Here is a 144,179-nt window from a genome sequence, read left to right as displayed (position 1 = left end):
TCTCCTCCATGTCCACCTCTGCCCTCTCTCTCCCTTCCACCTTCTTCCTTTCCCTCCACCTTCCCCTTTCCCCCTCACCCTTCAACCCTCCCTTTTCCCCCTCCCCCTCCCCCTCTCCTCCCCCTCCACCTCCCCCCTCAACCCTCCCCTTCCCCTTACCCCTCAACCCTCCCCTTTCCATCTTCACCCCCTACCTTCCATCTTCACCCTCCACCCTCCCCTTTCCCCCTCACCCTCTCCTCCCCCCTCCACCTCCCCCCTCAACCCTCCCCCTCCCCTTACCCCTCAACCCTTCCCTTTCCATCTTCACCCTCTACCTTCCATCTTCACCCTCCACCCTCCCCTTTACCCCTCCCCTCCCCCCTCCACCTTCCTTCTTGCTCTCCACCTTCCCCCTCAACCCTCCCCTTACCCCTCAACCCTCCCCTTTCCATCTTCACCCTCAACCTTCCCCCTCCCCTTACCCCTCAACCCTCCCCTTTCCATCTTCACCCTTAACCCTCCCTCTCCCCTTACCCCTCAACCCTCCCCTTTCCATCTTCACCCTCAACCCTCCCTCTCCCCTTACCCCTCAACCCACCCCTTTCCATCTTCACCCTCAACCCTCCCCCTCCCCTTACCCCTCAACCCTCCCCTTTCCATCTTCACCCTCAACCCTCCCCCTCCCCTTACCCCTCAACCCTCCCCTTTCCATCTTCACCCTCCCCCTTTCCTCTCCCCTCCACCTTCCTCCTTGCCCTCCACCCTCCCCCTCCCCTCCACCTTCCTCCTTGCCCTCCACTCTCCCCCTCCATCTTCCTCCTTCCCCTCGACCCTCCTCCTCCACCTTTCTCCTTTCCTTCCACCCTCCCCCTCCCCTCCACCTTCCTCCTTCCCCTCCACCCTCCCACTCCACCTCCCCCTCTCGAGGGCACCTGGCTCTTGACAGGAGACAATCGCACAGACCCTGAGTGTATTCAAGCGGCCAATACACTGGTGTCCAGTTTTGATTTGTTCCCTAGGATGAACAAACCTGTTCTGGGCGGGGGGGAGGGGGTGGCGGTGGGATTCCTGCGAGGGGAGGCTGAATAGAAAGGCTCTATATTCCCCAGAATTTCGAAGAATCAGAGCTGATCTCGTGGAAGCAAATTAACATTTCGAAGGCACTTGATAGGGTTGATGCTGAGGGGTTGTTCCCCCACTCACCCCGCTCCCAGCCGGAGAATCTAGGACAGACTCTCAGGAATTGGGCTCAGTGGCTTTGGAGACATTTCTTTGCTCAGAAGGTTGTGGAAACTTTGGAATTCTCCAATCCAGGCAGCTGTGGATTTCGGGCACTAAAGGGAATCGAGAGACATGGGGATAGGTGGGAAAGCAGAGTTCAGGTAGAAGATCTTATTTAATGGCACAGAGTGTTTGAGGGGCTGAATGGCCTTCTCCTGCTCCTGTTTTTTTTATATTCTTGGGTAACACTTGACCCTGCTTACACACTGCACGCTCCTGTCGTTCACTGGTGAAATGCCCAGGTGACACCCAGATGACTGGTGAACTGTTCCTGTCTCTAGAGTCCGAGATGGAGAAAGCACTGATACAGTTGCAGGGAGGAGTCTTTAGACAAGGAACCTAATGGTAGATCCCAGTGTTAAGGCAAAGCCCCTCTATCCACATTGGAACCAGAACGAGGACAGAAACAAGATCAGGAGCCCGAGGTTAATGGGAGGCAGGGACTCAGCTGTATGATGCGATTTCTCATGTCACAGCCCAGCAGCACCAGCCGCAGAACCAAACCGATCTTCAGGTCTTTCCCTGATCGATTTGTTCTTCAGGTTAGGGTCAATACTAGCTCAATACGCCACAATACCTCATGAAGTGGCCTGGTAACAGGAGGCCATTTAACACCTCAAGGCTGCTGTGCTCCTTAGATCGTGGCTGACCTGTGACATTGCAGCATCTGGGGGTTAGGTCTGCTCTTGATGCCGTGACCCTCCAACCTCAAGAACAAACAGAAAATGAATCCTGTTGAAAAGGGAGGCATGTTGCTGAAGCTTTTCGTCTGGCACTCATCAGGACAAACACAAGAATGGCAAATTTCAAATCATCACACAACAATTTACAATGCTGGGGAAAAGGCAAGTCAACTCTGATTGGCTGGCAAGTCAACTCTGATTGGCCAGCAAGTCAACTCTGATTGGCCGGCAAGTCAACCCTGATTGGCCGGCAAGTCAACCCTGATTGGCCGGCAAGAAAACCCTGATTAGCCGGCAAGAAAACTCTGACTGGCCGGCAAGTCAACTCTGACTGGCCGGCAAGTCAACTCTGAGTGGCCGGCAAGAAAACTCTGATTGGCCGGCAAGAAAACTCTGACTGGCCGGCAAGTCAACTCTGATTGGCCGGCAAGAAAACTCTGACTGGCTGGCAAGTCAACTCTGATTGGCCGGCAAGAAAACTCTGATTGGCTGAGGCATTGCCAAGGAGAAAGCAACAGGGAACTATAGACCCAGGTAATTGAAAAACAGCGCAAAGCTTGGACAAGTTCCTTTTGCTCGCAGAGAGCGGGTCGCTGAGTATGAATATATGTTGCTTCCAGAAATCATAAATGGACTACGATACGAGCTTAACTGACTATCTTAAATCAGCTGTTAGTGTAGCTATTAGCGCACTCGGGGCTGTTCAGCGAGTGCTGTCCGATCATGGAATAAGATCTAACCGCAGGGCTTTCGCGAGCGCAAGCTGGTTGAGTACGGCCTATACTCTGCCTGTATTGAATAGCCCGAGGGAACGTGCTGTTTGACGCCATCAGCCTTTCACTGCGAGGTACAGCCCACCGAGCAGAAAATAGAAGCAAATATTCCACCATCTGGTGATGCTCCAGCAGTCGGGGGTGGGGGGGGTGGAGAGAGACCACATTGCGATGAATTCCTCACACCAGGGGAGGGCTGCAGTTCCTCATTTGCTCCGTGAGTGAAGTGCTTTTTAAGCTGTTAATAACCATTCAAGGCTTTGATTTCCTTCAATAGTAAATAATATTTCACCGGAGCGAATGCCGAACTTGGCTAAGCGACAATAATGAGCATAAACCCTTGAGCCTGTCACAAGATGACCGAGTGGAGGAGATTGATGATAATCAGTTAGCCTCTGGGCCCCTTCTCTTGCTGGCCAGACTCAAATAGGTGTGGACTGACCCTAGGAGCGAGGGCCACGTTCCCCTGGAGGGGAGGGAGGGAGGTAGAAGACACGCCTGGAATTCAGAGGAGGAAGACAAGACCCAGGAAGGTGAGAAGACCCGAGAGGAGAAACGAATTAGAGAAAGAACTCCAGCCGCATGTGGTTGGCAGGTAAGAGACGGAACGCTGGTGTATCTCAAACTAGTTCAAATCCAGCTCCCTCCCCTCCCTCTCCATTAAAAATGTTCAAAGGTGGGGATTTTCAGAAAGGAAAGACCCGGCATTGCCAAGCCAAGGAACCAGAAATGAATAAATTACAGATAAAAACGGAAAATGCCGGGGAAAGCTATGGCAGCAACTATGGGAGAGAGAAACAAGAGTTAACGCTTCAAAACCCAACTGGACTCTCCTGCAGAGCTGGGACATCTTCTGCGCTCATAGTAACCGTCAGGTTCCCTACACTGGGAGAGAGCTCAGAGAACGACGTAGTGAGTTAAAGTCTTCCCTTGCTGCGCACATGCCAGGAGCAGAACCATGAATCAGTCTTCCCTTGCACAAGCCAGGGTTCACCAATCATCTGGTGGTGGTGGTGGTGGGGGGTGGGGGTTGGGGTCATACAATGTTCCGTCTGGTGCAGGGGCACACTCAGTCTGTCCGCTGAACCGACTGAATCCCGCTTGAACGGGGCAAGCACAGGATCAGACCCAACACCTGCCCCTTCTCACCGGGATATGGGCGACGCTGGCTACGCCCCAACATTTTGAACCCCAGCTTTACAGAATTACTGCTGAAAAAAGACTTTTTTTTTGGTTGAAGCTTTTCGTCTCGCACTCATCAGGACAACTTGCAATATCATCAAATGTCAAGAGAACAACAATCGATACCGCTTGTGAAGAGAGTGCTGATTGGTTAGCAAGTGGACCGGGTTGGTTGAGGCATTGCCATGGGCAATGCATCAGTTGATGGTGACTGACAGTTAACTGACAAGCATTGTTTGAAATTTAAACCAGACATCTTGACTCTGATTGGTCAAGGCACTGCCCTGAAGAATGAACCAACGAATGGCTGTCACTTACTTTGTTTAACTGAAACAGGCGCACTGTGCGTACATGTTCTTTCTGTCTGCAAAAAACAAAGAATCATAGACTTTATAGAATCAAAGAATGACAGGCACAGGAGGAGGACATTTGGCCCATTGTGCCAGTACTAACCCCTTTGAAAGAGCTACCCAATTAGCCTCACACCCCCGATTCTTTCCCCCATAGCCCTGAAAGTATTAATCCAATTCCCTGTTGAAAGTTCCTGTTGAATCTGCTTCCACCGCCCTTTCAGGCAGCGCCTTCCAGATCACAATAACTCGCTGTGTAAATAAACCTTCCCCTCTGGTTCTTTTCCCGATTCTCTTCAATCTGTGTCCCTCTGGTTACCAACCCTCCTGCCACTGGAAACAGTTTCTCCTGATTTCCTCTATCCAAAGCCCCTCATGATTTTGAACGCCTCGATTCAATCTCCCCCTTAACCTTCTCTGCTCTGAGGAGAACAATCCCGGCTTCTCCACAGGCTGAGATAGAGTCTGTGGTCATTGTCTTGTTGAATTCCTCACAGCCTTGGTGCTCCCACGAGACTCATTGTGATGAGAACCCAGTGGCCTGGTAAACCACTGAGACAAGGATTTGGGGCCTTGTAACTCAGGCCTGAGGGAATGCACCTCAGCCACAAGTCAGGAGATTCTGAGCAGCAGAAAAAAAAATCCATTATTTAAAAAAAATCTTATTCTGAAAAGCGAAGATAGAGATGTAGGTGGAAAGGTTAATGGTTTGACTGCTGAGGGGGAAGGAGACGATGAGACAATCTGCCAGTAAACTTCAACGAATTAGATGAATTTAGGTCACTGATTCTGGTTACATTGGGTGACAGTTTGAGAGGAGAATGTGCATTCTCCAGAAATTAACTCTTCACTGAACCATGAGTGGTCTAATAGCAGAGAAATTAAAGAGGTATCTAAACTCCTGCTCTGTACCTGTCCCGGGAGTGTTTGATGGGGACAGTGTAGAGGGAGATTTACTCTGTATCTAACCCCGTGCTGTACCTGCCCTGGGAGTGTTTGATGGGGACAGTGTAGAGGGGGCTTTACTCTGTATCTAACCCCGTGCTGTACCTGTCCTGGGAGTGTTTGATGGGGACAGTGTAGAGGGAGCTTTATTTTGTATCTAACCCTGTGCTTTACCTGTCCTGGGAGTGTTTGATGGTGACAGTGTAGAGAGAGCTTTACTCTGTATCTAACCCCGTGCTGTACCTGTCCTGGAAGTGTTTGATTTTTATTTGATAGCCTCCTGATTTGCTGAGTTTAAGGTGATCAGTCTGTAGAGGGGACACCGATTGTTAATGTGCAGCATGGTTTGTGCATAAGGGTTTTTATTGGGGTCAGGGGGGTCAGCGTTCATGTTGTGCCTCCCTCAGTACCCAGCTGCCCGAGGGTACTGATGACCCTACAGGCTGACTGAATTCCAGAGGGATGTTAACAGTGAGCTGACCCTTGCTGAGTCCCAGAGACCCCCCCCCGCCCCCCACACCACCCCTCCATGGGCTTTGTGGTAATAGTGCACTCTCGATGAATCTCATGTGGAGTGCCTGTTGTCTGTCAACTGAACCCTCAATGTCTAACAACCCAACACTGCCTTGGCCTCATTTACCAATTAGCGTTTGATGCGAACAGTATGAAGGGACCTTTGCCCCATAATGTGTGTCATCATCCACTTCCCCAATTACTGCCCCCCACCAACACACAGAACGCCAATGGACTCAGGCCCAAACTCCGACATCAACAGTCTAACTTCTCCTGACAAAGTAAATGCAGAACCCTACTCGAAGCATGAACTGTTCCAATTACCTCATTCTAAATGTAGGCTCGGAGAGGGGGAACTTGCACATGGGATTCAGATTGAATGTCAGTAATGGCCCTGAGAATAGGCAGACCGAGTTGGAAATGACTGACCGGGTTCATGGTACGAGACTCGGAATCAGGTTCAGGTTATCGTAACCTTGATCCAATTGAAAATTCTCACCATTCACCCGCATCAACACTTACATAGCGCCACACCACCCAAAATCCCCCTGGATATCCCCCCGCCCCCCGGTAACTCAGCCAGCTGCATCTCCCCCTGGTGAACATTGCCCTTACTGAGCACCACCCTGACATCCTGGGGGCAGCAGTGACCCCCGCTCCCGCCCCCCTCCCACTACCCCGCACCCCCCGCCCCCTCCTCAACGGACATCACCAAAAACAGGTCGCCTGGCCATTTCCACATCGCCGCTGGTGGGATCGTGCTGTGCACTGGCTGCCCGCCTCATCACAGCAGCGGCCAGGCTTCGAAAAGTGCCTCACTGGCCGTCGGCACTTTTGGGGGACGTCCTGAGGATGTGAATGGCGCTATAGGAATGCAAGTCCCGCGCGCCGCTCTCTCTCTCTCTCTCTCTCTGAGAATTCACTCACCCTCCGGCGGGGGTGGGGCTCATTGACTCACGTTTGGGGATGAGGATCTCGGCTTTTCATCCAAATCCCCCTCCCCCCCACCGAGACCCTCCCTCCCGTGTCCAACCAACAGCTTTGTTCCAGAGAATCTAATGTTAACCCATGAGCTGCCAATCCAAGGTGCTGTCTATTCGCCAATGACCCACCTCCCCAAGTGTCAGGGTCAGTACTGACCCCCGGACCGACGCCTCCACTCATTTACCCTATTGCTGCCGGCCCTGGGATCTTACTGTGCCTGTTTCCCTACAAAAAGCATCTGCTCTTCAGAAGGCGCTTCACTGGCTGCGAGACACTTTGTCACCCCCACCCCCACCATCAGCCCCGGATTTTCCAGCAATGTCCTGGGATCCTGAGCACGAGCGAGGCGCTTCCTGTGGAGTGCCCCAGGCTCCTTTGAGGACAGGTTATTGAACGCAGACACAGGAGGCCAACCTGCCCTTTGAGTCTGCCCCACTCACAGCTGATCTGTATATTCACTCCTTGGCTCCGTAACCCTTCATCCCCTTTCCCAACAATCAATCCCGGCTTTGAAATTTCCAGTACGTAGAATAACAGACACCCGGAAATGGACCTGTATCTCCCCCTCAAGCCTTGACAGCCTTTTGCAAGGGGTGGGCGGTGGGGGGTGGGGGGTAGAGTTCCAGATTCCCGCTCCCCTCTGTGTGGGCTCCTATTTGAAGGTCCTTCCCCCCTCCCCGTGTTCCGGACGCACCCCCCCCACCACCGGCGACCAGAGGAAATAGTCTCTCTCGATCGACCCTACCGAATCTGTTAATCATCTCAAACCCCTCGATTAGATCACCCCTTAACCTTCTCCAGTCGAGGGAGTGCAGGTCTCTACTTTATCTCTATTCTAATTCTACTTAAACAGAATTACAGTGACTGCAAAGCACAGCAGGTGGCCATTTGGCCCATCGGGCTGTGCTGGTTCTTTCAAAGCACTATCCAATTCGCCTCGCTCCCCCTGCCGGTGTTTCCACTCCACTCCAGCCTCTTCCCCCCCGACCCCCCCAAACCCTCTCACCCGTCTACTCCTTTCTCCCTCATGTGTTCATCCAGCTTCCCCTTTAAGTGAGCCTGTATATTCCGATAGGGAAGTGAACGAGGATGACGTCTGGCAGTTTCTGGTGGTGGGATGAGGGAGGGCCCCTCGGTTTAAGGCCAGGCTATCCCTCTGCTTCCCCGTCAAGGCCTTCTCCAGCTACAGCCCAGTAACAAACGTCCACACTCGAAGGTGGTTCTGTTAATAAGGTTATAGCTGACAATCTCAGAAGCATGGCGAGTTGCAGAAGGCGCTATTGTCAAAGGACAGGATGGGGGAGCTGGGGGGTGTGGGGTGGGTGGTGGGGGGGAGAGAAGGGAGTGTGGTGATGGAGGGGGAGTGGGAGAGTGCAGAGGGGGAGTGAGGAATCATTTCTGTCTCATTGTGGGGGAGGTGGGCAAACCCAGGTGAGAATTTGCATCAGCTTAGGACAGGGGGGGGGGAAACAGGACGAGATGGGGGAGATGGTCCTGGCGTCTGAGTGGGGGGGGGGGGTGGGTGGAGACCGTGGTGTGGGGGAGACAGAAGCTGCTGCTCCAGGACAAATGAAACAGGTGACCCTCTGCCCACAGCAGCTACAGTTTCCTGGCAAGTTACTGTCCCAGCGATCAGGGATAACTTAAAACAAGGCACAAAAGCAATGTTGGAATCTTTGGCAGAGCCTTCCCCGGAGTGAGTTAACTGGCCGTAATTCTCAGTCTGCTCCAGGTACTATCTGGGTGAGGGCCTCCCTCCATCTCTCCATCCCTCCATCTCTCCATCCCTCCATCTCTCCATCCCTCCATCTCTCCATCCCTCCATCCCTCCATCCCTCCATCCCTCCATCTCTCCATCCCTCCATCTCTCCATCCCTCCACCCCTCCATCTCTCCATCCCTCCATCTCTCCATCCCTCCATCCCTCCATCTCTCCATCCCTCCATCTCTCCATCCCTCCACCCCTCCATCTCTCCATCCCTCCATCTCTCCATCCCTCCATCTCTCCATCCCTCCATCCCTCCATCTCTCCATCCCTCCATCTCTCCATCCCTCCACCCCTCCATCTCTCCATCCCTCCATCCCTCCATCTCTCCATCCCTCCATCTCTCCATCCCATCAGGCCTGCCGACTGGGTTAATCACATCCTCATTCAGCACTGGGAGCCCAAAGAGAAGGAAGATCCAAAAGGCTTTCCCTCCAAGAGGGAGGTTATGTTGGAGTTGGACAGAACCTTGGTGAGGCCACAGCTGGAGTACTGTGTGTAGTTCTGGTCACCACATTATAGGAAGGATGTGATTGCACTGGAGGGGGTGCAGAGGAGATTCACCAGGATGTTGCCTGGGATGAAACATTTAAGTTGTGAAGAGAGGTTGGATAGACTTGGGTTGTTTTCATTGGAACAGAGAAGACTGAGGGGCGACCTGATCGAGATGTACAAGATTATGAGGGGCATGGACAGGGTGGATAGGGAGCAGCTGTTTCCCTTAGTTGAAGGGTCAGTCACAAGGGGGCATAAGTTCAAGGTGAGGGGCAAGAGGTTTAGGGGGGATGTAAGGAAAACCTTTTTTACCCAGAGGGTGGTGAGGGTCTGGAATGTGCTGCCTGGGAGGGTGGTGGAGTTGGGTTGCCTCACACCCTTTAAAAAGTACCTGGATAAGAACTTGGTACGACATAACATTCAAGGCTATGGGCCAAGTGCTGGTAAATGGGATTAGGTAGATAGGTCAGGTGTTTCTCACATGTCGGTGCAGACTCGATGGGCCGAAGGGCCTCTTCTGCACTGTGTGATTCTGTGATACTTCTGACTGGTGGAAGCAGATTTGGAGGTGATGCTGTTGCAGGTGAATAGCACACAAGCCCAGCCTCACAGGCGAATGATTTTTTTTTAAGGGGGTAACGGGTGGATTGAAGGAGGGGGATGGGGTGTTACACCCCAGCAAGATAGTGTGTTTTAGGGGGGGGAAGGGAGGTGGATGAAGTGGGGGACAGAGGGAGGTTGGGGGGAGGGAGGGGAAGAGGAACGGACGAACCTTATTGGGGGCCAGATTGGGACAGGGAGGGTCCGGGGAAGGGAGGGAGACCCTTCCTGCCCCTTTCATTCTAACGAAAGCCAGATTTTGAAATCCACGCTCTGTGTCCGAGCTGAGTGCTGTAACCATACATTAACTATCTCGTAAATCTGGAGGAAAGACACTGCTCTGGGAATCACTGGGATTCACACTTCAAAAGAATCTGGATCAGGAGTGATTTTCTCTCCTGTGTCCCAGGCAACCGGTACCCCCCCCCCCCCAAAAAAAAGGGTCGTTATTGTTCCTTTGGCAAATTCAAATTGATGGTGGGAGGGTGGGTGGAAAATCAGAATTGACCTCACTAAAAATGCAGCTCTTAAAAGACTTGCATTTTTATAGCACCCTTTCACACATCCCCACGACATCCCAAAGCACTTTACAGCCATTAAAATCTGCTGGAATTTAGGGAATGTGGCAGCACATTTGTGCACAGCAAGCTCCCACAAACAGCGATGTGATAATGACCCAGATCATCCGCTTTGAAGAGATGCCCGCTGAGGGGTAAATATTGGCTCCAGGACACTGGGAAGAATCCCTACTCGTCTCCAAAACTGGGATCTTTCATTTCCCTCTTGCTGCACACATGGGGAATCAAAACCAAAAGCGGAAGGGATGTCAGAGGCAGTGGATTGTTGGGGCTGGTGTACAAATCAGTCACCGTTAAAACTGTACGATTCTGGCCCCATTTTAACAAAAATAAATTTCCATTATAAAATCTTACTTGCAGTGGAAAACGCCCATGTAAACACCAGGCTGCAAGGGCAGTTGGTGGCGGTGCTGTGGCGCCTCCACTGGCAGGATTGTGTAATTACAGCGTGACGTTTACATAGCCAGCGACCATTAGAAATCTGGACACAGCAAATTCGAATTGAATGAAGGTCAGATGCGGCAGGAACAGAGACTGGATTTTGACAATAATACAGAGAGATATTCGCAAGTGCACCCCAGAGTAGAGAGCAATGAGTGCCGCGAGGTGTGAAGCACATCAACTGTGGGATCTCACGATACTGGTTCCTAGAAATTTAACACAAGCTCGACAAAGATTTCAGGTTTAAAAAAATTTTTTTTTTTTTTTTTATGTGTGTGGAAATGTCGGGTCCTCTTTGATTCTTTTCTTTCCCGATTCATTTGGCAATCTAGCCTGAAGGCCTTGCCAAAAAAAGCAGGCTGGGTTTTTCCTTTTAGGAGCAGTCCAGTCACTCACGGAGTTTTGGCAAGAAAGCGAGCGAGGGAAGAAAGGATTCAATAAATATAGCAACATTGCCAAAAGAGTGTAGTAGTCGCACATGGTGAGAGGTCACGAGCTGACTGAAAACGGCCACATGGAGAGTTGGGTTTTTCATCCTAGAGTTTTCAGCCAACCCTTTGTTTTTAGATCTGGTGCTTTAAAGAAGGAAATCTGGTTTCAATAGAACGGGGAGCTGTTAGCTAAATGATACCTGGACGTGGCTGTGCTGCTGATATCCAATCTGGAGTATTTAGTGCGTGAAGGAATGTGTGCAGCAGGGGCCTGTGCATCTCCGGAAGTGGCTCTCCCCTCACTGCAGATCCATGTGCCTGTCACAGTATCCCCCCCTCCTCACATCCCCCATCCCCCCATCCCCCCATCCTCACATACCTCACTCACCGCCTCACTAATATCAACTCGACACTGGGTTAGTGTCAAACACTGTCAGATAGTTGATAAAAATCAGCATGTAAGCCTCCCGATTAGATTCCATTCTGTAACTCACTCCCGGGTATCTGTAATTCTATATATAAACCCTCCCCAAACCCCTCGATTAGATTCCAGTCTGTAACTCACTCCCGGGTATCTGTTATTCTATATATAAACCCTCCCCAAACCCCTCGATTAGATTCCAGTCTGTAACTCACTCCCGGGTATCTGTTATTCTATATATAAACCACCCTGAGCCCCTCGATTAGATTCCAGTCTGTAACTCACTCCGGGTATCTGTTATTGTACATATAAACCCTCCCCAAACCCCTCGATTAGATTCCAGTCTGTAACTCACTCCCGGGTCTCTGTTATTCTATATATAAACCCCTGAACCCCTCGATTAGATTCCAATCTGTAACTCACTCCCGGGTCTCTGTTATTCTATATATAAACCCCTGAACCCCTCGATTATATTCCAGTCTGTAACTCACTCCCGGGTCTCTGTTATTCTATATATAAACCCTCCCCAAACCCCTCGATTAGATTCCAGTCTGTAATTCACTCCCGGGTCTCTGTTATTCTATATATAAACCCCTGAACCCCTCGATTAGATTCCAATCTGTAACTCACTCCCGGGTCTCTGTTATTCTATATATAAACCACACCGAACCCCTCGATTAGATTCCAGTCTGTAACTAACTCCCGGGTCTCTGTTATTCTATATATAAACCCTCCCCAAACCTCTCGATTAGATTCCAGTCTGTAACTCACTCTCGGGTATCTGTTATTCTATATATAAACCCCTGAACCCCTCGATTAGATTCCAGTCTGTAACTAACTCCCGGGTCTCTGTTATTCTATATATAAACCCTCCCCAAACCTCTCGATTAGATTCCAGTCTGTAACTCACTCTCGGGTATCTGTTATTCTATATATAAGCCACCCCGAACCCCTCGATTATATTCCAGTCTGTAACTCACTCCCGGGTCTCTGTTATTCTATATATAAACCCCTGAACCCCTCGATTAGATTCCAGTCTGTAACTCACTCCCGGGTATCTGTTATTCTATATATAAACCACCCTGAGCCCCTCGATTAGATTCCAGTCTGTAACTCACTCCCGGGTATCTGTTATTGTACATATAAACCCTCCCCAAACCCCTCGATTAGATTCCAGTCTGTAACTCACTCCCGGGTCTCTGTTATTCTATATATAAACCCCTGAACCCCTCGATTAGATTCCAATCTGTAACTCACTCCCGGGTCTCTGTTATTCTATATATAAACCCCTGAACCCCTCGATTATATTCCAGTCTGTAACTCACTCCCGGGTCTCTGTTATTCTATATATAAACCCTCCCCAAACCCCTCGATTAGATTCCAGTCTGTAATTCACTCCCGGGTCTCTGTTATTCTATATATAAACCCCTGAACCCCTCGATTAGATTCCAATCTGTAACTCACTCCCGGGTCTCTGTTATTCTATATATAAACCACACCGAACCCCTCGATTAGATTCCAGTCTGTAACTAACTCCCGGGTCTCTGTTATTCTATATATAAACCCTCCCCAAACCTCTCGATTAGATTCCAGTCTGTAACTCACTCTCGGGTATCTGTTATTCTATATATAAACCCCTGAACCCCTCGATTAGATTCCAGTCTGTAACTAACTCCCGGGTCTCTGTTATTCTATATATAAACCCTCCCCAAACCTCTCGATTAGATTCCAGTCTGTAACTCACTCTCGGGTATCTGTTATTCTATATATAAGCCACCCCGAACCCCTCGATTATATTCCAGTCTGTAACTCACTCCCGGGTCTCTGTTATTCTATATATAAACCCCTGAACCCCTCGATTAGATTCCAGTCTGTAACTCACTCTCGGGTATCTGTTATTCTATATATAAACCACCCCTAACTCCTCGATTATATTCCAGTCTGTAACTCACTCCCGGGTATCTGTTATTCTATATATAAACCACCCCTAACCCCTCGATTAGATTCCAGTCTGTAACTCACTCCCGGGTATCTGTTATTCTACATATAAACCACCCAAACCCCCCGATTAGATTCCAGTCTATAACTCACTCCCGGGTATCTGTTATTCTATATATAAACCCCCCGAACCTGTCGATTAGATTCCAGTCTGTAACTCACTCCCGGGCATCTTTATTCTGTATATAAACACCCTGAACCCCTTGATTAGATTCCAGTCTGTAACTCACTCCCGGGTCTCTGTTATTTTATATATAAACCACCCCGAACCCCTCGATTAGATTTCAGTCTGGAACTCACTCCCGGGTATCTGTTATTCCTTATATAAACCACCCCGAACCCCTCAATTAGATTCCAGTCTGTAACTCACTCCCGGGTATCTGTTATCCTATATATAAACCACCCCTCCCAACCCTCAATTAGATTCCAGTCTCTAACACACTCCCGGGTATCTGTTATTCTATATATAAACCATCCCGAACCCCTCGATTAGATTCCAGTCTGTAACTCACCCTAGGTATCTGTCATTCTGTATAATAGATGCATCACTCTACTTTACTATTGGATCAAACACAGCAGCTCAGTGAGCACTGGGGTTCAGTGGGTCTCACAACTGCCTCTGAGTCAATACTTGTGAGATTGAGCCACACTCCAGAGATTTGACCAAAAATGCCAGAACAGACACTCTACAACACTGAGGGAGTGCCACACCGTCAGAGGGTCAGTACTGAGGGAGTGCCGCACTGTCAGAGGGTCAGTACTGAGGGAGCTCTGCACTGTCGGAGGGTCAGTACTGAGGGAGTGCCGCACTGTCGGAGGGTCAGTACTGAGGGAGTGCCGCACTGTTGGAGGGTCAGTACTGAGGGAGTGCCGCACTGTTGGAGGGTCAGTACTGAGGGAGTGCCGCACTGTCAGAGGGTCAGTACTGAGGGAGTGCTGCACTGTCGGAGGGTCAGTACTGAGGGAGTGCTGCACTGTCGGAGGGTCAGTGCTGACGGAGTGCTGCACTGTCAGAGGGTCAGTACTGAGGGAGTGCCGCACTGTCAGAGGGTCAGTACTGAGGGAGTGCTGCACTGTCGGAGGGTCAGTACTGACGGAGTGCTGCACTGTTGGAGGACATCAGGGGTGGGGGAATGAGGGGTAATCAAGCTCCCACTACCATTGCCCCACACCCCCCAACCCAAACCCAATCATTTAGTCAAACAGATAAAGACCAGGAGAGACGTGGACTCAGACCGAGTGTCATCCTCCTGAATCCCCACACAGGGCCGGAGAAATAAATACAACCTAAACCTTGGGGAAAAAAGACAGACAAAAGCAGGTTGCCATGACAACGCCTTCCCTCTGGGTCGGGGTTGACGATCCTGCGATTGAGCCGGGGTTTTGTCCTCCGCTGATGTCGGGTCTGCATCTGCTCCTGATTCTGGGAATGAGAGACAGATGAGGGAATGGCGCTGGGGGGGGCCTGTCCGGTACGGTGGTCAGCTCCAGAGGCCTGAGTACAGACCGGGGAGAGACAGAAACTGCGGAGCCGCCTCTCCCCCAGCTCCGGGAGGCAGGCACATGTTCGAAAAGCGGATACACAATTATTTGGGAGAGCCTCAGACAGTAAGACGGAGGTCAGCCGGCGAGAGTTCAGGTACGTGACATACACTGGAGCTGATTAAACTCGAGAGGATTGAAAGAACAGAGTTGAGTGTTTCCAATCTCTGTGAACAGGGCCAATCATCTCCCCAGAGTCTTAAACACAATATCAACTCTCCTCTCTGTTATACTTTCATTAACCTTGACAGGCTTATCCTTCTCAGATCAGGACTTAGCACCTACTCGAACAGTACGAAGTCAGCACTGGCTGAGTTGACAGGACATCTACCTCAGAGACAGCAAGTTCAGGGTTCAGACTCCCTCCCAAGGCTGCCACAGAGATTTAAACCCATAATCCAGCTCATACTCCCGCTGCAGTGCTGAGGGGGTGCCGCACTGTCGGAGGGTCAGCGCTGAGGGAGCGCCGCACTGTCGGAGGGTCAGTACTGAGGGTGTGCCGCACTGTCGGAGGGTCAGCGCTGAGGGAGCGCCGCACTGTCGGAGGGTCAGCGCTGAGGGAGCGCCGCACTGTCGGAGGGTCAGCGCTGAGGGAGTGCCGCACTGTTGGAGGGTCAGCGCTGAGGGAGTGCCGCACTGTCGGAGGGTCGGTACTGAGGGAGAGCCGCACTGTCGGAGGGTCAGCGCTGAGGGAGCGCCGCACTGTCGGAGGGTCAGTACTGAGGGTGTGCCGCACTGTCGGAGGGTCAGCGCTGAGGGAGCGCCGCACTGTCGGAGGGTCAGCGCTGAGGGAGCGCCGCACTGTCGGAGGGTCAGCGCTGAGGGAGTGCCGCACTGTCGGAGGGTCAGCGCTGAGGGAGTGCCGCACTGTCGGAGGGTCGGTACTGAGGGAGAGCCGCACTGTCGGAGGGTCAGTACTGAGGGAGAGCCGCACTGTCGGAGGGTCAGTACTGAGGGAGTGCCGCACTGTCGGAGGGTCAGTACTGAGGGAGTGCCGCACTGTCGGAGGGTCAGTACTGAGGGAGTGCCGCACTGTCGGAGGGTCAGTACTGAGGGAGTGCCGCACTGTCAGAGGGTCAGTACTGAGGGAGTGCCGCACTGTCAGAGGGTCAGTACTGAGGGAGTGCCGCACTGTCGGAGGGTCAGTACTGAGGGAGTGCCGCACTGTCGGAGGGTCAGTACTGAGGGAGTGCCGCACTGTCAGAGGGTCAGTACTGAGGGAGCGCCGCACTGTCAGAGATTCAGTACTGAGGGAGTGCCGCACTGTCGGAGGGTCAGTACTGAGGGAGTGCCGCACTGTCAGAGGGTCAGTACTGAGGGAGTGCCGCACTGTCCTTTCCAGTGAGACATTAAACTGAGACCCTGACCTGCCCTCTCAGGTGGATGTAAAAGGCCCCACAGGAGCTATTATGTTGTAAAGTGAAACCACACCGAGTGTGGGAACAAAATCAGAAAATGCAGGAAAAACTCAGCAGGTCTGACAGCGTCCGTGGAAAGAGAGAGAGAGAGAGTGACAGAGACTTTTCACGCTAACTCTGCTTCTCTCTCCAAGGACGCTGTCAGACCTGCTGAGCTTTTCCGGCATTTTCTGATTCTGTTTCAGATATCCAGCAACTGCAGTGTTTTGCTTTTATACTGCAAGTGGGGGATCTTGCTGTGCGTATATCAGCTGCCGTTACAGCAGTGACCACCGTTCAAAAAGTTCTTCACTGGCTGATAAGCACCTTGTGATTTCCTGAGGCTGTGACCAGCGCTATACAAATGCAGCTCCTTCTCACCTCCTATGGAATCGTCTCTCCATCCTCCATTCTGCAGACCTTGCACTGTCCATACCTCTCTCCTTTATCCAGTACTCACTTCCCTTCTTCTCACCCTGGTGCCCAGTAACAATCCCCTTCCCCCATCCACCGCCCCCCACCCCCACCCCCAACCCCGAACACGGCGGGGTGGGGGGTGCAGAACCTTTCAACTGGATCCCGGCCGTTCAGGGGAGATGTCAGGAAGCATCACACAGAGGGGAGCGGGAATCTGGAACTCTCCCCCCACCCCCCACCCCCCCAAAAAAAAGGCTATCGAGGCTGGGGGTCAATTGGAAATTTTATTAAGGGTCATCACTAGATAGAGAGCAAAGCTGGTAAAAAATGTAAAACTACAGATTAACCTTGATCTAACTGGAGAAGGCACAGAGCTGAATGGCTTCCAGGGGCTGAATAACCACCTCCTGTTCCTGTGGAACAAACTCAAAGGGCTGAATGGCCTCCCCCCATTCCTGCTTGTGATATCTGATGAGAGTTTGGATGGGCTGTTTGTGTTGCAGAAGCAGTAATTACACAGCGGTGAGCTGTGACACACCCATACCGACAGCGCAGGGAATAACCTCTCCATGCTCGTCACTCTCAATGCTGCACACAGACCACGGCCAACTAAACTCTGCACTGTTACTCTGCAGGTAAAGCTTCACAGAGAACGCACATCACACTAATGTGTACAACATGCTCCTCCAACAATGCGGCACTCCCTCAGTACTGCCCCTCCGACAGTGCGGCACTCCCTCAGTACTGCACTGCGAGCGTGGGTGTTGATTCCTTGCTGAAGTCTCTGAAGTGTACTTGAACCAATACCTTCTGCCTGACCAGTGAGAGTGTTATCCAGTGAGAGTGTTATCCAGTGACAGTGTTATCCAGTGAGAGTGTTATCCAATGAACACTGGCCGACATCTTGTATCATCCTAAGGCACTACACAGGAGATTAATCAGACAAAAATATACACAGTCACTTAGGAGAGAGACAGAGAGAGAGAGAGAGTGAGAGAGAGACAGAGAGAGAGAGAGAGAGAGACAGAGAGAGGGAGAGAGAGAGAGACAGAGAGAGAGAGACAGAGAGAGAGAGACAGAGAGAGAGAGACAGAGAGAGAGAGACAGAGACAGACAGACAGGGAGAGGGAGAGAAAGAGAGAAAGAGAGAAAGAGAAATACACAAACAGAGACAGACAGATATTAGTGCCTAGGCAGCTGAAGGTACGGCTGCCAATGGAGAAACGATGGGAATCGGGGGTACAGAGACACGAGGACTCTGGAACTCTCCTGGTCACATTCAGAAGTCTCTTTCTGAGCAATGAGGTAAAAAATTAACAGAATTAAAGACAGGGTACAAACTGTGCACCATCCCACCATCAACCAGGAACCTGGGGGCAATAACACTGGGAGCTGGCTCGTGGAGACCCTGGCAGGTTGAATTCCATTCAGCTGCAGGGTCAAGAGGAGGGGTGGGGTCACGAGGTGGGGAGGGGATCATGAGGAGGAAGGTGAGATCATGAGGAGGGGGGGATCATGAGAGTGGGGAGGGCGGGGGGGGGGGGCGGTGTGAGGTTAAAGATTGCCAGCTCCGGGTTGAGACCCCATCTCCCCTCTACAGCGCTGGGTACAACCCATCAGCCCAATGTCTACCCTCTCTGAGATCGGGGACCTTGCTGTGAGAACGCCCCCCATCACACCGCCAGGGTTCAGGGCTTCAGCAGACGAAGGGTGTGGACCCCACAGTTCACCGATGGTGAGAGAGGAACAACTGGATTAGAACCAGTCACCGAGAGGAGACAGGCTGTTCAATCAGCACGGAGTGTGGTTCTCAGCAGGGTGGAAGAGGGCATCTGCCCCAACTGGAAGCAGGAGGGAGGAACCCAGGACCCCCCCACACTCCCTACAAAACACAAACTGCCTCAAAACCCTGTAAATCAATCAGCAAAGAGATAGGACAAGAGGGAGGGCAAACTTAGCACAAACCAGGGGCTTCTGGTTAATGCTGTCGCATCGGAAGGATAGCCCATAGCTGATCAGAATTCTGCTTCCTGACAAATCACATCAGACCCGCAGACCCTGGGACTCGGGGTCTCTGGTCAGACCCTCAGACCCTGGGCCTCGGGGTCTCTGGTCAGACTCTCAGACCCTGGGCCTCGGGCTCTCTGGTCAGACCCTGGGCCTCGGGCTCTCTGGTCAGACTCTCAGACCCTGGGCCTCGGGCTCTCTGGTCAGACCCTGGGCCTCGGGCTCTCTGGTCAGACCCTGGGCCTCGGGCTCTCTGGTCAGACCCTGGGCCTCGGGCTCTCTGGTCAGACCCTGGGCCTCGGGCTCTCTGGTCAGACCCTGGGCCTCGGGCTCTCTGGGCCTCGGGCTCTCTGGTCAGACCCTGGGCCTCGGGCTCTCTGGTCAGACTCCCAGACCCTGGGCCTCGGGCTCTCTGGTCAGACTCTCAGACCCTGGGCCTCGGGCTCTCTGGTCAGACTCTCAGACCCTGGGCCTCGGGCTCTCTGGTCAGACTCTCAGACCCTGGGCCTCGGGGTCTCTGGTCAGACTCTCAGACCCTGGGCCTCGGGGTCTCTGGTCAGACTCTCAGACCCTGGGCCTCGGGCTCTCTGGTCAGACTCTCAGACCCTGGGCCTCGGGCTCTCTGGTCAGACTCTCAGACCCTGGGCCTCGGGCTCTCTGGTCAGACTCTCAGACCCTGGGCCTCGGGCTCTCTGGTCAGACTCTCAGACCCTGGGCCTCGGGGTCTCTGGTCAGACCCTGGGCCTCGGGGTCTCTGGTCAGACCCTGGGCCTCGGGGTCTCTGATCAGACTCTCAGACCCTGGGCCTCGGGGTCTCTGATCAGACTCTCAGACCCTGGGCCTCGGGGTCTCTGGTCAGACTCTCAGACCCTGGGCCTCGGGGTCTCTGGTCAGACTCTCAGACCCTGGGCCTCGGGGTCTCTGGTCAGACTCTCAGACCCTGGGCCTCGGGGTCTCTGGTCAGACTCTCAGACCCTGGGCCTCGGGGTCTCTGGTCAGACTCTGGGCCTCGGGGTCTCTGGTCAGACCCTGGGCCTCGGGGTCTCTGGTCAGACTCTCAGACCCTGGGCCTCGGGGTCTCTGGTCAGACTCTCAGACCCTGGGCCTCGGGGTCTCTGGTCAGACTCTCAGACCCTGGGCCTCGGGGTCTATAGCTGTGACAGGAGCTCAGGAGTGCAGGTCAGTTTACAAAGAGCTGACAAAAGCCATTATTGGTGACTGAGCTCAGGTACACACCCACTTCCCCCCCCCCACCGAGCAACCATCTCAATAACTCACCCCGGGCAAGGGTACACTACACCCCGGGTAAGGGTACACTGCACCCCGGGCAAGGGTACACCGCACCCCGGGCAAGGGTACACCGCACCCCGGGCAAGGGTACACTGCACCCCGGGCAAGGGTACACCGCACCCCGGGCAAGGGTACACCGCACCCCGGGCAAGGGTACACCGCACCCCGGGCAAGGGTACACTACACCCCGGGCAAGGGTACACTACACCCGGGGCAAGGGTACACTACACACCGGGCAAGGGTACACTACACTCGGGGTAAGGGTACACCGCACCCCGGGCAAGGGTACACTACACACCGGGTAAGGGTACACTACACCCGGGGTAAGGGTACACCGCACCCCGGGCAAGGGTACACTACACCCGGGGTAAGGGTACACCGCACCCCGGGCAAGGGTACACTACACCCCGGGTAAGGGTACACTGCACCCCGGGCAAGGGTACACTGCACCCCGGGCAAGGGTACACCGCACCCCAGGCAAGGGTACACCGCACCCCGGGCAAGGGTACACTGCACCCCGGGCAAGGGTACACCACACCCCGGGCAAGGGTACACCGCACCCCGGGCAAGGGTACACCGCACCCCGGGCAAGGGTACACTGCACCCCGGGCAAGGGTACACCACACCCCAGGCAAGGGTACACTACACCCCGGGCAAGGGTACACTACACCCGGGGCAAGGGTACACTGCACCCCGGGCAAGGGTACACTACACCCGGGGTAAGGGTACACTACACCCCGGGCAAGGGTACACTACACCCGGGGTAAGGGTACACTACACCCCGGGCAAGGGTACACTACACCCGGGGTAAGGGTACACTACACCCCGGGCAAGGGTACACTGCACCAGCTCATCTCCCAGTGTAACCATTCCACATCCACCATTAAACCTTTCCTTCCACACGTTCTCCCACTCACACACATCCCACTCTGGCAGACTCTCTCTCACTCTTCAACGTTCTCTCTCATTCCCTTCTCCCACAATCTGTGTCTCTACCTCCACTCTAAACGACCATCTCTCCCGATGCTCCTGTCCATTCCCTCCCTCTCTCCGCTTTCTTGCTGACACTTCTCTCACTGCCTCCTCACTGCACAACATTCTGCCTCTCACTCACTCTTGTTTTCCACCCGCTCTCTCCCCACTCAAATTTCTTTCCTTACATTTTGATATTCAAGCTAAGAAATCAGGGAATTGGAACAGACATTTTAAAACTGCCCCAAACACTCCCAGGACAGGTACAGCACGGGGTTAGATAGTGAGTGAAGCTCCCTCTACACTGTCCCCATCAAACACTCCCAGGACTGGTACAGCACGGGGTTAGATACAGAGTAAAGCTCCCTCTACACTGTCCTATCGAGGCCTAGTAATCCAGGCCGTGATGCGCCTGCCTATCGAGGCCTAGTAATCCAGGCCGTGATGCGCCTGCCTATCGAGGCCTAGTAATCCAGGCCGTGATGTGCCTGCCTATCGAGGCCTAGTAATCCAGGCTGTGATGCGCCTGCCTATCGAGGCCTAGTAATCCAGGCCGTGATGTGCCTGCCTATCGAGGCCTAGTAATCCAGGCTGTGAGGTGCCTGCCTATCGAGGCCTAGTAATCCAGGCTGTGATGCGCCTGCCTATCGAGGCCTAGTAATCCAGGCCGTGATGCGCCTGCCTATCGAGGCCTAGTAATCCAGGCCGTGATGCGCCTGCCTATCACGGCCTAGTAATCCAGGCCGTGATGTGCCTGCCTATCGAGGCCTAGTAATCCAGGCTGTGATGTGCCTGCCTATCGAGGCCTAGTAATCCAGGCTGTGATGCGTCTGCCTATTGAGGCCTAGTAATCCAGGCTGTGATGCGTCTGCCTATCGAGGCCTAGTAATCCAGGCTGTGATGCGTCTGCCTATTGAGGCCTAGTAATCCAGGCTGTGATGTGCCTGCCTATCGAGGCCTAGTAATCCAGGCCGTGATGCGCCTGCCTATCGAGGCCTAGTAATCCAGGCTGTGATGTGCCTGCCTATCGAGGCCTAGTAATCCAGGCTGTGATGTGCCTGCCTAGCAACCAGTTTTCTCTACATAGATTCACCTCATAAAGAATAGCAGAAAGAAAGGAATTAAAAAAGGACCTTTAACTACAAAGGCCATCAGCCTGTATCAAGGATTCAATCTGTCACCAATTAAATCACAGAGGTGAAATTCCACCAAACCTTATGCTTCAGGAGTAAGGGGGGGGGGAAACAGAAAGCAAGATCCAAACTCAGATTCCACTCTGGCCGCTGCCATGTCAAATCTGCATCCTGCAGCTCAGGAGTCAACCTTCCTGCCACTCTCACCCAGACATCATTCCCTCGGTCCCTCTTCACAACAACAACCTGCATTTGTATAATGCCGTGGATGCAGTAGGCTTCGTAGGAGCACTATCAAAAAAATTATGGCACCCTGCCATAATCACCAGGACAAAAGGAGATATTAGGGCAGGACATCAACTGTTTGGCCAAAGGAGGAGGTTTTAAGGAGCATCTTAAAGGAGGAGAGGGAGGCCGAGAGGTTTAGGGAGGGAATTCCAGAGCTTAGGGCCCGAGGCAGCTGAAGGCCCGGCCGTCAATGGTGGAGCGATGGGAATCGGGGGATGGTCAAGAGGCCGGAATTGGGTGAGCGCAAAGATCTCAGAGGGTTTAGGGGCTGGAGGAGGTTACAGAGATAGGGAGGGTTGTAGGTTCTGGAGGAGGTTACAGAGATAGGGAGGGGTGTAGGGGCTGGAGGAGGTTACAGAGATAGGGAGGGTTGTAGGTTCTGGAGGAGGTTACAGAGGTAGGGATGATTGTAGGGACTGGAGGAGGTTACAGAGATAGGGAGGGTTGTAGGTTCTGGAGGAGGTTACAGAGATAGGGAGGGGTGTAGGGGCTGGAGGAGGTTACAGAGATAGGGAGGGTTGTAGGTTCTGGAGGAGGTTACAGAGATAGGGAGGGGTGTAGGGGCTGGAGGAGGTTACAGAGATAGGGAGGGGTGTAGGGGCTGGAGGAGGTTACAGAGATAGGGAGGGTTGTAGGTTCTGGAGGAGGTTACAGAGATAGGGAGGGGTGTAGGGGCTGGAGGAGGTTACAGAGATAGGGAGGGTTGTAGGTTCTGGAGGAGGTTACAGAGGTAGGGATGATTGTAGGGGCTGGAGGAGGTTACAGAGATAGGGAGGGTTGTAGGTTCTGGAGGAGGTTACAGAGATAGGGAGGGGTGTAGGGGCTGGAGGAGGTTACAGAGATAGGGAGGGTTGTAGGTTCTGGAGGAGGTTACAGAGATAGGGAGGGGTGTAGGGGCTGGAGGAGGTTACAGAGATAGGGAGGGGTGTAGGGGCTGGAGGAGGTTACAGAGATAGGGAGGGTTGTCGGGGCTGGAGGAGGTTACAGAGATAGGGAGGGTTGTCGGGGCTGGAGGAGGTTACAGAGATAGGAAGGGTTGTAGGGCTGGAGGAGGTTACAGAGATAGGGAGGGTTGTCGGGGCTGGAGGAGGTTACAGAGATAGGGAGGGTTGTAGGGGCTGGAGGAGGTTACAGAGATAGGGAGGGGTGTAGGGGCTGGAGGAGGTTACAGAGATAGGGAGGGTTGTCGGGGCTGGAGGAGGTTACAGAGATAGGGAGGGTTGTAGGGGCTGGAGGAGGTTACAGAGATAGGGAGGGGTGTAGGGGCTGGAGGAGGTTACAGAGATAGGGAGGCGTGTAGGGGCTGGAGGAGGTTACAGAGATAGGGAGGGTTGTAGGGGCTGGAGGAGGTTACAGAGATAGGGAAGGTTGTAGGGGCTGGAGGAGGTTACAGAGATAGGGAGGGTTGTAGGGGCTGGAGGAGGTTACAGAGGTAGGGAAGGTTGTAGGGGCTGGAGGAGGTTACGGGGATAGGGAGGGTTGTAGGGGCTGGAGGAGGTTACAGAGATAGGGAGGGTTGTAGGGGCTGGAGGAGGTTACAGAGGTAGGGAGGGGTGTAGAGGAGGCGATGTGGGGGGGTGGGGTGGGGGTGTGGGGGTGTGACAAGGGGGGGGTTGGGGGTGGGGGATTGAGTCCATGGGGGGGTGGGGATTTGGAAGCGATGGTGAGAATTGTCCTAACCCGACAAATCGGGGTAATTCCGTCCGGGATTTTGACTCCGGCAAATTAAACTTTGATAGAACGCAAAATGTTTCCAATTTCAGTTTAATTTTTCCCGAAAACAAAAATGGAAAAATATGTTCTCAAATCCCCCTCCTACGCCCCCCCCCCCGACTCACCTCCTGCCCCCTCCCCTCCTAACACCCCCCACTCACCTCCTGCCCCCTCCCCTCCTTCCAAACAAACCCTCCGAGCTGCCAATATTTTATTAAGTGTGAAACAGTGAAGAGAGAGAGAGAGAGTTTCCCAGGATTCGAAGCCACTTTGAGAATTCTTTCCGCAGCTGGTTCTGGTTTCAGCGGCAGAGTCCGGGCGCTGGGAGGGGTTTTGGGGGGCGGTGGGGGGGGCGGTGGGAGGGGGTGGGTGGGGGGTGGGAGTGATTAATCTTTAATTCATGGACACTCCGGGAGGGTTGGTGTCTCCCCCTTCCTGACGGGGGTGGGGAGGGGGGAGGGATGAGGGAAGAGGAGGGGGAGGAGGGAGGAAGGTGGGGAGGGGGATGACGAGGGGGGTTGACGAGGGGCGTTGCTGCCGCTAACTCTGCCAGCCTCAGTATGATTTGCTCTCGGCTCCGTGTTGCTCTCCGAGTGACGGCCAAGAAGGGCCTGGAAAGCTCAGCCTCTCTTTAACCCTGACGACACATTGTACACGGCGGCGGCGGCGGGGGGGTGCCATTCGGGGCCAGTCTCCCGTTTCCAGGGCGACGGCCTCTTCGGGCCTAATTCTCCCACTTCACTCCTAAACCCAGCCCCTGGTCACATGCGGCAAGGCCCAGGCCTGTCTGCTCATCACCGATACTCACAGCTCATCTCACAGCCTCGGCCTACAGAGACTAGCAACAACCACACACTTCCCAGCGCATAAACGTTCCCCACCCCACCCCCCCCACAACACCCACAACACCCCCCCGACAACACCCCCCCGACACCACCCCCCCGACAACACCCCCCCGACAACACCCACAACACCCCCCCCGACAACACCCCCCCGACTCCCCACCCCCCCGACTCCCCACCCCCCCACAACACCCACAACACCCCCCCGACAACACCCCCCCGACAACACCCCCCCGACTCCCCCCCCCAACAAACCCCACAACACCCCCCCGACAACACCTCCCCGACACCACCCCCCCGACAACACCCCCCCGACAACACCCACAACACCCCCCCCGACAACAACCCCCCCACAACACCCATCCGACAACACCCCCCCGACACCACCCCCCCGACAACACCCCCCCGACAAACCCCACAACACCCCCCCAACAACACCCCCCCGACTCCCCACCCCCCCCGACTCCCCACCCCCCCACAACACCCACAACACCCCCCCGACAACACCCCCCCGACAACACCCCCCCCGACAACACCCCCCGACAAACCCCACAACACCCCCCCGACAACACCCCCCCCGACAACACCCCCCCGACAAACCCCACCCCACCCCCCCCACAACACCCACAACACCCCCCCCACAACACCCCCCCGACACCACCCCCCCGACAACACCACCCCGACAACACCCCCCCGACAAACCCCACAACACCCCCCCGACAACACCCCCCCGACTCCCCACCCCCCCGACTCCCCACCCCCCCCACAACACCCACAACACCCCCCCGACAACACCCCCCCGACTCCCCACCCCCCCACAACACCCACAACACCCCCCCGACAACACCCCCCCGACTCCCCACCCCCCCACAACACCCACAACACCCCCCCGACAACACCCCCCCGACTCCCCACCCCCCCCACAACACCCACAACACCCCCCCCACAACACCCCCCCCGACTCCCCACCCCACAACACACAACACCCCCCCCACAACACCCCCCCCGACTCCCCACCCCACAACACACAACACCCCCCCCGACAACACCCCCCCGACTCCCCCCCCAACAAACCCCACAACACCCCACCCCACAACACCCCCCCCACAACACCCCCCACAACACCCACAACACCCCCCCCACAACACCCCCCCCGACTCCACACCCCACAACACACAACACCCCCCCCGACAACACCCCCCCGACTCCCCCCCCAACAAACCCCACAACACCCCCCCCACAACACCCCCCACAACACCCACAACACCCCCCCCACAACACCCCCCCCGACAACACCCCCCCGACTCCCCCCCCAACAAACCCCACAACACCCCCCCGACAACACCCCCCCCCACAACACCCCCCAACAAACCCCACAACACCCCCCCGACTCCCCACCCCCCCCACAACACCCCCCCCGACTCCCCACCCCCCCCCACAACACCCCACCCCACAACACCCCCCCCCGACTCCCCACCCCCCCCCCACAACACCCCACCCCACAACACCCCACCCCCACAACACCCCACCCCGACTCCCCACCCCCCCCCCAACACCCCCCCCGACTCCCCACCCCCCCCACAACACCCCACCCCACAACACCCCCCCCCGACTCCCCACCCCCCCCCACAACACCCCACCCCACAACACCCCACCCCACAACACCCCACCCCGACTCCCCACCCCCCCCCCAACACCCCCCCGACTCCCCCCCCAACAAACCCCACAACACCCCCCCCACAACACCCCCCAACAAACCCCACAACACCCCCCCGACTCCCCACCCCCCCACAACACCCCCCCCACAACACCCCCCCACACAACACCCCCCCGACTCCCCCCCCCAACAAACCCCACAACACCCCGCGACTCCCCACCCCCCCCACAACACCCCCCAACTCCCCACACCCCCCAGAACCCCCACAACAGCCCCCGACTCCCCACCCCCCCCACAACACCCCCCGACTCCCCACCACCCCCCCCACAACACCCACAACACCCCCCGACTCCCCCCCCACCCCCCACAACGCCCACAACACCCCCCACAACTCCCCACCACCCACCCCAACAACCCCACACCTCCACATCGACGGTCCTGAGACACTATAGGGGCAGCAGAGTCAGTCCAGGGCAAGGCAACAGTTCAAGGGTCCACGGTTTCTCTCAAAGGGTCTTTGTAGAGGGAGGGTGAATTTTTTGGGGGTAAAAATCAGCCACTCTGGACCCTGATGCCTCCTGGAGATTGTACGTCAGTCTCTGAGGGGCTGTTGCAGTCCCAGGATCTCTCCCTTGTTAAATCTATCAGCTTCCACACCAGGATCACCCTGAATCTACTCTCTCTCTCTCTCTCTCTCTCTCTCTGTGGATTTCATCTTCTCCTTTAATTTGTTGCAATAACAACTTATACTTATATAGCACCTTTAAAACAACGAAACATCCCACAGGCTTCACAGGAGGAGGATAAAACAAGCACCTGAGCCCCAGTCACACTCGGAGAACGTAGGGATGGCTGGGTAAGAGCTCGGGCAAAGAGGGAGGTTTTAAGGAGGGTCTCAAAGGAGGAGAGAGACAGAGAGAGAGAGAGAGAGAGGAGGAGAGGTTCAGGGAGGGAATTCCAGAGCTTAGGCCCTCAGGCAGCTGAAGGCCCGGCCGCCAATGGTGGAGCGATGGGAATCGGGGGATGGTCGAGAGGCCGGAATTGGAGGTGGTCAGATACGAAGGGGTGTAGGGGCTGGAGGAGGTTATGGGTGGGGGGGAGAAAGGGAAGAGAAGTGCGGGGGAGAGAAGAGGGGCAGGGGAGGGAGAGGGGAAGGAGGGGAGAGGGGGAAGCGGGAGAGAGAGAGAGAGAGGGAGGGTGGATAGAGAGAGAGGGAGAAGGAGGGGGGAGGAGGGGAAGAGAGAGGGAGGAGGGAGAGGGAGAGAGAGAGAGGGGGGAGGAGGTGAGGGACAGAGGGGAGGAGGAGAGAGAGAGAGGGAGGGGGGTGAGGGAGAGAGAGGGAGGGTGGATAGAGAGAGAGGGAGAAGGAGGGGGGAGGAGGGGAAGAGAGAGGAAGGAGGGAGAGGGAGAGAGAGAGAGGGGGGAGGAGTGAGGACAGAGGGGAGGAGGAGAGAGAGAGAGGGAGGGGGGTGAGGGAGAGAGAGGGAGGGTGGATAGAGAGAGAGGGAGAAGGAGGGGGGAGGAGGGGAAGAGAGAGGGAGGGGGGTGAGAGAGAGAGAGAGGGGGGAGGAGAGGGAGAGAGAGAGGGGGAGGAGAGGGAGAGAGAGAGGGAGGAGGAGAGAGAGGGAGGAGAGAGAGAGAAAGAGAGAGGGAGGAGGAGGAGAGAGAGATAGAGGAGGAGGGAGGAGGAGAAAGAGAGAGAGGGAGGAGGAGAAAGAGAGAGAGGGAGGAGGAGAAAGAGAGAGGGAGGAGGAGGAGGGAGAGAGAGGGAGGAGGGAGAGAGAGAGAGAGAGGGGGGAGGAGGAGGGAGAGAGAGGGAGGAGGGAGAGAGAGAGAGAGGGGGGAGGAGGGGAAGAGAGAGGGAGGAGGGAGAGAGAGAGAGAGAGGGGGGAGGAGGAGGGAGAGAGAGGGAGGGTGGATAGAGAGAGAGGGAGAGGGGGGAGGAGGGGAAGAGAGAGGGAGGAGGGAGAGAGAGAGAGAGAGGGGGGAGGAGGAGGGAGAGAGAGGGAGGAGGGAGAGAGAGAGAGAGAGGGGGGAGGAGGAGGGAGAGAGAGGGAGGGTGGAGAGAGAGAGAGGGAGAGGGGGGAGGAGGGGAAGAGAGAGGGAGGAGGGAGAGAGAGAGAGAGAGGGGGGAGGAGGAGGGAGAGAGAGGGAGGAGGGAGAGAGAGAGAGGGGGGAGGAGGAGGGAGAGAGAGGGAGGGTGGATAGAGAGAGAGGGAGAGGGGGGAGGAGGGGAAGAGAGAGGGAGGAGGGAGAGAGAGAGAGAGAGGGGGGAGGAGGAGGGAGAGAGAGGGAGGAGGGAGAGAGAGAGAGAGGGGGGAGGAGGAGGGAGAGAGAGGGAGGAGGGAGAGAGAGAGAGAGAGGGGGGAGGAGGAGGGAGAGAGAGGGAGGAGGGAGAGAGAGAGAGAGAGGGGGGAGGAGGAGGGAGAGAGAGGGAGGAGGGAGAGAGAGAGAGAGAGGGGGGAGGAGGAGGGAGAGAGAGGGAGGGTGGATAGAGAGAGAGGGAGAGGGGGAGGAGGGGAAGAGAGAGGGAGGAGGGAGAGGGAGAGAGAGAGAGGGGGGAGGAGGCGGGGGACAGACAGAAAGGCAGACAGAGAGCAAATGAGAAGAGTGGGGGAGAGGGAGGGCGCGGACACTACCACACACACACACTGTACAGGACGGTGTTTCACTCCCTGTCTCTCCATCCTGTACACACAGGGAGAGAGAATGCAGCAGGGCACTGGGGAGAGAGACAGAGAGAGACAGAGAGAGAGAGAGAGAGAGAGAGAGGCTCTGCAGAGAGGATGAAATATGATTTGAAACTTGATTAGCAATTAACGTGATTAAGGCTGGGAATTTTTATATCATTCTACCCTGAAAGAAGAGAAGCAAATCATTAGCAGAAACGATTATCAGAGTCTGTAACTACTCCCCCAGGAAGCACATTGACATGCACATCAGTATTATTATCAACTCACTATGGGACGGCTGGATTCACCGTAACCCTTTCCAGACCAAACAGAAGCCAGGGAAAGCAGCAAAGGTCTAGACTCCTGAGGGAGGGGCAGAGTTCCCAACTCTCCAGGATTGGCCTGGAGATTCCAGGAATTGAAGACCAACCTCCAGAGTGCAACCCTGGAGAAAAATCATCAGGACATTCACAATATATAGTTTTTGCCACTTTCTTTGATCATTTCTCTTTCCCAGATATAAAAATATAGTAAATGGGGGAGAAATGGCTGTTTGACTGACAGTCAAGCATCATCCAATTGGGTAACGAGTTTTCTTGCTTTCTAATTGGTGTAGGAAGGCAGGACCTCAAATGGATGGATGTGTTGGCCGATTAATAGCTGGAGCGGCAGGGGGGGGGGGCGGCAAGTCAGGTGAAGCAGCCTCCAGGAATACATTTAAGCACAGTTGGCAACCTAAAGAGAGAGAGCGAGCAAGCGAGAGAGAGAGACAGACACACACAGGGAGAGAGAGACACGGAGAGAGGGGGAGAGACACAGACAGGGTGTATGTGTGTGCAGTGGGGTTGGGAGTGTGGAGGTAGAGGAGAAAGGAGTGGGAGGGCAAAAGAAAGGGTAGAGATTCGGCAGTATCGGCAGTACTGACCCTCCGACAGTGCGGGCACTCCCTCAGTACTGACCCTCCGACAGTGCGGCACTCCCTCAGTACTGACCCTCCGACAGTGCGGCACTCCCTCAGTACTGACCCTCCGACAGTGCGGCACTCCCTCAGTACTGACCCTCCGACAGTGCGGCACTCCCTCAGTACTGACCCTCCGACAGTGCGGCACTCCCTCAGTACTGACCCTCCGACAGTGCGGCACTCCCTCAGAACTGACCCTCCGACAGTGCGGCACTCCCTCAGTACTGACCCTCCGACAGTGCGGCACTCCCTCAGTACTGACCCTCCGACAGTGCGGCACTCCCTCAGTACTGACCCTCTGACAGTGCGGCACTCCCTCAGTACTGACCCTCCGACAGTGCGGCACTCCCTCAGTCCTGACCCTCTGACAGTGCGGCACTCCCTCAGTACTGACCCTCCGACAGTGCAGCACTCCCTCAGTACTGACCCTCCGACAGTGCAGCACTCCCTCAGTACTGACTCTCCGACAGTGTGGCACTCCCTCAGTACTGACCCTCTGACAGTGCGGCACTCCCTCAGTACTGACGCTCTGACAGTGCGGCACTCCCTCAGTACTGACCCTCTGACAGTGCAGCACTCCCTCAGCACTGACCCTCTGACAGTGCGGCACTCCCTCAGTGCTGCGATGGGAGTGTTAAAGTCATAGAGTCATAGAGATATACAGCACAGAAACAGGCCCTTCTGCCCATCGTGTCTGTGCTGGCCATCAAGCCCCTACCTATTCTAATCCCATTTTCCAGCACTTGGCCTGTAGCCCTGTGTGCTATGACTCTCCAAGTGCTTGCCTAAATGCTTCTTAAACGTTGTGAGGGTTTCTGCCTCTAACACCCCCTCAGACAGCGAGTTCCAGATTCTAACCACCCTCTGGGTGAAAAAATGTTGCCTCAAATCCCCTCTAAACCTCCAGCCCCTTAATCTTAAATCTATGCCCCCTGGTTATTGACCCCTCCGCTAAAGGGAAAAGTCTCTTCCTGCCTACCCTATCTATGCCCCTCACAATTTTGTACACTTCATCAGGTCCCCCCTCAGCCTTCTCTGCTCTAAGGGAAACAACCCTGGCCTCTCCACACCAGCTGAAACGCTCCAGCCCAGGAAACATCCTGGTGAATCCCCTCTCTCCAGTGTTGGCCTATGTGATGTGCCCCAGGCTCTGGACTGGGATTTGAACAAACAGCCCCTGTGACTCAGGGGCAAATGTTGCTCACCGCGTCCTAGCCTCTGCTTCTGCCCCTTACTGCAGCCCAGTGGCCTTCATGGGAGAGGGAGGTGTGAGCTGATTGGGCAGAGATACAATATGGACTTGCTCTGGTGGGTACTGCCATTTACAGTCCACACGCACACGACCAGGGAGCAGGTAGTACCCATGCAACCAGAGGTGGGGTCAGCACCCCTGTTCATCGATGTTCAGCTTGAATCCGCCAGGGCCACTCAGCTCCTGACCTCATTACAGCCTCGGTTCAAACATGGACAACAGAGCTGAACTCCTGAGGTGAGGTGAGAGTGACTGCCCTTGACATCAAGGCAGCATTTGACTGAGTGTGGCATCAAGGAGCCCTCGCAAAACTGGAGTCAATGGGAATCAGGGGGAAAACTCTCCGCTGGTTGGAGTCATACCTAGCACAAAGGAAGATGGTTGTGGTTGTTGGAGGTCAGTCATCTCAGCTCCAGGACATCACTGCAGGAGTTCCTCAGGGTAGTGTCCTTGGCCCAACCATCTTCAGCTGCTTCATCAATGACCTCCTTCCATCATAAGGTCAGAAGTGGGGATGTTCGCTGATGATTGCACAATGTTCAGCACCATTCGCAACTCCTCAGATACTGAAGCAGTCCCTGTCCAAATGCAGCAAGACCTGGACAATATCCAGACTTGGGCTGACAAGCGGCAAGTAACATTCACACCACACAAATGCCAGGCAATGACCATCTCCAACAAGATAGAATCTAACCATCGCCCCTTGATGTTCAATGGCATTACCATTACTGAATCCCCCACCATCAACATCCTGGGGGTTACCACTGACCAGAAACTGAACTGGACCAGCCATATAAATACTGTGGCTACAAGAGCAGGTCAGAGGCTGGGAATCCTGCAGCGAGTAACTCACCTCCTGACTCCCTAAAGCCTGTCCACCATCTACAAGGCACAAGTCAGGAGTGTGATGGAATAGTCCCCACTTGCCTGGATGAGTGCAGCTCCCACAACACTCAAGAAGTTCAACACCATCCAGGACAAAGCAGCCCCGCTTGATTGACCCCACATCCACAAACATTCACTCCCTCCACCACCGACGCACAGTAGCAGCGTGTGTACCATCTACAAGATGCACTGCAGGAATTCACCAAGGCTCCTTCGACAGCACCTTCCAAACCCACGACCACTACCATCTAGAAGGACAAGGGCAGCAGACACATGGGGAACACCACCACCTGGAAGTTCCCCTCCAAGCCACTCACCATCCTGATTTGGAAATATATCGGCCGTTCCTTCACTGTCACTGGGTCAAAATCCTGGAACTCCCTCCCTAACAGCGCTGTGGGTGTACCTACACCACATGGACTGCAGCGGCTCAAGAAGGCAGCTCACCACCACCTTCTCAAGGGGCAATTAGGAAAGTGCAATAAATGCAGGGCCCGGCCAGCGAAGCCCACATCCCCGTGAACAACTAGAGGAAATCTGCAGGGTTAAGAGATGAAAAAATGGACAGGACAGAAAAACCCATTCTCATCACAATTGGCTCTGAGCTCACACACGAAGAGCTTAATTAAACACTTCTTTCATCAAAAAGACAAGTGTTTCTGAAATATCATCTTATTATATTCAAGAACAAATTCCTGCCAGTCTGATTGTAATCAGGATGATTTCTGTCCTTGGAGGGATGGCTGAGTTGGTTTCACTCCAATCATCCTGGGGTTTCAAAGCACAGAGTGGGACAGCACAGGAGGCTGCCATTCAGCCCATCAGGACTAGGATATCCAACTATCCTTCGCCATCAGCCTGTATTTGTTTCTCTTCCCTTCAGGTATTTATCCAATTCCCTGTTGAAAGTTCCTATTGAATCTGCTTCCACCGCCCTTTCAGATGACAGGGACTCGCTGTGTAAGTAAAACATTAAGTAGTGAGGACAGGTCACACAGGTTAGTCCTGTACTCCCTCGAGTGTAGGAGATTGAGGGGTGAACTGATCGAGGGGGTTTACGATGTTTAAAGGATTCGAGAGGGTCGATAGAGAGAATCTGTTTCCTCTGGTCGCGATGGTGGGGGAGGGTCCAGAACACGGGGACAGAACCTTCCGATTGGATCCCGGCCGTTCAGGGGAGATGTCAGGAAGCATCACACAGAGGGGAGCGGGAATCTGGAACTCTCCCCCCACAGAAACTGTTCAGGCTTGGGGGGGGTCAACAGGAAATTTTAAAACTGAGATTGAGAGATTTTCGGTGGGTCAGGGGGTTAAGGGTTACGGAATCCAGGCGGGTAGATGGAGTTAAGATACAGATCAGCCGTGATCTCACTGACTGGTGGGACAGGTTCGAGGGGCTGAATGGCCTCTTCCTGTTCCTGTTTAACAGGCTCAAGGGGCTGAATGGCCTCCTCCTGTTCCTGTGTAACAGGCTCAAGGGGCTGAATGGCCTCTTCCTGTTCCTGTGTAACAGGCTCAAGGGGCTGAATGGCCTCCTTCTGTTCCTGTGTAACAGGCTCGAGGGGCTGAATGGCCTCCTCCTGTTCCTGTGTAACAGGCTCGAGGGGCTGAATGGCCTCCTCCTGTTCCTGTGTAACAGGCTCGAGGGGCTGAATGGCCTCCTCCTGTTCCTGTGTAACAGGCTCGAGGGGCTGAATGGCCTCCTCCTGTTCCTGTGTAACAGGCTCGAGGGGCTGAATGGCCTCCTCCTGTTCCTGTGAAACAGGCTCGAGGGGCTGAATGGCCTCCTCCTGTTCCTGTGAAACAGGCTCGAGGGGCTGAATGGCCTCCTTCTGTTCCTGTGTAACAGGCTCGAGGGGCTGAATGGCCTCCTCCTGTTCCTGCGTAACAGGCTCGAGGGGCTGAATGGCCTCCTCCTGTTCCTGCGTAACAGGCTCGAGGGGCTGAATGGCCTCCTCCTGTTCCTGTGAAACAGGCTTGAGGGGCTGAATGGCCTCCTCCTGTTCCTGTGTAACAGGCTCGAGGGGCTGAATGGCCTCCTCCTGTTCCTGTGTAACAGGCTCGAGGGGCTGAATGGCCTCCTCCTGTTCCTGTGTAACAGGCTCGAGGGGCTGAATGGCCTCCTCCTGTTCCTGTGAAACAGGCTCGAGGGGCTGAATGGCCTCCTCCTGTTCCTGTGAAACAGGCTCGAGGGGCTGAATGGCCTCCTCCTGTTCCTGTGTAACAGGCTCGAGGGGCTGAATGGCCTCCTCCTGTTCCTGTGTAACAGGCTCGAGGGGCTGAATGGCCTCCTCCTGTTCCTGTGAAACAGGCTCGAGGGGCTGAATGGCCTCCTCCTGTTCCTGTGAAACAGGCTCGAGGGGCTGAATGGCCTCCTTCTGTTCCTGTGTAACAGGCTCGAGGGGCTGAATGGCCTCCTCCTGTTCCTGCGTAACAGGCTCGAGGGGCTGAATGGCCTCCTCCTGTTCCTGCGTAACAGGCTCGAGGGGCTGAATGGCCTCCTCCTGTTCCTGTGAAACAGGCTTGAGGGGCTGAATGGCCTCCTCCTGTTCCTGTGTAACAGGCTCGAGGGGCTGAATGGCCTCCTCCTGTTCCTGTGTAACAGGCTCGAGGGGCTGAATGGCCTCCTCCTGTTCCTGTGTAACAGGCTCGAGGGGCTGAATGGCCTCCTCCTGTTCCTGTGAAACAGGCTCGAGGGGCTGAATGGCCTCCTCCTGTTCCTGTGAAACAGGCTCGAGGGGCTGAATGGCCTCCTTCTGTTCCTGTGTAACAGGCTCGAGGGGCTGAATGGCCTCCTCCTGTTCCTGCGTAACAGGCTCGAGGGGCTGAATGGCCTCCTCCTGTTCCTGTGTAACAGGCTCGAGGGGCTGAATGGCCTCCTTCTGTTCCTGTGTAACAGGCTCGAGGGGCTGAATGGCCTCCTCCTGCTTGTATCATGGGAATGTTGAGCGGCCGATTGTCAGGTCCCTCCCCTGCCCCGCCCCCTTCCCAGTTTTGATGGGCTTGATTGGAGAGAGCGAGTAGCCCGTGCGATTGGTGGGCTGAGATGTCAGTCAGACAGCCGGCTCTGGGCGATTGGTGCTCCCGAATGAGGGAGCTATTCCCAGCCGCTCCTGTTCTCTCTCTCTCTCCCTGCTGGGTGAGGCACACGAGGAGGATGCTTTACAATTGGCCTCAGTGCCCTGGCACAGCAAGCAAATGGGAAAAGATCAGGGACGGCCAATCAGCAAGGGTCCCTGCTCCTGATCGCTATGGGGTGTGGAATGCCCCCTACCCCCAAACCTACAGGGGCACTGGGCAGGGAGAAACCCCGGCCCCAGCTGCCTTCTGCAGTCGAATAGTTGCCAACGTCGACCGTCCAGGGCTGCTGGTCAGTGGGGGTGGAACTGCCTCCAGAAAACCCTAACCATATTAACCAGGGGGAGGGGGAGGAGACGCCATCAGTTTTAAGCAGCCGATCAGAGCGAGATAAGGGTTCTATTCACCCCCTCTGTCCATGGACGGACTGAAGAAAATTTCGGAGGAATTTGATTTCTGACCTTGGTTAGTGAGGGCTAAGGATTTGATCTCCCAGTCTAATCAACACCCCAGGATATAATTAGACCGCTCAGGTCTTGTCCACACAGGCAGTCAGGGCCGCAGGAATCAGAGGGGAATAGCTGCTATCACGAGACCAAACAGCTCTGCCCCTGTCTGGGATCCTGTGTGCGAGTCTGTCTCTCCCTCCGCCCCACACCCCCACAAACCCGCAACCCCCTTCCTCGGTCCTTCTCCTCCCCGGCCGCTTCACCGCCCCAAGCCCCTCCACAGATTCAGCCCCGACACTGACCTCCCTCCCTCAGCCTCTGACACCAGGCAAGCTCGCATTTCTCTAGCGCCTGTCACGGAAGCAGCTGGTCCAAAAGCACTTTGCAGACTGTGACCTACAGGCGCAGGGCAATCACTTCGGCACTTGCATGCCCCACGTTACGATTTGTGCACTGGAAGATCCCGTAGGCCTCAGAGTTGAATCAATGATTATTTTATAATAGTCCACCATGATGACACGGGGTTAATCGCTCTGATTGGACCTTGTACAGTATTCGTTCCCTCCCCTGTTTCTAGTTTCAAATTCATCAGGTTAAACCTCAGATCAATAATTTTTTGCAATGTGATAATCGCCCGGATAATCGGTTTTTAGTGATGTTGTTCGAGGGATTCCTATTGTCCCTGGGAACACGATAGAGAACTCCCCAATGCTCCTCTTCCAAAATAATAACTGAGACTTTCTACACCCACCAAATGGCACATGGAGTCACGGTGTAATGTCTCAACCCTCAGTACTGACCCTCCGACAGTGCGGCACTCCCTCAGTACTGACCCTCCGACAGTGCGGCACTCCCTCAGTACTGACCCTCCGACGGTGCGGCACTCCCTCAGTACTGACCCTCCGACGGTGCGGCACTCCCTCAGTACTGACCCTCTGACACTGTGGCGGTAGAGAGCTTCAGGGAGGGGATTCCAGAGCTTAGGGCCCCAGGCAGCTGAAGGCCCGGCCGCCAACGGTGGAGCGATGGGAATCAGGGGATGGTCAAGAGGCCGGAATTGGAGAAGAACAGAGATCTCGGAGAGTTGTAGGGGCTGGAGGAGGTTACAGAGATAGGGAGGGTTATAGAGATTAGAGGGGGTTACAGAGATAGGGAAGGTTGTAGGGGCTGGAGGAGGTTACAGAGATAGGGAGGGGTGTAGGGACTGGAGGAGGTTACAGAGATAGGGAGGGTTGTAGGGACTGGAGGAGGTTACAGAGATAGGGAGGGTTGTAGGGACTGGAGGAGGTTACAGTGATAGGGAGGGTTGTAGGGGCTGGAGGAGGTTACAGAGATAGGGAGGGGTGTAGGGGCTGGAGGAGGCTACAGAGATAGGGAGGGTTGTAGGGGCTGGAGGAGGTTACAGAGATAGGGAGGGTTATAGAGATTAGAGGGGGTTACAGAGATAGGGAAGGTTGTAGGGGCTGGAGGAGGTTACAGAGATAGGGAAGGTTGTAGGGACTGGAGGAGGTTACAGAGATAGGGAGGTTGTAGGGACTGGAGGAGGTTACAGAGATAGGGAAGGTTGTAGGAGCTGGAGGAGGTTACAGAGATAGGGAAGGTTGTAGGGACTGGAGGAGGTTACAGAGATAGGGAGGGTTGTAGGGACTGGAGGAGGTTACAGAGATAGGGAGGGGTGTAGGGACTGGAGGAGGTTACAGAGATAGGGAGGGTTGTAGGAGCTGGAGGAGGTTACAGAGATAGGGAGGGTTGTAGGGGCTGGAGGAGGTTACAGAGATAGGGAGGGTTGTAGGGACTGGAAGAGGTTACAGAGATAGGGAAGGTTGTAGGAGCTGGAGGAGGTTACAGAGATAGGGAAGGGTGTAGGGGCTGGAGGAGGTTACAGAGATAGGGAGGGTTGTAGGGACTGGAGGAGGTTACAGAGATAGGGAGGGTTGTAGGGACTGGAGGAGGGATTTGAAAACAACAATGAGGATATCTGCTGTCCCTCCCCCTCCATGTCCCATCATCTGTACCACTCGATAACCTTTGGGAGGGGGGTTTGGGGGGGTGGTTGTGCTGGTCCATCAGTAAAAGCACTGACACTCACTGGGTAACCAAACGCCCACCCGCTGACCCACCAAAAAATACAAAGTGACAGGCTGACTTCTGAACTGGTCGGAGCGAGAAACAGCCCTGGATTGGGAACCAGGCAACACCTTCGAGATCAGAAACCATCCTGAGGAAATGAAGGACACTGGTGATTGACAGAAGCTGCTCACTAACCCAGCGTTTCAACACAGGAGCCCAGCCTCAGTCTGTCTCAGCGCTTCGGAGCTGGGCACGCGATGGAGCGGCCGGAGTCACTGCTGCTGGGAACCCCACTGCCAACAGAGGGGCTGGGGACTGAGCTGCACTAGCCTGCAGCGTGGGATCGGACTCTGCCCACCTCCTGCACAAGGTGCAGTCACCAGGCACACTCCCTCGGTCCCAGACAGCGCGGCAGGGGGTAGGGGAGTGAGGGGCTGAAATGAGCAATGGGGGAGGGTTGGGGATTCGCAGCGAGTGAGCCGCTTCAAACAAAGGAATAGTCCCAACATCTGGGACTGGTTACCGGCAGCAGGGAGGGATTTTCAGTAATTCTCTCTCTGCGGTCGACCCATTCATGAAATGGCTGGGAAAACGGCAGGTACAGAGTGTAGAGGGAGTTTTACTCTGTATCTAACTCCGTGCGGTACCTGTCCTGGGAGTGTTTGATGGGTACAGTGTAGAGGGAGTTTTACTCTGTATCTAACCCCGTGCGGTACCTGTCCTGGGAGTGTTTGATGGGGACAGTGTAGAGGGAGTTTTACTCTGTATCTAACCCTGTGCTGTACCTGTCCTGGGAGTGTTTGATGGGGACAGTGTAGAGGGAGTTTTACTCTGTATCTAACTCCGTGCGGTACCTGTCCTGGGAGTGTTTGATGGGTACAGTGTAGAGGGAGTTTTACTCTGTATCTAACCCCGTGCGGTACCTGTCCTGGGAGTGTTTGATGGGGACAGTGTAGAGGGAGTTTTACTCTGTATCTAACCCCGTGCGGTACCTGTCCTGGGAGTGTTTGATGGGGGATGGTGCAGAGGGAGCTTTACTCTGTGTCTAACCCTGTGCTTTGGGCCTTCATGCTAAAGGGCAGAAGCATCAAGCCAGCACCTTTCTTTATGCTGTCGGTCCAGTAGCAGACGACAGTCTCCTGCGGCAGGGTGTGGAGGAGTCCATCTCGGACTTTGAGCCCGGAGTGAAACTCAGTAATAGACAGAGCACACTTTAACCAAGGTCACAATCACCTGGGGACAATTGATCGAGTTATTTGTGACCGACCTGTAATGTTTGGCTGGTCCTGCTGGATACGAGGTGCTCAGGGACAAGATAATCCCTGATCGCGTGGTCGTGAGTGTCCGAGATGGAGAACTCACCAACTTGTCAAAGCTGACCTGACTTTAGGTGACAAGACCCAGTGCACACGGTATAGGCCGAGCTTAGAGAATTTAAACCGGGCTATAATTCGGTGCGAGTCCAAGGCTTCTCGTGACTGAGTAGGCCCAAGAGCAGCAGTCCCTGCCCACGCGAAGACCGGCAAAGACCAGGAGAAAGGGCAGGAAACTCCACAGCGGAGGCTATTTTGAGATGCTCTTGTCGTGGCCGAGAAATTGGAAGTGACGGTGAAGGTGGGATTGCAGAGTTCCTGGGGGAGGTTAATGGGCTTCGGCCAGGCCGTTGGTCAACCAGAGGGCAAGCTCCAGGCTTCGATCCCATCTTCCAAACTGATAGCGGAGCTGCTGTTAATCAACTATCTCCAGTGGCTCCAACTGATACCTCTTCACCCATCAGATATCGAGCTGAGAGGTCAGGGGTGCACAGACCTTCCAATTAAAGGCAGGATTATTGCTCCTCTTCATTACAAGGGGCTGACGTGACAGACTGTTGATTCTCACTATGTTGTCCATGACCAAAGAGTTGTGGGAACTCTACCCCCTGCTCCACAATCCCCCCCATCATGACCTGATTCCAACACCCCATCCCTGAGTCCTGCCCCCAACACCCCTCTCCCCACCCCCCTGCCCACCCATCCCACAAGGCCAAGCACTCACCACCACCCCTGAGGACCAACACCACCGCCCCCCCACCGCCCCACCCCCCCACCCAACCCTGAGGACCAACACCCCCTCCTTCTTCCACACACCAACCCCCCGTCCCCCACCAACCCCCCACCCAACCAACACCACCCCCTGACCCCCCCACCCTGGCCCACAGAATCTGAGGCCTGCCCCTGACCCTGCCCGACACCTTCCACACTCCCCCCACCCCCAGTCGAAGGCCCTTAAGCTAGGCCAGTCCTTTAATTTGCCTGGTTTACAGCAGCTAGATCTGCAAGTTTGTCGGGTGTTGCCCCCTGACATCAGACAGAGCAGCCCTCAGTGCTAGGCCCGGGGGAACACACTGCACGGCCCGGATCTCGCCCGGGATCTCGCCCGGATCGAGTCGGAAGGTCGGGTGAGACAGAATCAAGAAAGATTTCGGGTAAGAAGCTCAAAGCAGAGGGGAAATAAATCCACTCGCATTGATACCCGGAGCTGGCTGGGGCCCATAGTTCAATATTGTTGTTAAAAAGTAGATTGCATACTTGGAGGGGGTGTACTGTAAAGGGTTAACAAACAGGATAGGCTTATATAAGGTGTAGGTGATGATGTATCACTGACATATACAAAATTATGAGGGGCATTGATAGGGAAAATAGGAAGAGACTTTTTCCCTTAGCAGAGGGATTAATAACCAGGGGGCATAGATTTAAGGTGAGGTAAGAGAGATAAGATAGAGAGAGATCATGCCTAGAAGCACCATGCATACTCTGTAACCTGTTCAGATGTAGTACAAATAAGCAAGTGTTAAACAGATACTGGAGTACGTCTACAGCCTAAGAACCAAGCAGCTCGCACAGATTCCACACACAAGGACTATCTCCGAATCCCAGCCACTCCAATATTCCTCAGCGTTTAGAACCAGTGCTTAAAAGACATTCTATTGGGAAGATACATTCCTGGAAGCCCTGGGCCAGCAAGAGTTCCTGGGAGGGTAGAGAGGAAACCAGAGAGTTCTAGGACATCGTGTAAAATGCTGCAATCAGATAGGAAATAAATAAATAAGAAAATAAAAAGAGAGAATAATCTGGAGATTAAGAAAAAGATTCATTTCATTCAGTGAATCTGTGATGTTGCCAATCACTTTGTGTCTACACCTTGTTGTGAGCACACAGAGAGCCTCAATAGTTGTTCTCTCACGTGGTACAGCTCTCTGCCCCTTTCTGTTTGTTCAAGCCTCAATCACTGCTGCACTCCAGGGTGCCTCACTGCGTTCCTCCATGTCTACACCTAGTGTGGCTCACTCACTCTGCAGCGGGATGTGTCAGGAGGCTCTGGTTACAGCCCAACGTCGAGCTAGGAGGAGGAAGCTGACTGCAAAAATCACAGCTTCTCCTTAAAAAGCGCGGCGAGAAATGTGGGAGCTCGAATTTCAGGCAGGTCCCGGAGGAGCTGGGAAATGACCCCTCGTGCCTCACAATACACAACTGTTACCCTGAGACAGAGGCAAGAAGGTCACCAAACTGAGGGAGCGCCGCGCTGTCGGAGGGTCAGTACTGAGGGAGCGCCGCGCTGTCGGAGGGTCAGTACTGAGGGAGTGCCGCACTGTCAGAGGGCCGGTACTGAGGGAGTGCCGCACTGTCAGAGGGTCAGTACTGAGGGAGTGCCGCACTGTCGGAGGGTCAGTACTGAGGGAGCGCCGCGCTGTCAGAGGGTCAGTACTGAGGGAGTGCCGCACTGTCAGAGGGTCAGTACTGAGGGAGTGCCGCACTGTCACAGGGCATCTTAATGGATTGTTTATTCTTTCGATATTTTTGGCCAGATAACTTAATAATCAACTGGGAAAGAGGAATCCACCCCAGAGTAAAGTCCACATAAAAGTTAATAAAATCTCTCCACAGTCAAGCAAGCCATCTCCATATTAGTCCAACATTACAACTCAACACAGAGGAGCCACATTCCACAGATATCTCTGTTTAACAGTTCCAGAACTCCCAGTTTCTGCACACTAATCTCATCATCACTGTTCTCGAGAAAAAACCTTCTTTCAACCCTGCCATTTCCACGCCAGCTCTGACCTTTGCCCTCTCGTGGCCTCTGCATCCTCACCCCTCTATCCCCACCCACGCCACACTCTGAACCCCTATTGCATAAGACCCAAACCCTTGCCCTATCCCCTCCTGTTCCCCATCTACCCGCCACCCCCCACCCTCAACCTCAGATTCTCGCTCCCACCTCCACCACCTCTGTTTGCCTACCTCCCTCGTGTCGTCACACCAGCCCCCTCACTAACGGCAACATCTGTCCACAGCTTTGACAGACGTGGGATCAATATCCTGGCTGGCAATGCCACTTTCAGAGGGACATTGCCCCTTTAAGATGTGGGGGGGGGGGGAGGGGCAGGGTGGGTGGGAGGTAGGGGGGAGGGGGGAGGAGAGAACCTTCGGCAATAGGAGCCTCAGTCCTCCAGGGGTAGTCAGGCAGCTAGGAGCTCAACACAACTGAACAATGATATCAGTGAGTAAATGCCAAACCAGATCAGGTTAACAGATTAATGCCGCTACAGGTGGTTATAAGACCATGAGGCAGTTAGCTGTCAGGTCCATCCATTAGAAAATTCTTCAACACAAATTAACCAGACTACACATTCAAGAGAGCAGGTTACCAGGAGAGAGACTCACTTGCAAAAAAAACTCTACGTAGAAGAATGTGTGAATGTTCCCGGGAAGAAAGCACTTTTAATTCATCCTGTTGACATCCAGAGTAAACCTAACCCTGAATAAACACTGACTCTGTACAGTTACGCAGTGAGTGACCCTTAGCCTGAATAAACACTGACTCTCTACAGTTACAGTGAGTGATCCTTACCCTGAATAAACACTGACTCTGTACAGTTACACTGAGTGATCCTTACCCTGAATAAACAGTGACTCTGTACAGTTACACAGAGAGTGATCCTTACCCTGAATAAACAGTGACTCTGTACAGTTACACAGCGAGTGATCCTCACCCTGAATAAACAGTGACTCTGTACAGTTACACAGTGAGTGATCCTCACCCTGAATAAACAGTGACTCTGTACAGTTACGCAGTGAGTGACCCTTAGCCTGAATAAACACTGACTCTGTACAGTTACGCAGTGAGTGACACTTAGCCTGAATAAACACTGACTCTGTACAGTTACAGTGAGTGATCCTTACCCTGAATAAACAGTGACTCTGTACAGTTACACAGAGAGTGATCCTTACCCTGAATAAACAGTGACTCTGTACAGTTACACAGTGAGTGATCCTCACCCTGAATAAACAGTGACTCTGTACAGTTACACAGTGAGTGATCCTCACCCTGAATAAACAGTGACTCTGTACAGTTACACAGTGAGAGTTCCTCACCCTGAATATACACTGACTCTGTACAGTTACACAGTGAGTGATCCTTACCCTGCTGAATAAACAGTGACTCTGTACAGTTACACAGTGAGTGATCCTCACCCTGAATAAACAGTGACTCTGTACAGTTACACAGTGAGTGATCCTCACCCTGAATAAACAGTGACTCTGTACAGTTACACAGTGAGTGATCCTCACCCTGAATAAACAGTGACTCTGTACAGTTACACAGTGAGTGATCCTTACCCTGAATAAACACTGACTCTGTACAGTTACACAGTGAGTGATCCTTACTCTGCTGAATAAACAGTGACTCTGTACAGTTACACAGTGAGTGATCCTTACTCTGCTGAATAAAAAGTGACTCTGTACAGTTACACAGTGAGTGATCCTTACCCTGAATAAACAGTGACTCTGTACAGTTACACAGAGAGTGATCTTTACCCTGAATAAACAGTGACTCTGTACAGTTACACAGTGAGTGATCCTCACCCTGAATAAACAGTGACTCTGTACAGTTACACAGTGAGTGATCCTCACCCTGAATAAACAGTGACTCTGTACAGTTACGCAGTGAGTGACCCTTAGCCTGAATAAACACTGACTCTGTACAGTTACGCAGTGAGTGACCCTTAGCCTGAATAAACACTGACTCTGTACAGTTACAGTGAGTGATCCTTACCGTGAATAAACACTGACTCTGTACAGTTACGCAGTGAGTGACCCTTAGCCTGAATAAACACTGACTCTGTACAGTTACAGTGAGTGATCCTTACCCTGAATAAACAGTGACTCTGTACAGTTACACAGTGAGTGATCCTTACCCTGAATAAACAGTGACTCTGTACAGTTACACAGAGAGTGATCCTTACCCTGAATAAACAGTGACTCTGTACAGTTACACAGTGAGTGATCCTCACCCTGAATAAACAGTGACTCTGTACAGTTACAGTGAGTGATCCTCACCCTGAATAAACAGTGACTCTGTACAGTTACACAGTGAGTGATCCTTACCCTGAATAAACAGTGACTCTGTACAGTTACACAGTGAGTGATCCTTACCCTGAATAAACAGTGACTCTGTACAGTTAACAGTGAGTGATCCTCACCCTGAATAAACAGTGACTCTGTACAGTTACACAGTGAGTGATCCTCACCCTGAATAAACAGTGACTCTGTACAGTTACACAGTGAGTGATCCTCACCCTGAATAAACAGTGACTCTGTACAGTTACACAGTGAGTGATCCTCACCCTGAATAAACAGTGACTCTGTACAGTTACACAGTGAGTGATCCTCACCCTGAATAAACAGTGACTCTGTACAGTTACACAGTGAGTGATCCTTACCCTGAATAAACACTGACTCTGTACAGTTACAGTGAGTGATCCTTACCCTGAATAAACAGTGATTCTGTACAGTTACACAGTGAGTGACCCTTACCCTGAATAAACACCGACTCTGTACAGTTACACAGTGAGTGATCCTTACCCTGAATAAACAGTGATTCTGTACAGTTACACAGTGAGTGATCCTTATCCTGAATAAACAGTGATTCTGTACAGTTACAGTGAGTGATCCTTACCCTGAATAAACAGTGACTCTGTACAGTTACAGTGAGTGATCCTTACCCTGAATAAACAGTGATTCTGTACAGTTACACAGTGAGTGATCCTTACCCTGAATAAACAGTGACTCTGTACAGTTACACAGTGAGGGATCCTTACCCTGAATAAACAGTGACTGTACAGTTACACAGTGAGTGATCCTTACCCTGAATAAACAGTGACTCTGTACAGTTACACAGTGAGTGATCCTTACCCTGAATAAACAGTGATTCTGTACAGTTACAGTGAGTGATTCTTACCCTGAATAAACAGTGACTCTGTACAGTTACACAGTGAGTGATCCTTACCCTGAATAAACAGTGACTCTGTACAGTTACACAGTGAGTGATCCTTACCCTGAATAAACAGTGACTCTGTACAGTTACACAGTGAGTGATCCTTACCCTGAATAAACAGTGATTCTGTACAGTTACACCGTGAGTGATCCTTACCCTGAATAAACACTGACTCTGTACAGTTACACAGTGAGTGACCCTTACCCTGAATAAACAGTGACTCTGTACAGTTACACAGTGAGTGATCCTTACCCTGAAGAAACAGTGATTCTGTACAGTTACAGTGAGTGATCCTTACCCTGAATAAACAGTGACTCTGTACAGTTACACTGAGTGATCCTTACCCTGAATAAACAGTGATTCTGTACAGTTACACAGTGAGTGATCCTTACCCTGAATAAACAGTGACTCTGTACAGTTACACAGTGAGTGATCCTTATCCTGAATAAACAGTGATTCTGTACAGTTACAGTGAGTGATCCTTACCCTGAATAAACAGTGACTCTGTACAGTTACGCAGTGAGTGATCCTTACCCTGAATAAACAGTGATTCTGTACAGTTACAGTGAGTGATCCTTACCCTGAATAAACAGTGACTCTGTACAGTTACACAGTGATCCTTACCCTGAATAAACAGTGATTCTGTACAGTTACAGTGAGTGATCCTTACCCTGAATAAACAGTGACTCTGTACAGTTACACAGTGATCCTTACCCTGAATAAACAGTGATTCTGTACAGTTACAGTGAGTGATCCTTACCCTGAATAAACAGTGACTCTGTACAGTTACACAGTGATCCTTACCCTGAATAAACAGTGATTCTGTACAGTTACAGTGAGTGTTCCTTACCCTGAATAAACAGTGACTCTGTACAGTTACACAGTGATCCTTACCCTGAATAAACAGTGATTCTGTACAGTTACACAGTGAGTGATCCTCACCCTGAATAAACAGTGACTCTGTACAGTTACACAGTGAGTGATCCTCACCCTGAATAAACAGTGACTCTGTACAGTTACACAGTGAGTGATCCTCACCCTGAATAAACAGTGACTCTGTACAGTTACACAGTGAGTGATCCTTACCCTGAATAAACACTGACTCTGTACAGTTACAGTGAGTGATCCTTACCCTGAATAAACAGTGATTCTGTACAGTTACACAGTGAGTGACCCTTACCCTGAATAAACACTGACTCTGTACAGTTACACAGTGAGTGATCCTTACCCTGAATAAACAGTGATTCTGTACAGTTACACAGTGAGTGATCCTTATCCTGAATAAACAGTGATTCTGTACAGTTACAGTGAGTGATCCTTACCCTGAATAAACAGTGACTCTGTACAGTTACAGTGAGTGATCCTTACCCTGAATAAACAGTGATTCTGTACAGTTACACAGTGAGTGATCCTTACCCTGAATAAACAGTGACTCTGTACAGTTACACAGTGAGGGATCCTTACCCTGAATAAACAGTGACTGTACAGTTACACAGTGAGTGATCCTTACCCTGAATAAACAGTGACTCTGTACAGTTACACAGTGAGTGATCCTTACCCTGAATAAACAGTGATTCTGTACAGTTACAGTGAGTGATCCTTACCCTGAATAAACAGTGACTCTGTACAGTTACACAGTGAGTGATCCTTACCCTGAATAAACAGTGACTCTGTACAGTTACACAGTGAGTGATCCTTACCCTGAATAAACAGTGACTCTGTACAGTTACACAGTGAGTGATCCTTACCCTGAATAAACAGTGACTCTGTACAGTTACACAGTGAGTGATCCTTACCCTGAATAAACAGTGATTCTGTACAGTTACACCGTGAGTGATCCTTACCCTGAATAAACACTGACTCTGTACAGTTACACAGTGAGTGACCCTTACCCTGAATAAACAGTGACTCTGTACAGTTACACAGTGAGTGATCCTTACCCTGAAGAAACAGTGATTCTGTACAGTTACAGTGAGTGATCCTTACCCTGAATAAACAGTGACTCTGTACAGTTACACTGAGTGATCCTTACCCTGAATAAACAGTGATTCTGTACAGTTACACAGTGAGTGATCCTTACCCTGAATAAACAGTGATTCTGTACAGTTACAGTGAGTGATCCTTACCCTGAATAAACAGTGACTCTGTACAGTTACGCAGTGAGTGATCCTTACCCTGAATAAACAGTGATTCTGTACAGTTACAGTGAGTGATCCTTACCCTGAATAAACAGTGACTCTGTACAGTTACACAGTGATCCTTACCCTGAATAAACAGTGATTCTGTACAGTTACAGTGAGTGATCCTTACCCTGAATAAACAGTGACTCTGTACAGTTACACAGTGATCCTTACCCTGAATAAACAGTGATTCTGTACAGTTACAGTGAGTGATCCTTACCCTGAATAAACAGTGACTCTGTACAGTTACACAGTGATCCTTACCCTGAATAAACAGTGATTCTGTACAGTTACAGTGAGTGTTCCTTACCCTGAATAAACAGTGACTCTGTACAGTTACACAGTGATCCTTACCCTGAATAAACAGTGATTCTGTACAGTTACAGTGAGTGATCCTTACCCTGAATAAACAGTGACTCTGTACAGTTACACAGTGAGTGATCCTTACCCTGAATAAACAGTGACACTGTACAGTTACACAGTGAGTGATCCTTACCCTGAATAAACAGTGACTCTGTACAGTTACACAGTGAGTGATCCTTACCCTGAATAAACAGTGACTCTGTACAGTTACACAGTGAGTGATCCTTACCCTGAATAAACAGTGATTCTGTACAGTTACAGTGAGTGATCCTTACCCTGAATAAACAGTGATTCTGTACAGTTACAGTGAGTGATCCTTACCCTAATGAATAAACTGCCATTGTAAACAGTTTCTCCCTATCTACTCTGTCCAGACCCCTCATGATTTTGAACACCTCTATCAAATCCCCTCTCAGCTTATTCTCCAAGGGGAACTGTCCCAACTTCTCCAATTATCTTCATAACTGAAGTTTCTCATCCCTGGAACCATTCTCGCAAATTTTTTCTCTCTCTCTCTCCAACGTATTCACATTCTTCCTAACGTGCAGAGCCCAGACTGGACACAATACCCTAGCTAAGGCTGAGCTAGTGACATATACAAGGTCAACATAACCTCGCTACTCTATACCTCTATTAATAAAGCCCTGGACAGTGTGTGCTTTATTAACCCGTTCTCTCAACCTGTCCTGCCACCTTCAATGACTGATGCACATATACAGCCAGGTCCCTCTGCTCCTGCACCCCCTTTAGAGTTTAACCTCCAATTTTATATTGTCTCCCCATGTTCTTCCTACCAAAATGTATCACTTCACACACACCTGTATTCGATTTTATCTGGCACACGTCCACTCTTTCCACTATCCTGTCCTGTCCAAGATTACTGGTACCTTGACAAGGTCTCGTTCACCGGCTCAAGTGGATGGAACAGCGCCCAGGGAGTTTATTAATGACACATAGAGACAGCTCCTCATTGACAACTGTTACAGCTGGGACACACAAGTGAAGAGAGTGCTAATGAGTTGTTTGGATAATATCATTCAGGCTGCAGGAAGCTGTAATGTAATAATTAGGGAGCATTGTAACATCCCCAAGGGAAGGGATGGATCTGGGGCTGGGTGGTGGTGGGGGTTACTGGGAGGGAAGTGGTTGGGACTAATTATTGAGCACATATTAAGACAACATGTGAGGCAAGTCCACTGGGGACCCAGTCAAATTAAACACACAACAATCCTCCAGAAATGATTAGCAGTTGGGAGAGTTTTAAATGATAACTGTGTAGCAATCACCAGACATGTACAACTTCAAAAATCTGAAAACTATGAGTTACAGCTGAATTATCTGGGTAAATGGACCAGCCATATATACATGTAAAATATATACACACGCACACACATCCAGGTGCACACAGACACATGCACACACAGACACACACACACACAGACACTTGCACACAGACACAGACACACACAGACACGTGCACACAGACACACACACACACAGACACGGCAGGTCAGGGGCTAGAGGTCCTGCAGTGCGTAACTCCCCTCCCAAAGCCTGTCCACCATCTACAAGGCACAACTCAGGAGTGGGATGGAATACTCTCCACTTGCCTGGATGAGTGCAGCTCCCACAACACTCAAGAAGCTCAACACCATCCAGGACAAAGCAGCCCTGCTTGATCGGCACCACATCCACAAACATTCACTCCCTCCACCACCGACGCACAGTAGCAGCAGTGTGTGTACCATCTACAAGATGCACTGCAGGAATTCACCACGGCTGTTTAGACAGCACCTTCCAAACCCGCTACCAACTAGAAGGACAAGGGCAGCAGACACATGGGGAACACCACCACCTGGAAGTTCCCCTCCAAGTCACTCACCATCCTGACATGGAAATATATCGGCCGTTCCTTCACTGTCGCTGGGTCAAAATCCTGGAACTCCCTCCCTAACAGCGCTGTGGGTGTACCTACACCACATGGACTGCAGCGGCTCAAGAAGGCAGCTCACCACCACCTTCTCAAGGGGCAATTAGGGATGGGCAATAAACGCTGGGCCCAGCCAGCGACACCTACATCCCGTGAAAGAATTAAAAAGTAAATGAGGGACATGGTGAACAGTGGGATACTTGACAGGAGAAACAGGGATCAAGGAGTCAGAGACCCAGCACAAATAACATGAAATCTATCTTAACGCGAGAGCAGGGTGCTCAGATCTGTACAAAACACATGCACAAAAAAAGCAGGAAGCGGGACTAACTGGAAAGCTCTGAAAGAGCCAGTACAGACGTGATGGGCCGAATAGAAATTGTTACTGAGACTGGAATAAAGGAAGGTTTCACTTCTCAAAACGAGGAGTGAAATTTTGGTGTTTGTGCTCAGGATGTGCCACAACTGAATCATTTTGAGGGATGGGTGGTCACTGGTAGGTAAGGAACTGGGGCTGCCAACTCGCACACAAAAAACAGTATAACTAGTTTCCACCGAGAATGGGAGGGTTTGAGGAAATTGGCCAGGGGGTGGAGGGGGTCAAACAAGGAGCAAATTGACTTAAACAAACATACATGGAGAACCCAGAGTGTGTGCCTGGAACATATTGGTTTAACACTCAAAACGCACGCTGTATAAAGCAGTTAGAACACCCCATCTTCTTCACAGAGATACCAAAACAAGTCCCGTTCATTGTGAGAGAGGATCCAAACATTCAAACAACTCAAATCGCACACAGTCAGGAACACAGCACTGCCTACCACTAACCAAACCTTTTATCAAATCTCAGAAACATTCGCAAATACTTGACATAAAATACTGGATTCACTGGGTGCTGTATGTAGGAGAATACAATAATAAACACTCAGGAAGACAGTATGGACAGCAGCTGCATGAGGCACTGATTGTTGGATGTTTCATGGCTGTCAACTGAGGGGAGGGATGTTGCGTTGGAGAATAGTGGCTGTGGGATCATAAAAATACGCCAGAGAGGGCAGACGGGATCTAGGTTTAACGTCTCATCCAAGACACAGGCCCTCCGACAGTGCAGCACTCCCTCAGTACTGACCCTCCGACAGTGCGGCTCTCCCTCAGTACTGACTCTCCGACAGTGCGGCGCTCCCTCAGTACTGACTCTCCGACAGTGCGGCGCTCCCTCAGTACTGACCCTCTGACAGTGCGGCACTCCCTCAGTACTGACCCTCCGACAGTGCGGCACTCCCTCAGTACTGACCCTCAGACAGTGCAGCACTCCCTCAGTACAGACCCTCCGACAGTGCGGCGCTCCCTCAGTACTGACCCTCTGACAGTGCAGCACTCCCTCAGTACTGACCCTCCGACAGTGCGGCTCTCCCTCAGTACTGACCCTCCGACAGTGCGGCCCTCCCTCAGTACTGACCCTCTGACAGTGCGGCCCTCCCTCAGTACTGACCCTCTGACAGTGCGGCACTCCCTCAGTACTGACCCTCCGACAGTGCGGCACTCCCTCAGTACTGACCCTCAGACAGTGCAGCACTCCCTCAGTACAGACCCTCCGACAGTGCGGCGCTCCCTCAGTACTGACCCTCTGACAGTGCGGCACTCCCTCAGTACTGACCCTCCGACAGTGCGGCACTCCCTCAGTACTGACCCTCCGACAGTGCGGCGCTCCCTCAGTACTGACCCTCCGACAGTGCGGCACTCCCTCAGTACTGACCCTCCGACAGTGCGGCACTCCCTCAGTACTGACCCTCCGACAGTGCGGCACTCCCTCAGTACTGACCCTCCGACAGTGTGGCAATCCCTCAACACTGACCCTCTGACAGTGCGGCACTCCCTCAGGACTGATCCTCCGACAGTGCGGCACTCCCTCAGTACTGACCCTCCGACAGTGCGGCACTCCCTCAGTACTGACCCTCCCATAGTGCGGCACTCCCTCAGACCTGACCCTCCGACAGTGCGGCACTCCCTCAGTACTGACCCTCCGACAGTGTGGCTCTCCCTCAGTACTGACCCCCCGACAGTGCGGCGCTCCCTCAGTACTGACCCTCCGACAGTGCGGCGCTCCCTCAGTACTGACCCTCTGACAGTGCAGCCCTCCCTCAGTACTGACCCTCCGACAGTGCAGCACTCCCTCAGTACTGACCCTCCGACAGTGCAGCCCTCCCTCAGTACTAACCCTCCGACAGTGCAGCACTCACTCAGTACTGACCCTCCGACAGTGCGGTGCTCCCTCAGTACTGAGCCTCCAACAGTGCAGCACTCCCTCAGTACTGACCCTCCGACAGTGCGGCACTCCCTCAGGACTGACCCTCCGACAGTGCGGCACTCCCTCAATACTGACCCTCCGACAGTGCGGCACTCCCTCAGTACTGACCCTCCGACAGTGCGGCGCTCCCTCAGTACTGACCCTCCGACAGTGCGGCGCTCCCTCAGTACTGACCCTCTGACAGTGCGGCGCTCCCTCAGTACTGACCCACCGACAGTGCAGCACTCCTGCAGTACTGACCCTCTGACAGTGCAGCACTCCCTCAGTACTGACCCTCCGACAGTGCGGCACTCCCTCAGTACTGACCCTCCCACAGTGTGGCACTCCCTCAGGGCTGCACTGGATGGCTCCATCTGTAGTATGACTACAATCTGCATTCCTTGAGCCAGTGTTGAGAGTATTAACAAGCGAGACAAGCTGACAATAGCAATAATAACCATTCTGCGGAGACAGACTAGCCTGTGATTGCTTCAGCACTGGCTGACCCTCTTCCGCAAATCCAGCAATCCCTCAGTTTCATTTCTCAATTATGGAACTGCATGTTCCTGTAAGGAACAGGAGGAGGCCATTCAGCCCCTCGAGGTTATCCCAGCAGTCAGTGAGATCACGGCCGATCTGTATCTTAACTCCATCCACCCGCCTGGATTCCGTAACCCTTAATCCCGCACCCCCCCCCCCTTACCCAACAAAAATCTCTCGACCTCAGTTTTAAAATTTCAAATTGACCCCCCCCCCACCTACCCACCCCGCCCCAGCATCGACAGCTTTTTTGAGGGGGGGGGTGGTGGGGATGGGGAGAGAGTTCCTGATTCCTGCTCCCCTCTGTGTGAAGCTTCCTGACATCACCCCTGAACAGCCGGGATCCAATTTGAAGGTTCAGCCCCCCACCCCGTGTTCTGGACCCTCCCCCCCAACCAGAGGAAATAGATTCTCTCTATTGACCTGATCGAATCCTTTAATCATCTTAAACCCCCTCGATCACCCCCTTCATCTCAGACACAAGGTGCAGGGAAAGGTGGGGGGGGGGGTGGGGTGGGTGGTGGGGCGGGGGGAACTCACAATCTCAGTGAATGAAACTTTGGAATTTCAACCCATTTATATCTTGTTTAGCACGAAAGTGATTAAGAGGGTCCTGAGCCTCAAAGGCAGATACCACAAGCCTCTTGGGGGAAAGAGTGCCAAGGTACAGACACACGCTCACCGCTCCCACACAATCCCCTTGCTCAGTGACATTCAATCACCCACCTGGGGCCCATGGACCTATTTACAAAAGTAAACTGTGTTACTGGGAAGCCAAGGTTTTCAGTGTGAGTTTTAACCGAGGCTCTGATATCCAGTCTCGGTCGCTCTCTCTCTAACACATTCCCACCAATTCCCAAACCTGACTTCACACTCAGGGGGTCTTCAAAGCAGGATACCCCCTAAAGGTGGGGGGGAAGGGGGGGGGGGCGGTGGTTGCGGTGGTTAATTTCTGTTTGTCTATCAGATCCCTGTTTGGTGACTCTGGGTGGGCCTGTGATTGGACACTCACCGTGTGTTTCAAATGATAGTTTAATTTGTGGACCACAATCCTTTTGAAGGAGGCGAGGGGCGGCTCATCTGACTGGTCAGGACTGGTGGGGGTCTCTCCAATGAGGGGGTTCGGGGTGGGGGTCTCTCCAATGAGGGGGGGGGGGGGGGGGGGGGGGCGGCTGGGGGAAGGGGGGGTTGGGTTGGGTTGGGGTGGGGTGAGGGGGGGTCCCTCTGAGTGATGGGATTTGGGGATTTGGGGGGTTGTTCCCTCGAACTTATGGGGGCGTAGGTTTTGGGGGTGCCTCCGATGGGAGATTTGGTGGGGGGGGGGGGGGTGGACCCTCCGATGAGGGATTTGGGGGGGGGAGGTGGTCCCTCCGATGGGAGATTTTTTTTTGGGGGGGAGGTGGACCCTCCGATGGGAGATTTGGGGAGGTGGACCCTCCGATGGGAGATCTGGGGGGGAGCTGGACCCTCCGATGGGGGATTTGGGGGGGGAGGTGGTCCCTCCGATGGGGGATTTTTGGGGCGGGGGGGGGGTGGACGCTCCGATGGGGGATTTTGGAGGGGGGGGAAGCTGGACCCTCTGATGGGGGATTTGGGGGGGAGGTGGTCCCTCTGATGGGAGATTTTTTGGGGGGGGGGGGAAGAGGTGGACCCTCCAATGGGAATTTTGGGGGGGGGTGGACCCTCCGATGGGAGATTTGGGGGGGGGTGGACCCTCCAATGGGAGATTTGGGGGGGGGTGGACCCTCCAATGGGGGATTTTGGGGGGGGGGATGGACCCTCCAATGGGAGATTTGGGGGGGTGGACCCTCCGATGGGAGATTTTGGGGGGGGTTGGACCCTCCGATGGGAGATTTGTGGGGGGGGTGTGGACCCTCCGATGGGAGATTTGTGGGGGGGGGGGTGGACCCTCCGATGGGAGATTTTGGGTGGGGGGGGGTGGACCCTCCGATGGGAGATTTGTTGTGGGGGGGGGGGTGGACCCTCCAATGGGAGATTTGGGGGGGTGGACCCTCCGATGGGAGATTTTGGGGGGGGTTGGACCCTCCGATGGGAGATTTGGGGGGGTGGACCTTCCGATGGGAGATTTTGGGGGGGCGGGTGGACCCTCCGATGGGAGATTTTGGGGGGGGGGTGGACCCTCCGATGGGAGATTTTGGGGGGGGGTGGACCCTCCAATGGGGGATTTTGGGGGGGGGGATGGACCCTCCAATGGGAGATTTGGGGGGGTGGACCCTCCGATGGGAGATTTTTGGGGGGGGGTGTGGACCCTCCGATGGGAGATTTGTGGGGGGGGGGTGGACCCTCCGATGGGAGATTTGTGGGGGGGGGTGTGGACCCTCCGATGGGAGATTTGTGGGGGGGGGTGGACCCTCCGATGGGAGATTTGTGGGGGGGGGGGGTGGACCCTCCGATGGGAGATTTTGGGGGGGGGGGTGGACCCTCCAATGGGGGATTTTGGGGGGGGGGATGGACCCTCCAATGGGAGATTTGGGGGGGTGGACCCTCCGATGGGAGATTTTGGGGGGGGTGTGGACCCTCCGATGGGAGATTTGTGGGGGGGGGTGGACCCTCCGATGGGAGATTTGTGGGGGGGGGTGTGGACCCTCCGATGGGAGATTTGTGGGGGGGGGGTGGACCCTCCGATGGGAGATTTGTGGGGGGGGGGGGGTGGACCCTCCGATGGGAGATTTGTGGGGGGGGGTGGACCCTCCGATGGGAGATTTGTGGGGGGGGGTGTGGACCCTCCGATGGGAGATTTGTGGGGGGGGGGTGGACCCTCCGATGGGAGATTTGTGGGGGGGGGGGTGGACCCTCCGATGGGAGATTTGTGGGGGGGGGTGGACCCTCCGATGGGAGATTTGTGGGGGGGGGGGTGGACCCTCCGATGGGAGATTTTTTTTTGGGGGGGGGGTAGGTGGACCCTCAGTCACTATCCCCTAATGTAAGGCTCTTGCACAATGGTAAGTTTGAACAATCCTGTGGCTCTCGGACGTGCTGTTTTGCACTGGGAGATTTTTGTTGGGAGTCCCGTTTTCAGTGGGTTCCAGCAGAGGGTCAATCCAGTGATTTTAAACAGCAGCCAAGCGGGGGAAATCTGCCCACACTCCCTCCTCCCAGGTGAGGCATCCTTCAACTCGGGGTGGAGGGTGGGCTCGGGGTGGGGAAGGAGGAGGAGGGGGAAGATGGACTCGCACACCCAGGCAAAGGAAGAGGAGTCAACCAAAGGGGGCAAAACCCCCACACCACCCCCCCCTCCTCAATAACCTCGAACCCAGGGGATGACAGCTCCCTAAGACCCGGTTCATCATCAACAGGAGTTAATTGTCCCTATACAACAGGGGTTGGGGGGGGGGGGGGGAATTTACAGACATTTCATTGAGGATCAGAAATGCATCAAAGAGGCTCCACTTAGAGGATAATTTCTTCAATTGTAATGATTCATCTCCCCACAGCGAAAGGGCTGATTCAAGGGAGCAGGGCTGTGAGACTGGGGGCTATTCCAGTCAGAGAATTCGGCAAGGTTCCTTTGGAGGGTGGGGGGGGGGGGGTGGTGGTGGATGTAGCTCCTTGATGGAGAACAGGGAACATTTAATCCAACCCAACACCTTTGAAAAAGTGAATTTATGCCTTTCATTTCCACAAATGGACTTTGTTCAAAGATTCTCCCCCCCTCTACCCCCACATATACACACACAAACCCCCAACTATAATATAAACACTCATTAAGATTAAAACTACACTCTTCAATTATGCTCCTGTTTAAAGCACCTTCTGGATTATTTTCTTACACGCACACAACACGGTAAAACATTACTCTTGGTTCCAGAGGACCAGAGACAACAGACAGGATTCTCAACCAGAGAGGGAGAGAGAATCTGACTGACTCCAGTCCCCCCAATTTTAAGAACTGAAAAAGTTTGATTTCTCCTCAATCAAACAAAGACTTTTTCGAAAATTGCTGAGCACTACAAGTAACTTCAGTCAGGAGTTTTAAACTGGGTCACAGTCCCAGGCATCTCATTTTGAAATATATATAACACACAAAGAGGGTGTAACAAAAGGCGAGTTTTTTTTTGGGGGGGGGGCAGTGATTAAAGCTATTTATTTCTGGTTAATGAGAATCTGGACGCTTGAAAACACACAGGAAGGGGCTGAGGGTGTTTGTTCCCTTACCTTTGGTTAAGCGAATTCCAATAGATTGGATCCATAATCTCTGCAAAAATCTCCCAGATTTCCACAAAGGTGAACAAGACTCGCAAATTAAATCCACTCAAGTGTCGTCCACCCGGCAGCATCTTCCAGACTCCTTCAGAACAAGGCAAGTTTCTCTTTTACCCCCTGTGTGTGTGTGTGTGTGTGTGTGTGAGTAGAGAGAGAGAGAGAGAGTTTCTCGTTGTTTGAACTCCAAGGATAAGAGAGGAGATGTCTGGCTGTAGCTTTAGAGAGGTGCTCAATGCAGGAACACACACACACACACAGCCCACAGGGAGAAATATTAAATATTTCCCTCCTCAAGTTGAACAAGGGGGAAAAGTTGTCTTTCTGCAACTGGCGAGGGGGAAACTGAGCAAGAGTCGGCAGAGTCGGTTCAGACACATCGTCTGCCCTCCCTCTCCTCTCTCCTCTCTCTCTCTCTCTGTCTCTGTCTGTCTGTCTGTCTCTCTCTATCTCTCTCTGCAATGTTTCTCTCCCGGATCCCAATCTCTCTCCGTTCTCCTATTCCTATTTCTCCTCCTCCTATTCCTATTCCTCTCTCTCTCTCCCCCGTGTCTCCTTCCCCTTCTCCTCTCCCCTTCCCCTACTGCACACTCATGCTTCCTTTATTTTCTCTCTCTCTCTCTCTCTGAATTCCTCCTGTTACAAACCAAAATCCCGGGCTGGAGTTTCGGCAGCGTGGACTCTGCACCAGAGGTACGGACACCCACACAGATAGACATGGACACACTCACTCACTCACTCACTCACAGACATTCACATTCACACACACTCAGACTCACACTCACATTCACACACACAGACACACAGATACCCATTCACATACAGACACACATGACACACATGCATATACACAGACACACATTGACACACATGCACACACTGACACACATGTACACACACAGACATGCACACGCACACACACACACACTCACGCACGCACACACACACACACGCACAGAGACACACACACTCATACACACACTGACACACACACTCACGCACACACACACGTACGCACACACACGTACACAGACACACACACACACATGCACACAGACACGCACACACACACACACATGCACACAGACACACACACACACACACACACACGCACATGCACACACACACAGACACACGCACACAGACACACGCACATGCACACTCACACAGACACACGCACACACACACACACACACTCACATAGACACTCACACACACTCACACACACACTCACACACACACACACTCACACAGACACACAGACACACGCACACAGACACACGCACATGCACGCGCACACACACACACACGCACACACACACACTCACATACACACACACACTCACACTCACACACACACACACTCACACACGCACACAGACACACACACACAGACACACGCACACAGACACACGCACATGCACGCGCACACACACACTCACACACACACATACACACTCACACACACACACACACACTCACACACACACACACAATTTCTGTTGGCCCAGAGGGAAGTTACTTTGAAATGTAAAGGACTGCACTGACATTGAAAATTCACTTCACTTTGAACCGTATTTTCAGAATTTACTGTTAATCTGATGTTGGGGAATAATTTCTTCCTTTGCTCTTTCTGCTCTCTGGTTTACAGCATTTACTCTCCAGCTCTATAACCTGCCTTCTGCTCATTGTAACAAATTCTATACTGTGTGTTTTTCCATACAAGGCAGATTCTATACTGTGAATTTTCCTATATGTGACAGGTTCTATACTGCGCATTTACCTACACATGACAGATTCTATACTGCGTATTTACCTATACATGACAGATTCTATACTGTGCATTTACCTATACATGACAGATTCTATACTGTGCATTTACCTATACATGACAGATTCTATACCGTGCATTTACCTATACATGACAGATTATATACCGTGCATTTACCTATACATGACAGATTCTATACCGTGCATTTACCTATACATGACAGATTCTATACTGTGTATTTACCTATACATGACAGATTCTATACTGCGCATTTACCTATACATGACAGATTCTATACCGTGCATTTACCTATACATGACAGATTCTATACTGTGCATTTACCTATACATGACAGATTCTATACAGTGCATTTTCCTATACGTGACAGGTTCTATACTGCACATTTACCTATACATGACAGATTCTATACTGCGCATTTACCTATACATGACAGATTCTATACAGTGCATTTTCATATATGTGACAGATTCTATACTGTGCATTTACCTATACATAACAAATTCTATACTGTGCATTTCCTACACATGACAGGTTCTATACTGCTCATTTACCTATACATGACAGATTCTATACGGTGCATTTACCTATACATGACAGATTCTATACTGTGCATTTACCTATACATGACAGATTCTATACTGCGCATTTACCTATACATGACAGATTCTATACTGTGCATTTTCCTATATGTGACAGATTCTATAATATGTGTTTTCCATGGATCTTTGCACTTTTGGACACAACTGAGGCCAAAGCTGCAGATATTTAACTGTGAAGAGGGTTCAGCAGGGGATTTAACTCCTGCCTTTGGGTCACAGACACACACCCTCCAGGTGTGAGTGGACGGAGGGCAGGAGCAGAGACATTAACTGTCCTCCATTCCCATTCTGGAGCCGGTGACTTAGTGGCAGCTGCAATCATGGATTTGGTTTGTAAAATTCTGGGATATTGTGGTTGGACTAGACAGAGATGATTCACCAAAATGAAATTAAGAGTTTGATCTCACCACCTCCTAGACACAATGCTTGAAAAAGAGACTTTCATTCCTCTAGCGCCGGTCACATCCTCAGGATGTAAGAAGGGTAGTCGCTGCTGTAAATGTGTAGTCACAACTGTCAAGTTACACACAGCAAAATCCCACAAGCAACAATGTGATAATGACCCAGATCATCTGTTTTTGTCATGTTGATTGAGGGATAAATATTGGCCCTTGTTCACCGGGGGGGTGGGGGGGGGGGTGGTGGGGGGGGGGGTGGTGGAGGGGGAGGGGGAGGGGGTGAACTCCCCCCTCCTTATTCTTCCAGAGAGTAGGAATGGGATCTTTTACATCCACCTGAGAGAATAGACATGATCACGAGTTAATGTCTCACCTGAATGATGGCACCTCCGACAGAGTGGCACTCCCTCAGTACTGACCCTCTGACAGTGCGGCACTCCCTCAGTACTGACCCTCCCACAGTGCAGCACTCCCTCAGTACTGACCCTCTGACAGTGCGGCACTCCCTCAGTACTGACCCTCCGACAGTGCAGCAGCCCCTCAGTACTGACCCTCCGACAGTGCGGCACTCCCTCAGTACTGACCCTCCGACAGTGTGGCACTCCCTCAGTACTGACCCTCTGACGCTGAAGCACTCCCTCAGTACTGACACTCTGACGCTGCAGCACTCCCTCAGTACTGACCCTCTGACAGTGCGGCATTCCCTCAGTACTGACCCTCTGATGCTGCAGCACTCCCTCAGTACTGACCCTCTAACGCTGCAGCATTCCCTCAGTACTGACCCTCTGACAGTGCAGCACTCCCTCAGTACTGACCCTCTGACAGTGCGGCGCTCCCTCAGTACTGACCCTCCGACAGTGCGGCACTCCCTCAGTACTGACCCTCTGACGGTGCGGCACTCCCTCAGTACTGACCCTCTGACGGTGCGGCACTCCCTCAGTACTGACCCTCCGGCAGTGCAGCACTCCCTCAGTACTGACCCTCTGACAGTGCAGCACTCCCTCAGTACTGACCCTCCGACATTGCGGCAGTCTCTCAGTACTGACCCTCTGACAGTGCAGCACTCCCTCAGTACTGACCCTCCGACAGTGCGGCACTCCCTCAGCAATGACCCTCCGACCGTGCAGCACTCCCTCAGTACTGACCCTCCGACAGTGCGGCACTCTCTCAGTACTGACCCTCTGACAGTGCGGCACTCCCTCAGTACTGACCCTCCGACCGTGCGGCACTCCCTCAGCAATGACCCTCCGACCGTGCGGCACTTCCTCAGTACTGACCCTCTGACAGTGCAGCACTCCCTCAGTACTGACCCTCTGACGCTGCAGCACTCCCTCAGTACTGACCCTCTGACAGTGCAGCACTCCCTCAGTACTGACCCTCTGACAGTGCGGCACTCCCTCAGTACTGACCCTCCGACAGTGCGGCACTCCCTCAGCAATGACCCTCCAACCGTGCGGCACTCCCTCAGTACTGACCCTCTGACAGTGCAGCACTCCCTCAGTACTGACCCTCCGTCAATGCAGCACTCCCTCAGTACTGACCCTCTGACAGTGCAGCATTCCCTCAGTACTGACCCTCCGTCAATGCAGCACTCCCTCAGTACTGACCCTCTGTCAATGCAGCGCTCCCTCAGCGCTGACCCTCCGACAGTGCGGCACTCCCTCAATACAGACCCTCCAACAGTGCGGCACTCCCTCAGTACTGACCCTCCGGCATTGCAGCACTCCCTCAGTACTGACCCTCTGACAGTGCGGCACTCCCTCAGTACTGACCCTCTGACAGTGCAGCACTCCCTCAGTACTGACCCTCCGTCAATGCAGCGCTCCCTCAGCGCTGACCCTCCAACAGTGCGGCACTCCCTCAGTACTGACCCTCCGACAGTGTGGCACTCCCTCAGTACTGACCCTCCGACAGTGTGGCACTCCCTCAGTACTGACCCTCTGACATTGCAGCACTCCCTCAGTACTGACCCTCCGTCAATGCAGCGCTCCCTCAGCGCTGACCCTCCAACAGTGTGGCACTCCCTCAGTACTGACCCTCTGACAGTGAAGCAGCCCCTCAGCACTGGAACTTGGATCGTGAACCTGGGGTTTGAACTCCAGTGTCTGGAGCGGGACTCGATCCCACAGTTTTCAGAGTGCCTTCGTTAACAGTGACGATTAGTTGGGTTCTGACTGATTTCCTGGACTGGTTTGGTTTGACTCTGGAAATTGAACGATTAATTTCTGGGACACAAAAACGGGTGAAAAATCACAGGGTGGGGCGGTGAACAAAAAACCAATGGACAGGGGGTTTTAATGAATCTCTTTAAAGCCTTTTTCATAACTAAAACATTGGAGATTGGTGTGGAACCGGCTACAAGACTGGGTGCGTCAATGCTCGATGCGATGGTTCCTCGAATGATCCATCCAATCAGTCCAATGCAGCCAATCGCGGCTTATATAGCTCAGGTGCGATGTGTACACCAGAGTATACGGTAAATGTTAAAGCAACTCCAGACAATGGAAACAAGTCACTCCTAACTTTTCTTAGACAGGTTGAGGGGTAAGAAAAGACCTGAAGTGGATGAGAATCTGTGGATCTGGAACCTCTGCAGGGATTGAACCCAGGGTCCGGAAGCTTGAGAAGCTGTGAGTATTTTGATGGGGTGACTGAGGGCGGAGTGGGGGAGGGGTGAAAACTTCCTGATTTAGAGTTTCCCGAACGCAGTGCGTTCCACCTAATGCCACAGCCTGCTCACCTCCCCTCCTGTCTCTCGCCGCACAGCAAGATCCCTCCAGCAGCCATATAATGATGACCCAGGGAGCATCCATTCTTAGCGCTGTTGGTTGAGGGATAGATATTGCCCACCCCCCCCCACCTCCCCCTCCTCCCCTCCCACCAGACGCTTGCGGGGCAGGGGGTGAGGTGGGGGGAGAGCTGCTGCCCCTTCGTGCCCCCACTCCATCCAATATACAGGCCATCAGGTGTTTTACAGCCCCCCACCTCCCCAAGAGGCAGAATGGGCCTCAGCGTAACACCTCATCCAAAGGACACATTGGTCACCAGATGTTTACCTCAGTCAAGCCCACTGTTAGGTCACCGGAGTCGACTGCGTCCGTTGAGGCAGGAGTGAAATCCAGCTAAGCAGAAGCGACTCAGGATCCCCTTTAACAGGTGGAAGCTGGGGGAGTTGCTCCTTTAAGAGGGGCAGATGTGTGGCAGCCAGAGGTGAACCATCGGCCTCTCGGAGCTGGGTGGGTGAGAGCGTTTGGCACAGACGGGAATGTGAATCTGTTCCCCAACGCGAGATGCAGGGGGTGGTGGGTTGGTGGGGTGGGTGGGGGGGGGGGTGGCGGAGGCTGCTGGGGGGGGAGGTGGGTCAGAGTGACAGGCCGAGGCTCCACAGCCTGTGCCCAGGCCTCTACTGACCCCTGGGAGCAGGCACAGGTCCGGCAATGCCCTCCCTGGACATGTCCAGCTCCAATCCGACCATGGGTGCTGACCGGATCAGCCCAGGATGCTGGGAGCTCTGGAATGAACAGGGAGCAGAGCTGGACTGTAATAATTGGTCATTTCCTCTCTCTCTTTCATCTCTCTCTCTGTTTCATTCATCTTCAAATGGTCGGGTTATAGAATGATTCAAGCAGAAAGAGGCCATTCTGCCCATCGGGCCTGCACTAACCCCCTTGATAGAGCTATCCAACCAATCACGCTCCCCGCTACACTTTCCCCATAGAGACCTGTGAGTTTTACCCCTTCAGGTATTTATCCAATTCCCTGTTGAAAGTTCCTGTTGAATCTGCTTCCACCGCCCTTTCAGGCAGCGCCTTCCAGATCACAGCAACTCGCTGTGTAAATAAACCGTCCCCTCTGGTTCTTTTCCTGATTCTCTTCGATCTGTGTCCCTCTGGTTACCAACCCTCCTGCCCCTGGAAACAGTTTCTCACTGGGGTACAGGTCCCCCTCCTCTCCTGAAGGCGCTGACTCTCACTGGGGAATGGGTCCCCTCCTCTCCTGAAGGTGCTGACTCTCACTGGGGTACAGGTCCCCCTCCTCTCCTGAAGGTACTGACTCTCACTGGGGTACGGCTCGCCCTCCTCTCCTGAAGGTGCTGACTCTCACTGGGGTACAGGGTCCCCCTCCTCTCCTGAAGGTGCTGACTCTCACTGGGGTACAGGGTCTCCCTCCTCTCCTGAAGGTGCTGACTCTCACTGGGGTACGGCTCCCCTCCTCTCCTGAAGGTGCTGACTCTCACTGGGGTACAGGGTCCCCCTCCTCTCCTGAAGGTGCTGACTCTCACTGGGGTACAGGTCCCCCTCCTCTCCTGAAGGTGCTGACTCTCACTGGGGAATGGGTCCCCTCCTCTCCTGAAGGTGCTGACTCTCACTGGGGTACAGGTCCCCCTCCTCTCCTGAAGGTGCTGACTCTCACTGGGGTACGGCTCCCCTCCTCTCCTGAAGGTGCTGACTCTCACTGGGGTACAGGGTCCCCCTCCTCTCCTGAAGGTGCTGACTCTCACTGGGGTACAGGGTCCCTCTCCTGAAGGTGCTGACTCTCACTGGGGTACAGGTTCCCCTCCTCTCCTGAAGGTGCTGACTCTCACTGGGGTACAGGGTCCCCCTCCTCTCCTGAAGGTGCTGACTCTCACTGGGGTACAGGGTCTCCCTCCTCTCCTGAAGGTGCTGACTCTCACTGGGGTACGGCTCCCCTCCTCTCCTGAAGGTGCTGACTCTCACTGGGGTACAGGGTCCCCCTCCTCTCCTGAAGGTGCTGACTCTCACTGGGGTACAGGGTCCCTCTCCTGAAGGTGCTGACTCTCACTGGGGTACAGGTTCCCCTCCTCTCCTGAAGGTGCTGACTCTCACTGGGGTACAGGGTCCCCCTCCTCTCCTGAAGGTGCTGACTCTCACTGGGGTACAGGTCCCCCTCCTCTCCTGAAGGTGCTGACTCTCACTGGGTTAAGGGTCCCCTCCTCTCCTGAAGGTGCTGACTCTCACTGGGGTACAGGGTCCCCCTCCTCTCCTGAAGGTGCTGACTCTCACTGGGGTACAGGGTCCCTCTCCTGAAGGTGCTGACTCTCACTGGGGTACAGGGTCCCCCTCCTCTCCTGAAGGTGCTGACTCTCACTGGGGTACAGGGTCCCCCTCCTCTCCTGAAGGTGCTGACTCTCACTGGGGTACAGGGTCCCCCTCCTCTCCTGAAGGTGCTGACTCTCACTGGGGTACAGGGTCCCCCTCCTCTCCTGAAGGTGCTGACTCTCACTGGGGTACAGGTCCCCCTCCTCTCCTGAAGGTGCTGACTCTCACTGGGGTACAGGTCCCCCTCCTCTCCTGAAGGTGCTGACTCTCACTGGGGTACAGGTCCCCCTCCTCTCCTGAAGGTGCTGACTCTCACTGGGGTACAGGTCCCCCTCCTCTCCTGAAGGTGCTGACTCTCACTGGGGTACAGGTCCCCCTCCTCTCCTGAAGATTCTGACTCTCACTGGGGTACAGGGTCCCCCTCCTCTCCTGAAGGTGCTGACTCTCACTGGGGTACAGGTCCCCTACTTTGTTCTCCAGCTGTTTCCAGATGGTTTTATAGATTTTGTTCTGTGAGGTGTTCAGCCTGGGATATGAAGGAGCCTGTGAGCTGGAACATGTTGAAACCTCATTTAGAAACCTGGCCTCAGACAGGAGACGGGTAATCATTGTTCCTCAGAGGCCTGACAATGGGATAGACTCGGATATGATGCTGTGATGGGCAGGAGGTCTGCGAAGTTTGGCAGTTGGACTGAAACCAGAGGAAAGAAAGTGGAGGCCTGCGATTGTGAGGGTGTGAGGGGCTGGAGACCTGGACACACTGTCCGGTGCTGGGCTGGAGAACTGGACACACTGTCTGGTGCTGGAGACCTGGACACACTGTCCGGTGCTGGGCTGGAGAACTGGACACACTGTCCGGTGCTGGGCTGGAGAACTGGACACACTGTCTGGTGCTGGAGACCTGGACACACTGTCCGGTGCTGGGCTGGAGACCTGGACACACTGTCCGGTGCTGGTCTGGAGACCTGGACACACTGTCCGGTGCTGGTCTGGAGACCTGGACACACTGTCCGGTGCTGGGCTGGAGACCTGGACACACTGTCCGGTGCTGGAGACCTGGACACACTGTCCGGTGCTGGAGACCTGGACACACTGTCCGGTGCTGGAGACCTGGACAAACTGTCCGGTGCTGGGCTGGAGACCTGGACACACTGTCCGGTGCTGGGCTGGAGACCTGGACACACTGTCCGGTGCTGGGCTGGAGATCTGGACACACTGTCCGGTGCTGGGCTGGAGATCTGGACACACTGTCCGGTGCTGGGCTGGAGACCTGGACACACTGTCCGGTGCTGGGCTGGAGACCTGGACACACTGTCCGGTGCTGGGCTGGAGACCTGGACACACTGTCCGGTGCTGGAGACCTGGACACACTGTCCGGTGCTGGAGACCTGGACAAACTGTCCGGTGCTGGGCTGGAGATCTGGACACACTGTCCGGTGCTGGGCTGCAGATCTGGACACACTGTGCGGTGCTGGAGACCTGGACACACTGTCCGGTGCTGGAGACCTGGACACACTGTCCGGTGCTGGAGACCTGGACACACTGTCCGGTGCTGGAGACCTGGACGCACTGTCCGGTGCTGGGCTGGAGAACTGGACACACTGTCCGGTGCTGGAGACCTGGACACACTGTCCGGTGCTGGGCTGGAGACCTGGACACACTGTCCGGTGCTGGGCTGGAGACCTGGACACACTGTCCGGTGCTGATCTGGAGACCTGGACACTGTCCGGTGCTGGTCTGGAGACCTGGACACACTGTCCGGTGCTGGTCTGGAGACCTGGACACACTGTCCGGTGCTGGTCTGGAGACCTGGACACACTGTCCGGTGCTGGTCTGGAGACCTGGACACACTGTCCGGTGCTGGTCTGGAGACCTGGACACACTGTCCGGTGCTGGGCTGGAGACCTGGACACACTGTCCGGTGCTGGGCTGGAGACCTGGACACACTGTCCGGTGCTGGAGACCTGGACACACTGTCCGGTGCTGGAGACCTGGACACACTGTCCGGTGCTGGAGACCTGGACAAACTGTCCGGTGCTGGGCTGGAGATCTGGACACACTGTCCGGTGCTGGGCTGGAGACCTGGACACACTGTCCGGTGCTGGGCTGGAGACCTGGACACACTGTCCGGTGCTGGGCTGGAGATCTGGACACACTGTCCGGTGCTGGGCTGGAGACCTGGACACACTGTCCGGTGCTGGGCTGGAGACCTGGACACACTGTCCGGTGCTGGGCTGGAGACCTGGACACACTGTCCGGTGCTGGAGACCTGGACACACTGTCCGGTGCTGGAGACCTGGACAAACTGTCCGGTGCTGGGCTGGAGATCTGGACACACTGTCCGGTGCTGGGCTGCGGATCTGGACACACTGTCCGGTGCTGGAGACCTGGACACACTGTCCGGTGCTGGAGACCTGGACACACTGTCCGGTGCTGGGCTGGAGACCTGGACACACTGTCCGGTGCTGGAGACCTGGACACACTGTCCGGTGCTGGAGACCTGGACACACTGTCCGGTGCTGGAGACCTGGACAAACTGTCCGGTGCTGGGCTGGAGACCTGGACACACTGTCCGGTGCTGGGCTGGAGACCTGGACACACTGTCCGGTGCTGGAGACCTGGACACACTGTCCGGTGCTGGAGACCTGGACACACTGTCCGGTGCTGGAGACCTGGACAAACTGTCCGGTGCTGGGCTGGAGATCTGGACACACTGTCCGGTGCTGGGCTGGAGACCTGGACACACTGTCCGGTGCTGGGCTGGAGACCTGGACACACTGTCCGGTGCTGGGCTGGAGACCTGGACACACTGTCCGGTGCTGAGCTGGAGACCTGGACACACTGTCCGGTGCTGGGCTGGAGACCTGGACACACTGTCCGGTGCTGGAGACCTGGACACACTGTCCGGTGCTGGAGACCTGGACAAACTGTCCGGTGCTGGGCTGGAGATCTGGACACACTGTCCGGTGCTGGGCTGCGGATCTGGACACACTGTCCGGTGCTGGAGACCTGGACACACTGTCCGGTGCTGGAGACCTGGACACACTGTCCGGTGCTGGAGACCTGGACAAACTGTCCGGTGCTGGGCTGGAGATCTGGACACACTGTCCGGTGCTGGGCTGCAGATCTGGACACACTGTCCGGTGCTGGAGACCTGGACACACTGTCCGGTGCTGGAGACCTGGACACACTGTCCGGTGCTGGGCTGGAGACCTGGACACACTGTCCGGTGCTGGAGACCTGGACACACGGACCGGTGCTGGGCTGGAGACCTGGACACACTGTCCGGTGCTGGAGACCTGGACACACTGTCCGGTGCTGGGCTGGATATCTGGACACACTGTCCGGTGCTGGTCTGGAGACCTGGACACACTGTCTGGTGCTGGAGACCTGGACACACTGTCCGGTGCTGGAGACCTGGACAAACTGTCCGGTGCTGGAGACCTGGACACACTGTCCGGTGCTGGGCTGGAGACCTGGACACACTGTCCGGTGCTGGAGACCTGGACACACTGTCCGGTGCTGGGCTGGATATCTGGACACACTGTCCGGTGCTGGTCTGGAGACCTGGACACACTGTCTGGTGCTGGAGACCTGGACACACTGTCCGGTGCTGGAGACCTGGACAAACTGTCCGGTGCTGGAGACCTGGACACACTGTCCGGTGCTGGGCTGGAGACCTGGACACACTGTCCGGTGCTGGAGACCTGGACACACTGTCTGGTGGTGGAGACCTGGACACACTGTCCGGTGCTGAGCTGGAGACCTGGACACACTGTCCGGTGCTGGAGACCTGGACACACTGTCCGGTGCTGGAGACCTGGACACACTGTCCGGTGCTGGAGACCTGGACACACTGTCCGGTGCTGGAGACCTGGACACACGGTCCGGTGCTGGGCTGGAGACCTGGACACACTGTCCGGTGCTGGAGACCTGGACACACTGTCCGGTGCTGGAGACCTGGACACACTGTCCGGTGCTGGAGACCTGGACACACTGTCCGGTGCTGGGCTGGAGCCCTGGACACACTGTCCGGTACTGGCCTGGAGACCTGGACACACTGTCCGTCGCTGGGCTGGAGACCTGGACACACTGTCCGTCGCTGGGCTGGAGACCTGGACACACTGTCCAGTGCTGGGCTGGAGACCTGGACACACTGTCCGTCGCTGGGCTGGAGACCTGGACACACTGTCCGGTGCTGGGCTGGAGACCTGGACACACTGTCCGGTGCTGGAGACCTGGACACACTGTCTGGTGGTGGAGACCTGGACACACTGTCCGGTGCTGAGCTGGAGACCTGGACACACTGTCCGGTGCTGGAGACATGGACACACTGTCCGGTGCTGGAGACATGGACACACTGTCCGGTGCTGGAGACCAGGACACACTGTCCGGTGCTGGGCTGGAGAACTGGACACACTGTCCGGTGCTGGGCTGGAGACCTGGACACACTGTCCGGTGCTGGGCTGGAGATCTGGACACACTGTCCGGTGCTGGAGACCTGGACACAATGTCCGGTGCTGGGCTGGAGCCCTGGACACACTGTCCGGTGCTGGAGACCTGGACACACTGTCCGGTGATGGAGACCTGGACACACTGTCCGGTGCTGGGCTGGAGATCTGGACACACTGTCCGGTGATGGAGACCTGGACACACTGTCCGGTGCTGGGCTGGAGATCTGGACGCACTGTCTGGTGCTGGGCTGGAGACCTGGACACACTGTCCGGTGATGGAGACCTGGACACACTGTCCGGTGCTGGGCTGGAGATCTGGACACACTGTCCGGTACTGGGCTGGAGCCCTAGACACACTGTCCGGTGCTGGGCTGGAGCCCTGGACACACTGTCCGGTGCTGGGCTGGAGCCCTGGACACACTGTCCGGTACTGGGCTGGAGCCCTGGACACACTGTCCGGTGCTGGGCTGGAGCCCTGGACACACTGTCCGGTGCTGGGCTGGAGACCTGGACACACTGTCCGGTGCTGGGCTGTAGCCCTGGACACACTGTCCGGTACTGGGCTGGAGCCCTGGACACACTGTCCGGTGCTGGGCTGGAGCCCTGGACACACTGTCCGGTGCTGGGCTGGAGCCCTGGACACACTGTCCGGTGCTGGGCTGGAGCCCTGGACACACTGTCCGGTGCTGGGCTGGAGCCCTGGACACACTGTCCGGTGCTGGGCTGGAGACCTGGATACACTGTCCGGTGCTGGAGACCTGGATACACTGTCCGGTGCTGGAGACCTGGACACACTGTCCGGTGCTGGAGACCTGGACACACTGTCCGGTGCTGGGCTGGAGATCTGGACACGCTGTCCGGTGCTGGGCTGGAGACCTGGACACACTGTCTGGTGATGGAGACCTGGACACACTGTCCGGTGCTGGGCTGGAGATCTGGACGCACTGTCTGGTGCTGGGCTGGAGACCTGGACACACTGTCCGCTGATGGAGACCTGGACACACTGTCCGGTGCTGGGCTGGAGATCTGGACACACTGTCTGGTGCTGGTCTGGAGACCTGGACACACTGTCCGGTGATGGAGACCTGGACACTGTCCGGTGCTGGGCTGGAGATCTGGACACACTGTCCGGTGCTGGAGACCTGGACACACTGTCCGGTGCTGGAGACCTGGACACACTGTCCGGTGCTGGGCTGGAGCCCTGGACACACTGTCCGGTGCTGGGCTGGAGACCTGGACACACTGTCCGGTGCTGGAGACCTGGACACACTGTCCGGTGCTGGAGACCTGGACACACTGTCCGGTGCTGGGCTGGAGACCTGGACACACTGTCCGGTGCTGGAGACCTGGACACACTGTCCGGTGCTGGAGACCTGGACACACTGTCCGGTGCTGAGCTGGAGACCTGGACACACTGTCCGGTGCTGGAGACCTGGACACACTGTCCGGTGCTGGGCTGGAGACCTGGACACACTGTCCGGTGCTGGAGACCTGGACACACTGTCCGGTGCTGGAGACCTGGACACACTGTCCGGTGCTGGGCTGGAGACCTGGACACACTGTCCGGTGCTGGAGACCTGGACACACTGTCCGGTGCTGGAGACCTGGACACACTGTCCGGTGCTGGAGACCTGGACACACTGTCCGGTGCTGGAGACCTGGACACACTGTCCGGTGCTGGAGACATGGACACACTGTCCGGTGCTGGGCTGGAGACCTGGACACACTGTCCGGTACTGGGCTGGAGACCTGGACACACTGTCCGGTGCTGGAGACATGGACACACTGTCCGGTGCTGGGCTGGAGACCTGGACACACTGTCCGGTACTGGGCTGGAGACCTGGACACACTGTCCGGTGATGGAGCTGCACACTGCACACACTGGACACGGGTGATTGTAACCATGCCCCATCCTCACTGCCCACACTCACTTACCCTCTCCCTCCATACACATGCTCTCTGCCGTGTCTCTAATCAACCAGTGTTTGCAGGGATATGGTTAGGGTTTGGGACCCATTGTGTTTAAGGGGCTGGTGTGATCTACTCACAGGGGCCGGTGTGAGCTATTCACAGGGGCCGGTGTGAGCTATTCACAGGGGCTGGTGTGATCTACTCACAGGGGCTGGCATGATCTACTCACAGGGGCCGGTGTGAGCTATTCACAGGGGCCGGTGTGATCTATTCACAGGGGCCGGTGTGATCTATTCACAGGGGCCGGTGTGATCTATTCACAGGGGCCGGTGTGATCTACTCGCAGGGGCTGGTGTGATCTACTCACAGGGGCCGGTGTGATCTACTCACAGGGGCCGATGTGATCTACTCACAGGAGTTGGTGTGATCTACCCACAGGGCTGGTGTAATCTACTCACAGGGGCTGGTGTGATCTACTCACAGGGGCTGGTGTGATCTACTCACAGGGCTGGCATAATCTACTTGCAGGGGCTGGTGTGATCTACGCACAGGGATGGTGTGATCTACTCACAGGACTGGTGTGATCTACTCACAGGGGCCAGTGTGATCTACCCACAGGGGCCGGTGTGATCTACTCACAGGGGCCAGTGTGATCTACTCACAGGGGCCGGTGTGATCTACTCACAGGGCTGGTTAGTTCTACTCACAGGGGCCGGTGTGATCTACTCACAGGGGGCAGTGTGATCTACTCACAGGGCTGGTGAGATCTACTCACAGGGGGCAGTGTGATCTACTCACAGGGCTGGCGAGATCTACTCACAGGGGCCTGTGTGATCTACTCACAGGGGCCGGTGTGATCCACTCAGAGCTTTGAACGGCTTCCATGATGTCTTGGCCGGTGAATGGGGTCTGAGGCAGTTTCTGGCCGCTCAAACCGTTGGTGATTGTGTCTCAGGGGGAGTTTCCTGTGTCAGGGGTTTGGGGTCAATGTGGTTTGAAGTTGTGTCCTCTCTCTCTGGGCCGTTACTCCGAGCGTCCAGACTCCACAACAAAACCAGTTCAGGAACTCACGGCAATGGCTTCACCTTCCCTGTAATTCAACTCCGAGTGGGGCCAGCAGTGAGGCTGCGGTGAGGCTGCGGTGAGGCTGCGGTGAGGCTGCGGTGAGGGTGAGGGTGAGGCTGCGGTGAGGCTGCGGTGAGGCTGCAGTGAGGCTGCGGTGAGGGTGAGGGTGAGTGTGAGGCTGCGGTGAGGCTGAGGCTGCGGTGAGGCTGCGGTGAGGCTGAGGCTGCGGTGAGGCTGCGGTGAGGCTGCGGTGAGGGTGAGGGTGAGTGTGAGGCTGCGGTGAGGCTGAGGCTGCGGTGAGGCTGCGGTGAGGCTGTGGTGAGGGTGAGGGTGAGGCTGCGGTGAGGCTGCGGTGAGGGTGAGGGTGAGGGTGAGGGTGAGGCTGCGGTGAGGGTGAGGGTGAGGCTGCGGTGAGGGTGAGGGTGAGGCTGCGGTGAGGCTGCGGTGAGGCTGCGGTGAGGGTGAGGCTGCGGTGAGGCTGCGGTGAGGCTGCGGGTGAGGCTGCGGTGAGGCTGCGGTGAGGCTGCGGTGAGGGTGAGGGTGAGGGTGAGGCTGCGGTGAGGCTGCGGGTGAGGCTGCGGGTGAGGCTGCGGTGAGGCTGCGGTGAGGCTGCGGTGAGGGTGAGGGTGAGGGTGAGGCTGCGGTGAGGCTGCGGTGAGGCTGAGGGTGAGGCTGCGGTGAGGCTGCGGTGAGGCTGAGGGTGAGGCTGCGGTGAGGGTGAGGGTGAGGCTGCGGTGAGGCTGCGGTGAAGCTGAGCTGGGAGCTGTCGGTCTGCGTTGGGAGGTTGGCTCCATGTTGACAGGTGGAGTTGTCGGGGGGGGTGAAGGGGAGGGGGGTGTGTGGGGGGGGGAATCCCTGGTGGATTTGGTGTCGAATGAAGTGGGAGGGCCGGTCATTGGCTGAAATGTGACGTGGGGTCAGCCAGTGACATAAGAGGGGACGCGGAGATTGAGGAGAACCAGGGTTGATCCGCTAACTGCTTTTCACGTCAGTTGGGTCACGGTCTCTAATCCGGATTTCCGACATCATCTCTTCCTGCTTCTCCGAGCTGCGAGGCTGGAATCCCGGGTTATTTACCCCAAACGCCGGGTGACCTGGGCTGAGTGGGTCGGGGGGTGGGGGTGGGGGGGTGGGGGGGAACACCGGGTTAGGGTGATTGGTAAAAGCGGCGAGGGTGACATGAGGAGCGTCTTTCCCAGGCAGCGAGTGGGTCGGAGCTGGAAGCTGCCGGGGAGTGTGGGCCGGTTCAATCCCGGCTCTCGAAATCCAGCTCCAGGGAGAGGAAATCCTCCCAGGGCCATGGGGAGCAGCACAGGCTGAGCTGCGGTGATGAAGAGGGCCTCCTCCTGTGCTGGAACCTGTTCTCTGGTTCTCGCTGCCGATGCTGGAGAGGATCAGAAAGCTGCGATGCACACGGTGGTCGAATAGCCGATCACCGCCGGCTGGACCCACGAGCGAGAAATCAGCTCTTTGTGAAGCTCCTTTCACAGACTCACCCCCCCAAAACCCCCCCCACCATCCCCAGCCCCTCCCCCACACCCCCTCCCCCACACCCCCTCCCCCACACCCCCACACTCCCCCTCCCCCCACTACCCCCTCCCCCACACCCCCATACCCCCCCACACCCCCACACCCCACACCCCCTCCCCCACACCCCCCACACCCCCCTCCCCCACACCCCCACACCCCCTCCCCCACACCCCCTCCCCACACCCCCACACTCCCCCTCCCCCCCACACCCCCCTCCCCCACACCCCCACACTCCCCCTCCCCCCACACCCCCCTCCCCCCACACCCCCCTCCCCCACACCCCCCTCCCCCACACCCCCACACCCCCTCCCCCACACCCCCTCCCCCACACCACCACACTCCCCCTCCCCCCACACCCCCACACCCCCTCCCCCACACCCCCTCCCCCACACCCCCACACTCCCCCTCCCCCCACACCCCCACACCCCCTCCCCCACACCCCCACACTCCCCCTCCCCCCACACCCCCCTCCCCCCACACCCCCTCCCCCACACCCCCCACACCCCCTCCCCCACACCCCCTCCCCCCACACCCCCACACCCCCTCCCCCACACCCCCTCCCCCACACCCCCACACTCCCCCTCCCCCCACACCCCCACACCCCCTCCCCCACACCCCCACACTCCCCCTCCCCCCACACACCCCCTCCCCCCACACCCCCTCCCCCACACCCCCCACACCCCCCTCCCCCACACCCCCCACACCCCACACCCCCCACACCCCCACACCCCCTCCCCACACCCCCACACTCCGCCTCCCCCACACCCCCCACACCCCCTCCCCCACACCCCCCACACCCCCACACCCCCTCCCCCACACCCCCCACACCCCCCTCCCCCACACCCCCCACACCCCCTCCCCCACACCCCCTCCCCCACACCCCCCACACCCCCCACACCCCCTCCCCCACACCCCCACACCCCCTCCCCCACACCCCCTCCCCCACACCCCCCACACCCCCTCCCCCACACCCCCTCCCCCACACCCCCCTCCCCCACACCCCCTCCCCCACACCCCCACACCCCCCTCCCCCACACCCCCTCCCCACACCCCCCACACCCCCCTCCCCCACACCCCCCACACCCCCCTCCCCCACACCCCCTCCCCCACACCCCCACACCCCCTCCCCCACACCCCCTCCCCCACACCCCCCACACCCCCTCCCCCACACCCCCACACCCCCCTCCCCCACACCCCCTCCCCCACACCCCCCACACCCCCTCCCCCACACCCCCTCCCCCACACCCCCCACACCCCCTCCCCCACACCCCCTCCCCCACACCCCCCTCCCCCACACCCCCACACCCCCTCCCCCACACCCCCCTCCCCCACACCCCCTCCCCCACACCCCCACACCCCCACACCCCCTCCCCCACACCCCCCTCCCCCACACCCCCACACCCCCTCCCCCACACCCCCCTCCCCCACACCCCCTCCCCCACACCCCCACACCCCCACACCCCCTCCCCCACACCCCCCTCCCCCACACCCCCTCCCCCACACCCCCCTCCCCCACACCCCCTCCCCCACACCCCCTCCCCCACACCCCCCACACCCCCTCCCCCACACCCCCTCCCCCACACCCCCCTCCCCCACACCCCCACACCCCCTCCCCCATCACCCCCCTCCCCCACACCCCCCTCCCCCACACCCCCTCCCCCACACCCCCCTCCCCACACCCCCACAACCCCCTCCCCACACCCCCCTCCCCCACACCCCCTCCCCCACACCCCCTCCCCCACACCCCCCTCCCCCACACCCCCTCCCCCACACCCCCCCACACCCCCCTCCCCCCACACCCCCCCACACCCCCTCCCCCACACCCCCTCCCCCACACCCCCACACCCCCTCCCCCACACCCCCCTCCCCCACACCCCCTCCCCCACACCCCCCTCCCCCACACCCCCTCCCCCACACCCCCCACACTCCCCCACACCCCCCTCACCCACACCCCCACACCCCCTCCCCCACACCCCCTCCCCCACACCCCCCACACCCCCTCCCCCACACCCCCTCCCCCACACCCCCCTCCCCCACACCCCCACACCCCCTCCCCCACACCCCCTCCCCCACACCCCCACACCCCCTTCCCCACACCCCCTCCCCCACACCCCCTCCCCACACCCCCTCCCCCACACCCCCTCCCCCACACCCCCCTCCCCCACACCCCCTCCCCCACACCCCCCTCCCCCACACCCCCTCCCCCTCCCCCCACACCCCCCTCCCCCACACCCCCTCCCCCACACACCCTCCCCCACACCCCCCTCCCCCACACCCCCTCCCCACACACCCTCCCCCACACCCCCACACCCCCCTCCCCCACACCCCCTCCCCCCACACCCCCCTCCCCCACACCCCCCTCCCCCACACCCCCCTCCCCCACACCTCCCTCCCCCACACCCCCACACTCCCCCTCCCCCCACACCCCCCTCCCCCACACCCCCCTCCCCCACACCCTCACACCCCCTCCCCCACACCCCCCTCCCCCACACCCCCCTCCCCCACACCCCCCTCCCCCACACCCTCACACCCCCTCCCCCACACCCCCCTCCCCCACACCCCCTCCCCCACACCCCCACCCCTCCCCCTCCCCCACACCCCCTCCCCCACACCCCCACCCCCTCCTCCACACCCTCACACCCTCCTCCACACCCTCACCCCCTCCCCCACACCCCCACACCCCCTCCTCCACACCCCCACACCCCCTCCCCCTCACCCTCACCCCCTCCTCCACACCCCCTCCTCCACACCCCCACACCCCCTCCCCCACACCCCCACACCCCCTCCCCCACACCCCCCTCCCCCACACCCCCACACCCCCTCCCCCACACCCCCTCCCCCACACCCCCCTCCCCCACACCCCCACACCCCCTCCCCCACACCCCCCCCTCCCCCACACCCCCTCCCCCACACCCCCCTCCCCCCACACCCCCTCCCCCCACACCCCCTCCCCCACACCCCCCTCCCCCACACCCCCACACCCCCTCCCCCACACCCCCTCCCCCACACCCCCCTCCCCCACACCCCCACACCCCCTCCCCCACACCCCCACACCCCCTCCCCCACACCCCCTCCCCCACACCCCCCTCCCCCACACCCCCCTCCCCCACACCCCCACACTCCCCCACACCCCCTCCCCCACACCCCCTCCCCCACACCCCCCTCCCCCACACCCCCACACCCCCTCCCCCACACCCCCTCCCCCACACCCCCCTCCCCCACACCCCCACACCCCCTCCCCCACACCCCCTCCCCCACACCCCCACACCCCTCCCCCACACCCACCTCCCCCACACCCCCTCCTCCACACCCCCACACCCCCCTCCCCCACACCCCCCTCCCCCTCCCCCCACACCCCCCTCCCCCACACCCCCCTCCCCCACACCCCCTCCCCCACACCCCCACACCCCCTCCCCCACACCCCCTCCCCCTCCCCCACACCCCCCTCCCCCACACCCCCTCCCCCACACCCCCACACCCCCCTCCCCCACACCCCCACACTCCCCCCCCCCCCACACCCCCCCCCCCCCACACCCCCACACCCCCCCTCCCCCACACCCCCTCCCCCACACCCCCACACTCCCCCTCCCCCACACCCCCTCCCCCACACCCCCACACTCCCCCTCCCCCACACCCCCCCTCCCCCACACCCCCCTCCCCCTCACCCCCTCCCCACACCCCCTCCCCCAACCACATCCCCCACCCCCCCCATCCCCACTACCTCCCTCCCCCACACCCCCCACACCCCCTCCCCCACACCACCCCCTCCCCCACCCCCAAACCCCTCCCCCACACCCCCACATCCCCCCCCCATCACCTCCCCCACACAATCCCCCACACCCCCACACACACCCCCTCCCCCATCACCCCCCCACACCCCCACCCCCTTCCCCCACCCCCCCCTCCCCCACACCCCCTCCCCCACACCCCCTCCCCCACACCCCCCTCCCCCACACCCCCACACCCCCTCCCCCACACCCCCCCCCCCCTCCCCTCCACCCCCCACACCCCCCTCCCCACACCCCCCTCCCCCACACCCCACACCCCCCTCCCCCACACCCCCCTCCCCCACACCCCCACACCCCCCCCCCCACACCCCCTCCCCCACACCCCCACACCCCCTCCCTCACACCCCCACCCTCACACCCCCACACCCCCCTCCCCCACACCCTCACACCCCCACCCTCACACCCCCACCCTCACACCCTCACACCCCCTCCCTCACACCCTCACACCCCCTCCCTCACACCCCCCCTCCCCCACACCCCCACACCCCCCCACTCCCCCAACCCCCCAACCCCCATCCCCAACCACCTCCCCCACACCCCCTCCCCCACACCCCCTCCCCCACACCCCCCAACCCCCCCATCCCCTCCCCCTCCCCCACACCCCCTCCCCCCCACACACCCTCCCCCACCCTCCCCAACCCCCCAACCCCCATCCCCAACCACCTCCCCCACACCCCCACCCCCCCCCCACCCCACCCCCCTCCGAAACCCACCTACCCACTCCCTCCAGCACTGGATCCCTCCGAAGTCAACTGGCTCCACCCAGTGGTGCCTCTGGCAGTGAGAGGCTCAGTCAGGCAGGGTAAGGGTTAATGTGTTTCTGCTAAACCCTCTCTGTACCCCTCCCCTAATCGACCGACCCTCTACCCCTTAACCCCCTCACTGAGGGTCTGATGGATTCAGATCGGGGGTGGGGGATACTGGTGGTGAATTACCCCCCCCCCCCCCCCCACCCCCCCCAATTAACTAGTGTCAATGTGCCAGGGTGGAGAAGGGAGGGGCACAAAAACCTAATTTTCAGTGAAAGGCCAAGGGGGGGTGGGGGGCGAGATAGGGAACTCGGAGGTCCAGGGATTGTGGGTACATGTCAGCCTGAGCCTCGCAACCCACCACCCCCACCGCCCTGACCCCCTGCCCTACTCAGTATCACCCACCTCCCCCAGTGACCGCACCCCCCCTCCCCGGCTGAGATCGGGGAGCGTGTGAGACTGGAGTCACACTGCACAGTAATTAATACTGAATACGGCTCCCAGCCTGTCCGGAGCTCAGTCCCAGTCACAGAGCGAGATCCCCCTCTGCTGGCCACACAATGAACATCACAGCATCAAAACTTCACTCCGGTTTGATGTTGCGCTGAGATAAAACTCAGATATAAAAACAAAAAAACTGCGGATGCTGGAAACCCAAAACAAAACCAGAATTACCTGGAAAAACTCAGCAGGTCTGGCAGCGTCGGCGGAGAAGAAAATCCTGCGATCCAGATGTTCTTTATTAATCGGCACCGTTTGTCGTTAATGCTAAAATTGGGAAATGGGTAAACGGTAAGGGGGGAGAGTGAAGCGATGAGGCTGCCGATGCAGCCAGACCTGCTGAGTTTTTCCAGGTAATTCTGGTTTTGTTTTTGATGTTACACTGAGCTGTTAACCCCACTTTCCCTACTCCACAGCACTCACTGCGAACTCTATCCCTTTCTCTCCCTCACACACACTCACAGACACACTCAAACACAGACACACACTCAAACACAGACACACACACACACACACACTCACACTCACACTCACACACACTCACATACACTCACACACACACAGACACTCACACACACATACACACAGACACTCACACACAGACAAACACACATTCACACACACACACTCTCATACACTCATACAAACAGACACACACACACACACTCACACAGACACTCACACACACAGATACACAGACACACATACACACTCACGCTCACTCACACATACACACACACACACAGACACACACTCAAACACAGACACACACATACAGACACACACACACAGACACTCACTCACACACACACACACACAGACACACACACATTCACACACACACACTCTCATACACTCACACAAACAGACACACACACACTCACACAGACACTCACACACACAGACACACACACACACACTCTCTCTCACACACACACACTCTCACACATACACTCACTCACACACACTCACACAGACACACACACACGCACACTCACTCTCACACATACACTCAGACTCACACACAGACACACTCACACACACACACACTCACACACAGACACTCAGCTTCAGACAAGACTCTGTGACTGAGAGCAGGAATCATTACTCACTGTCTAATCACAGCATTCAGTCAATACACTCTCCCCCACACTTTAATAGCGCACCCAGTTTAATCCCATTCTCCCCCTCACTCCCCACACCTCCCTCAGACACATGGGGGACACCACCACCTGGAAGTTCCCCTCAAAGTCACTCACCATCCTGACTTGGAAATATATCGGCCGTTCCTTCACTGTCGCTGGGTCAAAATCCTGGAACTCCCTCCCTAACAGCGCTGTGGGTGTACCTACACCACATGGACTGCAGCGGCTCAAGAAGGCAGCTCACCACCACCTTCTCAAGGGGCAATTAGGGATGGGTAGTAAACGCTGGCCTTGTCCCACAAATGAATAAAATAAATTAGAAGAGAGGAGACATTTAAAACTACGCCATTGGCTGGAAAGGACTTGGTAAAACCCTGAGCAGCTCAAATGAAAGTTTCTTTGAACTAACTGATTAAAATGTCTCTGATGTTTGCAACACATCAGGATTGAAATGAAAATGGAATCTGGGTTTTCCCTCCCATTTGTTCAGGGTCTCATTGCCAGAGAGGAAAATATCGAGAAAAGCAAAGATTGGATTTACTCCATCGTGAACCCAGTTTCCAATTGTCCACTCAGCCCCTCGATGGGCACAACCCCACTGGCACAGGCCAGAAACATCTCTCAATACAAAACCCCCTCACTGGATCAGCCCCTCGCACTGGATCAGCCCCTCGCACTGGATCAGCCCCTCGCACTGGATCACCCCTCATACTGGATCATCCCCTTGCACTGGATCACCCCCTCACACGGGATCACCCCCTCACACTGGATCACCCCTCATACTGGATCACCCCCTCACACTGGATCACCCCTCATACTGGATCAACCCCTCACACTGCATCACCCCCTCATGCTGGATCACCCCCTCGCACTGGATCACCTCACATTGGAAATCCCCCTCACAATGGATCATCCCACACTGGATCCCACCTCCTGCTGAATCACTTCACACTGGATCACCACTCATGCTGGATCACCATCTCACACTGGATCACCCTCTCATTATCGATCATCCCCTCATGCTGGATCACCCCTCGCGCTGGATCACTTCACACTGGATCACCCCTCATGCTGGATCACCCCTCACACTGGATCACGCCTCGTGCTGGATCACCCCTTTACACTGGATCACCTCACACTGGATCACACCTTGACACTGGATCACCCCCTCGCACTGGATCACCCCCTCACATTGGATCAACCCCTCATGCTGGATCACCACCTCGCACTGGATCACCCCCTCACGCTGGATCACCCCTCGCACTGGATCCCCCCTCGCACTGGATCATTCAGGCAAAGCGACCTGTTTCACAACTGTACATAAGCGACGTGGACCTGTTGGGCTGCACTTCACTCGGGACTTTGAGGTTTGTTTGCCTGTCTCGCTCCGGGCAGCACTCGGGGTCTCAGCACCAGGATTTACAGGCAGAACCACATCACTTTCACCGGGGTTCACAGGCAGAACCACATCACTTTCACCAGGATTCACAGGCAGAACCACATCACTTTCACCAGGATTCACAGGCAGAACCACATCACTTTCACCGGGATTCACAGACAGAACCATATCACTTTCACTGGGATTCACAGGCAGAACCACATCACTTTCACTGGGATTCACAGGAGAACCACATCACTTTCACCGGGATTCACAGGCAGAACCACATCACTTTCACCGGGATTCACATGCAGAACCACATCTTTTTCACCAGGATTCACAGGCAGAACCACATCACTTTCACCGGGATTCACAGGCAGAACCACATCACTTTCACCGGGATTCACAGACAGAACCACATCTTTTTCACCGGGATTCACAGGCAGAACCACATCACTTTCACTGGGTTTCACAGGCAGAACCACATCACTTTCACCGGGGTTCACAGGCAGAACCACATCACTTTCTCTGGGATTCACAGGCAGAACCACATCACTTTCACCGGGGTTCACAGACAGAACCACATCACTTTCACCGGGATTCACAGACAGAACCATATCACTTTCACCAGGGTTCACAGGCAGAACCACATCACTTTCACCAGGATTCACAGGCAGAACCACATCACTTTCACTGGGGTTCACAGACAGAACCACATCACTTTCACCGGGATTCACAGGCAGAACCACATCACTTTCATCGGGATTCACAGGCAGGTCTCTGCCTACCAGACCAGCCATAAGGTGGAGGTGGATTTTTAACCCCTACTGGGCTGGGATTTGCTTTGGGGAAGGGGGAGAAGTGGTCTCAGGCAAGGGAAGAGGCTGCAGGGCGAGGGCTGTACTGGGGAAGGGGGGTGGTATTTGAGTCTGTGTGTGTGGGGGGCACATGTTGATCAGTGCAAGTGGCCTCAAGAGGGTGGGGACTGAGGAGGCAGTTTCTAGAGCAGATGAGGCCAGAGGGAGATGTGAGGGTGTGTGTGTGAGAGAGTGAGTGGTGATGTCCCTTGAGTTGGCAGTGAGTGAGATGCCAGTGAATGTGTGATGGCCTCGTGAGTGAGAGAGTTTAGGGGGATGAGATGGTTGCCTTATCCTGGCTGCACAAATGAAATCATTCATCCTCTTTCTGGCCAGACTCTCCTGGGTGGTTTCCTCTACATTGGAGACCAAACGCAGACGGGGTGACGGCTTTGTGGAACACCTTCTGTCTGTCCGCAAGCATGACCCAGACCTCCCTGTCACTCACCATTTTAACACTCCACCCTGCTCTCTTGCCCACATGTCTGTCCTTGACCTGCTGCATTGTTCCAGTGAAGCCCAACCCAAACTGGAGGAACAGCACCTCATCTTCCGACTAGGCACTTTACAGCCTTCCGGACTGAATATTGAGTTCAACAACTTTAGATCATGAACTCTCTCCTCCATCCACACCCACTTTCTGACCACCCACCCCTTTTCCAATAATTTATATAGATTTTTCTTTTCCCACCTATTTCCATAATTTTTATATGTATTTCCATCCATTGTTTTATCTCTACCTTTTAGCCTATTTCAATCCCTTCACCCCACCCCGACTAGGGCTATCTGTACCTTCACCCCACCTTCACTAGGGCTATCTGTACCTTCACCCCACCCCCACTAGGGCTATCTGTACCTTCACCCCACCCCCACTATGGCTATCTGTACCTTCACCCCACCCCACCCCCACTAGGGCTATCTGTACCTTCACCCCACCCCACCCCCACTAGGGCTATCTGTACCTTCACCCCACCCCCACCCCCACTAGGGCTATCTGTACCTTCACCCCATCCCCACCCCCACCCCCACTAGGGCTATCTGTACCTTCACCCCACCCCACCCCCACTAGGGCTATCTGTACCTTCACCCCACCCCACCCCCATTAGAGCTATCTGTAACTTCACCCCACCCCCACTAGGGCTATCTGTACCTTCCCCCCACCCCCACTAGGGCTATTTGTACCTTCACCCCACCCCCACTAGGTCTATCTGTACCTTCACCCCACCCCCACTAGGGCTATCTGTACCTTCACACCACCCCCACTAGGTCTATCTGTAACTTCACCCCACCCCCACTAGGGCTATCTGTACCTTCACCCCACCCCACCCCCATTAGGCTATCTGTACCTTCACCCCACCCCCACTAGGGCTATCTGTACCTTCACCCCACCCCACCCCCATTAGGCTATCTGTACCTTCACCCCACCCCCACTAGGGCTATCTGTAACTTCACCCCACCCCCACTAGGGCTATCTGTACCTTCACCCCACCCCACCCCCATTAGGCTATCTGTACCTTCACCCCACCCCCACTAGGGCTATCTGTACCTTCCCCCCACCCCCACTAGGGCTATCTGTACGTTCACCCCACCCCACCCCTGCTAGGGCTATCTGTACCTTCCCCCCACCCCCACTAGGGCTATCTGTACCTTCACCCCACCCCACCCCCACTAAGTCTATCTGTACCTTCACCCCACCCCACCCCCACTAGGTCCAACTGTACCTTCACCCCACCCCCACCCCCACTAGGGCTATCTGTACCTTCACCCCACCCCCACTAGGGCTACCTGTAACTTCACCCCACCCCCACTAGGGCTATCTCTACCTTCACCGCCCCCCCCTCCCATATGGGCTATCTGTACCTTCCCCCCACCCCCACTAGGGCTATCTGTACCTTCCCCCCACCCCCACAAGGGCTATCTGTACCTTCACCCCACCCCACCCCCACTAGGTCTATCCGTACCTTCACCCCACCCCTGATAGGGCTATCTGTACCTTCCCCCCACCCCCACTAGGGCTATCTGTACCTTCACCCCACCCCCACTAGGGCTATCTGTACCTTCACCCCACCCCACCCCCACTAGGTCGATCGGTACCTTCACCCCACCCCACCCCCACTAGGGCTATCTGTACCTTCACACCCACCCCACCCCCACTAGGGCTATCTGTACCTTCACCCCACCCCCACTAGGGCTATCTGTACCTTCACCCCACCCCACCCCCACTAGATCTATCGGTACCTTCACCCCACCCCTCCCCCACTAGGGCTATCTGTACCTTCACCCCACCCCCACTAGGGCTATCTGTACCTTCACCCCACCCCCACTAGGTCTATCTGTACCTTCACCCCACCCCGCCCCCACTAGGGCTATCTGTACCTTCACCCCACCCCCACTCCCAATAGGGCTATCTGTACCTTCCCCCCACCCCACCCCCACTAGGGCTATCTGTAACTTCACCCCACCCCCCACTAGGGCTATCTCTACCTTCACCCCACCCCCACCCCCACTAGGGCTATCTGTACCTTCCCCCCACTCCACCCCCACTAGGGCTATCTGTACCTTCACCCCACCCCCACTAGGGCTATCTGTACCTTCCCCCCACCCCCACTAGGGCTATTTGTACCTTCACCCCCACCCCCACCCCTGCTAGGTCTATCTGTACCTTCACCCCACCCCCACTAGGTCTATCGGTACCTTCACCCCACCCCCACTAGGGCTATCTGTACCTTCACACCACCCCCACTAGGGCTATCTGTAACTTCACCCCACCCCCACTAGGGCTATCTGTACCTTCACCCCACCCCACCCCCATTAGGCTATCTGTACCTTCACCCCACCCCCACTAGGGCTATCTGTACCTTCACCCCACCCCACCCCCATTAGGCTATCTGTACCTTCCCCCCACCCCCACTAGGGCTATTTGTACCTTCACCCCCACCCCCACCCCTGCTAGGTCTATCTGTACCTTCACCCCACCCCCACTAGGTCTATCGGTACCTTCACCCCACCCCCACTAGGGCTATCTGTACCTTCACACCACCCCCACTAGGGCTATCTGTAACTTCACCCCACCCCCACTAGGGCTATCTGTACCTTCACCCCACCCCACCCCCATTAGGCTATCTGTACCTTCACCCCACCCCCACTAGGGCTATCTGTACCTTCACCCCACCCCACCCCCATTAGGCTATCTGTACCTTCACCCCACCCCCACTAGGGCTATCTGTACCTTCACCCCACCCCCACCCCCACTAGGGCTATCTGTACCTTCACCCCATCCCCACCCCCACCCCCACTAGGGCTATCTGTACCTTCACCCCACCCCACCCCCACTAGGGCTATCTGTACCTTCACCCCACCCCACCCCCATTAGAGCTATCTGTAACTTCACCCCACCCCCACTAGGGCTATCTGTACCTTCACCCCACCCCCACTAGGGCTATTTGTACCTTCACCCCACCCCCACTAGGTCTATCGGTACCTTCACCCCACCCCCACTAGGGCTATCTGTACCTTCACACCACCCCCACTAGGGCTATCTGTAACTTCACCCCACCCCCACAAGGGCTATCTGTACCTTCACCCCACCCCACCCCCATTAGGCTATCTGTACCTTCACCCCACCCCCACTAGGGCTATCTGTACCTTCCCCCCACCCCCACTAGGGCTATCTGTACGTTCACCCCACCCCACCCCCACTAGGGCTATCTGTACCTTCCCCCCACCCCCACTAGGGCTATCTGTACCTTCCCCCCACCCCCACAAGGGCTATCTGTACCTTCACCCCACCCCACCCCCACTAGGTCTATCCGTACCTTCACCCCACCCCTGATAGGGCTATCTGTACCTTTCCCCCACCCCCACTAGGGCTATCTGTACCTTCACCCCACCCCACCCCCACTAGGTCTATCGGTACCTTCACCCCACCCCACCCCCACTAGGGCTATCTGTACCTTCACCCCACCCCCACTAGGGCTATCTGTACCTTCACCCCACCCCCACTAGGTCTATCTGTACCTTCACCCCACCCCGCCCCCACTAGGGCTATCTGTACCTTCACCCCACCCCCACTCCCAATAGGGCTATCTGTACCTTCACCCCACCCCCACCCCCACTAGGGCTATCTGTACCTTCCCCCCACCCCACCCCCACTAGGGCTATCTGTAACTTCACCCCACCCCCCACTAGGGCTATCTCTACCTTCACCCCACCCCCACCCCCACTAGGGCTATCTGTACCTTCCCCCCACTCCACCCCCACTAGGGCTATCTGTACCTTCACCCCACCCCCACTAGGGCTATCTGTATATTCACCCCACCCCCACTAGGGCTATCTGTACCTTCACCCCACCCCCACTAGGGCTATCTGTACCTTCACCCCACCCCCACTAGGGCTATCTGTACCTTCACCCCACCCCCACTAGGGCTATCTGTACCTTCACCCACCCCACCCCCATTAGGCTATCTGTACCTTCCCCCCACCCCCACTAGGGCTATCTGTACCTTCACCCCACCCCACCCCCACTAGGTCTATCTGTACCTTCACCCCACCCCACCCCCACTAGGGCTATCTGTACCTTCCCCCCACCCCCACTAGGGCTATCTGTACCTTCACCCCACCCCACCCCCACTAGGGCTATCTGTACCTTCACCCCCACCCCACCCCCACGAGGGGTATCTGTACCTTCACCCCACACCCCACCCCCACTAGGGCTATCTGTACCTTCCCCCCACCCCCACTAGGGCTATCTGTACCTTCACCCCACCCCCACTAGGTCTATCTGTACCTTCACCCCACCCCCACTAGGGCTATCTGTACCTTCACACCACCCCCACCAGGGCTATCTGTAACTTCACCCCACCCCCACTAGGGCTATCTGTACCTTCACACCACCCCCACCAGGGCTATCTGTACCTTCACCCCACCCCCATTAGGCTATCTGTACCTTCACCCCACCCCCACTAGGGCTATCTGTACCTTCCCCCCACCCCCACTAGGGCTATCTGTACGTTCACCCCACCCCACCCCTGCTAGGGCTATCTGTACCTTCCCCCCACCCCCACTAGGGCTATCTGTACCTTCACCCCACCCCACCCCCACTAAGTCTATCTGTACCTTCACCCCACCCCCACCCCCACTAGGGCTATCTGTACCTTCCCCCCACTCCACCCCCACTAGGGCTATCTGTACCTTCCCCCCACCCCCACTAGGGCTATCTGTACCTTCACCCCACCCCCACTAGGGCTATCTGTAACTTCACCCCACCCCCACTACGGCTATCTGTACCTTCACCCACCCCACCCCCATTAGGCTATCTGTACCTTCCCCCCACCCCCACTAGGGCTATCTGTACCTTCACCCCACCCCACCCCTGCTAGGGCTATCTGTACCTTCACCCCACCCCACCCCCACTAGGGCTATATGTACCTTCACCCCCACCCCACCCCCACTAGGGCTATCTGTACCTTCCCCCCACCCCCACTAGGTCTATCTGTACATTCACCCCACCCCCACTAAGGCTATCTGTACCTTCACCCCCACCCCACCCCCACTAGGGCTATCTGTACATTCACCCCACCCCCACTAGGGCTATCTGTACCTTCACCCCACCCCCACTAGGGCTATCTGTACCTTCACCCCACCCCCACTAGGTCTATCTGTACCTTCACCCCACCCCCACTAGGTCTATCTGTACCTTCACCCCACCCCCACTAGGTCTATCTGTACCTTCACCCCACCCCCACTAGGGCTATCTGTACCTTCACCCCATCCCGACTAGGGCTATCTGTACCTTCACCCCCACCCCACCCCTGCTAGGGCTAGCTGTACCTTCACCCCCACCCCACCCCCACTAGGGCTATCTGTACCTTCACCCCCACCCCACCCCCACTAGGGCTATCTGTACCTTCACCCCACCCCCACTAGGTCTATCTGTACCTTCACCCCCACCCCACCCCCACTAGGTCTATCTGTACCTTCACCCCACCCCCACTAGGTCTATCTGTACCTTCACCCCACCCCCACTAGGGCTATCTGTACCATCACCCCACCCCCACTAGGGCTATCTGTACCTTCACCCCACCCCCACTAGGGCTATCTGTACCTTCACCCCACCCCACCCCCACTAGTTCTATCTGTACCTTCACCCCACCCCCACTAGGGCTATCTGTACCTTCCCCCCACCCCCACTAGGTCTATCTGTACCTTCACCCCACCCCACCCCCACTAGGGCTATCTGTACCTTCACCCCACCCCCACTAGGGCTATCTGTACCTTCACCCCACCCCCCACTAGGTCTATCTATACCTTCACCCCACCCCCACTAGGGCTATCTGTACCTTCACCCCACCCCCACTAGGGCTATCTGTACCTTCACCCCCACCCCACCCCCACTAGGTCTATCTGTACCTTCACCCCACCCCCACTAGGTCTATCTGTACCTTCACCCCACCCCCACTAGGGCTATCTGTACCATCACCCCACCCCCACTAGGGCTATCTGTACCTTCACCCCACCCCCACTAGGGCTATCTGTACCTTCACCCCACCCCACCCCCACTAGTTCTATCTGTACATTCACCCCACCCCCACTAGGGCTATCTGTACCTTCCCCCCACCCCCACTAGGTCTATCTGTACCTTCACCCCACCCCACCCCCACTAGGGCTATCTGTACCTTCACACCACCCACCCACACTAGGGCTATCAGGATCTTCACCCCAACCTCGACTAGGTCTATCTGTACCTTCACCCCACCCCCACTAGGGCTATCTGTACCTTCACCCCACCCCCCACTAGGTCTATCTGTACCTTCACCCCACCCCACCACCACTAGGGCTATCTGTACCTTCACCCCACCCCCACTATTTCTATCTGTACCTTCCCCCCACCCCACTCCCACTAGGTCTATCTGCACCTACACCCCACCCCACTAGGGCTATCTGTACCTTCACTCTACCCCCACTATGGCTATCTGTACCTTCACCCCACCCCACCCCCACTATGGCTATCTGTACCTTCACCCCCACCCCACCCCCACGAGGGCTATCTGTACCTTCACCCCCACCCCACCCCCACGACGGCTATCTGTACCTTCACCCCACCCCACCCCCACTAGGTCTATCTGTACCTTCACCCCACCCCCACTAGGTCTATCTGTACCTTGCTTGTCCTGCTTTCTCCCCTTAATTAGCACATTCCTTAGATAATATCACCACCTTCAACACCTCTTTGTCCTTTTGTCTGTGACATCTTTTGGTTATCTCCACCTATCACTGACCCTCTATCCATCTCTACCTGTCCCACCCCCCCTTAAACCAGCTTATATATCACCTCTTTTCTATTTTTCCTTTGTTCTGATGAAGAATCATACGGACTCGAAACGTTAACTGTGTTTCTCTCCGCAGATGCTGTCAGACCTGCTGAGTTTTTCCAGGTATTTCTGTTTATATTTTGGATTTCCAGCTTCTGCAGTTTTTTGCTTTTATCTTTCCTGGGCAATGTTGGTACTGACCATCACTGTCAATCACTGTCAATCACTGACCATCACTGACCATCACTGACCATCACTGACACTCACTGACCATCACTGACACTGACCATCACTGACTGTCACTGACCATCACTGACCATCACTGACACTGACCATCACTGACCATCCCAGACCATCACTGACCATCACTGTCAATCACTGACCGTCACTGACCGTCACTGACCATCACTGACACTCACTGACCATCACTGACACTGACCATCACTGACTGTCACTGACCATCACTGACCATCACTGACACTGACCATCACTGACCATCCCAGACCATCACTGACCATCACTGTCAATCACTGACCGTCACTGACCGTCACTGACCATCACTGACACTCACTGACCATCACTGACACTGACCATCACTGACTGTCATTGACCATCACTGACCATCACTGACACTGACCATCACTGACCATCCCAGACCATCACTGACCATCACTGTCAATCACTGACCGTCACTGACCATCACTGACCGTCACTGTCAATCACGGACCCTCACTGACCATCACTGACCATCACTAACAGTCACTGACCGTCACTGACCGTCACTGACCATCACTGACACTGACCATCACTGACCGTCACTGACCATCACTGACCATCACTGACCGTCACTGACTGTCACTGACTGTCACTGACCGTCACTGACACTGACCGTCACTGACACTGACCATCAGTGACCGTCACTGACCGTCACTGACCGTCACTGACACTGACCATCACTGACCATCACTGACCGTCACTGACCGTCACTGACAGACACTGACCATCACTGACCGTCACTGACAGTAACTGACCGTCACTGACCATCACTGACCATCACTGACCATCACTGACAGTCACTGACCGTCACTGACCATCACTGACCATCACTGACCATCACTGACAGTCACTGACCGTCACTGACACTGACCGTCACAGACCGTCACTGACCGTCACTGACACTGACCATCACTGACCGACACTGACCATCACTGACCGTCACTGACCGTCACTGACACTGACCATCAGTGACTGTCACTGACCGTCATTGACACTGACCATCACTGACCATCACTGACCGTCACTGACCGTCACTGACCATCACTGACACTGACCATCACTGACCGTCACTGACCGTCACTGACCGTCACTGACCATCACTGACCGTCACTGACCGTCACTGACACTGACCATCAGTGACTGTCACTGACCGTCATTGACACTGACCATCACTGACCGTCACTGACCATCACTGACAGTCACTGACCATCACTGACCATCACTGACCGTCACTGACCGTCACTGACAGTCACTGACCATCACTGACCGTCACTGACAGTCACTGACCATCACTGACCATCACTGACCATCACTGACCATCACTGACCATCACTGACCGTCACTGACCATCACTGACAGTCACTGACACTGACCATCACTGACCATCCCAGACCATCACTGACCATCACTGTCAATCACTGACCGTCACTGACCATCACTGACACTCACTGACCATCACTGACACTGACCATCACTGACTGTCACTGACCATCACTGACCATCACTGACACTGACCGTCACAGACCGTCACTGACCGTCACTGACACTGACCGTCACAGACCGTCACTGACCGTCACTGACACTGACCATCACTGACCGACACTGACCATCACTGACCGTCACTGACCGTCACTGACCATCACTGACCGTCACTGACCGTCACTGACACTGACCATCAGTGACTGTCACTGACCGTCATTGACACTGACCATCACTGACCGTCACTGACCGTCACTGACAGTCACTGACCATCACTGACCATCACTGACCGTCACTGACCATCACTGACCGTCACTGACCGTCACTGACAGTCACTGACCGTCACTGACCATCACTGACCATCACTGACAGTCACTGACACTGACCATCACTGACCGTCACTGACCATCACTGACACTGACCATCACTGTCACTGACCATCACTGTCACTGACCATCACTGACTGTCACTGACCGTCACTGACCATCACTGACCGTTACTGACCATCACTGACCGTTACTGACCATCACTGAGAGTCACTGACACTGACCATCACTGACACTCACTGACCATCACTGACCGTCACTGACCATCACTGACACTGACCATCACTGACCATCACTGACCGTCACTGACCGTCACTGACACTGACCATCACTGACCATCACTGACCGTCACTGACCGTCACTGACAGACACTGACAATCACTGACCGTCACTGACAGTAACTGACCGTCACTGACCATCACTGACCATCACTGACCATCACTGACAGTCACTGACCATCACTGACCGTCACTGACACTGACCATCACTGACCGTCACTGACACTGACCATCACTGTCACTGACCATCACTGACTGTCACTGACCATCACTGACTGTCACTGACCGTCACTGACCATCACTGACCGTTACTGACCATCACTGACCGTTACTGACCATCACTGACTATCACTGACACTCACTGACCATCACTGACCGTCACTGACCGTCACTGACACTGACCATCACTGACCGTCACTGACCATCACTGACCGTCACTGTCACTGACCGTCACTGACCGTCACTAATTGTCATTGACAGTCACTGACCTTCGCTGACAGTCATGACCGTCGCTGACCGTCACTGACAGTCACTGACCGTCACTGTCAATCACTGACCGTCACTGTCAATCACTGACCGTCACTGACCGTCACTGACCGTCACTGTCAATCACTGACTGTCACTATCAATCACTGACCGTCACTGTCAATCACTGACCGTCACTGTCAATCACTGACCGTCGCTGACAGTCGCTGACAGTCATGATCGTCACTGACCGTCACTGACCATCACTGACCGTCACTGACCATCACTGACCGTTACTGACCATCACTGACCGTTACTGACCATCACTGAGAGTCACTGACACTGACTATCACTGACACTCACTGACCATCACTGACCGTCACTGACCGTCACTGACACTGACCATCACTGACCGTCACTGACCATCACTGACCGTCACTGTCACTGACCGTCACTGACTGTCACTGGCACTGACCATCACTGACCGTCACTGACCGTCACTGACCATCACTGACCGTCACTGACACTGACCATCACTGACTGTCACTGGCACTGCCTCTCAGGTCGGAGTGGTGAGATAGCTGGACCTTGTGTGTCCAGAGCGGAGAGAGAGGACATCCCAGCGAGCCTCCGATAACCATCCCAGTGACGGGTCCCTGGACTCTTCCTGCTTTTCCGGGCCAGGTCTTCAGTGCAGCAGCCCTGGGCTGTGAGCATTGAGAATGGTGTGCGTGTGGTTGCAGGTTAGAGACGGCACCGGAGTGAGGGAGCGGGAGGTAACGGTGTGGTGGGTGATTCAGAGAGAGACGCTGTGCGTCCTGTGGCTGCAGAACTAATGAGGCGGGATTGGGACCGAACAGAGCAGAAAAACCCACCAGCGCACGGAGAGTGATCAGGGGTAAGGTCCCACCATGAGTGGTGCAGACCGAGCTGCTGTACAGCCTGTGGCCACCAGGTGGCAGGGCAGAGCTACAATCCGTCAGGAGAACTGGGAAGGATTTACAATAAACGGAGTGTCGATCAGAGTTTAACTTCCCTCAGTGAGAAGGAAAAGTTAATGAACCAGAAGCTCATTTAATTCCTGCGTCAGAGGTATTTTCATCTATCCCACAATTCAGACAGAAAAACATAACACCACAAATCACCAGGCACAGTACTGAGGGAGTGCTGCACTGTCAGAGGGTCAGTACTGAGGGAGTGCTGCACTGTCAGAGGGTCAGTACTGAGGGAGTGCTGCACTGTCAGAGGGTCAGTACTGAGGGAGTGCTGCACTGTCAGAGGGTCAGTACTGAGGGAGTGCTGCACTGTCAGAGGGTCAGTACTGAGGGAGTGCTGCACTGTCAGAGGGTCAGTGCTGAGGGAGTGCTGCACTGTCAGAGGGTCAGTACTGAGGGAGTGCCGCACTGTCAGAGGGTCAGTACTGAGGGAGTGCTGCACTGTCGGAGGGTCAGTACTGAGGGAGTGCTGCACTGTCAGAGGGTCAGTACTGAGGGAGTGCCGCACTGTCAGAGGGTCAGTACTGAGGGAGCGCTGCACTGTCAGAGGGTCAGTACTGAGGGAGTGCCGCACTGTCAGAGGGTCAGTACTGAGGGAGTGCCGCAGTGTCGGAGGGTCAGTACTGAGGCAGCGCCGCACTGTCAGAGGGTCAGTACTGAGGGAGTGCCGCACTGTCGGAGGGTCAGTACTGAGGGAGTGCCGCACTGTCGGAGGGTCAGTATTGAGGGAGTGCTGCACTGTCGGAGGGTCAGTACTGAGGGAGTGCTGCATTGTCAGAGGGTCAGTACTGAGGGAGTGCTGCATTGTCAGAGGGTCAGTACTGAGGGAGTGCTGCACTGTCGGAGGGTCAGTACTCAGGGAGTGCTGCATTGTCAGAGGGTCAGTACTGAAGGAGTGCTGCACTGTCGGAGGGTCAGTACTTTGTATTTTTTGTGTTCAATAAGATACCCAGGTGCTATTTTCCTTCTGAGATCCTGCTGGATGGGATCTTTCTGTGCCCTCTCATCCTGTGCTTTTAAGATTTCATTTATCATGAGTTTGACTGAATGGAGATCAGCACTGCTTCATTGGACAGTGTTGTGTACAGGAGCTGGGTCTCACACACGCACTCGCTGAATCACACTGGATAATACACATTCGCTGACATACTTGCAGACAAGCACTCGCTCACACACACTCGCTCACACACCCTCGCTCACACACCCTCTCTCACACACACTCGCTCACACACCCTCGCTCACACACTCTCTCTCACACACCCTCGCTCACACACCCTCGCTCACACACCCTCGCTCACACACCCTTGCTCACACACCCTCGCTCACACTCGCTCGCTCACACACCCTCGCTCAATCACCCTCGCTCACACACCCTCGCTCACACACCCTTGCTCACACACCCTCGCTCACACACCCTCGCTCAATCACCCTCGCTCACACACCCTCGCTCACTCACCCTCGCTCACACACCCTCGCTCACACACCCCCGCTCAATCACCCTCGCTCACACACCCTCGCTCACTCACCCTCGCTCATTCACCCTCGCTCACTCACTCACCCTCGCTCACTCACCCTCACTCACTCACCCTCGCTCACTCACACTCGCTCACTCACACACACACACACTCACTCACCCTCACTCACTCACCCTCGCTCACTCACACTCGCTCACTCACACTCACACACACACTCACTCACCCTCACTCACTCACCCTTGCTCACTCACACTCGCTCACTCACACTCACACACACACTCACTCACCCTCACTCACCCTCACTCACTCACCCTTGCTCACTCACACTCGCTCACTCACACTCACACACACACTCACTCACCCTCACTCACTCACCCTCGCTCACTCAGCCTCGCTCACACACACTCGCTCACACACACTCGCTCACACACACTCGCTCACACACCCTCGCTCACTCACACTCGCTCACACACCTTCGCTCACTCAGCCTCGCTCACAGACCCTCGCTTACTCACCCTCGCTCACTCACACTCGCTCACACACACTCGCTCACTCACCCTCGCTCACTCACACTCACTCACAGACGTACTCTGCACACTTTCTTGAGAAAAATCCATCTGCTTTATTGAAAGAGAGAATGTGAATATAGACTGACAGCAAAACACAAACCCTCAATTCACATCAACTCCTAACAACTCTGCAGAACAATAGCCTGAGGTAGCAGCCTCCTGTAATAGGTAGCCCAGGGGTTCAGGCAGTTGTACTGTCTCACCTCTGAATCACAGCATTGTCTGTTCAATCCCCACGATGAATCTGAATAGTAAATCCAGGTCACACTGTCCTAGCCTCAGCATTGAGGGAGCCTCTGCTGCACTGTCAGGGAGTCAGTACTGAGGGAGTGCCGCACTGTCAGAGGGTCAGTACTGAGGGAGTGCCGCACTGTCAGAGGGTCAGTACTGAGGGAGTGCCGCAGTGTCGGAGGGTCAGTACTGAGGCAGCGCCGCACTGTCAGAGGGTCAGTACTGAGGGAGTGCCGCACTGTCGGAGGGTCAGTACTGAGGGAGTGCCGCACTGTCGGAGGGTCAGTATTGAGGGAGTGCTGCACTGTCGGAGGGTCAGTACTGAGGGAGTGCTGCATTGTCAGAGGGTCAGTACTGAGGGAGTGCTGCATTGTCAGAGGGTCAGTACTGAGGGAGTGCTGCACTGTCGGAGGGTCAGTACTCAGGGAGTGCTGCATTGTCAGAGGGTCAGTACTGAAGGAGTGCCGCACTGTCAGTGGGTCAGTACTGAGGGAGTGCTGCACTGTCGGAGGGTCAGTACTTTGTATTTTTTGTGTTCAATAAGATACCCAGGTGCTATTTTCCTTCTGAGATCCTGCTGGATGGGATCTTTCTGTGCCCTCTCATCCTGTGCTTTTAAGATTTCATTTATCATGAGTTTGACTGAATGGAGATCAGCACTGCTTCATTGGACAGTGTTGTGTACAGGAGCTGGGTCTCACACACACACTCGCTGAATCACACTGGATAATACACATTCGCTGACATACTTGCAGACAAGCACTCGCTCACACACACTCGCTCACACACCCTCGCTCACACACCCTCGCTCAATCACCCTCGCTCACACACCCTCGCTCACACACCCTCGCTCACACACCCTCGCTCACACACCCTCGCTCACACACACTCGCTCACACTCACTTGCTCACACACCTTTGTTCACACACACTTGCTCACACACCCTCACTCACACACTCGCACACACACTAGCACACACACTCGCACACACACTCGCTCATACACACTCGCTCACACACCCTCGCTCACACACCCTCGCTCACACACTCGCACACACACTCGCACACACACTCGCTCATACACACTCGCTCACACACCCTCGCTCACACACTCACACACACACTCGCTCATACACACTCGCTCACACACCCTCACTCACACACTCGCACACACACTCGCTCATACCCTCACTTACTCACACTCGCTCACACTCACTCGCTCACACACACTCGCTCACACACCCTCGCTCACACACTCGCACACATACACTCGCTCATACCCTTGCTTACTCACACTTGCTCACACTCACTCACTCACACACACTCGCTCACACACTCGCTCACTCACCCTCGCTCAGTCACCCTCGCTCAATCACCCTCGTTCAGTCACCCTCGCTCACATGCACTCGCTCACACGCACTCGCTCACACACACTCGCTCACACACACTCGCTCATTCACCCTCGCTCACACACACTCGCTCACTCACCCTCCTTCACACACACTCGCTCACTCACCCTCGCTCACATGCACTCGCTCACACACACTCGCTCACTCACCCTCGCTCACTCACCCTCGCTCACACCCTCGCTCACTCACCCTCGCTCACACACCCTCGCTCACACACCCTCGCTCAATCACCCTCGTTCACTCACCCTCGCTCACTCACCCTCGCTCACACACACTCGCTCACACACACTCGCTCACACACAGTCGCTCACACACACTCGCTCACTCACACTCGCTCACTCACCCTCACTCACTCACTCACCCTCGCTCACTCACCCTCGCTCACTCACCCTCGCTCACTCACACTCGCTCACTCAGCCTCGCTCACACACCCTCGCTCACTCACCCTCGCTCACACACACTCGCTTACTCACACTCACACACACACTCACTCACCCTCGCTCACACACACTCGCTCACTCACCCTCGCTCACTCACCCTCGCTCACACACACTCGCTCACTCACCCTCGCTCACTCACACTCACTCACAGACGTACTCTGCACACTCTCTTGAGAAAAATCCATCTGCTTTATTGAAAGAGAGAATGTGAATATAGACTGACAGCAAAACACAAACCCTCAATTCACATCAACTCCTAACAACTCTGCAGAACAATAGCCTGAGGTAGCAGCCTCCTGTAATAGGTAGCCCAGGGGTTCAGGCAGTTGTACTGTCTCACCTCTGAATCACAGCATTGTCTGTTCAATCCCCACGATGAATCTGAATAGTAAATCCAGGTCACACTGTCCTAGCCTCAGCATTGAGGGAGCCTCTTCTCATTAAATATATCAGTCACTGTCCTTCACATCCAGGGCAGTAAATATCTCACTAAATATATCATTCACTGTCCTTCACATCCAGGCCATTAAATATCTCAGTAAATATATCAGTCACTGTCCTTCACATCCAGGACAGTAAATATCTCAGGAAATATATCAGTCACTGCCATTCAATTCCAGGACAGTAAATATCTCGGTAAGTATATCAGTCACTGTCCTTCACATCCAGGCCAGTTAATATTTCAATAAATATATCAGTGACTGTCCATAACATCCAAAGCAGTAAATATCTCACAAAATATATCAGTCACTGTCCTTCACATCCAGGAGAGTAAATATCTAAGTAAATATATAAGTCACTGCCCATAATATCCTGGGCAGTAAATATCTCAGGAAATATATCAGTCACTGTCCTTCACATCCAGGGCACTAAATATCTCATTAAATATATCAGTCCCTGTCCGTCACATCCAGGGCAGTAAATATCTCACTACATATATCAGTCACTGTCCTTCACATCCAGGGCATTAAATATCTCAGTAAATATATCTTTAGCTGTCATTCACATCCAGGGCATTAAATATCTCACTTACTCTATCAGTCAGTGTCCTTCACATCCATGGCAGTAAATAATTCTGTAAATATATCAGTCACTTTCCTTCACATCCAGGACAGTAAATATCTCAGTAAATATATCAGTAACTGTCCTTCACATCCAGGGCAGTAAATATCTCAGTAAATATATCAGTCACTGTCCTTGACATCAAGGACAGTAAATATCTCAGGAAATATATCAGTCAATGTCCTTCACAACCCGGGCAGTAAATATCTCAGTAAATATATCAGTCACTGTCCTTAATATCCAGCACAGTAAATATCTCACTAAATATATCAGTCACTGTCCTTCACATCCAGGGCCATAAATATCTCACAATATATATCAGTCCCTGACCTTCACATCCAGGGCAGTAAACAGCTCACTAAATATATCAGTCACTGTCCTTCACATTCTGGGCGGTAAATATCTCACTAATTATGTCAGTCACTGTCCTTCACATCCAGGGCAGTAAATAAATCACTAAATATATCAGTCACTTTCCTTCACATCCACAAGAGTAAATGTCTCAGTAAATATATCAGTCACTGTCCTTCACATCCAGGGCAGAAAATATCTCAGTAAATCAATCATTCACTGTCCTACACATTCAGGGCAGTAAATATCTCATTAAAATATCATTCACAGTCCTTCAAATCCAGGGCATTAAATATCTCCGTAAATATATCAGTCACTGACCTTCAAATCGAGGGCAGTAAACAGCTCACTAAATATATCAGTCACTGTCCTTCACATACTGGGCGGTAAATATATCACTAATTATGTCAGTCACTGTCCTTCACATCCGGGGCAGAAAATATCTCAGTAAATCAATCATTCACTGTCCTACACTTCCAGGGCAGTAAATATCTCAGTAAATATATCAGTCACTGTCCTTCACATCCAGGGCATTAAATATCTCAGTAAATATATCAGTCACTGTCCTTCACAACCCGGGCAGTAAATATCTCAGTAAATATATCAGTCACTGTCCTTCACCTCCAGGGCAGTAAATATCTCAGTAAATATATCAGTCACTGTCCTTCACAACCCGGGCAGTAAATATCTCAGTAAATATATCAGTCACTGTCGTTAATATCCAGCACAGTAAATATCTCACTAAATATATCAGTCCCTGACCTTCACATCCAGGGCAGTAAACAGCTCACTAAATATATCAGTTACTGTCCTTCACATCCAGGGCAGTAAATATCTCAGTAAATATATCAGTCACTTTCCTTCACATCCAGAAGAGTAAATGTCTCAGTAAATATATCAGTCACTGTCCTTCACATCCGGGGCAGAAAATATCTCAGTAAATCAATCATTCACTGTCCTACACATTCAGGGCAGTAAATATCTCATTAAAATATCATTCACAGTCCTTCACATCCAGGGCATTAAATATCTCTGTAAATATATCAGACACTGTCCTTCACATCCAGGGCAGTAAATATCTGAGTAAATATATCAGTCACTGTCCTTCACAACATTGGGCAGTAAATTTCTCAGTAAATATATCAGTCAATGTCCTTCACATACAGGGCAGTAAATATCTGAGTAAATTTATCAGTCACTGTCCTTCACAACATTGGGCAGTAAATTTCTCAGTAAATATATCAGTCAATGTCCTTCACACACAGGCCAGAAAATATCTCAGTTAATATATCAGTCTCTGTGCTTAACATCCAGGGCAGAAAATATCTCAGTAAATATATCAGTAACTGTCCTTCACATACAGGGCACAAAATGTCTCAGTAAATATATCAGCCACTGTCCTTCACATCCAGGCCAGTTAATATTTCAATAAATATATCATTCACTGTCCTTCACATCGAGGGCATTAAATATCTCTGTAAATATATCAGTCACTGTCCTTCACATCCAGGGCAGTAAATATGTCAGTAAATATATCAGTAACTGTCGTTCACATCCAGGACAGTAAATATCTCACTAAATATATCAGTCACTGCCATTCAATTCCAGGACAGTAAATAGGTCGGTAAATATATCAATCACTGTACCACACATCCAGGGCAGTAAATATCTCAGTAAATATATCAGTCACTGTCCTTCACATTAAGGGCAGTAAATATTTCAGTAAATATATCAGTCACTTTCCTTCACATCCAGGACAGTAAATATCTCTGTAGATATATCAGTAACTGTCCTTCACATCAAGGGCAGTAAGTATCTCAGTTAATATATCAGTCACTGTCCTTGACATCCAGGACAGTAAATATCTCAGGCAATATATCAGTCACTGTCCTTCACATCCAGGGCAGTAAATATCTCAGTAAATATATCAGTCACTGTCCTTGACATCCAGGACAGTAAATATCTCAGGCAATATATCAGTCACTGTCCTTCACATCCAGGGCAGTAAATATCTCAGTAAATATATCAGTCACTGTCCTTAATATCCAGGACAGTAAATATCTCAGTAAATATATCAGTCAGGGTGCTTCACTTCTAGGGCAGTAAATATCTCAGGAAATATATAAGTCACCGTCCTTCACATTAAGGACAGTAAATATCTCAGTAAATATATCAGTCAGTGTCCTTCACATCCAGGGTAGTAAACATCTCAGTAAATATATCAGTCACTGTCCTTCACATCCAGTGTAGTAAATATCTCAGTAAATATATCAGTCACTGTCCTTCACATCCAGTGTAGTAAATATCTCAGTAAATATGTCAGTCACTGTCCTTCACATCCAGGCCAGTAAATATCTCAGTAAATATATCAGTCACTGTCCTTCACATTAAGGGCAGTAAATATCTCAGTAAATATATCAGTCAGTGTCCTTCACATCCAGGGTAGTAAATATCTCAGTAAATATATCAGTCACTGTCCTTCACATCCAGGGTGGTAAATATCTCAGTAAATATATCAGTCACTGTCCTTCACATCCAGGCCGGTAAATATCTCAGTAAATATATCAGTCACTGTCCATCACATCCAGGGCAGTAAGTATCTCAGTAAATATATCAGTCACTGTCCTTCACATCCAGGACAGTAAATGTCTCAGTAAATATATCAGTCACTGTCCTTCATATCCAGGACAATAAATATCTCACTAAATATATGAGACACTGTCCTTCACATCCAGGGCAGAAAATATCTCAGTAAATATATCAGTCACTGTCCTTCACATCCAGGGAAGTAAATATCTCACTAAATATATCAGTCACTGTCCTTCACATCCAGGGCATTAAATATCTCACTAAATATATTAGTCAGTGTCCTTCACATCCAAGGCAGTAGATATCTCACTAAATATATCAGTCACTGTCATTCGATTCCAGGACAGTAAATATCTAAGTAACTATATCAGTCACTGTCCATCACATCCAGGACAGTAAATATCTCATTAAATATATCAGACACTGTCCTTCACATCGAGGGCAGTAAATATCTCACTATATATATCGGTCACTGTCCTTCACATCGAGGGCAGTAAATATCTCACTATATATATCGTTCACTGTTCTTCACATCCAGGGCAGTAAATATCTCACTAATTATATCAGTCACTCTCCTTCACATCCAGAACAGTAAATGTCTCAGTAAATATATCAGTCAATGTCCTTCACATCCGGGGCTGTAAATATATCATTGAATTTATCAATCACTGTCCTTCAAATTCAGGGCAGTAAATATCTCATTAAATATATCATTGCCTGTCCTTCAATTCCAGGGCAGTAACGATCTCAGTAAATATATCAGTCCCTGCCCTTCACATGCAGGGTAATAAATTTCTCTGTAAATATATCAGTCACTGTGCTTCACATGCAGGGTAAAAAATATCTCAGTAAATATATCAATCACTGTCATTCACATCCAGGACAGTAAATATCTTAGTAAATATATCAGTCACTGTCCTTCACATCCAGGACAGTAAATATGTCTGTAAATATATCAGTCTTTGTTCTTCACATCCAGGGCAGTAAATATCTCAGTAAATATATCAGTCACTGTCCTTCACTTCCACGTCAGTAAATATGTCAGTAAATATATCAGTCACTGTCCTTCACATCCATGGCATTAGATATCTCAGTAAATATATCAGTCACTGTCCTTCACATGCAGGGCATTAAATATCTCAGTAAATATATCAGTCACTGTCCTTCACATCCAGGGCAGTAAATATCTCAATAAATATATCAGTCACTGTCCTTCACATCCAGGGCAGTAAATATCTCACTAAATATATCAGTCACTGTCCTTCACATCCAAGGCAGTAAATATCTCAGTAAATATATCAGTCAATGTCCTTCACTTCCCGGGCAGTAAATATCTCAGTAAATATATCAGTTGCTGTCATTTACATCCAATCCAGTAAATATCTCAGTAAATATATCAATCACTCTCCTTCACATCCAGGCCAGATAGTCTTTCAGTAAATATATCAGTCACAGTCCTTCACATCCAGGACAGTAAATATCTCATTAAATATATCAGGCAATGTCCTTCACATCCTGGCCAGCAAATATTTCAAAAACTATATCAGTCACTGTCCTTCACATCCAAAGCACTAAATATCTCAATAAATATATCAGTCACTGTATCACATCCAGGGCAGTAAATATCTCACTAAATATATCAGTCACTGTCCTTCACATCCAGGGCAGTAACTATCTAACTAAATATATCAGTCACTGTCCTTCACATAAAGGGCAGTAAATATCTTAGTAAATGTATCAGTAACTGTCCTTCACATCCAGGGCAGTAAATATCTCACTAAATATATCAGTCAATGTCCTTCACATCCAGGGCAGTAAATATCTCAGTAAATATATCAGTCACTGTCCTTCACATCCAGGGGAGTAAATATCTCAGTAAATATATCAGTCACTGTCCTTCACATCCAGGGGAGTAAATATCTCAGTAAATATATCAGTCACTGTCCTTCACATCCAGGGCAGTAAATATCTCAGTAAATATATCAGTCACTGTCCTTCGCATCCAGGGGAGCAAATATCTCAGTAAATATATCAGTCTCTGTCCTTCACATCCAGGGGAGTAAATATCTCAGTAAACATATCAGTCACTGTCCTTCAGATCAATGGGCAGTAAATTTCTCAGTAAATATATCAGTCACTGTCCATCACATCCAGGACAGTAAATATCTGATTAAATATATCAGTCACTGTCCTTCACATCGAGGGCAGTAAATATCTCACTATATATATCGTTCACTGTTCTTCACATCCAGGGCAGTAAATATCTCACTAAATATATCAGTCACTCTCCTTCACATCCAGAACAGTAAATGTCTCAGTAAATATATCAGTCAATGTCCTTCACATCCAGGGCTGTAAATATCTCATTGAATTTGTCAATCACTGTCCTTCAAATTCAGGGCAGTAAATATCTCATTAAATATATCATTGCCTGTCCTTCAATTCCAGGGCAGTAACGATCTCAGTAAATATATCAGTCACTGTCCTTCACATCCAGGGCAGTTAATATCTCAGGAAATATATCGGTCACTGTCCTTCACATCCAGGGCAGTAAATATCTCAGTAAATATATCAGTCGCTGTCCTTCACATCCAGGGCAGTAAATATCTCAGTAAATAAATCAGTCCCAGTCCTTCACATCCAAGCAGTAAATTTCTCAGTAAATATCAGTCACTGTGCTTCACATCCAGGACAGTAAATGTCTCACTAAATATATCAGACACTGTCCTTCACAAACAGGGCAGAAAATATCTCATTAAATATATCAGTCACTGTCCTTCACATCCAGGGCAGTAAATATCTCATTAAATATATCAGTCACTGTCCTTCACATCCAGGGCAGTAAATATCTCAGTAAATATATCATTCAATTTCCTTTATATTCAGGGCAGTAAATATCTGAGTAAATATATCAGTCACTGTCCTTCACATCCAGGGCAGTAAATCTTTCAGTAAATATATCATTCAATTTCCGTCACATTCAGGGCAGTAAATATCTCACTAAATATTTCAGTCACAGTGCTTCACATACAGGGCAGTAAATATTTCAGTAAATATATCAGTCACTGTCCTTCACATTCAGGGCAGTTAATATCTCAGTAAATATATCAGTTACTGTCCTTCACATCCAGGGCAGTAAATATCTCAGTAAATATATCAGTCACTTTCCTTCACATCCAGAAGAGTAAATGTCTCAGTAAATATATCAGTCACTGTCCTTCACATCCGGGGCAGAAAATATCTCAGTAAATCAATCATTCACTGTCCTACACATTCAGGGCAGTAAATATCTCATTAAAATATCATTCACAGTCCTTCACATCCAGGGCATTAAATATCTCTGTAAATATATCAGACACTGTCCTTCACATCCAGGGCAGTAAATATCTGAGTAAATATATCAGTCACTGTCCTTCACAACATTGGGCAGTAAATTTCTCAGTAAATATATCAGTCAATGTCCTTCACATACAGGGCAGTAAATATCTGAGTAAATTTATCAGTTACTGTCCTTCACAACATTGGGCAGTAAATTTCTCAGTAAATATATCAGTCAATGTCCTTCACACACAGGCCAGAAAATATCTCAGTTAATATATCAGTCTCTGTGCTTAACATCCAGGGCAGAAAATATCTCAGTAAATATATCAGTAACTGTCCTTCACATACAGGGCACAAAATGTCTCAGTAAATATATCAGCCACTGTCCTTCACATCCAAGCCATTAAATATCTCAGTAAATATATCATTCACTGTCCTTCACATCGAGGGCATTAAATATCTCTGTAAATATATCAGTCACTGTCCTTCACATCCAGGGCAGTAAATATGTCAGTAAATATATCAGTAACTGTCGTTCACATCCAGGACAGTAAATATCTCACTAAATATATCAGTCACTGCCATTCAATTCCAGGACAGTAAATAGGTCGGTAAATATATCAATCACTGTACCACACATCAAGGGCAGTAAATATCTCAGTAAATATATCAGTCACTGTCCTTCACATTCAGGGCAGTAAATATTTCAGTAAATATATCAGTCACTTTCCTTCACATCCAGGACAGTAAATATCTCTGTAGATATATCAGTAACTGTCCTTCACATCAAGGGCAGTAAGTATCTCAGTTAATATATCAGTCACTGTCCTTGACATCCAGGACAGTAAATATCTCAGGCAATATATCAGTCACTGTCCTTCACATCCAGGGCAGTAAATATCTCAGTAAATATATCAGTCACTGTCCTTGACATCCAGGACAGTAAATATCTCAGGCAATATATCAGTCACTGTCCTTCACATCCAGGGCAGTAAATATCTCAGTAAATATATCAGTCACTGTCCTTAATATCCAGGACAGTAAATATCTCAGTAAATATATCAGTCAGGGTGCTTCACTTCTAGGGCAGTAAATATCTCAGGAAATATATCAGTCACTGTCCTTCACATCAAGGGCAGCAGATATCTCAGTAAATATATCAGTCACTGTCCTTCACATCCAGGGTAGTAAACATCTCAGGAAATATATCAGTCACTCTCCTTCACATCCAGTTGAGTATATATCTCAGTAAATATATCAGTCACTGTTCTTCACATCCAGGGTAGTAAACATCTCTGTAAATATATCAGTCACTGTCCTTCACATCCAGGCCAGTAAATATCTCAGTAAATATATCAGTCACTGTCCTTCACATTAAGGGCAGTAAATATCTCAGTAAATATATCAGTCAGTGTCCTTCACATCCAGGGTAGTAAATATTTCAGTAAATATATCAGTCACTGTCCTTCACATCCAGGGTGGTAAATATCTCAGTAAATATATCAGTCACTGTCCTTCACATCCAGGCCAGTAAATATCTCAGTAAATATATCAGTCACTGTCCATCACATCCAGGGCAGTAAGTATCTCAGTAAATATATCAGTCACTGTCCTTCACATCCAGGACAGTAAATGTCTCAGTAAATATATCAGTCACTGTCCTTCATATCCAGGACAATAAATATCTCACTAAATATATGAGACACTGTCCTTCACATCCAGGGCAGAAAATATCTCAGTAAATATATCAGTCACTGTCCTTCACATCCAGGGAAGTAAATATCTCACTAAATATATCAGTCACTGTCCTTCACATCCAGGGCATTAAATATCTCACTAAATATATTAGTCAGTGTCCTTCACATCCAAGGCAGTAGATATCTCACTAAATATATCAGTCACTGTCATTCGATTCCAGGACAGTAAATATCTAAGTAACTATATCAGTCACTGTCCATCACATCCAGGACAGTAAATATCTCATTAAATATATCAGACACTGTCCTTCACATCGAGGGCAGTAAATATCTCACTATATATATCGGTCACTGTCCTTCACATCGAGGGCAGTAAATATCTCACTATATATATCGTTCACTGTTCTTCACATCCAGGGCAGTAAATATCTCACTAATTATATCAGTCACTCTCCTTCACATCCAGAACAGTAAATGTCTCAGTAAATATATCAGTCAATGTCCTTCACATCCGGGGCTGTAAATATATCATTGAATTTATCAATCACTGTCCTTCAAATTCAGGGCAGTAAATATCTCATTAAATATATCATTGCCTGTCCTTCAATTCCAGGGCAGTAACGATCTCAGTAAATATATCAGTCACTGTCCTTCACATCCAGGGCATTAAATATCTCATTAAATATATCATTACCTGTCCTTCACATCCAGGGTAGAAAATATCTCAGTAAATATATCAGTCACTGTCCTTCACATCCAGGACAGTAAATATCATAGTAAATATATCAGTCACTGTCCTTCACATCCAGGGCAGTAAATATCTCATTAAATATATAAGTCTCTGTTCTACAAATCCAGGGCAGTAACTATCTCAGTAAATATATCAGACACTGTCCTTCACATGCAGGGCAGTAAATATCTCATTGAATATATTAGTCACTGTCCTTCACATCCATGGCAGTAAATATCTCAGTAAATATATCAGACACTGTCCTTCACATGCAGGGCAGTAAATGTCTCATTTAATATATCAGCCACTGTCCTTCACATCCAGGGCAGTAAATATCTCAATAAACATATCAGTCAGTGCCTTTCGCATCCAGGGCAGTAAATCTCTCATTCCATAAACCAGTCCCAGTCCTTCACATCCAAGCAGTAAATTTCTCACTATTTGTATCAGTCAATGTACTTCTCATCCAAAGAAGTAAATATCTCAATAAATATATCAGTCACTGTCCTTCACATCCAGGACAGTAAATATCTCAGTAAAAATATCAATCACTGTCCTTCACATCCAGGCCAGTAAGTATTTCAGTAAATATATCAGTCACAGTCATTCACATCCAGGACAGTAAATATCTCATTAAATATATCAGGCAATGTCCTTCACATCCAGGACAGTAAATATCTCATTAAATATATCAGTCACTGTCCTTCACATACAGGCCAGTAAATATCTCACTAAATAAATCAGTCACTGTATCACATCCAGGGCAGTAAATATCTCACTAAATATATCAGTCACTGTCCTTCACATCCAGGGCAGTAACTATCTAACTAAATATATCAGTCACTGTCCTTCACATAAAGGGCAGTAAATATCTTAGTAAATGTATCAGTAACTGTCCTTCACATCCAGGGCAGTAAATATCTCACTAAATATATCAGTCAATGTCCTTCACATCCAGGGCAGTAAATATCTCAGTAAATATATCAGTCACTGTCCTTCACATCCAGGGGAGTAAATATCTCAGTAAATATATCAGTCACTGTCCTTCACATCCAGGGGAGTAAATATCTCAGTAAATATATCAGTCACTGTCCTTCACATCCAGGGGAGTAAATATCTCAGTAAACATATCAGTCACTGTCCTTCAGATCAATGGGCAGTAAATTTCTCAGTAAATATATCAGTCACTGTCCATCACATCCAGGACAGTAAATATCTGATTAAATATATCAGTCACTGTCCTTCACATCGAGGGCAGTAAATATCTCACTATATATATCGTTCACTGTTCTTCACATCCAGGGCAGTAAATATCTCACTAAATATATCAGTCACTCTCCTTCACATCCAGAACAGTAAATGTCTCAGTAAATATATCAGTCAATGTCCTTCACATCCAGGGCTGTAAATATCTCATTGAATTTGTCAATCACTGTCCTTCAAATTCAGGGCAGTAAATATCTCATTAAATATATCATTGCCTGTCCTTCAATTCCAGGGCAGTAACGATCTCAGTAAATATATCAGTCACTGTCCTTCACATCCAGGGCAGTTAATATCTCAGGAAATATATCGGTCACTGTCCTTCACATCCAGGGCAGTAAATATCTCAGTAAATATATCAGTCGCTGTCCTTCACATCCAGGGCAGTAAATATCTCAGTAAATAAATCAGTCCCAGTCCTTCACATCCAAGCAGTAAATTTCTCAGTAAATATCAGTCACTGTGCTTCACATCCAGGACAGTAAATGTCTCACTAAATATATCAGACACTGTCCTTCACAAACAGGGCAGAAAATATCTCATTAAATATATCAGTCACTGTCCTTCACATCCAGGGCAGTAAATATCTCATTAAATATATCAGTCACTGTCCTTCACATCCAGGGCAGTAAATATCTCAGTAAATATATCATTCAATTTCCTTTATATTCAGGGCAGTAAATATCTGAGTAAATATATCAGTCACTGTCCTTCACATCCAGGGCAGTAAATCTTTCAGTAAATATATCATTCAATTTCCGTCACATTCAGGGCAGTAAATATCTCACTAAATATTTCAGTCACAGTGCTTCACATACAGGGCAGTAAATATTTCAGTAAATATATCAGTCACTGTCCTTCACATTCAGGGCAGTTAATATCTCAGTAAATATATCAGTCACTGTCCTTCACATCCAGGGCAGTAAATATCTCAGTAAATATTTAAGTCACTGTCCTTCACATCCCGGGTAGTAAATATCTCAGTAAATATATCAGTCACTGTGCTTCACATGCAGGGCAGTAAATATCTCAGGAAATATATAAGTCACTGTCCTTCACATTAAGGGCAGTAAATATCTAAGTAAATATATCAGTCAGTGTCCTTCACATCCAGGGTAGCAAATATCTCAGTAAATATATCAGTCACTGTCCTTCACATCCTGCGTAGTAAATATCTCAGTAAATATATCAGTCACTGTCCTTCACATCCAGGGTAGCAAATATCTCAGTAAATATGTCAGTCACTGTCCTTCACATACAGGGCAGTAAATATCTCAATAAATATATCAGTCACCGTCCTTCACATCCAGGGCAGTAAATATCTCACTAAATATATCAGTCACTGTCCTTCACATCCAGGGGAGTAACTATCTAACTAAATATATCAGTCACTGTCCTTCACATAAAGGGCAGTAAATATCTTAGTAAATGTATCAGTCACTGTCCTGCACATCCAGGGCAGTAAATATCTCACTAAATATATCAGTCACTGTTCTTCACATACAGGGGAGTAAATATCTCAGTAAATATATCAGTCACTGGCCTTCACATCCAGGGCAGTAAATATCTCAGTAAATATATCAGTCACTGTTCTTCACATACAGGGGAGTAAATATCTCAGTAAATATATCAGTCACTGGCCTTCACATCCAGGGGAGTAAATATCTCAGTAAATATATCAGTCACTGTCCTTCACATCCAGGGCAGTAAATATCTCAGTAAATATATCAGTCACTGTACTTCACATCCAGGGGAGCAAATATCTCAGTAAATATATCAGTCTCTGTCCTTCACATCCAGGGGAGTAAATATTTCAGTAAACATTACAGTCACTGTCCTTCAGATCAATGGGCAGTAAATTTCTCAGTATATATATCAGTCACTGTCCATCACATCCAGGACAGTAAATATCTGATTAAATATATCAGTCACTGTCCTTCACATCGAGGGCAGTAAATATCTCACTATATATATCGTTCACTGTTCTTCACATCCAGGGCAGTAAATATCTCACTAAATATATCAGTCACTCTCCTTCACATCCAGAACAGTAAATGTCTCAGTAAATATATCAGTCAATGTCCTTCACATCCAGGGCTGTAAATATCTCATTGAATTTGTCAATCACTGTCCTTCAAATTCAGGGCAGTAAATATCTCATTAAATATATCATTGCCTGTCCTTCAATTCCAGGGCAGTAACAATCTCAGTAAATATATCAGTCACTGTCCTTCACATCCAGGGCAGTAAATATCTCAGGAAATATATCGGTCACTGTCCTTCACATCCAGGGCACTAAATATCTCAGGAAATATATCAGTCACTGTCCTTCACATCCAGTGCAGTAAATATCTCAGTAAATAAATCAGTCACTGTCCTTCACATCCAAGCAGTAAATTTCTCAGTATATGTATCAGTCACTGTCCTTCACATCCAGGACAGTAAATGTCTCACTAAATATATCAGACACTGTCCTTCACATCCAGGGCAGAAAATATCTCATTAAATATATCAGTCACTGTCCTTCACATCCAGGGCAATAAATATCTCATTAAATATATCAGTGACTGTCCTTCACATCCAGGGCAGTAAGTATCTCACTAAATATATCAGTCACTGTCCTTCACATCCAGGGCATTAAATATCTCACTAAATATATGAGTCAGTGTCCTTCACATCCAAGGTAGTAGATATCTCACGAAATATATCAGTCACTGTCATTCGATTCGAGGACAGTAAATATCTCTGTAAATATATCAGTCACTGTGCATCACATCCAGGACAGTAAATATCTCATTAAATATATCAGTCACTATCCTTCAAATCCAGGGCAGTAAGTATCTCAGTAAGTATATCAGTCACTGTACTTCACATCATTGGGCAGCAAATTTCTCAGCAAATATATCAGTCCCTGTCATTCACATCCAGGGTAGTAAATATCTCAGTAAATATATCAGTCACTGTCCTTCACATCCAGCGCAGTAAATATCTCAGTAAATATATCATTCAATTTCCTTTATATTCAGGGCAGTAAATATCTGAGTAAATATATCAGTCACTGTCCTTCACATCAAGGGCAGTAAATATCTCAGTAAATATATCAGTCACTGTCCTTCACATCCAGGGCAGTAAATATCTCAGTAAATAAATCAGTCCCAGTCCTTCACATCCAAGCAGTAAATTTCTCAGTAAATATCAGTCACTGTGCTTCACATCCAGGACAGTAAATGTCTCACTAAATATATCAGACACTGTCCTTCACAAACAGGGCAGAAAATATCTCATTAAATATATCAGTCACTGTCCTTCACATCCAGGGCAGTAAATATCTCATTAAATATATCAGTCACTGTCCTTCACATCCAGGGCAGTAAATATCTCAGTAAATATATCATTCAATTTACTTTATATTCAGGGCAGTAAATATCTGAGTAAATGTATCAGTCACTGTCCTTCACATCCAGGGCAGTAAATCTTTCAGTAAATATATCATTCAATTTCCGTCACATTCAGGGCAGTAAATATCTCACTAAATATTTCAGTCACAGTGCTTCACATACAGGGCAGTAAATATTTCAGTAAATATATCAGTCACTGTCCTTCACATCCAGGGCAGTTAATATCTCAGTAAATATATCAGTCACTGTCCTTAACATCCAGGGCAGTATATATCTTAGTAAATATTTAAGTCACTGTCCTTCACATCCCGGGTAGTAAATATCTCAGTAAATATATCAGTCACTGTGCTTCACATGCAGGGCAGTAAATATCTCAGGAAATATATAAGTCACTGTCCTTCACATTAAGGGCAGTAAATATCTAAGTAAATATATCAGTCAGTGTCCTTCACATCCAGGGTAGCAAATATCTCAGTAAATATATCAGTCACTGTCCTTCACATCCTGCGTAGTAAATATCTCAGTAAATATATCAGTCACTGTCCTTCACATCCAGGGTAGCAAATATCTCAGTAAATATGTCAGTCACTGTCCTTCACATCCAGGGCAGTAAATATCTCAATAAATATATCAGTCACCGTCCTTCACATCCAGGGCAGTAAATATCTCACTAAATATATCAGTCACTGTCCTTCACATCCAGGGGAGTAACTATCTAACTAAATATATCAGTCACTGTCCTTCACATAAAGGGCAGTAAATATCTTAGTAAATGTATCAGTCACTGTCCTGCACATCCAGGGCAGTAAATATCTCACTAAATATATCAGTCAATGTCCTTCACATCCAGGGCAGTAAATATCTCAGTAAATATATCAGTCACTGGCCTTCACATCCAGGGGAGTAAATATCTCAGTAAATATATCAGTCACTGTCCTTCACATCCAGGGCAGTAAATATCTCAGTAAATATATCAGTCACTGTACTTCACATCCAGGGGAGCAAATATCTCAGTAAATATATCAGTCTCTGTCCTTCACATCCAGGGGAGTAAATATTTCAGTAAACATATCAGTCACTGTCCTTCAGATCAATGGGCAGTAAATTTCTCAGTAAATATATCAGTCACTGTCCATCACATCCAGGACAGTAAATATCTGATTAAATATATCAGTCACTGTCCTTCACATCGAGGGCAGTAAATATCTCACTATATATATCGTTCACTGTTCTTCACATCCAGGGCAGTAAATATCTCACTAAATATATCAGTCACTCTCCTTCACATCCAGAACAGTAAATGTCTCAGTAAATATATCAGTCAATGTCCTTCACATCCAGGGCTGTAAATATCTCATTGAATTTGTCAATCACTGTCCTTCAAATTCAGGGCAGTAAATATCTCATTAAATATATCATTGCCTGTCCTTCAATTCCAGGGCAGTAACAATCTCAGTAAATATATCAGTCACTGTCCTTCACATCCAGGGCAGTAAATATCTCAGGAAATATATCGGTCACTGTCCTTCACATGCAGGGCACTAAATATCTCAGGAAATATATCAGTCACTGTCCTTCACATCCAGTGCAGTAAATATCTCAGTAAATAAATCAGTCACTGTCCTTCACATCCAAGCAGTAAATTTCTCAGTATATGTATCAGTCACTGTCCTTCACATCCAGGACAGTAAATGTCTCACTAAATATATCAGACACTGTCCTTCACATCCAGGGCAGAAAATATCTCATTAAATATATCAGTCACTGTCCTTCACATCCAGGGCAGTAAATATCTCATTAAATATATCAGTGACCGTCCTTCACTCCAGGGCAGTAAGTATCTCACTAAATATATCAGTCACTGTCCTTCACATCCAGGGCATTAAATATCTCACTAAATATATGAGTCAGTGTCCTTCACATCCAAGGTAGTAGATGTCTCACGAAATATATCAGTCACTGTCATTCGATTCGAGGACAGTAAATATCTCTGTAAATATATCAGTCACTGTGCATCACATCCAGGACAGTAAATATCTCATTAAATATATCAGTCAATATCCTTCAAATCCAGGGCAGTAAGTATCTCAGTAAGTATATCAGTCACTGTACTTCACATCATTGGGCAGCAAATTTCTCAGCAAATATATCAGTCCCTGTCATTCACATCCAGGGTAGTAAATATCTCAGTAAATATATCAGTCACTGTCCTTCACATCCAGGGCAGTAAATATCTCAGTAAATATATCATTCAATTTCCTTTATATTCAGGGCAGTAAATATCTGAGTAAATATATCAGTCACTGTCCTTCACATCCAGGGCAGTAAATATCTCAGTAAATATATCAGTCACTGTCCTTCACATAAAGGGCAGTAAATCTTTCAGTAAATATATCATTCAATTTCCGTCACATTCAGGGCAGTAAATATCTCACTAAATATTTCAGTCACTGTGCTTCACATACAGGGCAGTAAATATTTCAGTAAATATATCAGTCACTGTCCTTCACATCCAGGGCAGTTAATATCTCAGTAAATATATCAGTCACTGTCCTTCACATCCAGGGCAGTAAATATCTCAGTAAATATTTAAGTCACTGTCCTTCACATCCAGGGTAGTAAATATCTCAGTAAATATATCAGTCACTGTGCTTCACATGCAGGACAGTAAATAGCTCAGGAAATATATCGGTCACTGTCCTTCACATCCAGGGCAGTAAATATCTCAGTAAATATATCAGTCACTGTCCTTCACATCCAGGGCAGTAAATATCTCAGTAAATAAATCAGTCCCAGTCCTTCACATCCAAGCAGTAAATTTCTCAGTATATGTATCAGTCACTGTGCTTCACATCCAGGACAGTAAATGTCTCACTAAATATATCAGACACTGTCCTTCACATCCAGGGCAGAAAATATCTCATTAAATATATCAGTCACAGTCCTTCACATCCAGGGCAGTAAATATCTCATTAAATATATCAGTGACTGTCCTTCACATCCAGGGCAGTAAGTATCTCACTAAATATATCAGTCACTGTCCATCACATCCAGGGCATTAAATATCTCACTAAATATATGAGTCAGTGTCCTTCACATCCAAGGTAGTAGATGTCTCACGAAATATATCAGTCACTGTCATTCGATTCGAGGACAGTAAATATCTCTGTAAATATATCAGTCACTGTGCATCACATCCAGGACAGTAAATATCTCATTAAATATATCAGTCACTATCCTTCAAATCCAGGGCAGTAAATATCTAGGTAAATATATCAGTCACTGTACTTCACATCATTGGGCAGCAAATTTCTCAGCAAATATATCAGTCCCTGTCATTCACATCCAGGGTAGTAAATATCTCAGTAAATATATCAGTCACTGTCCTTCACATCCAGGGCAGTAAATATCTCAGTAAATATATCATTCAATTTCCTTTATATTCAGGGCAGTAAATATCTGAGTAAATATATCAGTCACTGTCCTTCACATCCAGGGCAGTAAATATCTCAGTAAATATATCAGTCAATGTCCTTTATATTCAGGGCAGTAAATATCTGAGTAAATATATCAGTCACTGTCCTTCACATCCAGGGCAGTAAATCTTTCAGTAAATATATCATTCAATTTCCGTCACATTCAGGGCAGTAAATATCTCACTAAATATTTCAGTCACAGTGCTTCACATACAGGGCAGTAAATATTTCAGTAAATATATCAGTCACTGTGCTTCACATGCAGGGCAGTAAATATCTCAGGAAATATATAAGTCACTGTCCTTCACATTAAGGGCAGTAAATATCTCAATAAACATATCAGTCAGTGTCCTTCACATCCAGGGTAGCAAATATCTCAGTAAATATATCAGTCACTGTCCTTCACATCCTGCGTAGTAAATATCTCAGTAAATATATCAGTCACTGTCCTTCACATCCAGGGTAGCAAATATCTCAGTAAATATGTCAGTCACTGTCCTTCACATCCAGGGCAGTAAATATCTCAATAAATATATCAGTCACCGTCTTTCACATCCAGGGCAGTAAATATCTCACTAAATATATCAGTCACTCTCCTTCACATCCAGGGGAGTAACTATCTAACCAAATATATCAGTCACTGTCCTTCACATAAAGGGCAGTAAATATCTTAGTAAATGTATCAGTCACTGTCCTTCACATCCAGGGCAGTAAATATCGCAATAAATATATCAGTCAATGTCCTTCACGTCCAGGGCAGTAAATATCTCAGTAAATATATCAGTCACTGTCCTTCACATCCAGGGGAGTAAATATCTCAGTAAATATATCAGTCACTGTCCTTCACATCCAGGGCAGTAAATATCTCAGTAAATATATCAGTCAGTGACCTTCACATACAGGGCAGTAAATATCTCAGTAAATATATCAGTCACTGTCCTTCACATCCAGGGTAGCAAATATCTCAGTAAATATATCAGTCACTGTCCTTCACATCAAGGATAGAAAATATCTCAGTAAATACATCAGTCACTGTCCTCCACATCCATGGGCAGTAAATATCTCAGTAAATATATCAGTCACTGTCCTTCATATCGAGGGTAGTAAATATCTCATTAAATATATCAGTCACTGTCCTTCACATCGAGGGCAGTAAATATCTCACTAAATATATCAGTCACTGTCTTCACATCCAGGGCAGTAAATATCTCACTAAATATATCAGACACTTTTCCTCACATCCAGGGCAGTGAATATCTCAGTAAATATATCAGTCACTGTCCTTCACATCCAGGGCAGTAAATATCTCAGTAAATATATCAGTCACTGTCCTTCACATCCAGGGCAGTAAATATCTCAGTAAATATATCAGTCACTGTCCTTCACATCCAGGGCAGTAAATATCTCAGTAAATATATCAGTCACTGTCCTTCACATCCAGGGCAGTAAATATCTCAGGAAATATATCAGTCACTGTCCTTCACATCCAGGGCAGTAAATATCTCAGTAAATATATCAGTCACTGTCCTTCACATCCAGGGCAGTAAATATCTCAGTAAATATATCAGTCACTGTCCTTCACATCCAGGCAGTAAATATCTCAGTAAATATATCAGTCACTGTCCTTCACATCCAGGGCAGTAAATATCTTAGGAAATATATCAGTCACTGTCCTTCACATCCAGGGCAGTAAATATCTCAGTAAATATATCAGTCACTGTGCTTCACATCCAGGGCAGTAAATATCTCAGTAAATATATCAGTCACTGTCCTTCACATCCAGGGCAGTAATATCTCAGTAAATATATCAGTCACTGTCCTTCACATCCAGGGCAGTAAATATCTCAGTAAATATATCAGTCACTGTCCTTCACATCCAGGACAGCAAAATATCTCAGTAAATATATCAGTCACTGTCCTTCACATCCAGGACAGTAAATATCTCAGTAAATATATCAGTCACTGTCCTTCACATCCGGGGCAGTAAATATCTCAGTAAATATATCAGTCACTGTCCTTCACATCCAGGGCAGTAAATATCTCAGTAAATATATCAGTCACTGTCCTTCACATCAGGACAGTAAATATCTCAGTAAATATATCAGTCACTGTCCTTCACATCCAGGGTAGTAAATATCTCAGTAAATATATCAGTCACTGTCCTTCACATCCAGGGCAGTAAATATCTCAGTAAATATATCAGTCACTGTCCTTCACATTATTGGGCAGTAAATTTCTCAGTAAATATATCAGTCACTGTCCTTCACACACAGGGCAGTAAATATCTCAGTTAATATATCAGTCACTGTCCTTCAACTCATTGGGAAGTAAATATCTCAGTAAATATATCAGTCACTGTCCTTCACATCCAGGGCAGTAAATATCTCAGTAAATATATCAGTCACTGTCCTTCACATCCAGGGCAGTAAATATCTCAGTAAATATATCAGTCACTGTCCTTCACATCCAGGGCAGTAAATATCTCAGTAAATATATCAGTCACTGTCCTTCACATCCAGGGCAGTAAATATCTCAGTAAATATATCAGTCACTGTCCTTCACATCCAGGGCAGTAAATATCTCAGTAAATATATCATTCAATTTACTTTATATTCAGGGCAGTAAATATCTGAGTAAATGTATCAGTCACTGTCCTTCACATCCAGGGCAGTAAATCTTTCAGTAAATATATCATTCAATTTCCGTCACATTCAGGGCAGTAAATACCTCACTAAATATTTCAGTCACAGTGCTTCACATACAGGGCAGTAAATATTTCAGTAAATATATCAGTCACTGTCCTTCACATCCAGGGCAGTTAATATCTCAGTAAATATATCAGTCACTGTCCTTAACATCCAGGGCAGTATATATCTTAGTAAATATTTAAGTCACTGTCCTTCACATCCCGGGTAGTAAATATCTCAGTAAATATATCAGTCACTATCCTTCAAATCCAGGGCAGTAAATATCTAGGTAAATATATCAGTCACTGTACTTCACATCATTGGGCAGCAAATTTCTCAGCAAATATATCAGTCACTGTCATTCGATTCGAGGACAGTAAATATCTCTGTAAATATATCAGTCACTCTGCATCACATCCAGGACAGTAAATATCTCATTAAATATATCAGTCAATATCCTTCAAATCCAGGGCAGTAAGTATCTCAGTAAGTATATCAGTCACTGTACTTCACATCATTGGGCAGCAAATTTCTCAGCAAATATATCAGTCCCTGTCATTCACATCCAGGGTAGTAAATATCTCAGTAAATATATCAGTCACTGTCCTTCACATCCAGGGCAGTAAATATCTCAGTAAATATATCATTCAATTTCCTTTATATTCAGGGCAGTAAATATCTGAGTAAATATATCAGTCACTGTCCTTCACATCCAGGGCAGTAAATATCTCAGTAAATATATCAGTCAATGTCCTTTATATTCAGGGCAGTAAATATCTGAGTAAATATATCAGTCACTGTCCTTCACATACAGGGCAGTAAATCTTTCAGAAAATATATCATTCAATTTCCTAAACATTCAGGGCAGTAAATATCTCACAAAATATATCAGTCACTGTCCTTCACATCCAGGGCAGTAAATATCTCAGTAAATATATCAGTCACTGTCCTTCACATCCAGGGCAGTAAATATCTCAGTAAATATATAAGTCACTGTCCTTCACATACAGGGCAGTAAATATCTCAGTAAATATATCAGTCACTGTCCTTCACATCCAGGACAGTAAATATCTCACTAAATATATCAGTCACTGTCCTTCACATCCAGGGTATTTAAATATCTCAGTAAATATATCAGTCACTGTCCTTCACATCCGGGCCAGTAAATATTTCAATAAATATATCAGTCACCGTCCTTCACATCCAGGGCAGTAAATATCTCACTAAATATATCAGTCACTGTCCTTCACATCCAGGGCAGTAAATATCTCACTAAATATATCAGTCACTGTCCTTCACATCCAGGGCAGTAAATATCTCAGTAAATATATCAGTCACTGTCCTTCACATCCAGGGCAGTAAATATCTCAATAAATATATCAGTCAATGTCCTTCACGTCCAGGGCAGTAAATATCTCAGTAAATATATCAGTCACTGTCCTTCACATCCAGGGGAGTAAATATCTCAGTAAATATATCAGTCACTGTGCTTCACATGCAGGGCAGTAAATATCTCAGGAAATATATAAGTCACTGTCCTTCACATTAAGGGCAGTAAATATCTAAGTAAATATATCAGTCAGTGTCCTTCACATCCAGGGTAGCAAATATCTCAGTAAATATATCAGTCACTGTCCTTCACATCCAGGGGAGTAAATATTTCAGTAAACATATCAGTCACTGTCCTTCAGATCAATGGGCAGTAAATTTCTCAGTAAATATATCAGTCACTGTCCATCACATCCAGGACAGTAAATATCTGATTAAATATATCAGTCACTGTCCTTCACATCGAGGGCAGTAAATATCTCACTATATATATCGTTCACTGTTCTTCACATCCAGGGCAGTAAATATCTCACTAAATATATCAGTCACTCTCCTTCACATCCAGAACAGTAAATGTCTCAGTAAATATATCAGTCAATGTCCTTCACATCCAGGGCTGTAAATATCTCATTGAATTTGTCAATCACTGTCCTTCAAATTCAGGGCAGTAAATATCTCATTAAATATATCATTGCCTGTCCTTCAATTCCAGGGCAGTAACAATCTCAGTAAATATATCAGTCACTGTCCTTCACATCCAGGGCAGTAAATATCTCAGGAAATATATCGGTCACTGTCCTTCGCATCCAGGGCACTAAATATCTCAGGAAATATATCAGTCACTGTCCTTCACATCCAGTGCAGTAAATATCTCAGTAAATAAATCAATCACTGTCCTTCACATCCAAGCAGTAAATTTCTCAGTATATGTATCAGTCACTGTCCTTCACATCCAGGACAGTAAATATCACAGTAATTATATCAGTCACTGTCCTTCACAACCAGGGCAGTAAATATTTTATTAAATATAAAGGTCCCTCTCCTAAGAATCCAGGGCAGTGAATTTCTCAGAAATATATCACTAACTATCCTTCACATCCAGGGCAGTAAATATCTCACTAAATATATCAGCCAATGTCCTTCACATCCAGGGCAGTAAATATTTCAGGAAAAATATCAGTCACTGTCCTTCACATCCAGGGTAGTAAAAATCACACGAAATATATCAGTCACTGTCCTTCACATCCAGGGCAGTAAATGTGTCTGTAAATATATCAGTCACTGTCCTTCACATCCAGGGTAGTAAATATCTCAGTAAATATATCAGTCACTGTCCTTCATATCGAGGGAAGTAAATATCTCAGTAACTATATCAGTCAATTTCCTCCACATCCATGGGCAGTAAATATCTCACTAAATATATCAGTCACTGTCCTTCACATCCAGGGTAGTAAATATCTCAGTAAATATATCAGTCACTGTCCTTCACATCCAGGGCAGTAAATATCTCAGTAAATATATCAGTCACTGTCCTTCACATCATTGGGCAGTAAATATCTCAGTAAATATATCAGTCACTGTCCTTCACATCCAGGGCAGTAAATATCTCAGTAAATATATCAGTCACTGTCCTTCACATCCAGGGCAGTAAATATCTCAGTAAATATATCAGTCACTGTCCTTCACATCCAGGGCAGTAAATATCTTAGTAAATATATCAGTCACTGTCCTTCACATCCAAGGCAGTAAATATCTCACTAAATATATCAGTCACTGTCCTTCACATCCAGGGCAGTAAATATCTCATTAAATATATCAGTCACTGTCCTTCACATCCAGGGCAGTAAATATCTCATTAAATATATCAGTCACTGTCCTTCACATCCAGGGCAGTAAATATCTCAGTAAATATATCAGTCACTGTCCTTCACATCCAGGGCAGTAAATATCTCAGTAAATATATCAGTCACTGTCCTTCACATCCAGGGCAGTAAATATCTCAGTAAATATATCAGTCACTTTCCTTCACATCCAGGGCAGTAAATACCTCACTAAATATATCAGTCACTGTCCTTCACATCCAGGGAAGAAAATATCTCAGGAAATATTTCAGTCCCTGTCCTTCATAAAAAGGTCAGTTAATATCTCAGTAAATATATCAGTCACTGTCCTTAACATCCAGGGCAGTAAATATCTTAGTAAATATTTAAGTCACTGTCCTTCACATCCCGGGTAGTAAATATCTCAGTAAATATATCAGTCACTATCCTTCAAATCCAGGGCAGTAAATATCTAGGTAAATATATCAGTCACTGTACTTCACATCATTGGGCAGCAAATATCTCAGCAAATATATCAGTCACTGTCATTCGATTCAGGGACAGTAAATATCTCAGTAAATATATCAGTCACTCTGCATCACATCCAGGCAGTAAATATCTCATTAAATATATCAGTCAATATCCTTCAAATCCAGGGCAGTAAGTATCTCAGTAAGTATATCAGTCACTGTCCTTCACAACATTGGGCAGTAAATTTCTCAGTAAATATATCAGTCACTGTCCTTCACATCCAGGGCAGTAAATATATCAGCAAATATATCAGTCACTGTCCTTCACATCAAGGGCAGTAAATATCTCAGTAAATAAATCAGTCATCATCCTTCACATCCAGGGCAGTAAATATCTCAGTAAATATATCAGTCACTGTCCTTCACATCCAGGGCAGTAAATATCTCAGTAAATATATCAGTCACTGTCCTTCACATCCAGGGCAGTAAATATCTCAGTAAATATATCAGTCACTGTCCTTCACATCCAGGGCAGTAAATATCTCAGTAATTATATCAGTCACTGTCCTTCACATCCAGGGCAGTAAATATCTCAGTAAATATTTCAGTCACTGTCCTTCACATCCAGGGCAGTAAATATCTCAGTAAATATATCAGTCACTGTCCTTCACATCCAGGGCAGTAAATATCTCAGTAAATATATCAGTCACTGTCCTTCACATCCAGGGCAGTAAATATCTCAGTAAATATATCAGTCAGTGTCCTTCACATCCAGGGTAGTAAATATCTCAGTAAATATATCAGTCACTGTCCTTCACATGCAGGGCAGTAAATATCTCAGTAAATATATCAGTCACTGTCCTTCACATCCAGGGTAGTAAATATCTCAGTAAATATGTCAGTCACTGTCCTTCACATCCAGGGCAGTAAATATCTCAATAAATATATCAGTCACCGTCTTTCACATCCAGGGCAGTAAATATCTCACTAAATATATCAGTCACTCTCCTTCACATCCAGGGCACTAAATATCTCAGTAAATATATCAGTCACTGTCCTTCACATCCAGGCCAGTAAATATCTCACTAAATATATCAGTCACTGTCCTTCACATCCAGGGCAGTAAATATCTCAATAAATATATCAGTCACTGTCCTTCACATAAAGGGCAGTAGTTATCTTAGTAAATATATCAGTCCCCGTCCTTCACATCCAGGGCAGTAAATATCTCACTAAATATATCAGTCACTGTCATTCGATTCCAGGACAGTAAATATCTCAGTAAATATATCAGTCACTGTCCATCACATCCAGGACTGTAAATATCTCATTAAACATATCAGTCACTTTCCTTCACATCCAGGGCAGTTAATATCTCACTATATATATCGGTCACTGTCCTTCACATCCAGGGCAGTAAATATCTCACTAAATATATCGGTCACAGTCCTTCACATCCAGGGCAGTAAATGTCTCACTAAATATATCAGTCAATCTCCTTCACATCCAGAACAGTGAATGTCTCAGTAAATATATCAGTCAATGTCCTTCACATCCAGGGCAGTAAATATCTCAGTAAATATATCATTCAATTTCCTTCACATTCAAGGCAGTAAATATCTCACTAAATGTATCAGTCACTGTGCTTCACATCCAGGGCAGTAAATATCTCAGTAAATATATCAGTCACTGTCCTTCACATCCAGGGCAGTAAATATCTCAGTAAATATATCATTCAATTTCCTTCACATACAGGGCAGTAAATATCTCAGTAAATATATCAGTCACTGTCCTTCACATCCAGGGCAGTAAATATCTCAGTAAATATATCAGTCACTGTCCTTCACATCCAGGGCAGTAAATATCTCAGTAAATATATCAGTCACTGTCCTTCACATCCAGGGCAGTAAATATCTCAGTAAATATATCAGTCACTGTCCTTCACATCCAGGGCAGTAAATATCTCAGTAAATATATCAGTCACTGTCCTTCACATCCAGGGCAGTAAATATCTCAGTAAATATATCAGTCACTGTCCTTCACATCCAGGGCAGTAAATATCTCAGTAAATATATCAGTCACAGTCCTTCACATCCAGTTCAGTAAATATCTCAGTAAATATATCAGTCACTGTCCTTCACATCCAGGACAGTAAATATCTCAGTAAATATATCAGTCACTGTCCTTCACATCCAGGGCAGTAAATATCTCAGTAAATATATCAGTCACTGTCCTTCACATCCAGGGCAGTAAATGTCTCACTAAATATATCAGACACTGTCCTTCACATCCAGGGCAGAAAATATCTCATTAAATATATCAGTCACAGTCCTTCACATCCAGGGCAGTAAATATCTCATTAAATATATCAGTGACTGTCCTTCACATCCAGGGCAGTAAGTATCTCACTAAATATATCAGTCACTGTCCATCACATCCAGGGCATTAAATATCTCACTAAATATATGAGTCAGCTGTCCTTCACATCCAAGGTAGTAGATATCTCACGAAATATATCAGTCACTGTCATTCGATTCGAGGACAGTAAATATCTCTGTAAATATATCAGTCACTGTGCATCACATCCAGGACAGTAAATATCTCATTAAATATATCAGTCACTATCCTTCAAATCCAGGGCAGTAAATATCTAGGTAAATATATCAGTCACTGTACTTCACATCATTGGGCAGCAAATTTCTCAGTAAATATATCAGTCCCTGTCATTCACATCCAGGGTAGTAAATATCTCAGTAAATATATCAGTCACTGTCCTTCACATCCAGGGCAGTAAATATCTCAGTAAATATATCATTCAATTTCCTTCACATTCAGGGCAGTAAATATCTCACTAAATATATCAGTCACTGTCCTTCACATCCAGGGCAGTAAATATCTCAGTAAATATATCAGTCACTTTCCTTCACATTCAGGGCAGTAAATATCTGAGTAAATATATCAGTCACTGTCCTTCACATCCAGGGCAGTAAATCTTTCAGTAAATATATCATTCAATTTCCGTCACATTCAGGGCAGTAAATATCTCACTAAATATTTCAGTCACAGTGCTTCACATACAGGGCAGTAAATATTTCAGTAATTATATCAGTCACTGTGCTTCACATGCAGGGCAGTAAATATCTCAGGAAATATATAAGTCACTGTCCTTCACATCCAGGGCAGTAAATATCTCAGTAAATATATCAGTCACTGTCCTTCACATCCAGGGTAGCAAATATCTCAGTAAATATATCAGTCACTGTCCTTCACATCCTGCGTAGTAAATATCTCAGTAAATATATCAGTCACTGTCCTTCACATCCAGGGTAGCAAATATCTCAGTAAATATGTCAGTCACTGTCCTTCACATCCAGGGCAGTAAATATCTCAATAAATATATCAGTCACCGTCTTTCACATCCAGGGCAGTAAATATCTCACTAAATATATCAGTCACTCTCCTTCACATCCAGGGCAGTAAATATCGCAATAAATATATCAGTCAATGTCCTTCACGTCCAGGGCAGTAAATATCTCAGTAAATATATCAGTCACTGTCCTTCACATCCAGGGGAGTAAATATCTCAGTAAATATATCAGTCACTGTGCTTCACATGCAGGGCAGTAAATATCTCAGGAAATATATAAGTCACTGTCCTTCACATTAAGGGCAGTAAATATCTAAGTAAATATATCAGTCAGTGTCCTTCACATGCAGGGCAGTAAATATCTCAGTAAATATATCAGTCACTGTCCTTCACATCCTGCGTAGTAAATATCTCAGTAAATATATCAGTCACTGTCCTTCACATCCAGGGCAGTAAATATCTCAGTAAATATATCAGTCACTGTCCTTCACATCCAGGGCAGTAAATATCTCATTAAATATATCAGTGACTGTCCTTCACTCCAGGGCAGTAAGTATCTCACTAAATATATCAGTCACTGTCCTTCACATCCAGGGCATTAAATATCTCACTAAATATATGAGTCAGTGTCCTTCACATCCAAGGTAGTAGATGTCTCACGAAATATATCAGTCACTGTCATTCGATTCGAGGACAGTAAATATCTCTGTAAATATATCAGTCACTGTGCATCACATCCAGGACAGTAAATATCTCATTAAATATATCAGTCAATATCCTTCAAATCCAGGGCAGTAAGTATCTCAGTAAGTATATCAGTCACTGTACTTCACATCATTGGGCAGCAAATTTCTCAGCAAATATATCAGTCCCTGTCATTCACATCCAGGGTAGTAAATATCTCAGTAAATATATCAGTCACTGTCCTTCACATCCACGTCAGTAAATATCTCAGTAAATATATCAGTCACTATCCTTCACATCCAGGAAGTAAATATCTCAGTAAATATATCAGTCACTGTCCTTCACATCCAGGGCAGTAAATATCTCAGTAAATATATCAGTCACTGTCCTTCACATCCAGGGCAGTAAATATCTCAGTAAATATATCAGTCACTGTCCTTCACATCCAGGGCAGTAAAGATCTCAGTAAATATATCAGTCACTGTCCTTCACATCCAAGGCACTAAATATCTCAATAAATATATCATTCACTGTCCTTCACATAAAGGGCAGTAAATATCTCAGTAAATATATCAGTCACTGTCCTTCACATCCAGGGCAGTAAATATCTCAGTAAATATATCAGTCACTGTCCTTCACATCCAGGGCAGTAAATATCTCAGTAAATATATCAGTCACTGTCCTTCACATCCAGGGCAGTAAATATCTCAGTAAATATATCAGTCACTGTCCTTCACATCCAGGGCAGTAAATATATCAGTAAATATGTCAGTCACTGTCCTTCTAATCCAGGGCAGTAAATATCTCAGTAAATATATCAGTCACTGTCCTTCACATCCAGGGCAGTAAATATCTCGGTAAATATATCAGTCACTGTCCTTCACATCCAGGGCAGTAAATATCTCAGTAAATATATCAGTCACTGTCCTTCACATCCAGGGCAGTAAATATCTCAGTAAATATATCAGTCACTGTCCTTCACATCCAGGGCAGTAAATATCTCATTAAATATATCAGTCACTGTCCTTCACATCCAGGGCAGTAAATATCTCACTAAATATATCAGTCACTGTCCTTCACATCCAGGGCAGTAAATATCTCACTAAATATATCAGTCACTGTCCTTCACATCCAGGACAGTAAATATCTCAGAAAATATATCAGTCACTGTCCTTCACATCCAAGGCAGTAAATATCTCAGTAAATATATCAGTCACTGTCCTTCACATCCAGTGCAGTAAATATCTCAGTAAATATATCAGTCACTGTCCTTCACATCCAGGGCAGTAAATATCTCAGTAAATATATCAGTCACTGTCCTTCACATCCAGGGCAGTAAATATCTCAGTAAATATATCAGTCACTGTCCTTCACACCCGGGGCAGTAAATATCTCAGTAAATATATCAGTCACTCTCCTTGACATCCAGGGCAGTAAATATCTCAGTAAATATATCAGTCACTGTCCTTCACATCCAGGGCAGTAAATATCTCAGTAAATATATCAGTCACTGTCCTTCACATCCAGGGCAGTAAATATCTCAGTAAATATATCAGTCACTGTCCTTCACATCCAGGGCAGTAAATATCTCAGTAAATATATCAGTCACTGTCCTTCACATCCAGGGCAGTAAATATCTCAGTAAATATATCAGTCACTGTCCTTCACATCCAGGGCAGTAAATATCTCAGTAAATATATCAGTCACTGTCCTTCACATCCAGGGCAGTAAATATCTCAATAAATATATCAGTCACTGTCCTTCACATCCAGGGCAGTAAATATCTCAGTAAATATATCAGTCACTGTCCTTCACATCCAGGGCAGTAAATATCTCAGTAAATATATCAGTCACTGTCCTTCACATCCAGGGCAGTAAATATCTCAGCAAATATATCAGTCACTGTCCTTCACATCCAGGGCAGTAAATATCTCAGTAAATATATCAGTCACTGTCCTTCACATCCAGGGCAGTAAATATCTCAGTAAATATATCAGTCACTGTCCTTCACATCCAGGGCAGTAAATATCTCAGTAAATATATCAGTCACTGTCTTCACATCCAGGGCAGTAAATATTTCAGTAAATATAGTAGTCACTGTCATTCACATCCAGGGTAGTAAATATTTCAGTAAATATATCAGTCACTGTCCTTCACATCCAGGGCAGTAAATATCTCAGTAAATATATCAGTCACTGTCCTTCACATCCAGGGTAGTAAATATCTCAGTAAATATATCAGTCACTGTCCTTCACATCCAGGGCAGTAAATATCACAGTAAATATATCAGTCACTGTCCTTCACATCCAGGGCAGTAAATATCTCAGTAAATATATCAGTCAGTGTCCTTCACATCCAGGGCAGTAAATATCTCAGTAAATATATCAGTCACTGTCCTTCACATCCAGGGCAGTAAATATCTCAGTAAATATATCAGTCACTGTCCTTCACATCCAGGGCAGTAAATATCTCAGTAAGTATATCAGTCACTGTCCTTCACATCCAGGGCAGTAAATATCTCAGTAAATATATCAGTCACTGTCATTCACATCCAGGGCAGTAAATATCTCAGTAAATATATCAGTCACTGTCCTTCACATCCAGGGCAGTAAATATCTCAGTAAATATATCAGTCAATGTCCTTTACATCAGGGCAGTAAATATCTCAGTAAATATATCAGTCACTGTCCTTCACATCCAGGGCAGTAAATATCTCAGTAAATATATCAGTCACTGTCCTTCACATCCAGGACAGTAAATATCTCAGTAAATATATCAGTCACTGTCCTTCACATCCAGGGCAGTAAATATCTCAGTAAATATATCATTCACTGTCCTTCACATCCAGGGCAGTAAATATCTCAGTAAATATATCAGTCACTGTCCTTCACATCCAGGACAGTAAATATCTCAGTAAATATATCAGTCACTGTCCTTCACATCCAGGGCAGTAAATATCTCACTAAATATATCAGTCACTGTCCTTCACATCCAGGGCAGTAAATATCTCACTAAATATATCAGTCACTGTCCTTCACATCCAGGCAGTAAATATCTCAGTAAATATATCAGTCACTGTCCTTCACATCCAGGGCAGTAAATATCTCAGTAAATATATCAGTCACTGTCCTTCACATCCAGGGCAGTAAATATCTCAGTAAATATATCAGTCACTGTCCTTCACATCCAGGGCAGTAAATATCTCAGTAAATATATCAGTCACTGTCCTTCACATCCAGGGCAGTAAATATCTCAATAAATATATCAGTCACTGTCCTTCACATCCAGGGCAGTAAATATCTCAGTAAATATATCAGTCACTGTCCTTCACATCCAGGGCAGTAAATATCTCATAAATATATCAGTCACTGTCCTTCACATCCAGGGCAGTAATATCTCAGTAAATATATCAGTCCACTGTCCTTCACATCCAAGCAGTAAATTTCTCAGTAAATATATCAGTCACTGTCCTTCACATCCAGGGCAGTAAATATCTCAGTAAATATATCAGTCACTGTCCTTCACATCCAGGGCAGTAAATATCTCATTAAATATATCAGTCCCAGTCCTTCACATCCAGGGCAGTAAATATCTCACTAAATATATCAGTCACTGTCCTTCACATCCAGGGAAGTAAATATCTCACTAAATATATCAGTCACAGTCCTTCACATCCAGGGCAGTAAATATCTCACTAAATATATCAGTCACTCTCCTTCACATCCAGGACAGTAAATGTCTCAGTAAATATATCAGTCACTGTCCTTCACATCCAGGGCAGTAAATATCTTAGTAAATATATCAGTCACTTCCTTCACATCAAGGCAGTAAATATCTCACTAAATGTATCAGTCACTGTGCCTTCATATCAAGGGCAGTAAATATCTCAGTAAATATATCAGTCACTGTCCTTCACATCCAGGGCAGTAAATATCTCAGTAAATATATCAGTCAATGTCCTTCACATCCAGGGCAGTAAATATCTCAGTAAATATATCAGTCACTGTCCTTCACATCCAGGGCAATAAATATCTCAGTAAATATATCAGTGACTGTCCTTCATATCCAGTGCAGTAAATATCTCAGTAAATATATCAGTCACTGTCCTTCACATCCAGGGCAGTAAATATCTCAGTAAATATATCAGTAACTGTCCTTCACATCCAGAGCAGTAAATATTTCAGTAAATATATCAGTCACTGTCCTTCACATCCAGGGCAGTTAATATCTCAGTAAATATATCAGTCACTGTCCTTCACATCCAGGGCAGTAAATATCTCAGTAAATATTTAAGTCACTGTCCTTCACATCCAGGGTAGTAAATATCTCAGTAAATATATCAGTCACTGTGCTTCACATGCAGGACAGTAAATAGCGCAGGAAATATATCAGTCACTGTCCTTCACATCCAGGGCAGTAAATTTCTCAGTATATGTATCAGTCACTGTGCTTCACATCCAGGACAGTAAATATCTCACTAAATATATCAGTCACTGTCCTTCACATCCAGGGCAGTAAATATCTCAGTAAATATATCAGTCACTGTCCCTCACATCCAGGGTAGTAAATATCTCAGTAAATATATCAGTGACTGTCTTTCACTTCCAGGGCAGTAAATACCTCAGTAAATATATCAGTCCCTGTCCTTCACATCAGGGCATTAAATATCTCACTAAATATATCAGTCACTGTCCTTCACATCCAAGGTAGTAAATGTCTCACGAAATATATCAGTCACTGTCCTTCATGCCAGGCAGTAAATATCTCTCTAAATATATCAGTCACTGTCCATCACAATCCAGGCAGTAAATATCTCACTAAATATATCAGTCACTATCCTTCAAATCCAGGCAGTAAATATCTAGGTAAATTATCAGTCACTGTCCTTCACATCATGGGCAGTAAATATCTCAGCTAAATATATCAGTCCCTGTCATTCACATCCAGGGCAGTAAATATCTCAGTAAATATATCAGTCACTGTCCTTCACATCCAGGGCAGTAAATATCTCAGTAAATATATCAGTCACTGTCCTTCACATCCAGGGCAGTAAATATCTGAGTAAATATATCAGTCACTGTCCTTCACATCCAGGGCAGTAAATATCTCACTAAATATATCAGTCAGTATCCTTCACATCCAGGGCAGTAAATATCTCAGTAAATATATCAGTCACTGTCCTTCACATCCAGGGCATTAAATATCTCAGTAAATATATCATTAGATGTCCTTCACATCCAGGGCATTAAATATCTCACTAAATATATCAGTCAATGTCCTTCACACACAGGCCAGTAAGTATCTCAGTTAATATATCAGTCACTGTCCTTCACATCCAAAACAAAATGTCTCAGTAAATATATCAGTGACTGTCCTTCACATCCAGTGCAGTAAATATCTCAGTAAATATATCAGTCACTGTCCTTCACATCCAGGGCAGTAAATATCTCAGTAAATATATCAGTCACTGTCTTTCACATCCAGGGCAATAACTAACTCAGTAGATATATCCGTCAATGTCCTTCACATCGAGGGCAGTAAATATCTCAGTAAATATATCAGTCACTGTCCTTCACATTCAGGCATTAAATACCTCAGTAAATAAATCAGTCACTCTCCTTCACATCCAGGGCAGTAAATACCTCAGTAAATAAATCAGTCACTGTCCTTCACATCCAGGGCAGTAAATATCTCAGTAAATATATCAGTCACTGTCCTTCACATCCAGGGCAGTAAATATCTCAGTAAATATATCAGTCACTGTCCTTCACATCCAGGGAAGTAAATATCTCAGTAAATATATCAGTCACTGTCCTTCACATCCAGGGCAGTAAATATCTCAGTAAATATATAAGTCACTGTCCTTCACATCAGGGCAGTAAATATCTCAGTAAATATATCAGTCACTGTCCTTCACATCCAGGGCAGTAAATATCTCAGTAAATATATCATTCACTGTCCTTCACATCCAGGGCAGTGAATATCTCAGAAATATATCAGTCACTGTCCTTCCACATCCAGGGCAGTAAATATCTCAGTAATATATCAGTCACTGTCCTCACACCAGGGCAGTAAATATATCACTAAATATATCAGTCACTGTCCTTCACATCCAGGGCAGTAAATATCTCAGTAAATATATCAGTCACTGTCCTTCACATCCAGGGCAGTAAATATCTCACTAAATATATCAGTCACTGTCCTTCACATCCAGGGCAGTAAATATCTCAGTAAATATATCAGTCACTGTCCTTCACATCCAGGGCAGTAAATATCTCAGTAAATATATCAGTCACTGTCCTTCACATCCAGGGCAGTAAATATCTCAGTAAATATATCAGTCACTGTCCTTCACATCCAGGGCAGTAAATATCTCAGTAAATATATCAGTCACTGTCCTTCACATCCAGGGCAGTAAATATATCAGTAAATATATCAGTCACTGTCCTTCACATCCAGGGCAGTAAATATCTCAGTAAATATATCAGTCACTGTCCTTCACATCCAGGGCAGTAAATATCTCAGTAAATATATCAGTCACTGTCCTTCACATCCAGGGCAGTAAATATCTCAGTAAATATATCAGTCACTGTCCTTCACATCCAGGGCAGTAAATATCTCAGTAAATATATCAGTCACTGTCCTTCACATCCAGGGCAGTAAATATATCAGTAAATATATCAGTCACTGTCCTTCACATTCAGGCATTAAATACCTCAGTAAATAAATCAGTCACTCTCCTTCACATCCAGGGCAGTAAATACCTCAGAAAATAAATCAGGCACTGTCCTTCACATCCAGGGCAGTAAATATCTCAGTAAATATATCATTACTTGTCCTTCACATCGAGGGCAGTGAATATTTCAAAAAATACATCAGTCACTGTCCTTCACATCCAGGGCAGTAAATATCTCAGTAAATATATCAGTCACTGTCCTTCACATCCAGGGCAGTAAATATCTCAGTAAATATATCAGTCACTGTCCTTCACATCCAGGGTAGTAAATATCTCAGTAAATATATCAGTCACTGTCCTTCTCATCCAGGGCAGTAAATATCTCAGTAAATATATCAGTCACTGTCCTTCACATCCAGGGCAGTAAATATCTCAGTAAATATATCAGTCACTGTCCTTCACATCCAGGGTAGTAAATATCTCAGTAAATATATCAGTCACTGTCCTTCTCATCCAGGGCAGTAAATATCTCAGTAAATATATCAGTCACTGTCCTTCACATCCAGGCAGTAAATATCTCAGTAAATAATCAGTCACTGTCCTTCACATCGAGGGCAGTAAATGTGTCAGTAAATATATCAGACCCTGTCCTTCACATCCAGGACAGAAAATATCTCAGTAAATATATCAGTCACTATCCTTCAAATCCAGGGCAGTGACTATCTCAGTAAATATATCAGACACTGTCCTTCACATCCAGGGCAGTAAATATCTCAGTAAATATATCAGTCACTGTCCTTCACATCCAGGGCAGTAAATATCTCACTAAATATATCAGTCACTGTCCTTCACATCCAGGGCAGTAAATATCTCAGTAAATATATCAGTCACTGTCCTTCACATCCAGGCCAATAAATATCTCAGTAAATATATCAGTCACTGTCCTTCACATCCAGGGCAGTAAATATCTCAGTAAATATATCAGTCACTGTCCTTCACATCCAGGGCAGTAAATATATCAGTAAATATATCAGTCACTGTCCTTCACATTCAGGCATTAAATACCTCAGTAAATAAATCAGTCACTCTCCTTCACATCCAGGCAGTAAATATCTCAGTAAATATATCAGTCACTGTCCTTCACATCCAGGGCAGTAAATATCTCAGTAAATATATCAGTCACTGTCCTTCACATGCAGGCCAGTAAATATCTCAGTAAATATATCAGTCACTGTCCTTCACATCCAGGGCAGTAAATATCTCAGTAAATATATCAGTCACTGTCCTTCACATCCAAGGCAGTAAATATCTCTGTTAATATATCAGACACTGTCTATCACATCCAGGGTTGTAAATATCACAGGAAATAAATCAGTCACTGTCCTTCACATCCAGGGAAGTAAATATCTCAGTAAATATATCAGTCACTGTCCTTCACATCCAGGGCAGTAAATATCTCAGTAAATATATCAGTTACAGTCCTTCACATCCAGGGCATTAAATATCTCAGTAAATATATCAGTCACTGTCCTTCACATCCAGGTCAGTAAATATGTCAGTAAATATGTCAGTCTCTGTCCTTCACATCCAGGGCAGTAAATATCTCAGTAAATATATCAGTCACTGTCCTTCACATCCAGGGCAGTAAATATTTCAGAAAATATATCAGTCACTTTCCTTCACATCCAGGGCGTTAAATATCACTGTAAATATGTCAGTCACTGTCCATCACATCCAGGGCAGTAAATTTCTCACTAAATATATCAGTAACTTTCCTTCACATCCAGGGTTGAAATATCTCACAAAATATATCAGTCACTGTCCTTCACATGCAGGGCAGTAAATTTCTCAGTAAATATATCAGACACTTTCCTTCACATCCAGGGCAGTAAATATCTCAGAAAATATATCAGTCACTGTCTTTCACATCCAGGAGAGTAAATATCTCATTAAATAAATCAGTCCCATTCCTTCACATCCAAGTAAATTTCTCAGTATATGTACCAGTCACTGTCCTTCACATCCTGGCCAGTAAGTATTTCAAAAAATATATCAGTCACTGTCCTTCACATCCAGGGCAGTAAATATCTCACTAAATATATCAGTCACAATCCTTCAGATCCAGGGCAGTAAATATCTCACTAAATATATCAGTCACTGTCCTTCACATCGGGGCAGTAAATATCTCAGTAAATAAATCAGTCACTGTCCTTCACATCCAGGGCAGTAAATATCTCAGTATATAAATCTGTCACTATCCTTCACATCCAGGAAGTAAATATCTCAGTAAATATATCAGTCACTGTCTTTCACATCCAGGGCAGTAAATATCTCAGTAAATATATCAGTCACTGTCATCACATCCAGGGCAGTAAATATCTCAGTAAATATATCAGTCACTGTCCTTCACATCCAGGGCAGTAAATATCTCAAAAAATATATCAATCACTGTCCTTCACATCCAGGGTAGTAAATATCTCAGGAAATATATCAGTCCCTGTCCTTCACATGCAGGGTAATAAATTTCTCTGTAAATATATCAGTCACTGTGGTTCACATCCAGGTTAGTAAATATCTCAGTAAAAGTATCAGTCACTGTCCTTCACATCGAGGACAGTAAATATCTTAGTAAATATATCAGTCCACTATCCTTCACATTCCAGGGCATTAAAATATCTCAGTAAATATATCAGTCCAACTGTCCTTCACATCAGGGTAGTAAATATATCAGTAAATATATCAGTCACTGTCCTTCACATCCAGGTCCGTAAATATCTCCGTAAATATATCAGTCACTGTCCTTCACATCCGGAGCTGTAAATTTCTCAGTAAATACATCAGTCAATGTCATTCACCACCCAGGCAGTAAATATCTCAGTAAATATATCAGTCAGCTGTCTTCACATCCAGGGCAGTAAATATCTAACTAAATATATCAGTCACTGTCCTTCACAATCCAGGGGCAGTAAATATCTCAGGAATTATATCAGGTCACTGTCCTTCACATCCAGGGCAGTAAATATCTCAGTACAATATATCAGTCCACTGTCCTTCACATCCAGGGCGTAAATATCTCACTAAATATATCAGTCACTGTCCTTCACATCCAGGGCAGTAAATATCTCAGCAAATATATCAGTCACTATCCATCACATCCAGGGCAGTAAATATCTCAGTAAATATATCAGTCACTGTCTTTCATATCCAGTGAAGTAAATATCTCAAAAAATATATCAGTCACTATCCTTCACATCCAGGGCAGTAAATATCTCAGTAAATATATCAGTCACTGTCCTTCAGATCATTGGGCAGTAAATATCTCAGTAAATATATCAGTCACTGTCCTTCACATCCAGGGCAGTAAATATCTCAGTAAATATATCAGTCACTGTCCTTCACATCCAGGGCAGTAAATATCTCAAAAAATATATCAGTCACTATCCTTAAGATACAGGGCAGTAAATATCTCAGTAAATATATCAGTCACTGTCCTTCACATCCAGGGCAGTAAATATCTCAGTAAATATATCAGTCACTATCCTTCACATCCAGGGCAGTAAATATCTCAGTAAATATATCAGTCACTGTCCTTCACATCCAGGGCAGTAAATATCTCAGTAAATATATCAGTCACTGTCCTTCACATCCAGGGCAGTAAATATCTCAGTAAATATATCAGTCACTGTCCTTCACATCCAGGGCAGTAAATATCTCAGTAAATATATCAGTCACTGTCCTTCACATCCAGGGCAGTAAATATCTCAGTAAATATATCAGTCACTGTCCTTCACATCCAGGGCAGTAAATATCTCAGTAAATATATCAGTCACTGTCCTTCACATCCAGGGCAGTAAATATCTCAGTAAATATATCAGTCACTGTCCTTCACATCCAGGGCAGTAAATATCTCAGTAAATATATCAGTCACTGTCCTTCACATCCAGGGCAGTAAATATCTCAGTAAATATATCAGTCACTGTCCTTCACATCCAGGGCAGTAAATATCTCAGTAAATATATCAGTCACTGTCCTTCACATCCAGGGCAGTAAATATCTCAGTAAATATATCAGTCACTGTCCTTCACATCCAGGGCAGTAAATATCTCAGTAAATATATCAGTCACTGTCCTTCACATCCAGGGCAGTAAATATCTCAGTAAATATATCAGTCACTGTCCTTCACATCCAGGGCAGTAAATATCTCAGTAAATATATCAGTCACTGTCCTTCACATCCAGGGCAGTAAATATCTCAGTAAATATATCAGTCACTGTCCTTCACATCCAGGGCAGTAAATATCTCAGTAAATATATCAGTCACTGTCCTTCACATCCAGGGCAGTAAATATCTCAGTAAATATATCAGTCACTGTCCTTCACATCCAGGGCAGTAAATATCTCAGTAAATATATCAGTCACTGTCCTTCACATCCAGGGCAGTAAATATCTCAGTAAATATATCAGTCACTGTCCTTCACATCCAGGGCAGTAAATATCTCAGTAAATATATCAGTCACTGTCCTTCACATCCAGGGCAGTAAATATCTCAGTAAATATATCAGTCACTGTCCTTCACATCCAGGGCAGTAAATATCTCAGTAAATATATCAGTCACTGTCCTTCACATCCAGGGCAGTAAATATCTCAGTAAATATATCAGTCACTGTCCTTCACATCCAGGGCAGTAAATATCTCAGTAAATATATCAGTCACTGTCCTTCACATCCAGGGCAGTAAATATCTCAGTAAATATATCAGTCACTGTCCTTCACATCCAGGGCAGTAAATATCTCAGTAAATATATCAGTCACTGTCCTTCACATCCAGGGCAGTAAATATCTCAGTAAATATATCAGTCACTGTCCTTCACATCCAGGGCAGTAAATATCTCAGTAAATATATCAGTCACTGTCCTTCACATCCAGGGCAGTAAATATCTCAGTAAATATATCAGTCACTGTCCTTCACATCCAGGGCAGTAAATATCTCAGTAAATATATCAGTCACTGTCCTTCACATCCAGGGCAGTAAATATCTCAGTAAATATATCAGTCACTGTCCTTCACATCCAGGGCAGTAAATATCTCAGTAAATATATCAGTCACTGTCCTTCACATCCAGGGCAGTAAATATCTCAGTAAATATATCAGTCACTGTCCTTCACATCCAGGGCAGTAAATATCTCAGTAAATATATCAGTCACTGTCCTTCACATCCAGGGCAGTAAATATCTCAGTAAATATATCAGTCACTGTCCTTCACATCCAGGGCAGTAAATATCTCAGTAAATATATCAGTCACTGTCCTTCACATCCAGGGCAGTAAATATCTCAGTAAATATATCAGTCACTGTCCTTCACATCCAGGGCAGTAAATATCTCAGTAAATATATCAGTCACTGTCCTTCACATCCAGGGCAGTAAATATCTCAGTAAATATATCAGTCACTGTCCTTCACATCCAGGGCAGTAAATATCTCAGTAAATATATCAGTCACTGTCCTTCACATCCAGGGCAGTAAATATCTCAGTAAATATATCAGTCACTGTCCTTCACATCCAGGGCAGTAAATATCTCAGTAAATATATCAGTCACTGTCCTTCACATCCAGGGCAGTAAATATCTCAGTAAATATATCAGTCACTGTCCTTCACATCCAGGGCAGTAAATATCTCAGTAAATATATCAGTCACTGTCCTTCACATCCAGGGCAGTAAATATCTCAGTAAATATATCAGTCACTGTCCTTCACATCCAGGGCAGTAAATATCTCAGTAAATATATCAGTCACTGTCCTTCACATCCAGGGCAGTAAATATCTCAGTAAATATATCAGTCACTGTCCTTCACATCCAGGGCAGTAAATATCTCAGTAAATATATCAGTCACTGTCCTTCACATCCAGGGCAGTAAATATCTCAGTAAATATATCAGTCACTGTCCTTCACATCCAGGGCAGTAAATATCTCAGTAAATATATCAGTCACTGTCCTTCACATCCAGGGCAGTAAATATCTCAGTAAATATATCAGTCACTGTCCTTCACATCCAGGGCAGTAAATATCTCAGTAAATATATCAGTCACTGTCCTTCACATCCAGGGCAGTAAATATCTCAGTAAATATATCAGTCACTGTCCTTCACATCCAGGGCAGTAAATATCTCAGTAAATATATCAGTCACTGTCCTTCACATCCAGGGCAGTAAATATCTCAGTAAATATATCAGTCACTGTCCTTCACATCCAGGGCAGTAAATATCTCAGTAAATATATCAGTCACTGTCCTTCACATCCAGGGCAGTAAATATCTCAGTAAATATATCAGTCACTGTCCTTCACATCCAGGGCAGTAAATATCTCAGTAAATATATCAGTCACTGTCCTTCACATCCAGGGCAGTAAATATCTCAGTAAATATATCAGTCACTGTCCTTCACATCCAGGGCAGTAAATATCTCAGTAAATATATCAGTCACTGTCCTTCACATCCAGGGCAGTAAATATCTCAGTAAATATATCAGTCACTGTCCTTCACATCCAGGGCAGTAAATATCTCAGTAAATATATCAGTCACTGTCCTTCACATCCAGGGCAGTAAATATCTCAGTAAATATATCAGTCACTGTCCTTCACATCCAGGGCAGTAAATATCTCAGTAAATATATCAGTCACTGTCCTTCACATCCAGGGCAGTAAATATCTCAGTAAATATATCAGTCACTGTCCTTCACATCCAGGGCAGTAAATATCTCAGTAAATATATCAGTCACTGTCCTTCACATCCAGGGCAGTAAATATCTCAGTAAATATATCAGTCACTGTCCTTCACATCCAGGGCAGTAAATATCTCAGTAAATATATCAGTCACTGTCCTTCACATCCAGGGCAGTAAATATCTCAGTAAATATATCAGTCACTGTCCTTCACATCCAGGGCAGTAAATATCTCAGTAAATATATCAGTCACTGTCCTTCACATCCAGGGCAGTAAATATCTCAGTAAATATATCAGTCACTGTCCTTCACATCCAGGGCAGTAAATATCTCAGTAAATATATCAGTCACTGTCCTTCACATCCAGGGCAGTAAATATCTCAGTAAATATATCAGTCACTGTCCTTCACATCCAGGGCAGTAAATATCTCAGTAAATATATCAGTCACTGTCCTTCACATCCAGGGCAGTAAATATCTCAGTAAATATATCAGTCACTGTCCTTCACATCCAGGGCAGTAAATATCTCAGTAAATATATCAGTCACTGTCCTTCACATCCAGGGCAGTAAATATCTCAGTAAATATATCAGTCACTGTCCTTCACATCCAGGGCAGTAAATATCTCAGTAAATATATCAGTCACTGTCCTTCACATCCAGGGCAGTAAATATCTCAGTAAATATATCAGTCACTGTCCTTCACATCCAGGGCAGTAAATATCTCAGTAAATATATCAGTCACTGTCCTTCACATCCAGGGCAGTAAATATCTCAGTAAATATATCAGTCACTGTCCTTCACATCCAGGGCAGTAAATATCTCAGTAAATATATCAGTCACTGTCCTTCACATCCAGGGCAGTAAATATCTCAGTAAATATATCAGTCACTGTCCTTCACATCCAGGGCAGTAAATATCTCAGTAAATATATCAGTCACTGTCCTTCACATCCAGGGCAGTAAATATCTCAGTAAATATATCAGTCACTGTCCTTCACATCCAGGGCAGTAAATATCTCAGTAAATATATCAGTCACTGTCCTTCACATCCAGGGCAGTAAATATCTCAGTAAATATATCAGTCACTGTCCTTCACATCCAGGGCAGTAAATATCTCAGTAAATATATCAGTCACTGTCCTTCACATCCAGGGCAGTAAATATCTCAGTAAATATATCAGTCACTGTCCTTCACATCCAGGGCAGTAAATATCTCAGTAAATATATCAGTCACTGTCCTTCACATCCAGGGCAGTAAATATCTCAGTAAATATATCAGTCACTGTCCTTCACATCCAGGGCAGTAAATATCTCAGTAAATATATCAGTCACTGTCCTTCACATCCAGGGCAGTAAATATCTCAGTAAATATATCAGTCACTGTCCTTCACATCCAGGGCAGTAAATATCTCAGTAAATATATCAGTCACTGTCCTTCACATCCAGGGCAGTAAATATCTCAGTAAATATATCAGTCACTGTCCTTCACATCCAGGGCAGTAAATATCTCAGTAAATATATCAGTCACTGTCCTTCACATCCAGGGCAGTAAATATCTCAGTAAATATATCAGTCACTGTCCTTCACATCCAGGGCAGTAAATATCTCAGTAAATATATCAGTCACTGTCCTTCACATCCAGGGCAGTAAATATCTCAGTAAATATATCAGTCACTGTCCTTCACATCCAGGGCAGTAAATATCTCAGTAAATATATCAGTCACTGTCCTTCACATCCAGGGCAGTAAATATCTCAGTAAATATATCAGTCACTGTCCTTCACATCCAGGGCAGTAAATATCTCAGTAAATATATCAGTCACTGTCCTTCACATCCAGGGCAGTAAATATCTCAGTAAATATATCAGTCACTGTCCTTCACATCCAGGGCAGTAAATATCTCAGTAAATATATCAGTCACTGTCCTTCACATCCAGGGCAGTAAATATCTCAGTAAATATATCAGTCACTGTCCTTCACATCCAGGGCAGTAAATATCTCAGTAAATATATCAGTCACTGTCCTTCACATCCAGGGCAGTAAATATCTCAGTAAATATATCAGTCACTGTCCTTCACATCCAGGGCAGTAAATATCTCAGTAAATATATCAGTCACTGTCCTTCACATCCAGGGCAGTAAATATCTCAGTAAATATATCAGTCACTGTCCTTCACATCCAGGGCAGTAAATATCTCAGTAAATATATCAGTCACTGTCCTTCACATCCAGGGCAGTAAATATCTCAGTAAATATATCAGTCACTGTCCTTCACATCCAGGGCAGTAAATATCTCAGTAAATATATCAGTCACTGTCCTTCACATCCAGGGCAGTAAATATCTCAGTAAATATATCAGTCACTGTCCTTCACATCCAGGGCAGTAAATATCTCAGTAAATATATCAGTCACTGTCCTTCACATCCAGGGCAGTAAATATCTCAGTAAATATATCAGTCACTGTCCTTCACATCCAGGGCAGTAAATATCTCAGTAAATATATCAGTCACTGTCCTTCACATCCAGGGCAGTAAATATCTCAGTAAATATATCAGTCACTGTCCTTCACATCCAGGGCAGTAAATATCTCAGTAAATATATCAGTCACTGTCCTTCACATCCAGGGCAGTAAATATCTCAGTAAATATATCAGTCACTGTCCTTCACATCCAGGGCAGTAAATATCTCAGTAAATATATCAGTCACTGTCCTTCACATCCAGGGCAGTAAATATCTCAGTAAATATATCAGTCACTGTCCTTCACATCCAGGGCAGTAAATATCTCAGTAAATATATCAGTCACTGTCCTTCACATCCAGGGCAGTAAATATCTCAGTAAATATATCAGTCACTGTCCTTCACATCCAGGGCAGTAAATATCTCAGTAAATATATCAGTCACTGTCCTTCACATCCAGGGCAGTAAATATCTCAGTAAATATATCAGTCACTGTCCTTCACATCCAGGGCAGTAAATATCTCAGTAAATATATCAGTCACTGTCCTTCACATCCAGGGCAGTAAATATCTCAGTAAATATATCAGTCACTGTCCTTCACATCCAGGGCAGTAAATATCTCAGTAAATATATCAGTCACTGTCCTTCACATCCAGGGCAGTAAATATCTCAGTAAATATATCAGTCACTGTCCTTCACATCCAGGGCAGTAAATATCTCAGTAAATATATCAGTCACTGTCCTTCACATCCAGGGCAGTAAATATCTCAGTAAATATATCAGTCACTGTCCTTCACATCCAGGGCAGTAAATATCTCAGTAAATATATCAGTCACTGTCCTTCACATCCAGGGCAGTAAATATCTCAGTAAATATATCAGTCACTGTCCTTCACATCCAGGGCAGTAAATATCTCAGTAAATATATCAGTCACTGTCCTTCACATCCAGGGCAGTAAATATCTCAGTAAATATATCAGTCACTGTCCTTCACATCCAGGGCAGTAAATATCTCAGTAAATATATCAGTCACTGTCCTTCACATCCAGGGCAGTAAATATCTCAGTAAATATATCAGTCACTGTCCTTCACATCCAGGGCAGTAAATATCTCAGTAAATATATCAGTCACTGTCCTTCACATCCAGGGCAGTAAATATCTCAGTAAATATATCAGTCACTGTCCTTCACATCCAGGGCAGTAAATATCTCAGTAAATATATCAGTCACTGTCCTTCACATCCAGGGCAGTAAATATCTCAGTAAATATATCAGTCACTGTCCTTCACATCCAGGGCAGTAAATATCTCAGTAAATATATCAGTCACTGTCCTTCACATCCAGGGCAGTAAATATCTCAGTAAATATATCAGTCACTGTCCTTCACATCCAGGGCAGTAAATATCTCAGTAAATATATCAGTCACTGTCCTTCACATCCAGGGCAGTAAATATCTCAGTAAATATATCAGTCACTGTCCTTCACATCCAGGGCAGTAAATATCTCAGTAAATATATCAGTCACTGTCCTTCACATCCAGGGCAGTAAATATCTCAGTAAATATATCAGTCACTGTCCTTCACATCCAGGGCAGTAAATATCTCAGTAAATATATCAGTCACTGTCCTTCACATCCAGGGCAGTAAATATCTCAGTAAATATATCAGTCACTGTCCTTCACATCCAGGGCAGTAAATATCTCAGTAAATATATCAGTCACTGTCCTTCACATCCAGGGCAGTAAATATCTCAGTAAATATATCAGTCACTGTCCTTCACATCCAGGGCAGTAAATATCTCAGTAAATATATCAGTCACTGTCCTTCACATCCAGGGCAGTAAATATCTCAGTAAATATATCAGTCACTGTCCTTCACATCCAGGGCAGTAAATATCTCAGTAAATATATCAGTCACTGTCCTTCACATCCAGGGCAGTAAATATCTCAGTAAATATATCAGTCACTGTCCTTCACATCCAGGGCAGTAAATATCTCAGTAAATATATCAGTCACTGTCCTTCACATCCAGGGCAGTAAATATCTCAGTAAATATATCAGTCACTGTCCTTCACATCCAGGGCAGTAAATATCTCAGTAAATATATCAGTCACTGTCCTTCACATCCAGGGCAGTAAATATCTCAGTAAATATATCAGTCACTGTCCTTCACATCCAGGGCAGTAAATATCTCAGTAAATATATCAGTCACTGTCCTTCACATCCAGGGCAGTAAATATCTCAGTAAATATATCAGTCACTGTCCTTCACATCCAGGGCAGTAAATATCTCAGTAAATATATCAGTCACTGTCCTTCACATCCAGGGCAGTAAATATCTCAGTAAATATATCAGTCACTGTCCTTCACATCCAGGGCAGTAAATATCTCAGTAAATATATCAGTCACTGTCCTTCACATCCAGGGCAGTAAATATCTCAGTAAATATATCAGTCACTGTCCTTCACATCCAGGGCAGTAAATATCTCAGTAAATATATCAGTCACTGTCCTTCACATCCAGGGCAGTAAATATCTCAGTAAATATATCAGTCACTGTCCTTCACATCCAGGGCAGTAAATATCTCAGTAAATATATCAGTCACTGTCCTTCACATCCAGGGCAGTAAATATCTCAGTAAATATATCAGTCACTGTCCTTCACATCCAGGGCAGTAAATATCTCAGTAAATATATCAGTCACTGTCCTTCACATCCAGGGCAGTAAATATCT

This window comes from Carcharodon carcharias, chromosome 33 (genome assembly GCF_017639515.1).
Source record: "Carcharodon carcharias isolate sCarCar2 chromosome 33, sCarCar2.pri, whole genome shotgun sequence".
Lineage (NCBI taxonomy): Eukaryota > Metazoa > Chordata > Chondrichthyes > Lamniformes > Lamnidae > Carcharodon > Carcharodon carcharias.
Note: the sequence above shows the minus strand (reverse complement) of the source record.